The 144,179-nt window shown below is 34.7% G+C and overlaps 1 long non-coding RNA gene across 6 annotated transcripts; it reads right to left on the bottom strand.

Moving 5' to 3' along the window:
- Positions 1-33,836: 33,836 nt before the first annotated feature.
- Positions 33,837-124,462, bottom strand: LOC123570019 (uncharacterized). Of its 6 annotated transcripts, none has more exons than XR_012427129.1 (6): positions 124,212-124,462; positions 100,868-100,958; positions 63,539-63,746; positions 60,009-60,088; positions 36,263-36,387; positions 33,837-34,526 (listed from the first exon to the last, which is right to left on the bottom strand). It is a non-coding gene; the product is annotated as an uncharacterized lncRNA (long non-coding RNA). The 6 variants fall into 6 exon arrangements; XR_012427131.1 differs by lacking the exons at positions 33,837-34,526; positions 36,263-36,387 and adding exons at positions 57,533-58,393; positions 68,195-83,333; XR_012427130.1 differs by lacking the exons at positions 33,837-34,526; positions 36,263-36,387 and adding an exon at positions 57,533-58,393.
- Between the last annotated feature and the right edge of the window lie 19,717 nt (positions 124,463-144,179).

The raw sequence follows: 144,179 nt of genomic DNA, 5'->3' as shown, positions 1-144,179 counted from the left end.
CAGGCGGATTGCCTGAGCTCAGGAGTTCGAGACCAGCCTGGGCAACACAGCGAAACCCTCTCTCTAGTAAAATACAGAAGAAATTAGCGGGGCGTGGTAGCATATGCCTGTAATCTCAGCTACTTGGGAGATTGAGGCATGAGAATTGCTTGAACCTGGGAGGTGGAGGTTGCAGTGAGCCGAGATCATGCCACTGCACTCCAGCCTGGGTGACAGAGCAAGACTTAGTCTTTACACGGAAAAAAACAATTATTCTAGGTCTACTTTATGCCACACAGTGTGACAGATACAGAAAGACAAAAAGATAAAACGATATTTACTTTGTTACCAAGGAATCTGCATACTTTTTGGGGAGATTCACTCATAAATATGCTACAAGCTGGGATATAATCACATCCTAAAATTGTGCTATGTTTCTATAGGAATGGAAGGGATCATTGGGTGCTAAGTCATTGGAATAGCTGCATGAAGAAAGTGAGACTCAAACTGAACCTCGAAGGGCACATTGCCTTGGATGAGGAATGAGAGAGGACCCAACAATTCTGACTATAGATAATTGCAATTTTGCTTTAAAAAATTTCTTTTTACATACCTAGAGAGTAGCATATTATCTTGGAAAGGCCATGCACTGAAATCCAGGAGACCCAGGTTGTATTGCAGATTTGGCACTCAATTCACTGTGCAGCATCAACTCGTCTCCAGGAACTGAATTAGAAAAACTCATCACCAAAGCACGCACTAATTTACATAGCAAAACATAATTTAATTATAAAATTATCAGTGCCATGCTCTTAGACTGTTTGAAAACAATCACACCTAGATTCCTAGCTTTCCCAAGCAAAAGTATCCGGAATGATTCTCTTCCCTATTGTTAATAGCAAAACAGACAGCAAACCCCAATGTAGAGCTACCTAATACATGTGGAGAAACAAAAGGATTGATTATACTACAATTCCAGTGCACAGAAAGCCATATAACTCCCTGTAGGCCACTGGAGTTTAGGGAATTCAAGTGAAGTAAGATGGTGTTAAAGGCAAAATTTAGTGATGCCTTTGAAGTCTGAATATACTTTTTTGATGTTGAAATCCTTGAGTTACTAATAATAGCTCACATGCATAGCATGTCAAACTTCTTAAAATAATCACTTAACTTTTAATATCTATTCTTTTGTGTTAAGTCATTATTTCCTCTTGACAGGTAATAGCACTCAGATATAAAGATGTTAGGAGATTTATCTGTTTAGACGGTAAATCTGTAACCTCGCCCAACCTGAAACCCACTTCTCATTCTTGCTATAGTTCTTCTTTAGATTTTCTAATACGGTGCCTGTGGACCTTCTAGAGTTGTTTTGAGTGTTTCTCTTGCTGTTTCCATGACTGCTTTTGAAGATATTCATTGAGAAAGGAGCGTCTATCTATATGGATGAGCCAGTAGTGTGCTGGCGAGTATTTGTCAATCAACTCCTTATGAAAAAATGATCAATATTGATTTATAGGATTTGCCAATGTCAGTCTGTTTTGTTTTGCTATAATAAAGTACTTGAGACTGTGTAATCTATAAAATAACGAAATTTATTTCTTACAAATTTTGGAGGTTGGGAACTCTAAGGTCAAAATGCTAGTAGGTTCGTTCAGTGTCTTGTGAGGGCCCAGTCTCTACTTCCAAGATGGCATACTGATGACTGCATTCTCCAGAGTGTAGAGACGCTACTCCTCACATGCAAAAAAAGTTGAAGGGAAGGAAACCACTCCTGAAGGCTGAAAGCCCTTTCATTGTAATATTATTGCATTAATGAGGCCACAGTCTTCATGACAGAAACACCTTCTATTCAGTGCTGCTTCCCAATACTGTTGCATTGGTAATTAAGCTTTCAACTCATGAGTTTTGGAAGGGGCAAAACATTCAAACCAAAGTATCCATTTTTTGTAGTATAGATACTCCCACCATGGTTAATTTCAAGCTACTAATATAATGTCACTGAAATAAGAGTTGCTAAAAAAAAAAAAAAAAAGTGATGCCAGCTGGCTGTAGCATACCATTGGCTCAAATATTTCTCACTTCTTGTGTCTATTAGTCCCAGATTAACTGATATAGCTCATTAGGGCTGAAAACTTCTGATTATACTCTCCAAGTTTCACTTTGCCCAAGCATGAGTCCATGGAGTATAGTTATTTTTAGCTTATTGTAATATTTTAGTGAAAGCTTCAAAGAGAAATACAAGAATAATAAAACTTGGGGGAAGATGAGAACAAGGTATGTAACTCAAAGAAAAAGGAATATTTTCCTGGGAATGAGTAGCCTCCTTTCTTTGTGAAGTTTTTATATGAGCTTCTTTTCCCTGACTCACTTGACCTGGCTGTACACCAACATGTGTTTCTAGCAATCTCTAGCCTAGCTTCGGATATCTTCAGATATTTCCTCTCTTGTGCTTCAGATATTTATAGACATAAATGCTTTATTGACATCTTCAGCATGTTAAAAACTAAAGACAGTATTACTTGACCTCAACTGCACGAATTCTTCTCTTTCTGTATTCCCTAATTGATTAAGAAAGGAAGCCAAAATTCAACTTAGACTTCTTCCCCTGCCTCACCACAGTAGTTAACCCATTAGCAAATTCCACTAATTTTGTAATGTATTGTTTTCCTTGAATTTCTGCATGACAACCCTTTCCCGGTTTCAGTACAATTTATAGCATGATTTACAAAGTCTTCCTTCAGTTGGCCCTTTCTGACTCTCCAGAATCATTGCTTACCATTCTTGTCTCATACACTACATTATAATGCCAGACCCGTTATAGCAGCCCAGTGTAATTCATGCTTCTGTACTTTTTGGAACCTGTACTATCTTAGAGTACACACTCCCTACAGTCTTATCTTCTTTGCCTGGAAAATTACTTCTTCATCCTTTAATCTCTACTTCCAATGGCAACTCTTCCAGAAAATCTTCCCTGAATTCCATTCTTTCCCATTGCTGTTATAAATGTTATTTCTCTTTATTTTAATTGCACACTTTGTAGATTCCAGACTTTAGAATATTACAAAGAATTATATGTTTATACATCTCTCCTTCTTAAAATTCTTTATGCTCTTAAAGAGAGGCACAATGTGGTATTTGCCTTTATACTTTTAGAACTTAGCATCGAATTTGGCGTATAATAGTTAAATGGTATTATTAAACGATAAAGAAGTATCTTAGCACATGCATTAAAGTCAGAATAGTTATTTCAAAGGACGTTAAGATGCAGGCAATAACCTAGAAACTGGCAATTCTGGCTTGATTTGATCATGTGTGCAGCTTATTTCTGAGAGTCTTAAAATACTTTATGCCCATATCTAGTATTTGTAAAATTAATTCGGAATGAGGAAGGAAAAGGCAGCATTAGGAGGCAGAAGCAAACTGTTTGAAAATGCTCCTTCAGTATTTGAGTTCATAGCTTAATGCAGAAAGCATCGATGATGATATGGCATTGTAATACATGTTATATTTCAGAATTTTAAGAAGCATAATCACTTGACATCCTCCCTGGTTCCTGAGTGTCCTGGACAAAGAACTAGGCAGGCTTTTTTCTCCTATGTACGGTATCACATAATGGTTAAAATGGGAAATTGGAAGCAGAAAGATAATGTTAAAATTTGCTGTCTGATACTTAAAAAGATTTTAACCTTGGGTAAGTTATTTAAACTCCTCTGAAGAGTTGGTTTTGGTTCTGTAAATTGTGAATAACAATATCGGCCTCCCGAGTTCATTATAATAATCAATTTAGATACTGTATGGGTATGGTCAGGGTTTTTGTTTTGAGCCTCAGAAACTGATTCTAGTTATTTTAGGCAATAAAAAATACATTTGAAAGATGTAAGATACTCATAGACATAACTAGAGACACAACTAGCACTTGTAATAGCAAACTTTGAAAACAATATCCAAAACACATTTTGGAAGGACAAAAAGCAGAAAGCAGAAAAACCACCGGGAACTATCATGCCACAATATTACCACTGCTGCCAATGCCCGGGTACTCCTCTATCTTGGCATTTATCTAGTTTGAATTCTAACCTGTCCTTAGACTTTGTGTTACAAATCCCAGGTATAGAGTCTTGTATGAAAACATTAAGTTGCCCATGACCTAATCATGCTTTCTCCTGTTTTTGCTAAGCATTAGAGAGAGATGACCACTTTTCTATAGCTTTACTAATAAGTGGTTGGACTCTTTTTCCCACCAATACCAAATACCAAACATTCTTGAGGATTATTCTTAAATAGGAAGGACCATTAAGTTAGTCTGTAAAAATGGCATTTTTTTTTTTTTGAGTCAGAGTTTCACTCTTGTTGCCCAGGCTGGAGTGCAATGGTGTGATCTCAGCTCACTGCAACCTCTGCTTCCCAAATTCAAGCGATTCTCCTGCCTCAGCCTCCAGATTAGCTGGAATTGCAGGTGCCCACAACCTTGCCTGGGTATTTTTTTCTGTTTTTAGTAGAGATGGGGTTTCGCCATGTTGACCAGGCTGGTCTCAAACTCCTGACCTCAGGTGGTCCACCCCCCTCAGCCTCACAAAGTGCTGGGATTACAGATGTGAGCCACCATGCCCAGCCACACATACTATTAATAAATTCCTTTACCTGCTCATCAGCTACAGACACTTGTCTTCCCTACTTATATAGAACTAATCCCTCCTTGGATATGGTTACCATCCCTCTTATAACCAAAAAAAAAAAAAAAACCCACACTCAACATGTTCTCAAAGGAAATGACTGAAATTCATATCTGTTCTTCTCCACTTGTACGTCCAGTATTTTGGGGTAAGGCATACTCATCTGTCATAACCATCTTGCTTTTCTGAAAAACATTAACTAAAAGATCAATTTAACATGACACTTTACAAAATATAGTAAGAATAGTAGGAACGCAAAACAAAATCTTTATGAATAAATAACCATGAGAACACAAAATAGGGAAAATTACAATGGACACTGCTTTGTTTCTAAACCTAATCCAAATAGAGTTGCTGGTATTTACAAATCTTGCCCTCCATTCTCATTGAATGACTCTTTGCCTTTAGCTTGCAACTAAGCTGATCAGAAGCAGAGAACAAATAGGATCAAAAAACTACCTAATGGGTACTACGCTAATTATGTAGGTGATGAAATAATCTGTGTACTAATGATATGGTTTGGCTGTGTCTCCACCCAAATCTCATCTTGAATTCCCAAGTGTAGTGAGAGGGAACCAGTTGGAGGAAATTAAATCATGGGGGCAGGTCTTTCCCTTGCTATTCTCATGATAGTGAATAAGTCTCACAATATATGATGGTTTTATAAGGGGAATTTCCCTGCACAAGCTCTTTTAGCTTGCTGTCATTCACGTAAGATGAGACTTGTTGTTCATTGCCTTCTTCCATAATTGTGAGTCTTCCCCAGCCACATGGAAGTGCAAGTTCATTAAATCTCTTTCTTTTGTAAATTGCCCAGTCTTGAGTATATCTTTATCAGCAGCATGAAAATGAAAGAGTACAACGAAACAACATCCAAGACATGCAAATTTGCCATGTAACAAACCTGCACATGTATCCCCGAACCTAAAATAAACATTTACCAGCTCTCTAGAAGTCTTCCTTGAATTTTCTTCAAGTCATGGCTCCTTCCAAAGATGTCCACTATTCCACTATCCTGATTAATAACGGTATGGATTACTTTGTCTATTATTCTTTAACTTTTATTATTAGCCCATGTACTATTAGAAGGTGCTCCAATAGATCCCCTGAGTTCTATTTGTAGCTTCTCCTTGGCAAAATTGGGTTGAAGAACCTATATTTTCCTAACAGTCAAAATCAATCACCCCAATTGACACAATGGCCCATTGTTTTTCATCTCTTTGAGGAACACTGGAGCATGTTGGTAAGAGTGAAATTTTCTGCCTGTGTTTTGCAAGTTAACTGTTCCCTCTGTTTTCTGTTTATAAGACTAATGACAAAACGTTTGTCATTAGGTGCCGGGGCAATACAAATTTGCTCTAGTGAGAAATTCATTTGTGCAACTGCTGTTTATCATGTAATTCATTATTATTCTTCAATGTCACAGGTATTTTTTTTTTTTTTGTATTTGGACACATGGAGATGTAATGAGGATGTTCAATAATTATCTACCCTACATCTTACAAGTCTTAACAGTTGCACTCACCACTGAAACTCTCACAGGCTTATGATATACTTTGGGATTTACTATTTTGGGAGCAATAAATCTCCTATGGTTCACATTTAGCCAATTCTATAAGTTCTTCATGAAGTTAGAGAATCAGTTTAGTTATTTTATTAATTATTTTGGATAGGAACAAGTGTTCGTAGAGCAAGGACTCTAAAAGTCTTGACTTTTTGGTGATTTAACATTTTCTTATACTCTATTAGTCTAGAGATTGTGGGAAATGGAGGAAGAAGTCTTAGAGTGTAATCTCTGCTGGTCTTAGATTGTCTTTTTACAATAATATATGGACTCCTCTTCTTTTAAGGAACTTTAAGTTTATGTACAGAGTCAGGTTTAAGAAATAAGTTGGAAGCTGTGACTCTCTGTTTTGTGGCAAATTTTTTTTTAAAATTTATTTATTATTATTATACTTTAAGTTGTAGGGTACATGTGCATAACGTGCAGGTTTGTTACATATGTATACTTGTGCCATGTTGGTGTGCTGCACCCATCAACTCGTCATTTAGTGGGCTGCCCTCCTATTGTATTCTGAGTAATCCCACACAATCAAATAATAGCCTTCAAAAATGTCTACAGAATAGATAATTCTGATCATTACTCTCACACTACTTCAATGATACTAACCATAATGAATTTTCTTCTTATATGCTCCCACTTAGTCTCTGTCATTGAGAGATCCCTTTAGACAAGTTCGAGTTTACATACAATGTAACAGAGAATCCACATAGTTCTGGTAACAAACATTGAGATGCTTTTGAAACATGTTGAGAATTTATTTTCCATATAAGAATATATTAACAAGAGTATCCCTATAATGATATACATTGTATGAGATAGTATGATGGATTATAAATGATAAATGCACTCTATGATTTTGTGTTGAATTTATATTTCTGTTTGCTAATCAAGGAATCATAAAAATCACTTTATTCATTTGTTGGCCCAAGGACTTCAGAATATCTGGTATATTCAGCAGTGTGAAGACATTAAACTGCTTCTTGTACTCAGTGTCTCAAAATCATTTCCTACATCATTTCCCAGACTTAAAATAGCAACATCTGCTCTTCTGGCTTTGTAAAGCTTCTCTTCCTAGGTTTGACTTTGTATGGATCATCCCCTATTAGCTGGAAACGCTGGAATCTGATTCTAGTTTTAATTTGGGTGATGACTGAGGGCAAGGCATAGACAAAACTAGCCTATTTTGTTAAGGTATAAAGGCTCAAAATAATACTTTCTGCACCTTTACCAGTTAGTGAGAAATAACTTTATAGACAAATGGAGGAGGAACGCACTAAAGGTTGATGGCTCATGGAATATGAAGTCTTCTCAATTTGACTTTATGTCCCTATTACAGTTTTCAGAACTTGACTGTTTTTCTCATCTGTTTCCAAATCTGTGTACATAAATGATATAAGAAGGAAATTTGCAGGATCAAACTTCAAGTCTGTCTTTCAAATATTTTCAGACTTTTAAGTTTCAGGAAAATAATTAGTATTTTATATTATTTAATTAGAAATCTGTGAAATTTGATTGATTTGTAAAATCTCAGCTATTTTATTCTAGAAGCAGCCATGTTACTCTGAACCCACTGAATTACTCAAGTCTCTTGTATCGTTCAGCATACTAGCACTCCGAACCCTATGGACCTTTGATTACATGTGAACATAGCTGATAAATCACATATTCATTTTTACCCTATATATATTGAGATGGTAGATTCCCATTTAAAAGAAATTAATAAAATAGTCACTATTTTTTATCCCAGCTAGGAAAGAAAGCAAATCTCAGGTTTTCCACATTTTTTTACTTAAAAGAGAAAGAATACTTTCTTTATTTCTCTTATACTTTACTTCTTTTTCCTCAACATTCCACATGTAAATACACGTCTTTCTCTTCATTATGCTAAACACAACTAACAGTCTTGTAAATATATATATATGTATATATTATAATATAAATAGTTTAGAAGACTCTGAAAGGTGGCAATAAAAGGATTGACTGGCTAGAACCTTGAGGCTAAAAAAATAACATGGTGGTGTTTCCTGAGTTTTCTTTTTGCTTCAAACATTCTAGTTACTAGAATTATCTGACAAGAATTTTAAAGCAGCCAATATATGTCTTTAATGAGTAATTATGAAAATGCTTGAAACAAATGAATAAAATATGTATTGGCAAAATAATAGAAGATATAAAGTAGAACAGAAAGGTAATTTTAGACCTAGGAAATATAATATCAGATAAAAGGAAAACAAAAAGAAAGCAAAAACCTCAGTGAATTGACTCCATAGCCGAATGGAGGGGTCAGAAAAAATAATCAGTGAATTTGAAGATAAAACAATAGAAATCTTAGTGAAAGACCCAAAGAAGAAAAAGGAGAGTAGAACCACAGGGACTTTTGAGATTACAACAAATAAATTAATGGTCATGTTATTAAAGACCCAGAAGTAGAGCTTAAAAAGTCACAACAGTGGGGCTGAAAAAGCTATCTGAAGAAATAGTGTCTGAAATTTTCCCAAATTTGTTAAAAGATACATGCCTACAAATTCAAGAAGCTAAATGAACTCCCAACAAAATAAACTCAAAAAGAATGTACTCCAAAATAAATTATGATCAGTCTTCTGGAAACTGAAAACAAAGAAAACATCTTAAAAGCCACAGGAGATAAGGAACACTTAGCCTATAAGAGAAAACCATTTCAAATCGCAGGTGATTTCTCATCAAAAGTCATTTATGCCAGAAGGAAGTAGCACAACAATTTCCTTGTGTTGAAAAAAGAAAGGAAATGTCAGCTAGCAAAATTATCTAGAATAAGGTAATAAAGGGGAAAACAAATGTATTCTTAGATCAAAAAAAAAAAATAAGGAAATTTATAGCATTTAGATCTACTGTAAAAAATCTATCAAGGAAGCAATTATGAAAATTGCTTGAGCCAAAAGAAAAGAGAGAGAGAAAAAACAACAAAAACAACGAAATAAAGAAAATAAATGCCAAGAAAGAAGGAAAAAAGGATAACAAAAGAATCTCGGAATATTAAAAGAAAAAAAGAACAATGGAAAAAGCAAAAACATAGGTAAATAAAGTAGACTCATTTCCTCTTGAGATTACTAAACTATATTTAATGGTTCAGGCAAAAGAATAACATTGTGTCAAATAGGCAGATAGAATATTTTGACAATTATTCATGGAGAAAGATAAATAGAGATGTAATATTTCTACACGTCACTCAAACTGGTAAAATGTCAACATTAGTAGACTGTGATTAGTTATGTATGTCCCAAGTAAAATCTACAGCAACAACTTTAAAATCTATATAAAAAGAGACATTTAAAAACATAGATAGCTAAAAGTAGATTTTTAAGAAATTTAAGTAACCCAAAGAAAGGCAGAAAAAAATAAGAGTTAACAAAAAGATTTAAAAAAACAAAACATGGAACAACCAGAAAGCAAAAAGTGACAGATGAGCCCTGACATGTCAATACTTACAATGAAATGTGAATTATCTAAATATACCAATTAACAGACAAAAATGGCAGATATTTTTTAAAATGACCTAACTATAAGCCATTAACAAGAAATTCCCTTTAAATATTATCAGAGATTGACAGTAAAAGAAGAAAAATATATATATATATATGCCATGCAAATATTCATTAATATAAAGCAGAGGCAGCTATATTAATATCTGATCATCCATAGCTAACACCTTACAGATTAGGGGAAAGCTGAAAGCTTTTCCTGTAAGAACTGAAACAACACAAGGATGCTTACTTTCATCACTCTTATTCAGCATAGTATTAGAAATCCTAGCCACAGCAATTAGTCATGAGAAATAAATAAAATGCATCCAAAGTGGAAAGAAGGAAGTCAAATTGTTCCCGTTTCCTGATAACATAATCTTATATAGAGAAAAATTTAAAGACTCTACCAAAAAACTCTTAGAAGTGATAAACAAATTCAGTAAAGTTACAAGATACAAATTAATAAGCAAAAATTAGTGGTATTTTCATGCATGAACAACCAGCTAGCTAAAAGTAAAATCCAGAAAGAAATCCCATTTATAATAGCTATGAAATATAATAAAATACCTAAAATAAAATATATATTTCATAAATAAAAATATTTATGAAATATAAATAAAATACATTTAATCAAGGAGGTAAAAGACCTTTCTTTATAAGGACAATGACATATATTGATTTTTTTTTTTTTTTTGACATGGAGTCTTGCTCTTGTCGCCCAGGCAGGAGTGCAATGGCGCGATCTCAGTTCACTACAATGTCCGCCTCCCAGGTTCAAGCGATTCTCATTACTCAGCCTCCCAAGTAGCTGTGATTACAGGCACCTGTGACCACGCCCGACTGATATTTGTATTTTTAGTAGAGACTGGATTTCCCCAGGTTGGCCAGGTTGGTCTCGAACTCCCTACCTCAGGTGTTCCACCCTCCTCGGCCTCCCAAAGTGCTGGGATTACAGGCGTGAGCCACCGCACCCGGCCGACATACATTGATTTTTAAAAGGGAAGAAGAAACAAAGAAGTGGAAAAATATCTCATGCTCATAAATTAGAATAATTAATATTGTCAATATGACAATACTACCAAAGCAGTCTACAGAGTCAGCATGATTCTTTTCAAAATATCAATGGCATTTTTCACAGAAAACAAAAAATCTAAACTTTATATGGAACCACAAAAGACTTCAAATATCCAAAGCAATCCTGAGCAAAAATAACAAAGCTAGACCTCTATCAGACCTCAAAATACACTACAAACCAAGTTGCATGGTACTGACATAAAAACAGATGCATAATGAAACAGAATAGAGGCCCCAGAAATTAATCTATATAACTGCAACCCACTGATTTTTTAGAAGGGTCCCAAGAACACTCACTGGGGAAAAAATAGTCTCTTCAAAATATGCTTCTGGGAAAACTAGATACTCAAATGCAGAAGAATAAAACTAGACTCCCGCCTCTCACCCTGTACAAAAATCAACTCGCATGCAGGTTTTCCCCTCCAGAGCATACTCTGAGCTTTATAAGAATAGCTATGAAGTGTAATGAGAACTGGATGCCATTTGAGCCTTTTTCGTCCTTAGCCAGTTGAGTCTGATAAGGGAAGAAGTTAGCATACAAAAGTAAGGTTTAAGTCCTCTGAAACATGTGTGATTTGCTGTAAGCTGCTCTGCATGTAGGGATCAGGGACCATGCTCAGAAAAGATTAAAAAAAGAAGTTATTGCCCCTTTGGCACAGGACAACTATAAACAGCTGCTGAAAGACTGAAAAAGAAAGAAAGGAAACAAATGAAAAAGACTCAGTTTTCTTAAGTGAACCAGGTGGTGGTGGTCAGGTTTCTCCACATGGAAACCCCTAAGTTTCATTGGCCATGGCCAGAAACCTGCAGTTGTCTCCATGTTTAGGTGCTACCTACCAAGGGTCCCAAGTTGGAAAAGAAAAGAGAGAGAGAGAGGGAGAAAAATGCATCTCAAACTTTGGGATTACCTCTTCCTTCTGGCTGGCTGGTCAAAATATGTTAATGGTGGAGGCTGTCCAGGTTCTTGGCATCTGGAACAAATAATTGGACAAAATGCACAAACAAAGCAAGGAAGGAATGAAGGGATTTATTGTAAATGAAAGTGCATTCCACAAAGTGGGAGTAAGCCCAAGTTTAGGGGCTCAAAATCCCCATTACATAATTTTTGGGAGTTTAAATACTCTCTACTTGGGGTACACCCTATGTAAATGAAGAGGATGAAGTAAAGTTACAAAGTCATTTACTTGGCCTATGCCCTATGGAAAAGAAATTTCCTGTCGTAGCTGAAGTGTGAATTGGCTCATGTTCCCTGCCTCCAGATCCTGTTTTCCTCTCTCAAAAGTACAGCAAATACCTAAATTAAGACCTAAAATGAGAAAACTACTAGAAAACACATAGAGGAAACAAAACAAATGGCATTATATCAAACTAAAAAACTGCACAACAAAATAAACAATCAACAGAGTGAAGTAACCTAAAGACCGAAAAAAAATGTGCAAACTACTTATCCAACAGGGGGCTTATATCCACAATATACAAGGAACTAAAAAATCTCAACAGTAAAAAAGTCTGATTAAAAAATGTGAAAAATATCTGAACAGACATTTCTCAAAAGAAGACATACAAATAACCAACAAATGTATGAAAAAATGCTCACCATCACTAATTATCAGGAAAATGCAAATAAAAAATATAGCAAAGTATTATCTCACCACAGTTAAGGTATCTATTATCAAAAACACAATAAATAATAAATGCTGATGAGGACATTGGGAAAGGGGAACTGTTATATACTGTTGACGAAAACGTAAACTAGTGTAATACAACCACTATGAAGAACAGTATTGAGTCTCCTCAAAAAATTACAAATGGAAATACTAGATGATCTGGCAATCCTACTACTGGGCACTGATTCAAAGGAAAGAAAATTAGTATATCAAAAAGACATCTGTACCTCCATGGTTATTTCAGCACTATACCGAATATCCAAGATATGGAATCAACCTAGGTATCCAACAACAGATGAGTGAAAAAGAAAATATAGCATATAAACATGATAGAATATTATTCAACCCTAAAATAGAGTGAAATTATTCATTCATGACAAAAGGGATAGAACTGGAGGACATCATGTTAAGTGAAATAAGCTAGGAAATAAGCTAAATGCCACGTGTTCTCCTTTATAGGTGGAAGCTAAAACAGGTTGATCTCATAGAAGTAAAAAGTAGAACAGAAGATACTAGAAGTTGGGAAGGGTAGGGGGAAGAAAGGAATAAGATTTGTTAGAAGATACAAAATTACAACTAGATGGGAGGAATAAGTTTTAGTGTCTTATACAATTGTAGTATTAAACTGTAGTTAACAATTATATAAAATTTCAAATAGATAGAAGGAAGTTGCTGAATGCTCCCCACGTGAAGAAATAATAAATGTTTGGGATGATGGATTACTAATTACTGTGATCCAGTTACTATATTTATATATACTGAAACATCACTATGTACCCCATGAATATGTATACTTTTTTTTCAATTAGAAATAATATAATTTTAAAAAAATTACATGATACAGTGTTCAGAGCAAAGAATAGTAAAAGGCAAACAGACATTCTACTAATGATTAAAGCTTCAATTTAACAAGACCATACAGTAGTCCTAAACATATCTACCAAGTAATAGAACTATCAGTTATATGAGACATAACTGTTAGAACTCAAAAAAATGCAAAAATTTATAAATATTTTTGAAAATTTAAACATCTCTCTCACTTATTGATGGAACTAGACAGAAAATTAGCAAGGACACAGAATTCAATCCTATGAAACCACAGGATCTACGCTACATTTATAAAATGCTCCACCCAACTACAATGCTATACATATTCTTTCCAAGTGCCTTAGAACATTCACCAATATACACTATATCAAAGACCATAAAATAAATTTCAAAAATTTAAAAGAATTGAAATTAAAGAGTGTATTATTTTACCAAAAGCTAGAAACAGTCAAAGCATCCTTCAGCAGGTGAATGTTTAAACCAACTGTGATACATCCATATCATATAATACTACTCAGTGATGGAATGGAAAAAACTATTAGTAATTTAACAACTCGTAGGGACATAAAGAACATTCTTTTGAGTAAAAATAGCACTAATCTCAAAATTTTTCAGGTTATATTATTCTATTTATGTCACATTTTCAAAATAGCATAATTATGAAAATGAGGAACAGGTTAGTGGTAGCCAGGATAGAGTATGATGCAAAAGAGGAAAGTGAGTGTCACTCTAAAGTGATAGCATCAGAAAGATTTTTGTGAGGTAGACTAGTTCTTTACTTTTATTGTCATTGTGGTTACATCATTCTACACATACAATAAAATGACACAGAACTAGGCCATGTCCTGGTTTTGATACTGTGCTATAATTAATATAAGATGTAACTAATAAAAAGAACTTAGCGAAGGTCACATGGAAGCTCTCTGTACTTCTTTGAAAGTTTCTATGAATCTAGAATTATTTTAAAATAAAATGTGTTCAACAAAGTAAATATTAGATAAATGTGCTGAGGTATGTTTTACGTAAATGTCAATATTCACAGGATAGCTTGGGATAAACTCTATTACTTAAAAGAGTATATTTATAGGCACAGGCCGTGAATAGATATATCTGTGTCCTCTGTACATGCATTTGCATGAAAAACTCTGCAGCAGACAGAAAACTACGTAACAACTAGTTTATCTCCCTGTATATTGTCCATGAGAACAATTGAGTCTCTGTTCACTTAGCTTTGCCTCTTGATAATGCTACAGAACATATGGAGCTGAATAAAATCTTTAGGTAACAGTTTGGGTTAGAATTAAGATTATTTTTGACAATGAAGTATATAGTCTGTATATTTTCTAAACAGCTTATTATAGTATTAAGTTGTTTGAGGTTCTTTCAATAACTAGAAATATTGTTTGATTATATTGCATTAATCCAAGAGCCTTTGGGTGCCAAATGCCAGTCTATACACATCTACAAATGAGCACTAATTAAAATGTCAGAAAAAAAGTTACATTGAGAGAAAAAAGAAAAGCTAAAGACTAGGAGAAAATATTTACAAAACATGTATCTGATAAAGGACTGGTATCAAAAATATACAAACAATTCTTATATCTCAACAACAGAAAAGCATATAAGTCAATTAAAAAATGGTTGAAGGATGTGGGCAGATATCACACCAAAGAAGACATCCAGATGGCATATAAGCATATAAAAATATGCTAAACATCACATGCCATCTGATAATTTCCAGTAATACTATAAGATATCCCTCTACACATCTATAAGAATAGCAAAAATATTAAAAAATAACAACACAAAATTCTGGCAAGGATGCCAATCAACAAGAACTCTCATTCATTTTTGGTGGAAATGTAGGAATGGCACAGCCACTTTGGATGAGAGTTTGGGAGTTTTTCACAAAACTAAATATATACCTACCATATGATCCAGCAATTGTGTTCCTGGATATTTATCCAAATGAGTTGAAAACTTATGTCCACACAGAAACTTGCAAACGAATATTTATAACATCTTTATTCATAAATGTCAAAACTTGGAAGCATGTGAGATATCTATTCTGGACTGAATTGTGTTCCCCCCAAATTCGTATGTTGAAGCCCTTAAGCGCAGAACATTAGAACGTGACTGTATTTGCACATAGACCTTTTGAGAGGTGATTAAGTTAAAAGGAGATCCTTAGGGTAGGCCCTAATCTATTATAGTTGATGCCCTTAAAAGAAGAAATTTGGACACACTGAGACACTAGGGATGTGCACACACACACACACCATGGAAGTCAAAGCAAGAATGCACCCTTCTACACACCAACAAAAGAGAAAAGAAACCAAACCTCCAGAACTGTGAGAAAATACATTTCTACTGTTTGAGCCACCCAATCTAGTATTTTGTTATGGCAGCCCTAATAAACCAATAGAATGTATTTCAATAGATGATGGACAAACTGTGATACATTTATACAATGGAATATTCCTCAATGCTAAAAACAAATGAGCCAGCAAATCATAAAAAGATACAGAGGAAACTTAAATGTATATTGGTAAGTAAAAAATGTCAATCTGAAAATACTATATTCTGCATGATTTCACCCACATGGCCTTCTCAAAAAGGTAAAACTATGGAGACAGTAAAAAGATCAGTGGTCGCCAGGAGAGCAGAGAGGGAGAAAAAGATAAGGGGAGTTTTAGGGCAAATAAATAAGGGAATTTTAAGGAATAAGTAAGAGAGTAAATAAGGGATGAACAGAGGAGTTTTAGGGATAAGGGATAAATAAGGGATGAATAAGAGTGTTTTAGGGTATACCTATTATGTGTAATACTGTAATGGTTAACATATATCATTATACATTTAAACTATATAGAACATATAACACAAAGAATAAATCCTGATACATGGACTAGTTAATAATAAAAAAAAACTAGGATGTAATGAATATTAATATATTAATATTGGCTCACTAGTTATAACAAATATACCATACTAATGCAAAATGTTAATAATGGGGAGAATGAGAAAAAAATAAAATGAGGAGGCATATGGGAACTTTGTACTTTCTGCTCAATTTTTTTTGTAAACTAAAAACAGTTTAAAAAATAAAGTCTATTCATGTAAAATGTAAATATTTTATACCTTATCTTCTATAAAATGCATTACATAGCACCTAGCTACCACATTTATTTTATATTGATTGGATTCAAAATATACAAAGAATAAATACATGATGTATAATTGCTTAAAATTCCTATTATTTCAGTGTCTTATACTGTCATAGTCCATTAGGGCTACCATAACAAGATACCATAGTCTGGTTTATAAACAACAGAAGTTTATTTCACACAGTTCTGAAAACTGGAAAATCTAAGATCACAGTGCTGACAGATCCAGTGTCCACTAAGGGTTCATTACTTGTTCATAGATGGTACTTCCTCACTATTTCTTCATGTGGTGGAAGGGGCTAACTAGCCATCTGTGGTCTCTTTTATAAGAACACCAATCCTATTCATGAGGGCTCTGCCAAAGTCCCCAAAGCCCCATTTCCTGATACCACTACCTCATGAGTGAGGATTTAAGCATATTAATTTTGGGAGGACAAAAACAATCAGACCATAGCATATACTAATTAAGTAAACACGTTACAAGTTTCTACAATCATTCTGAAGAAATCTCTTTCAAGCAGGTTCATTTTTTCCACTTTTTCTTTTTTCCTCTTTTTATGAGCAGAAGACAATATTTATCCTTCTACAAGAACTTGTTACCTCGTTGAATATAATTTTGCTTCCTGGATCAAGATTCCAAGTGCTGCTTTGATACTTCTGGTTTCTTTCTTTCCAGGTCTTCTCTACTGAGCTTCACGAGATAGTCTCCTTTGTTTTGTTCTTTCTTTTTTTAACTCTATCCTCCTCATCTCACTCTCTTCCCCTTTTGTCTTTTATGCTTCTTCTCATCTCTAAAACACTTCTCAACAAAAGCAATAATATTTCTTTGCCAGGATATGATTTTCATTTAATGACCAAGAATGAAAGTGAAAGTTAGAATTCCCTGGAGAAAAGAATCCTGTGAATGACTATTACTCTGATGGATATCAGAATATTTTCAGACAACAAAAAAGTAAATAAGTCTTTTGTAAAGTCTGAGGAGAGGTCTAGAGTTAAATGTGCCTTGTTCACAATTTTACCTACATTTGGCACTGTTCAAGAGAATAGAATACACACATACAAACACAGAGACCCACATAAACATGAACAAGCAATGTTTACACACAAAATCACCTTTCAAATTATGAGACAATATTAGAGTTTTAATTTCATTAATAATCTTAACATCATTGAAGATGCTATATCCATATGACATTTTAGAAATATATTTACTATTATATTGGATGCACCACATATCAAAGCATTTTTCCTGGGTCAAAAAAACTTAATAAATCAATTAATGTTGAAGCAAGTACCCTTCCGATCAAATGGAAATTTTCAGCCTAATTTAATTAGTAAGTAAAGAGAACACAGATTATTAATTTATTCTTAAAAATTTGACAGAAAATATATGTATTGATGCAACAGATGACTAATGTTACAATTATACAGTGACTCTCACATTATTAAATTTGATGATAAATAAGATAACATAGGAGGGATGGCCACAATATGTTCATGTTATTATTGGTAGAAATTACGAGTGCAATGTATTAGTCTGGTATGTCTTTGAATAATGTTTTCAGTAGTGGTAATAGTTGTTTAAACCTAACAAATCTTTCCAAATCTTCTTTGTCATCACTGCTCATATTTGCCATCTAGATAAGAGGATCAAGCAAGAAAAAATAATATTTTAATTCCCTAGAGTTGGGAATGATAAATATGATCATTAATACTGATATCAATCTTATTATATTGAAGGATTTCATGAGTTCATTGAAGAACCTGGTTCACACGTGAGGGTACAACAAGATTATCTGGAATTTAAAGCCACCTAAAATAGATTTAGCAGTAGCACATATATTCATTAAAGATGGAAGAAAAGGGGAGTAGTTCTAAAGTTTGAATGTATATTATAAACTTAATCCCCGATGAAACAGTTTTAAAAGATAAGACTGTTAAAAAGTGACTAGGTCATTAAGGGTCTGCCCTCATGAATGGATTAATGCCATTATTAAAAGATTGGGTTAGTTATCACAGGAATGGGTTTCTGATAAAAGGTAAGTTCTTCCTTGTTTCTCTCACTCTTACTGGTGCACTCTTGCTTTTCTACCTTCTGCTGTGGTATGATGCAGCATGAAGGCCCTCACCAGATGCTGTTGCCGTGCTCTTGGACTTCCCAGCTTCCAGAACCATGAGCTAAATGATTTTCTTTATTTTTAATAAATTGCCCAGTCTCAGTTATTCTGTTGTATCAGTAGAAAACAAACTGAAATGCCAATTAATGCCTTATTGGACTCTAAAATAAAATTTTTGAAATAATGATTATAATAAAAAAGAATAAGGCTGGGTGCGGTGGCTCAAGCCTGTAATCCCAGCACTTTGGGAGGCCGAGGTGGGCGGATCACGAGGTCAAGAGATCGAGACCATCCTGGTTAACACGGTGAAAACCAGTCTCTACTAAAAATACAAAAAACTAGCCAGGCGAGATGGCGAGCGCCTGTAGTCCCAGCTACTTGGAGGCTGAGACAGGAGAATGGCATAAACCCAGGAGGCGGAGCATGCAGTGAGCTGAGATCGCACCACTGCACTCCAGCCTGGGTGACAGAGCAAGACTCCATCTCAAAAAATAAAAAAATAAAAAATTAAAAAAATTAAAAAAAAAAGAATAAAGAAATCAAAATATTCTAGTTTAGCATCAATATCAGAGCAAAATTATGAAAGTATGGTAGAAGACCTGACCCACTGAAGGAGAGTAACGAATCTAGATCAAATATAAATAGTCTGATGTAAACTTAAATAATTCCTAATGAATGTCAGTTAGCATTCATTTTATCAATACTGCTGGTGCCTTTTCCCTCAAAATAATTTTCCTGTGCATGAACTACTCTACTTCATCCTGCTTGCTGATTGTTTTTCAGTAGTCTAAATCTTAAGCCAACATTCAAAAATTGTTCTTCAGCCATTCAAGAACATCTTCACAATGATTTCATCCTTTGGAGAAAATTATTTTAGATTAACTCAAAAAATATTACCCTTTCTTTTAAAACTATTTTTGTTTTAAAAATCTTAACTGATAGGTAGACTATGAAATCTGTACACTAGTTAGTTCTATGACTCTCTTAATTCATGAGCTGTATTATAAAACTAAACTCATTTAGACCATAATATATTTTGATAGATTTCTAGATCTATGATTTTCTTCTCTTCCTTTCAGAAAAAAAGTTAGCTTGGAGTAATATATTTATATCTTAAATACTTTTAGAAATATTACTTATGTGATCTTTTATTACATGGGTGGGTAACAAACTTTGTATTTCACTACAGAAAAATAGGTAACATTTATTATTTCCTTTTCACCGTGTAATATTTTAAAAGTATTACTAAAAACATGAAACTTTTGTATTTATCATATATAACTTTTATTCTTCACCCACATACATACACAGAAACAAACAAACAAAAAAATGGTGGTAAATACATACACACTAAAACATTTTAATCACAATGGTTGGCTCTACTTGGGGCATTTTATTTTTGCCTTTAAAAGGTTCTATATTAGTAGAAGGGATTAGAAAATATAAATAAAACAAAGAAAAGCTAATGAATGTGACACTGGGAATTAAAATAATAGTTTAGCAAAAGAAATGATTACAGAAGTTTAGAGTCTTTATAGAAAAATAATAAAAATGTAATATTTACAATGTAACATGAGAAATATGTGGTAGAACCAAGAAAGAGTTCAGAATTTTCATCCAGCATCTGCAGTTGATTATTCATGTAGCCTTGGCCAATTGATTCATGATCTTTTAGTCTCAAATAAATCTGTAATATAACAATGAAAAGAGAATGTATATATTTCAGTGATGATCAAAGAGAAATGTACCAGGTCTAGTTGTGAATGTCAGAGTTAACCAAATAATTAAGATTTGAGTGTCACTGTAAAGAAAAAGTGGGAGCTTACTATAGCAATAAAAAGGGAAAAACTTTTTAGGGGAGAGGGCAATGTACAGAAATCCAAATGATTGTAAAACACATTAGTTCTTATAAAACAAACTTTTTACTAGCATCAAGATTATAAAACTCATTTGGGTCTCATCAAAAGTCAGTACATACTTTTACTTCTTCCCAGGCAGACACAGACACAGACACAGACACACACAAAAATTAAAATACTTTGGATTAATTTAGTACCCTTCCAAATTATATTCACTTATTGTTATGCAGTTTATACACACACACACACACATCACATATCTGTATAAACCCACATTTCACAATTATTCATATACTATTAATAGGCATTTCACTTTTTCCCATTTCCCATTTTTATTGCAGATCTAAATGTAACTTAGAAATTATTTTCAATCTGCCTAAAGTATGTCATACTTTTGCTTCCAAGTTTAGGATTCTCTTAATCATGTCTTATAGGGCTGCTCTAGTAGTGACAAATTCCCTTAACATTTGCTTACCTGTTAAGATCTAGAATCAAGAATAGAATCTTATTGTAGTCACTTAGGTCTCATAAAGTGTGTGGGACCCAGGATTTGTTCCCTCTCTGAGCAGTTTCTTCTCACAGCCTCCTCGCCACTCTCTTAGTTAGATTCAGGGATTTGGGTGGGGGTGGTCAAGATGCCCTCATGTGAACTAAATTATATAATTCCCCAGTGACTCATTGACTCTCTGCCATGTTTGGGAGTCACTCCTGGTTTCCAGCCAGTTCTGGCCAAACAGGCTCCCTGTTTTCCTCCTTTCTAGAATGTGGTGTTTCTTGTCTCTTTTCTGTTGAGCTCCTATGTTCCCTCTTGGATAATGTATTCAAAGTGTGAGATTGTCTACATATTATTTGGTTCTTCTAAGTGGGTGTGGCATGCTTGAAATGTTTCTGGTCAGACATCATTTCTGCATATGTCCATTTATTCCATTTATTCCTTGGACTGCTTGTGGGTTTTTTGTTTGTTTTTTTGAGATGTTTGGATTCAGATGTTCATTAAAGAATATTGTAACTTTTTACAGTTAGAGTGACAAAACAGAGTCCAATGCCTGCCAAGCAGGACAGGGCTAGGTAAAAATATCCTATTTTGTATTTTAAAGGGCTCACACAAGGAAGAGAAGGAATCAAATGGCGTCATTACAGAATTTCACCAAGCCAAAATGACAAATGAAGAAAAAGAAAAAAAGAATTTGTAAAACTAGAAAATAACTAATAATATGACAGGAACAAACTTTACATGTCAATATTAAAATCAACACAAATGGATTAAATTATCCACATAAAACTATAGACTTGTTGAATTGATTAAAACAAACAAACAAACAAACAAAAAAACATGATTTAACTACATATTACCTACAAGAAACTCCTTACCTGAAAAGACACATAGAGACAGAAAGTAAAGGGGTAGAAAAAAATATTTCATGCAAACAGAAAGCAAAAGTGAGCAGGATTGGCTATACTTAGATAAAATAGAATTTAGGCCCAAAATAGTAAAACAAGCAAACGAACTAAAACAATTAGGGACATTCTAGAACGACAAATGGATCACTTAAGCAAGAGGATATAACAATTCTAAATACATATGCACCCAATACTGGAATGCTCACATTCATAAAAAATGTATTGCTAGACCAAAAGAGAAAGAAAGAGATAGCCAGCAAGACAATAACAGTGAGGTACTGCAACACCTCACACTCTCATGTCTAGAGAGAAAAGCAGCTAAAAACACTGGACTGAAATTAAACTTCAGACCGAATGGACCTAATAGACATTTACAGAAATTTCTACCCAACAAGTGCAGAATATACATTGTTTTTTTTTATCAGCACATGAAACATTCTCCAAGACTAACCACATGTTAGGCCACAAAACAAGTTTCCAAAAGTGTTTAAAAGCTCAAAAGAGTGTTAAGTGTCTTCTCCGACCGCAGCAGAATAAAACCAGAAATCAATACCAAGAAATTCAGAAAATGTATGAATACATGGAAATTAAACAACATGCTCCAGACCAATCATTGAGTCAACAGAGGATTAAAATGGAAATTAAACTTTTTGAAACTAATAGTATGGAAGAAGTTTGTATGAATGTAAATTAGTATAGCCAATATAGAAAACAGTATGGAGGTATTTCAAAAAACTGAAAATAGAACTAACATTTGATTTGGTCATATGTGGTGGCTCATGCCTGTAATCCCACTTTGAGAGGCCAAGCTGGGCAGATCTCTTGAGGTCAGGAGTTTGCGACCAGCCTGGCCAACATGGGGAAACCGTGTCTCTACTAATAATACAAAAATTAGCCAGATGTGGTGGCGCATGCCTGTAGTCCCAGCTACTTGGTAGCTGAGGCAGGAGAATCACCGGAAGCTAGGAGATGGAGGCTGCAGTGAGCTGAAATCGTGTCACTGCACTCCAGCCTAGGGAAAAGAGCAAGACTCTTTCTTAAAACAAAACAAACAAACAAAAAACAAGTACCATTTGATTCAGCAACCCCACCAGTGGAAGTAAGAAAAATAAATCAATGTATATAAAAGATACGTGTACTCATATGTTAATCACAGCACTATTCACAATAGCAAAAATATGAAATCAACCTAAGTTGATTCCAACGGGTAACTGGAAAAACAAGATGTGGTGTATATATTCATAAAAAAGGATAAAATTTTGTCATTTTCAACAACATGGATGGAACTGGAGGTCATTAAGTGAAACAAGTAAGACACAGAAAGTCAGTATCATATGATCTTGCCCATAAGTGGGTGAGAAAAACGGCATACACTTGGACTTGGTGAGTGGAATGATCACAATGAAGATTTAGCAGAATGAGGGGGTGAATGCTGGTAAATTACTTAGTAGGTACAATCTATCTTATCTGGGTGATAGATATTCTAGAAGTCCTGACTTGACCACTGATATGGTTTGGCTCTGTGTCCCCACCCAAATCTCATCTTGAATTGTAACCCTCAGGTGTTGAGGAAGGAAAGTGATTAGATTACATGGATAGTTTCCTCCATGCTGTTCTCATGATAATGAGTGAATTCTCACAAGATCTAATGGCTTTAAAAATAGTAGTTTTTTCTGTACTCTCTCATGCTCTCTCTCTCTCGCCTGCCACCATGTAAGTCACGTCTGCTTCACATTTTGCCGTTATTATAAATTTCCTGAGGCCTCCCCAGCCATGCAGAACTGTAAGTCAATTAAACCTCTTTCTTTTATAAATTACCCAGTCTCAGGAAGTTCTTTCTAGCAGTGTGAAAACAAAATAATACAACCAGTGCACAACCTTGCACTTCTGTGCCATAAATTTATACAATTGTTTTAAATTAAATTAGAAAATGATTTGAACATACATTTGTTAAAAAGAGACATACAAATGGACCAAAAACATATGAAAAAATGGTCAACATCACTAATCATCAGAAAATGCAAATCAAAACCACAATGAGGTATCACTTCACCCCAGTTAGGATGACTATTATCAAAATGACAAAAAATCACAAATGCTGACAAAGATGAAAGTAAAGGAAACTCTTATATGCTGTTGGTAGGAATGTAAACTAGTAAAGTCACTATAAATAACAGTATAGAAGTCCTCAAAAGCTGCAAATGAAACTACCATATGATCCAGCAGTCCCATCACTGAGAATTTGTCCAAAAAAAGAGAAATCAGTGCATAAAAGAGACATCTGAACCTCCATGGTTATTTTAGCTCTATTCACAATAGCCAAGCTATGAAATCAACCTAGGTATCCAACAACAGATAAATGAATAAAGAAAATGTGGTATACATACACCAAAGAATATTAATAAGTAATAGAAAATAATTAAATCTGGCCATTCATGGCCACTGTATGGAACTGAAGGACAATTTAGGTGAAATAATACAGGAAGAGAAACTTAAACACTGTTAATTCTCACTCATATATACAAGGTAAAATGAAAACTGATAATCTCAAAGAAGTAAAAAGTAGAACAAAAGATACTAGAGGGTGGAAAGAATAGAAAGGGACATATTTGTTAAGTCAGTCAAATTTATAGCTAGAAAATTATAATTAGAAAATTATTTCTAATTTCTAGTGTTCTATACCACTGTAGCTTGACTATAGGTAATAATATCTTATATAATTTTAAATAGCTAGATGGAAGGTATTAAATGTTCTCCATTAAGAAATGATAAATGTTTGAAATGATGGATATGCTAATTACCCTGATCTGATTACCATACATTATATGTATCAAAACGTCACTATGTACCCCATAAACACATACAATTTTTATATTTTGACTTTAAAAATTAATAGTTTTCTTCTACAGAGAAATTGATTCCAAGTGCCAGACTGCCTTCTGTGTATTTTTCCTTCTTATGTATTTTGACCTCTATTCTTCATTGTATTGTCTTTGTTTGATGACACCGATGATATATATTTAATATTTTGAATAGGTTTTATACTTAATGAGTTTTGGTTTGAATAACTTCATTTTTTTGCTATCAGGTATATGCATTCTGGATGTTGTATATTATTTCCCATCATTTATTTTTATATTTTTTACCAATGTAAAACTGATTTTATTACATGGCTCTACTAATATTCAGCTGAGTAAAACTTCTTTTGAAATTCTTATTTTTATTAAGAATAAATAAAAATGTTATTTTTATTTATTATAAAATAATAAATATTATTTGTCATTTTTAATGTAAACTTTGGGGCAATATAATCCAATTTTAAAAACCTATTTGTATTCATAGTGTAGGTGCAATAAGATAATAAAATAAAATTAATAGTACAAATATGCTTATATATTTTGGTTCACGCTTATAATTATATACTTGTAAATACTGATAATTTAAAGTACATTAGAATTTCTGAGAGTTCAAGTAATTAGACATACTTTGAATGTAAAAAATTATACTTTCTTGCCATTATAATATGAATCAGTGACCCAGAAATTAAAATGCAAAACAAAATTTAGAAATTGCTCCACAAGTTATAAAATTCTTAAATAATATGTTGCAAAAAATGCTAAAACCCATGTGAAAAGAATATAAGGCCTTATTGAAAGATGTAAAATAATCTGAAAATATAAAATTAATTTAAAAATATAACATGTCCTTGAATAAGTGGTGTCAGTAGTGAGAACATTAACTCTTTGCCAGTTATGTTGATAATAAATATATTTAGGTTGTTTGATTCTCTTATTCAGTTATCCCCTTTACATCTTTGTATCACTTATTATTATTCAATTCAAAATAATTTTAGTAGTTTAAATTCAGCATTTACTTTAATTCAAAATTTTGATGTAGTTTTAGCAGTCTTACAGCGCCAAATTTTTAGATACTCTTACTTACAATTTTGTCTTGAACCACAGGCTTTTGGCACACACTTTCTCTAAGCTGACTGTTTTTTCATCCTTAGTTTGATTAGTTAACTTCTGCTCATCCTTCAGACACTATCTTACTGTATATTGTTTCAGAGAATTTGTTTTCTCTAGGAAAAAGAGCTAGAGTGAACAAAAGCAAAAAAAAAAAAAAACAAAAAAACCCAACAGATTAATTCAAAATAAAGGTCTGAGACAAGGAAAGTGAATGGACCTTTGATTCCTAAGATAATATAGTAGAAGTGATGCTGAAATGTGTATTATTGTCATTAGTGATCACCACTTAGTTACTTAGCTTCTCAAAGGAACTAAATATGCTCAGATAAAATTCACAAAGGATATTAGTAACTTCAGTTTTAAGATGAAAGCCATAAGGGCTTACCCTGCCCTACTGTCTAATCTTTGAAAATTTAATAGCAGCCAAGACAACAACAAAAAATAGTAGCTGGCATTTACTGAGAACACTGCCAATGTATAAATTCATTAATTCTTATCACAGCCCTATCAATTTCACACTATTATCACCATAGCACAAGTAGGAAAACTAAAATTCCAAAAGGTAGAACATATATTCCAAGTACATGTGGCTAGTAAGTTCCGAAGTCAAAGATCAAAGCCAAGGTCTTTTATATTAGGTGGCCCATTACTCTAACTTAATCTTCTCATTCCAGACTTATTTGCTCCCATTTAAATTTGGTACATAAGACACCAGATGTTTTAATGGTATTCTTTTTTTTTTTTTTTTTTTTTTGAGATAGAGTCTTGCTCTGTTGCCCCGGCTGGAGTGCAGTGGCATAATCTCAGCTCACTGCAACCTCCACCTCCGGGGTTCAAGCAATTCTCCTGCCTCAGCCTCCTGAGTAGCTAGGATTACAGGCACATGCCACTGCACCCAGTTAATTTTTGTATTTTTCGTAGAGACAAGGTTTCACCGTGTTGGCCAGCCTAGTCTCAAACTTTTATCTAAGGTGAACCAGCCACATCAGCCTTCCAAAATGCAGGCATGAGCCACCGCACTTGGCCATAATCATTGGTATTCTTAAATATAAAGTAAATCTAACCAATTAAGATTTTTAAATATCTAGAACATTTTTCATGTACAAATTTTTGAAGAATCTAGAAACATGAGATTGAACTTTTTTCTAATGGAACTTTAAAGTCTCAGACATTATAAGGATTATATGCATGCAAGTAAAATCAAATAGTAATTTAATTGGGGTACATTATAAAAATATCTATCCAATTGAAAAGTATATATATATATCTGAAAAAGAAATAATAGCAAACACATAAATATTTGTTTGTAACATATATAATTATTTATATATTATATATAATATTTCATATATAAATATTAAATTTACATACATTCATATATAAGTACATTTAAATCTTACAACTCTATTGGGTAGTGTATTAGGCCATTCCTCCATTGTTATAAAGAAATACCTGAGACTAGGTAATTTACAAAGAAAAGAGGTTTAGTTGGCTCACAGTTTGGCAATCTTTACAGGAAGTATGATGCTGGTGAGATAGGAGAATTCCCTTAACTCTTTCGTGGGACTTGTGACAGTGGTGTGGCTCCTTTACTGGGCTGCTGAGCTCAAACCCCTGGCAGGAGTGGGAGCCACAGGTAAGAAGGTGCAAGAGCTGGGGCGAGTGCCTTTGGGCACCAGCAGGAACGAACCCTGTACCTGCCTGCAGCAGTGTTTAAGGGTTGCCCAGGGCCTCTGGAGTCCCAGAAGGCATGTGTTATAAACTGTGCTATTTTAGTTTTGTTGTCCGTGGATGGCTTAAGTGTTAAACAGCTCAGTGAAGAGTCACCATGACAGTCTTTTGGGGTTCCCACACCCAGTGTGTCCGAAATTCTTTTCCCGCATCCAGGAGGAATCAAGTCACACGAATGGATTGAAGGGTGGTGTATGCAGAACATTTTATTGCCAGTTAAAGTGCATCTCAGCAAGACAGGGAGCTAGAAAGGAGATGCAGAGGAAAGATAATATTCCCCTGGTGTTTGGCTGTTTCTGGTAGAACTCCTCTCTGACAGTAGTATCTAAGGTCCAGCTGCCTTTTCTCCTCTCGTTGTTCAGATACTTCTTCTCTTCTCTCCTTCTTTGCCACACCACTCAGCTCCTCTGCCAGTGGAGGTTGGGCTTTTTATGGGTACAGGATGGGGGGCATGGCAGGCCAGGGTGGTTTTGGAAAAGGCAGCATTTGGGCAGGAAAACAGAAATTCATTTTCTCATTTAGGCTCGTAGGTTCAGGCTTGAGGGTGGAGAACTTGTCAGGGATCCCACCATCTTCACCCCAGTATTTCCCTGCCTCCTGTCCATATCACTGCCATCTGCTCGGGTTCTGGAAAGACCTCAGGAACCATGGCATAAGGTGAAGGGGGAGCAGGCACATCACATGGCCACAGCAGGAGCAAGAAAGAGTGAGAGCATCTGGAGGAGGTGCCAAACACTTGTAAATGATCACATCTTGGGAAAACTCAGAGAGAGAGCTTAGTTATCACCAAGGGGATGGCCTAAGCCATTCCTGAGAGATCCGCCCCCATGATCCAAACACCTCACACCAGGCCCTACCTCCAATATCGGGGATTACTTTTCAGGATGAGATTTGGGTGGGACAAATATCCAAACTATATAAGGTGGTTATCAATGTTTTACCATTTTACAGCAGAGGAGACTGAGGCATCGAGAGACATAGGAAAGTTTCCCCAAGTTACACAGGTAGGATACAGTAGAGCTGGATTTTACACACATGATGTCTAGCTCCACAATCTGTGCTGTTAAAATCATACTTTGCCTATCAGCATTGAGAGACCAAAGTGCTGAGGTACAGTTAGCAAAATAGAATCACTCTTAGACTTAATGGTGCCGACTAAATCCTAGCAATGTGCCTTTTACTCTTTTAAAAGGTGTTTTTGGAGAAGATGATAAACAAGTGGTTAAAGGTACAAGCTCTAGAATCAGTTATATCCAGATAAAATCCTTGCTAAATCACTTACAACCTTTAACACTGTGTGTGATATATAGCCTTTATTTGCCTCAATTTTCACATCTGTACAATGAGAATAAAAACAAAAACCATCTCCTTGAATTATTTTAAAGCTTAAGTAAGAGAAGGAGGCCTGGGCACAGAGTACAATTTTATCTTACCAGTCACCTTATGATCCCTTGTAGATATAGAACTTACACAAAATAAATGCTTAGAATGAAGGGAAGTTTCCATGAGTGGAAGAGGAGATGTGTTCAGGTTCTTGAAGGAGGCGAAGGCCTTAGATCTGTATGTTAATCAGCTCTTAGTGATCTCATCTAATTCCAGGTACAAAATGGAATTGATCATTCAATTTTGAGAAAAAGAAAAACGTAAGAGGAGCTTCCCTTAAAAAAAAAAAAAATGTTTTCTCAATTTATAAAGATCTCTTCCCCAACCTGCATTGCACTTAAATGGCCCAGAAAAATAACTATTATCCCACCAGCACTTACCATGTTATTTGCTTTCTGCCACTTTATTGATTTACCTTTAATGCATTATTATCTCATGTGCTTAACATTACTAATTGAGGCCCAACTTAACTTCCCATCAAATGAAGACTCTCTCATTATTCTAACCCAAGCTATTTCTCTCCTTCCTTTTCCTATTTCCTTAGACCTGGCTACACTAAATTAGAACTCTGGAGACCGTAAATGTAAATGAACTGTTTCCGTTCACATTTCTCAGGCATCAAGCACCCATTTATTATTGTGGCCACTCTTTCAATTGCTGGTTTGTTTTGTCTGTTAATAATGAAACCATCATTTTCTATTTGCCAACTTTAATTGGACATTTGAAGAATGCCAGGACCAGATATGACTAAGAAAGACACCGAGACATCTGGAGAAGGATGATGAGAGACAGGCTGAAATAAAATAAAATGGCAACAACAGCACAACAAAATAAAACAACACAAAAAGGCTAGGTATCCCTGAGAAAGAGAAAATGTCCACTGAATGGTGTTACATGGGTGGCCCCAGATTCCAAAGAATTTGCTGGCCAGAAGTTAACATTTAAAATTTCACTAAATTCTAAAAACATGAGAAAGGTCAAAGAATTCAAACATGCCATTCCAGCACCCTTTTTGCCAATTTGACCACTTTTCCCTATTCAGGGAACACTTCAAGTTAGTATATGACGTATCTGAATCTACTAAGACTTAATAAGCTTCTGTCATGGGCTTCAACCCTAATTATGTTTGATTCTTTCCAGAGGTATTTTTTATTTTAATTGGTATATAACCAAAAACTCTGTCAAACTGAAAGAAGTAGTATAGCAATGGTGGAGATTTAGGCAGTTGTGTGTGTGGCTTCAGATTACATAACCAAAAAAAAATTTTTTTAAGTAAGAATGGGATATTTTAAAGGAAACTTAGAATAAGACAAGGCTGCTGACAATTTTTCACATCAAAATTAATAAGTAGCTATGCATATTATCTTCAACATTTTCTTGTACAGATGACATTGAAGAACTAAAATGAATGCCATACTTGGTAATAAGAAAAAGTAGAAATTTCTCAGAGAGTTTTTCTTTTCAGTTCTATTTTAGAGAAGACTTTAAAATCTGTGAAATTGTATTATATACAAGTACCTAATAATTTCTCTTCATGTCTAAATATTCAGAATTTTTATTTTTAAACATTAGAAAGAATAGTGAATAACAAACCTAAATAATTGCTTTTAAAATATACTGTCATTTCACATAGTTATCACGTAATGGTTTTAATTTTGTCAGTGATTTTACAGACTTAAAAATATGAAAGGATAATTTTTTAAAAAAAGCTAAAGTTATGACTTTAATACAGATGTAAGCTGAACACCTGTTAAGTATTTTTTAAGCTCGCTATTACTGATAAAAACAGGGCACATCTTACTACTAGTTTAAAGCTGAAGTCAAAGAAGCACAATTTTATATGTGTTATAGTTAAAAATAGAAATGCCTTTTCAATAGGGGGCAGTCAATTGAACTTTCACAAGACTGAATTCATTTGCATGTCTATGCATGAAAATTATTTTGCATTGCTACAATAATCTATTTACAAAGTTGTAAAATAGCCCAAAGTCAATGAAAGGGGTTCAAGAAGGATGTGCTCTAAACTGTCCAGTTTTCCACTGGATACGCCTAAGACATGTTTTGGTTTTTCTAAATTCTCTTACAAAACAGCCCATTTTTGTTGTTTTAAAATGTCCTGTGACTGCAGTATCCTATATGTATTTAAGGTAAAGAAAAAGTTCCAGTAAATCCCATCTTGAGAAACTAAAAGATAATACATTATAGCAATTGAGTGTTCAGGGTGCTGAAAAACCTGGTTTGAGAATTATTGTGCACCCAGTCCTGACAGGGAAGAAAGAGATGTCAATACAAAGCTGTGAAAACTGAATAGCCTTATAATTCATTCCACCTGAATCTTATTATCTCCTAATGTGAGAAGCACTTTGAGAAGAAAATTTCAAATCAGATAAAAACTTGTATGTAAAAACTATGATTTGGAAGATCACCCAAATGAGAACAAACAAAAGGTATGTATTCAGTGCCGCCTGGTGCAAAGGAGTAAATCTTTATTACTTGCATTCATCATTTAGCAGGCACCAACAGAGGTAGGGGACTGAGAGAACTTCATTGTGGGAAAAAAAAAAAAAAAAAGGAAGGCTTCGGGAACTCTCTTAGTGGAGTTTCTTGGTATGAGGATGCTAGAGGCAGACCAAATAAAAGCAGGACACGTCATAAACAGGTGGAGCGTAGCTAATCTGAAAATCTGATATACTCCAGAACTCAAAACTTTTTGAGTGTTGACATCATGCCACGAGTAGAAAATTCAATGCAGTCAAACTGTGTTTCATGAATAAAAATAATTAAAATATTGCATGGAATTACCTTCAAGCTATGTGTACGAGGTGTATATGAAGCATAAATAAGTTTTGTGTTTAAACTTGGGTCCCATCCCTAAGATATTTTATTACGTTTATGACGCTATTCCAAATTCAAAAAAATATCTAAAACTCGAAAGGCTTTTGGTCCTAAGCATTTCAGATAAAGAATATTCAACTTGTAATTAATTTGGGAATATATTTGACTTTCTCTGGTTATTCCGGAGCTCAAAGCAGGGAAAAAAGATTAAAAAACTAATGACCGTTGGAGCTCAGAGCACAGTATCCCCAAGTATAGCACCGTGACACACTGAATATTTTGAACTGAAGGAAACTGGAAAAGTTTAAGAGGCAAGGTCTTTCTGAACTTTTCTTGTCCTCTTTCTCTTACTCCTCATTCTCCTGAAGCAAGTCATAGAAAGAATTCCTCTTCCCCAAGGCAGGTCATAGAAACTAGAACCCCTCTCCCCCAAAGCAAGCCATAAAATCTATAAATGTCCCTCCCTCCTTTCTCCCTTCTTCCTTGAAGACCCTCATTCCAGAGGGGTCCAGCCTCATATCCAGAAAGAAGACATGCTACACAAAGAGGCCAGTAAGAATCTGAACAAATAGGACATCCCAGGTTTTCTCCTTTAGTCTTTCACTATTAGATCATACCCTTTTGTCCAATTACATTTCCACATGGCTGCCAATTCCTCATTTAAGCTAAGCATAAAAATAGACAGTTTTCCCTGAATCTTTGAGTCTTCATTTCTGAAGGCCTCCATGTCATGTAAACTTTGATTAAATAAATCCTTTATGCTTCCTCTTGTCTTTTGTTATAGGAGTGTCAGCTGTGTCCCTTATGATGGGTAAGGAAAGCTATCATATCTTAGTGATTAAAGAAGTGATTACTGGTCTGAAACAAGTGCTACAGAGGTTGTAGTTTCTTCCCCTGGACTATTTGCTGCAGAAGCTGTGGTTTGGCTCCCTGGGATGGTTGCTGCAGAAGGTTTAGGTCAGAGTTCTATTTTCATATATGGACTGGCCATTGTCTGTTTGTGTACTCAATCTCTCATTTCCTCTTTTTGGTCATTTTCTCAGTTCTAACAGATTGACCAAATGAGGGAAGATTAGAAATCCAGATCTTCACCACTCACAGATAATCCTATTGTCTCTATAGTCAATTATATTGCAAAGTCTTCTTGACCTTTTCTTGTATCTTCATGGCACTCATGAGAGAGTCACTAGGCAGAAGCATTTAAAACACTGAATAGAATGCAACAGACCAGTATTATGCCCACTATGATAAAAATAAAATAATTAATTGCCCTCATAAAATGCTTTAGAACCAGGAACTAAAATTTCTAAAGAAAGATCGAGAGAACAAATTCCATAGGTTATGAAGATTAATTTTAGAAAGCCCAATAGCTTTTGTCTTAAGGTGATATGTTAAGGTTCTACTTTGCCTGTTTAACTGATGTAAGTACAAAGGAAAATATTAGCAATGGCACAGATACACAAGATCAGTCAACAAGAATTCCAGAGCAATGCAATTGTCTACCACTACTCATGCCAAAGTGTTGAGAATGATCTGTGTTCCATCTAGGGCAGAAGTGATATCATTAATTATTGCTGCCAGAATTCATACATTTCTTATAGCCTTCATTTGTTGTATGATTCTTACCATCGGGAACATTGTTCTGATTGTTATATAAACAATGAATCAGTAATTCCTTCAGTTAGAGTGTCTAAATAACCAAAGTTAACCTCATTTTGGACCTTGTGTCTAAGTTAAAATTTTTAGCTTTGGGGATTTATAGAATTAGAATCTTGGTGTATAGCCAATTATTGAAACATTATTCCTAAATTTCATGAGATTTTAGTCCTAGCAAAAATAACAGGTACCCTGGCCACAAAGGAATTAGTATCCAATAGAGAAACATGGAGATCAGGGAACAAAGGAATCATTCATGATGTGAAGTTACATCCAAGGTCTTACATTACCTGAGTTACACTTTTGAATTTCAATTAGTCTCTTTCAGGTGGCAAGTATTTGGCTTGTAATTGTAGGATGATTGTTGATTACAAATTAAGAATTTTCTAGAGAATTAAAAATAATTTTTATTTTAGTTTTTTGAAAGAGAGGACCACTAGGAAAGTCATAACTTGAGTTTTTTAAAATTCATGTGTTCATGTAGGTACCTGAAAGCACCATTGACTATAATTTTCTAAGATCTCATTTGATGAGACTGAAATTGTTCAGAGGTTTTTTAACATGAGGACTCAGAGCTGCATGGCATATCTAGGAATCAGCAAGATTAAGGACTGTGGTTTCTGTTTTGAAATAATCTAAAAATGGCACTAGAATGAGTATGTTCTGACCTAACAATTATAAAAAGGAGAGAAATGAGGAAAAGTGATACTATTGGTAGATTACAACCAGCTACTATGGAAAATGAGAAGAATTACAATAAACAAGCAAATGAGAAACAAAATAGGTATTAGACAGGGGTCTTGATGCCGCTCAAATACTGGTGTAGAAACTGTCCTGTACCTGAGATCATCTCCTTGTTCAAAGGGGTCTTGGTCAGGGTTTACTTCTGATTGACGACGTCTAGAGAAAGTCTGAGCATGATAGTTTGAGGTCTAGCAATGGTTTCTCGAATTCTGCATTGCTTTCTCAGGCTGTGAAATGGGAACCTAACAATTAACTCCCTGGAGTTTCACAGTTGTATTTGTTGTCAGCAGTACCTAATTAGGTTCCTTTTAACACGGTTCAAGAGCAGTTTTTCTCTGATGTCTCTTCCAATAGGTGAAATCTGGTTGAAGATCATGATGAGGCTATTTAAAAAGATGTGAGAAATGGCCTTAATATATCAGCGGTGAAGTGGTGGGTCTGAGTGTAGTACATGGGTCATTGCAATATTTATCATATATGCATGATACAGGATAGAGTCTAGTACCACAGACAAAATTCTTAAACGTGTGAGCCTCCCAGATACCAGTTATAGGGAGATCCTGATTTCTGGAACCAGTAGTTTTGTTACTTTACATAGCACAAGGTTTGCAGATGTGATTAAGGTAAGAATCATGAAATGGGGAGGCTATCCTGGATTATCCAGGTTAACTGCACAAAATCACATGAGAAAGGGACCATGCGTCAAGGAATATGGATGACCTCTAGATTTTAGAAAAGGGAAGGAAGTTAATTCTTCCTTAGGGTCTCTAGAAAAGAACACAGCTCTGCCGACACCTTGGTCTTAGACCTGATTAGGATTCTAACCTACAGGAGGTTAAGTTAATAAATTTTTATTGATTAAAACCACTGTATTCATGGTAAGTTGTTCCAGCTGCAATTAAAAAAACTAATACATCAGGTAACTCTGTTGTATGAACCCAAAAGAATTATAAATTATTTTATAAACAGTTGCTGGCCTTGCCCAACTTTATGGAAATATAAATTTTTACTTTTTTGAAATACAGCATTTTAAGTTGATATTTTATTATGGAAATATTTAATAATGACTCTTAATTTAATTCAGATCCGAGGTTTAAATTCCACAGTTGTCTGCATACCTGATTCATGAGTGGGATGGATTTTTATGGACAACTGACATGAGGAAGAGAGAGTATTGAATATAGGAAGGCAACTTGAAAACAAAGAATAGGGGGCATTGACTAAAATATAAGTCTGTTTTCTGGTGCTTAAGTTTGTCAAATTGCTCATTAGCTTTGACCAAATAATCATTTAGATAAGCAATTTTTGAATCAGAATTTCATTCTGGGTTTTCTGCATACCAACTAAAAACTGCTTTCCATTGAGTTTGAGTGATCTTGTTCTCTGTTTGTTTTTATTATGTCTCTTAAAAGAACTACCCTTTTTCAGTCAAATCTGGCACACAGGAGCCACTGAAGGTCCAAATGATCCTTGGTAAAGTTATGACATTTGGAAAGATAAGACAATAGTTAACATTATAATCAGAATACATACAGAGGCAGGAATTTTTTTTTCCTAAAGGAGGATAATATTTAGCCTTAGAATGCTTACAGGAGCTGGAAATGGCTAGTTGAAAGTGATATCTGTGCACTTCAGGTCTTGGGCACCCCAATCTGATAGTTTATTGCCTCCAAATGCAGATCTGACAATCTATGCCACCAGGGAAGCAAATGATCGAAGAAAATGCTTTCTATTCGTTAAAACAAAGATCTCAGGACAAAACAAAAGAGATAGAGGGAGAATGATTTTAATTGTGACCCACAGCAAAGTTTGTTTGAGGCTGTACCTATGTATTATATAAACTCATTGATTTGTGAGGTCTTCTTAAACCACAAACTTACAGTGTCCATGCTTGTGTTCTATCCTCTGACTCTCTTAGGACAAGCAACACTACCACACTTTTAGATATCATAACACAAAACAGAAGCACAAAAGAGCAAAAATGAATGAAAATGAATGTTCTGATCTCACCAAGAATGGCAAACAATGAGGAATTATAACAAAACTCAGGTAATATACTTAAGAATAAATAGCAGAGATACTTAAAGGATGGTTGAGTTCTGATGTAATGTTGACTTACCACATTAGCATGGAAGCCCTGGGCAGCAAGGCATAAGAAGCCATTGTGAGTACCTCACTTGGCAGAAGGCTGGAGTCCATAGTGGCAGGCAGTGCAACCGTGTCTCAATGGAGCCACTAGAAAAACTGTGGAAATAAATGAAGACCACCCAAATAAGAATAAATAGTGTTTACTATTTATTCAGAGCTTGTGATATCATGGATACCAGCTACCATCACTTGCATTTAGTGGAGACTCACAGTCATACAAGGGAATGAGCAAACTTTACAGTAAAAGCAAGGGAAGGATTCAGAAATGCTCTAATTGGAGATGATTGGTATGGGAAGCTGAAGACAGCATCCTATGTGATTGGTTTGGGAAGTATTTTTGGTTTTCTTTGGCTTATCCTGCATTGAGATCAGAAGTAAACCAGAAAGCTGGACATTGTTGACCAAGTTCTCATCATTATGGCCCAGTTGCTACAGAGGTTGTGATTTGGCTTCCTGGCTGGTTGCTGTAGATGTTGCAGATCAGAGTTTTATCGTCATCTGTATTTATTATCGTCATTTATATATTCATTCAGTTACTCAGACTTATCAGATAATCCCTTTATTAATGCAGATTTTTCAACAATATTAAACTCAATTACCTTTGCACCAACCTAACACTTAACCTTCTCTTCTCCCAGGCCCCTGAATTTTACCCACATTAACCTTGAACTAGCATACAGCTGAACATAGTCTAACTTCAGGGAATAATATTTCCTAATTAACTCTGGTTTGGCCCCACTTCTCCATGCTCAGTTCTTTCTAGACTTGTTCATTTCTCCCTACTAAAGAAAAGCTCTTTTCTGCCTTACCTTTGAGATGCTTGCAGATCTTATGACCTAAGTAGTCTTCCTGGTGCAATAGTCTCTCTTTTCTTATTGAAAATCTTTTTTCCTTTTGCAATAATCTTTTTATTTGACAATTTTGCAGTTTAAAATTCTCAGAATAGCTTAATTTAACTCCATCACAGGGAAATCTGCATTGCTTCTTATCTTTAGAATAAAACTAAAAACTTCTGATATGACAGCCAGGCAGTCTATCCAGTTTATTATCTGGCAACCAATTCCCATTAGCTCAGGGCAGGTGGCACCATTGAAATGTAAGTATCAATATATTACTTACGTGAAATGTAAGTAGTAATTATCTGTCCCATGAATTATTCTACTGATTTTTCCTGAATGCATGTTCTTATTGCTTACTGTATCTTTTGAGTGGGCGTGGGGATGCAGTTATTCACAAAATTTTCATTGGAAAATAATTTCTCAAATTTGCTATATAGTCAGATTATTTTATCAGTCAGTAGAAGAGGAGGGAAAATGGAAAAGACAAGAAGAGGGATGAGCGAGAAGGAGATTTTTTAGTCACAAATGTGGCTATGCTAGCTCCTGTTTTGAAGTATTACTGAAAATCATTTAGCATGAGTTATATTTGCCAGAGCCAAAGATCCTTGACAGTAAATCGTAAAGTAGCAAAGTAGATACAAAGCGATCACAGCCTGTGGTGATGAAAAAAGGGCTCAAAGAAATACCAAATGGCAACAAAAGAATCAGCTTAAGTGATGGGGCCAAAGGTCCACTCCTTATCTGGAAAAATCATCAGAAAAATCTCTGGCCTATGGGAGAAAATCATTGCCTTATATCTGACTTTTAGTACACTTCTCTATCTCTTATTTCCCATGTTTAAATGACTGTAAAGTATTATCCTTGGCATGTCACAAAAGTATTAGTGCCCTTCCAAAAGTAAACTCTTTATCAGTCACCTTATAACCTGTGTGTGGGAAACAATCAAGATAAGGCTGTAGGGGAGCTACTAATCTGGTGGTTAGAGAATGACACACATACACTGAGTGGACATAATTAAATATTGATTTTTAAATACACTCTGATACTGGTCTATGATATAATTTTTTATTTTTTATTTCTTTCTTTACTGTGGCTTGATTATTGTTGAAGAATATCTTACAAAAGAAGGTAGATTTAATAAAGGTGGATTTAATTTAATGTAGATGATACAATGCTAAGAAATAGAGTGGAGGACATTCTGGATAATTCCACGAAGTGTTGCTAGAAAATTGAGAGGCGCCCGTGTAAGAGACCAGAACATGCCACCTGAAATATGCCTTTTTGGTACAGGAATTATATTGGGGTGATTATTTTAAGAAACCACAGACATAGGTAAACCTCTGTAAACAAATGAAGAGTTACCCTTCCGTATGACAAATTTATATTATAAAGGGAATGTCCATTTGTAAAGATGTCTCCCATTCTGTAAGCTTCATTAAGTTTAAGACACTTTTGTAAGGAATGATACCAGCTATTTAGCCTACCCCTAAAAAACTGAGCGTCCTGGAAATTTAAACACGTCAATGTCATCTTTTTATATTGTTAACTTAAGAAAAATAGATGCTCTTTAAATTTTTTTTAAGATTTGAAAACAAAAAGAAGTTAGAAGCCTAATCTGGTGAATGGTAAATGTCTAATAGGAGCTAAATAAGGTGTAAGGTGAATGCCTACTAACTTCCTATTGAAACTCTTGCAGGATTGTCCTTGTTTAATGAGAGGAATGAGCAAAATCATTGTCACACTGGAAAAGGTCTACCTGGCGACACTTTCTTGGGCATTTTTCTTTTTTTTTTTTTTGAGATGAAGTCTCGCTCTTGTCCCTCCGGCTGGAGTGCGATGATGCGATCTGCAACATCCTCCTCCTGGGTTCAAGCAATTCTCCTGCCTTGGCCCCCTGAGTAAGTGGGATTACAGGTGCCTGCCACCACGCCTGGCTAGTTTTTGTATTTTTAGTAGAGATGGGGTTTCACCATGTTGATCAGGCTGGTCTTGAACTCCTGACCTCAGGTGATCCACTGCCTTGGCCTCCCAAAGTCCTGGGATTACAGGCGTGAGCCACTGCACTGGGCCTGTTATGGTTCTTTGACCCTCCACAAAGTCAACAAGCAAAATGCCTCGGACATCCTGAAAAACTGTTACCATGACCTTTGCTCTAAACTGGTGCTGTTTTGCTTTGACTGGAGCACATTTACCTCTTAGTAGCCATTAGTTTGATTGTGCTTGTCTTCAGAATTATACTAGTTAAGCTATGTTACATGCCGTGTTATGATTCTTAAAAAAAAAAAAAAAAAAAAAAATCAGCATCTTGATTTTACTTGTTTAAAGTTTCCATGGAAAGATCTGCTCTTGATTGGGCATTATGGCTCCAGCCTGTATTCCCAGCACTTTGGGAGGCCAAAGCAGTCAAATCACTTGAGACTAGAGTTTGAGACCAGCCTGGACAACATAACAAAAGCCTGTATCTACTAAACATACAAAAATCTAGCTGGGCATGGTGGTGCATGCCTGTCATCCCAGCTACTCAGGAGGCTGAAGCATGAGAATCACTGGAACCTGGGAGGTGGAGGCTGCAGTGAGCCAAGATTGGACAACTGCACTCCAGCTTGGTTGATTGAGGGAGACTCTGTCTCAGGAAAAAAAAAAAGACAGAAGGAAAGAAAAAGAAACCTCTGCTCTTGTCTGCAACTGACCTGGGCACAATGGTTTTTGTGCTCATTCAGTGGAAATTCGCTCAACTTTAATTTGTTAGTCAGAATTGTGTGAGCTGAACCAGTTGAGATGGCTATGCTGTTCTCTATTGTTTCGGCTGTTAATCATTGTTCATCTTCAATTACGGCACCATTAATTTTTTCCTTGTACATTGATGTGGATGGTCTACTGCTGTGAGCTTCATCTTTAATATTGTCTCATTTCTTCTTAATAGGAGTTATCCATTTGTAAACTACTGATTTATTTGGGTTATATTCCCTGTAAACTTTTGTTAAGCATCAATAATTTCACCATTCTTCTACCCAAGCTTTACCATAAGGTTGATGTTTGTTCTTGCTTCAGTTTTAGCAGAATTATGTTCTTCTGATAGAGACTCAATTCAAACTAATGTGTTATCACCCTTAGTGTTTCAAGCTAGATCCTGTTCAGATATATTGTAAAAAGTCAGTATACCTTTATTTAGCATAAAGATTTTCAAATCCATGCATAGCTTTTTTATAATATGCATTTTCCACAAACATTTTGAACCACCTCTCATGCATGTTGATAAACTTCTGTTTGTTTTTTCTTGTCTAATCTGTCTTCTGTTACGAACTTAGAAGAGTAGAGGGAAAAGAATATTTTCCTTCTGTATATCAGCATGTCTAGAGTAGAATATAAAATGAGAAGTAGAATTTAAAAAAAGATGGCAGTAGCCCATTTTCAGGAGCCCTTTAACTTTACTTTCCTTATTATTATTATTTTTTTATAGAGACAGGATCTTGCTCTGTTACCCAGGGTGATCGCGAACTCTTGGCCTCAAATGATCCTTCTGCCTCGTACTCTCTAAATGCTGAAATTACAAGTATGAGCCTCCATGCCTGGACTGCTTTCCTTATACTGTGACATAGTGCTCTTTTTCTAATGTATTATGTAGGATACTTAAGTCATTTATTTTCATACTTAAGACTTGTAGGGATGGAAAGGTTTTGATACCTATTCTCACCCCTCCTGAAGGTCATGGCTAACACTCTTACAGCAAAAGACAGGTTGACACAAAATATACATAATAAATTTATTTAGTTTTATTAAACACAAGAACCTTCAGAAATGAAGGCCCAAAGATCCAGAGAAAACTGTCCATTTTTATGTTCAGGTTTGATGAAGAATGACTAGCCACATACAAAAGTAATTGGGCAAACAGTTATGATCTAATGATAATAGACTAAGTGGGGAAACCCAGCAAGGTCTATCTATTCATATTTTTCTAAGACTCCCTATGTAGCATTCCTTGTTTATGAGTATGAGGCTAGACCCCTCTGGAAAGGTCTTCAAGGAAGAAGGAAGGAGGCAAAGAGTGACTCTTCTAAGTTTTATGGCTTACTTTGGGGGAGAGGGGTTTTAGTTTCTATTTCCTGTCTTGGGGAAGAGGAATTTTTATTTCTATGACTCACTTCCAGGGGAGAAAGAGGGACAGGAAACAGGAAGATAGGAGAAGGTCAGAAAGAACTTGCATCTGAGATTTTCCAGTCTCTTTTAGTTCAAATACTCAACATGTCTAAACAACATGCTTTGGGTATTATTTTCTGTAACCCACAGATTAAATTTTCTTCCTGGTGCCATTTAGAACTTGTCCCATCTTTTACGACACATAGTGCCTCACTTAATTGCAGTCCTAAATTTTTTTTTATTTAAAACTTGTGTCATTATACTCCCAAATGTTTCAGAAATTTTTGTCAATGTTATTGTTGTTTCTGTTTACTCTTAATTAATATGTCTATGCTCTGGATCAAGAGATTGAACTTTATGCTACCTCTGATTTTTGGAATATATTACATTTTTGTGATCAAATTATGTGTGTGTGTCCATCTTTTAAAGAATGCCGTAGTTATTTGATAAGAGAGTATATTTTTATTTGCTGACTAAATAAATATGTAATTATTTATGTTATTTATTTCTTCTTTGTTCCTACTATTGTTTAACTGCTTGATCTTTTTTGATCAGATGAAAATATGTTTAGCTACTGCTTTTAGTATTTTCTGTCATTTTTTTCTTTATTTTCAAGTATTTAGTGCTTTATAGGTTTGATGTAAAAATCCGATGAAAATTCAAGACATAGTATTACTATTTTGAATGATATACTTTATCTTTATATCGATGATTAACCTTTTGAGTTAAAATCTGTAATTTATTTTCATATGAGGATATGTATATACATTATGCAATTCAAATAATTTAACAAATGTCATTTTAGCAATTATTTGAGATAATTTTATGGTTTTTTCCCCCATATATATAGTATATATAGTATATATAGAGTATATATAGAGTATATATATGTCTTATATATAGTAAACTTTCTGGACTCTCTTTTCTGTTTTGTCGCTATAATTGGCTATTCCATAACATTGCCATGCTATTTAGATTATTATGACTTTAAAATGCATTTTAATATTTGAAAAGGCATGTATCCTTTTTAATTATTTTTTCATATTTTTCTGCTTTTATGTTTATATAAAGATAAAATTAGAATAATTTTATGAAGTTCCAAATTTAGCCAAATTAATTTTTGCAATAGATTGTAATAAACTGATCTTTTCATCAAGGAGAAAGATTTTTCTCAGAGTTTGGATTCAGATATTCTGAGTTTGAATTCTGTGTGAAAACAAGTAAGACCACCTAAATGAGAATAAACAATGGCTATTTATTCAATGCTTGCTACAGCAAGGCAATCAGCCATTATCACCTGCATTTGACAAAGACTCAAAGGCAAACAGGAAAGTGTAAAAGCCTCACAGTGAAGTGAAGACTTCATTATGCCCTCATTGTAGGCTGTTGGCATGGGGAAGCTGAAACTAGGCTAACTAGAAACAGGCTACCTTGTGTTATTGGTTAAGGATGCATGTGTAGCGTTCTCAGATTGACCTTACATTACAGGAGTGAAAATTAGGAAAGCTGTCAGATATTAATCAATTCCTAGTCATTTGGGGCTAATTGTCATAGGGGTTTAGTTTGACTTCTCACAATTGTTATTAGAATTAGTAATCTGGCTTCTGGAAACAATTTACTATAAAATAATGGGTTGGCTAGCTGGGCTGGTTACTGGAGATTGAGGGTCAGAGTTCTATTTTTATTTATGGTCTGGTTATTGTCCAATTTGTATGTTCAGTCTTCCACCTGGCTCTGATATTTACTACCTGCTTGATCTTAGGTAAATGATTTAAGCCCTTCTTTTCCTAATTTTTATCCAATGTAAAATAATGTTAATGTTAATATCTATGAAAAAGATTTTTGGTGATGATTAAAGGGTAAAGAACTTAGACCAGTGTCTGGCACACAGTAAGTGATATTTACATGCTTCTTATATATTTTTTATTTTCTTGAATAGAGTTGGATAATTTTCTAGTTTTATTAATATAATTTCTGTACATTTATCTTTCCTGTTCATACTTTTAACAAAAGATGTTTTAAAGTATGTCTTGAAACTTGCATTTTAAAATATCATAAATCTATTATACTTTGCATGTTTATTTTATAATTTATCATTTTCCTAAACTCTATTTTTTAATACTTTTCAAATATTGTTTTTCAGTTTTCAGCTCTACACTATATTATTTACAAATCGCATGTGCTTTCCTTTCAAATGTTCATACTTGTTTTTTTAATTGTCTGGTTAGAGCAGACAATGTTTTTTAGATTTAATGATAATGCTTTTTATATTTTACTCATAAGGACGATGCTGGCTGTTTGTAAAATTTATATTTAAATACATTAAGAATTATTCTATTTCTTCTTTGCTAAGGAGTTTTATGAAAAAAAGATACTAAATTCTATCAAATGCTATTTCCCACATAAATCAAAGTTAATATTTTCTTTTAACTTATTAATGTGGTAGATTATAGTTCTCCTAATATTAATACATATTGTTATTCCTGAAATGAATGTCAAAAACTCAGCTCTTGGTATTTCTGCCTCATTTCCCACCTACTCTTTCCATGATTCACCTTAATTAATAGTAACTCCATTCTTTCAGTGTTTGGACCAACATCATCTGGGAAGTCTTGTTGGTTCTGCCTACAAAACGGAGCACCTCTCATCACTCCCAAGACCACTGTCTTTAAGTCACCATTACCTCTTGTTTGAATCTTTGCAGTAGGTTCCAAACACCTGCTTCTGCTTTTATCTACTCTTATTCAGACAAATCTCGGCAGCCATGAGTAGACAGATGTATCATATGCCAAATGCCAAAATCTTTTTCAATGAGGAAATGCTAGAAAGATGGTCATGAAAGTAAGAAGCAATTCAAGGCCACCCAATATTGCATTATGAAACATTTTGTGGAAGGGGTGAAAAATACTATTAGATAAGAAAAATGACTGAAAATTACAGATATTAGAATAAAGATGTATTATAGACTGTGAGTTTGAAAATATAATAGAAAAAAATCAAGTACTTAATTTACCAAGGCAACAAAAAAGAATAAAATATATAGTTATAAATTTAATGAGAAAGGTACATGATTTATATAAAAAGTTATTAAAATTATATTAAGACACACAAACACATATACAAATAACAGAACAAATGAAAAAGTATGCCATCTTCTTGGACAGGAAAACTAAACATCACAAAGATGTCATTTTTTCTACAACAGAAGAGTAAAAATGATAATTTCCAAAGAAATAAAAACATTATTTTCTATATAGCTGAGCTAATTCTGTATTTCATATATAGATAATATAGAAAATAATAATAGAAAATTTCATTGAAAAAGCAACTTACAATAAAAACAAATTGTAAAACTACAATGTGTAATACAGAACATTACTAGGGTACATTTTGGCATAATGATTAGAAAGACCAGAAATAGAGGAACATACCTTTTGACTCTAGAACTTGATCTATTGGGTGAAATAATTGTTCCATAAATGATATGGAGGCAATTGGATAGACTTTTGCAAAAAATGTGATTCTGTATTTAATAGCTACACCAAAGTGAATTACAAATGAGACATATTTAAATATGAAGAATAAAAGTATAGAAAATGGACTGGAACAATACATGTCAGAATGGATGTTATCAAAAAAACCTGTTAAAGAGAGTCTTTGTAGGTATTCCACATAACTAAGAAGCCTAATGGGAAATCCTAGAGAAATTTGAGTACGTGAAAAATTTTAAAAATTAAATATAATGAAGAGATTCCAAATATAATATCAAACTGATCATCATAATTCAGAAAATAGAATAATTTATTTCATGTGTACAACATTTAGAGATGTACATTGACAACTGTCAACAGTCAAATAAAAAGTGAGGAAAATATGTAAAGAGAGATTTTACAAAAAGGAAAATGCATGTTTTCTTAACTATTAGTTGTGTTCAATCTTTCACACATGGAAATATCTGAATTAAGGATTTATTGATATACCAATGTTCAATTATCAAATTAGTAAATAACAAAAAGTTTGATAACACATTATAGTGGAAAATAGTGGGGAAATATGTACACTTATTTTTGATCTGTTGATGGGAACAATGTCCACAGAATAAATTTTGATGGTAAAAACAAAATTTAAATAATGTAGGTTTTATTCCTGAAATTCTATTTTTAGGAAGATATTCTACTAACATACACAGTTTTGCAAAGTAGGTATGCTAGAAAGTATTCAACACAGAATTAAATGTACAAAATTGGTATATAATATGAATGACCACTGCTAGTAAACCAATTAAATAATATACTATGCATCTTTTATTGTAATAATAATGATACTGTTCAAAAACATGAAATTTAAGTATCTCCTAGATATATTTAACTGAAAAAGAAAGATCTTTCAAGTATAAAAGTTACAGTATTGTGAAAAAATGTGTACACATAAAAAAGAGGAATAAGTCTTTAGAGATGGCTCTTGCAAAAGACTGGTAAAACAACTAAGTTCTATCAAAATTGATAAAATTGGCCAGGTACGGTGGCTCATGCCTGTAATCCCAGCACTTTGGGAGGCCAAGGTGGGTGGATCATGAGGTCAGGAGATCAAGACCATCCTGGCTAACACAGTGAAACCCTGTCTCTACTAAAAATACAAAAAAATTAGCTGGGCATGGTGTGGGCGCCTGTAGTCCCAGCTACTCGGGAGGCTGAGGCAGGAGAATGGCGTGAACCCGGGAGGTGGAGCTTGGAGTGAGCCGAGACCGCGCCACTGCACTACAGCCTGGGCAACAGAGCAAGACTCCATCTCAAAAAAAAAAACAAAAAATTGATAAAATTTTAAAGAAAAGGCACAAACGAACAATATTAGAAATAAGGAAAGTAAGGGTATAATGTCAAAAAAGATGCTTTTTTAATCATAAAAAATATGCACAATTTTATGTCAACATATTTGAATATTGAACAACTTTTTTTGAAAAATTATAAACTAGCTAAATTTACTAAAAAGATGAAAAAGGGCCAGGCACGGTGGCTCACACCTGTAATCCCAGCACTTTGGGAGGCTGTGGTGGGCAGATCACGAGGTCAGGAGTTCAAGACAGCCTGGCCAACATGATGAAACCCCATCTCTACTAAAAATATGAAAATATTAGCTGAGCATGGTGGCATGTGCCTGTAATCACAGCTACTCGGGAGGCTGAGGCAGGAGAATTGCTTGAACTGAGACCCAGGAAGCAGAGGTTCCAGTGAGCCAAGATCACACCACTGAACTCCAGCCTGGGCTACAGAGTGACACTCCGTCTCAGGGGAAAAAAAAAAAAAAAAAAGATGAAAAAGACCATGTACTTTAAATGAATTGAATTGTGATTCTAACCAAGCCCCAAAGCTAGCAGAAGAAAAGAAATAACCAAGATCAGATAGGAACTGAAGGAGATAGAGACATGAAAAACCCTTCAAAAAATCAATGAAACCGGAAACTTGTTTTTTGAAAAAAATAATAAACTGGATGGACTGGTAGCTAGACCAATAAAGAAGAAAAGAGAGAAGAATCAAATTGTTACAATTAAAAAAATAAAGGCAATATCACAACTGACCTCATAGAAACACAAACAACCATGACAGAATACTATAAACACCTCTATGCAAATAAACGAGAAAATCTAGAAGAGATGGATAAATTCCTGGACACATACACACTCCCAACACTGAAACAGGAGGAAGTCAAATCCATGAATAGATCAACAAGTTCTGAAATTGAGGCAGTAATAAATAGCACACCAATCAAAAAAAGCCAAATTCTACCAGAAGTACAAAGAGGAGTTGGTACTGTTCCTTCTGAAACTATTCCAAATAATTGAAAAGGAGGGACTTCTCCCTAATTCATATTATGAGGCCAGCATCAACCTGATACCAAAACCTGGCAGAGTTACAACAAAAAAATAAAATTTCAGGCCAAGTATCCCTGATGAACATCTATGTGAAAATCCTCAATAAAATATTGGCAAACATAATCCAGTAGCACATTAAAAGCAGCACAATCAAGTCAGCTTCATCCCTGGAATGCAAGACTGGTTCAACATACACAAATCAATAAATGTAATTCATCACATAAACAGAACTAATGACAAAAATCATGATTATTTCAATAGATGCAGAAAAAGGCCTTCAATAAAATTCAACATCCCTTCATGTTAAAAACTCTCGATAAACTACTAGGTATTGATGGAACATATCTCAAAATAATAAGAATCATATATGACAAACTCACAACCATTATCATACTGAATGGGCAAAAGCTAGAAGCATTCCCTCTGAAAACCAGAACAAGACAAGGATGTGCTCTCTCACCACTCCTACTGAACATAGTATTGGAATTTATGGCCAGGGCAATCAGTCAAAAGAAGGAAATAAAGGATATTTAAATAGGAAGAGAGGAAGTCAAGTTGTCTCTGTTTGCAGATGACATGATCCTATATCCAGAAAACCCCATTGCCTCAGCCCAAAAACTTCTTAAGCTGATAAGCAACTTCAGCAAAGTTTCAGGATACAAAATCTATGTGCAAAAATCACAAGCATTTCTATACACCAAAATAGACAATCGGAGAGCCAAACCATCAATGAACTTCCATTCACAATTGCTGCAAAGAAAGCTAAATACCTAGAAATACAGCTAAAAAGGAATGTGAAGGACCTCTTCAATTAGAATTACAAGCCAATGCTCAAGAAAATCAGAGATGACACAAACAAATGGAAAAGCATTTCATGCCAATGAATAGGAAGAAGCAATATCATGAAAATTGCCATACTGCCCAAAGTAATTTATAGATTAGATGCTATTCCAATTAAATTACCATTGACATTCTTCACAGAACTAAAAAAAGTAATTTAAAATTCATGTGGAATGAAAAAAGAGTTCACATAGCCAAGATAATCCTAAGCAAAAAGAACAAAGCTGGCAGCATTGCACAACTCGACTTCAAACTACACTACCAGGCTACAGTAACCAAAACAGCATGGTACTGGTACCAAAACAGACACATAGACCAATGGAACAGCATAGAGATCTCAGAAGTAGGACCACAGATCTACAACCGTCTGATCTTTGACAAACCTGACAAAAACAAGCAATGGGGAAAGGATTCCCTATTTAATAAATGGTGCTGGGAAAACTGGCTAGTCATATGCAGAAAATTGAAACTGGACCCATTCCTTATACCTTTTACAAAAATTAAGATGGATTAAAGTCTTAAATGTAAAACCCAAAACCATAAAAACCCTGAAAGAAAATTTAGGCAACACTATTCAGGACATAGGCATGGGAAAAGATGTTATAAGAAAAACATCAAAAGGAATGGTAACAAAAGCAAAAATTGACAAATGAGACCTAATTAAACTAAGGAGTTTCTACACAGCACAAGAAACTGTCATCAGAGTGAACAGGCAACCTACAGAATGGGAGGAAATTTTTGCAATCTATCCATCTAACAAAGGTCTAATATCCAGAATCTACAAGGTACTTAAATTTACAAGAAAAAAACAAACAAAAAGTGGGCAAAAAACATGAACAGACGCTTTTCAAAAGAAGCAATTTATGCAGCCAGCAAACATACAAAAAAAGTTCAACATCATTGATCTTAAAAGAAACACAAATTAAAACCACACCTGTCAGAATGGTGATTTTTAAAAAGCTATAAAACAACAGATGCTGGTAAGGCTATGGAGAAATAAGAATGATTTTACACTGTTGGTGTGAATGTATATTAGTTCAACCATTGTGAAGACAGTGTGGTGATTCCTCAAGAATCTAGAACCAGAAATATCATTTGACCTAGCAATCCCATTACTAGGTATATACCCAAAGGATTATAAATTATTCTACTATAAAGATATATGCAGTCATATATTTACTGCAGCACTATTCACAATAGTGAAGACATGGAGTCAACCCACATGCCCATCAATGATAGACTGGATAAAGAAAGTGTGGTACATATCCACCATGGAATACTATGCAGCCATAAAAAGGAATAAGATCATGTCCTTTGCAGGGTCCTGGATGGAGCTGGAAGTCATTATTCTCAGCAAACTAATGCAGGAACAGAAAACCAAACACCACATGTTCTTCCTTATAAGTGGGAGTTGAATGATGAGAATACACAGACACAAGGAGGGGAACAACTGACACTGGAGCCTGTTGGAAGCTGGTGCAGGGTGATGAAGAGCATCAGGAAAAATAGGTAATGCATACTGAACTTAATACCTAGGTGCTGGGTTGACAGGTGCAGCAAACCACCATGACACACGTTTACCTGCACATGTATCCCAGAAATTAAAAAACAAAAACAAAATAATATGCTATTACAATAACAGAAGCCACCTATGAGTCCTATAAATACATTTATAATAATGCTGCATAAATAATAATTTATTTATACATTATTTATGCATAAATACATAAATAATAATTTTATAGAGAAATTATAAGCAGTATATGAATTCAGAAGTTTAATTTTAAGGTAATTGTTATTACAATAATAAAAACTATGATACCTACAATTTATAATAATTAGGAATTTTATACGGAAATTATAAGCAGTACTAAAGGATGTAATGGAATCTTTAAATAAATGTAGATATATAGTATGTCCATGGATGGAATACTCTATATCAGTATTGTTCTTAAAAATGTAAGGAGAGATTCATGTATAATTTTGAATTTTCAATGGCCATTTTTAAAGACCAAAAATAATAGGTGAAGATAATTTTAATATTTTATTAAAATTATGTTCACAATATTATGATTGCAATATATAGTCAGTTAATGAAATATAGCAGTGATGTATTTTAGAAATAAATTTTTAGGTCGGGCGCGATGGCTCACGCCTGTAATCCCAGCACTTTGGGAGGCTAAGGCAGGTGGATCACGATGTCAGGAGTTCAATACAGTCTGGCCAAGATGATGAAACCCTATCTCTACTAAAAATACAAAAATTAACCGGGCATGGTGGCAGGCACCAGTAATCCCAACTACCCAGGAGACTGAGGCAAGAGAATCGCTTGAACCCCGGGGGTGGTGGTTGCAGTGAGCCAAAATCACGCCACCGCACTCCAGCCTGGGCGACAAGAGTGAGACTCCGTCTCAAAAAAGTTATCAATGCCATTGAAATCCAAATCATTTTTATTTTACATTAAGCCACATTTCTAGTGGCTTAATGTTCTCAATAGCCACATGTGCCTAATGGCCTTCTGTTGGACAGATGTCTCTCCATATCATAAAGATGGCAGGCAGTGCTGTTCAAATAAATTTGTAAATATGATATGAATCTGTATTGCCTGAATTTATAGTGCAGCTTCCCTAGTAACAGATTTACAACCTCTGTGGCCCTAGGGATATGAGATATTACTATTATTGTTATAAAAATTTTGTAAGTTAATACTGGGAAATATTTAGGACCTAGAACAATACTTGAAATACAGTAGTGACAATATAGTGTTTTAGTCAGGCACGGTGGCTCACACCTGTAATCCCAGCACTTTGGGAAGCTGAGGTGGGTGGATCACCTGAGGTCAGGAGTTCAAGACCAGCCTGACCAACATGACGAAACCCTGTCTCTAGTAAAACTACAAAAATTAGCCATGCGTGGTGGTACACACCTGTAATTCCAGCTGCTCAGGAGGCTGAGGCAGGAGAATTGCTTGAACCTGGGAGGCTGAGGTTGCAGTGAGTTGAGATTGTACCATTGCACTCCAGCCTGAGCGACAGAGTGAAATTCCGTCTCAAAAAAAAAAAAAAAAAAAAAAAAGTGTTTTAAAAGTAAATACTTATACATAATAATTTCTTTACAACTTGAAAAAGCAATACTAAAATTATTATGAAAATTTGATGGGTACCAAGCAGCAAAACCAGTTTGAAAACAAAAAATAAGTGAGTTATAGAAATATTTGCTTTAAAATATTCAAAATTTTACAAAATTCAGCAACGAACTGTTGTGCTACTTAAATAGGGACACATTGCATAAACCAATGGGTCAGAATAGAAACTCAGAGAAGTCCTATACATACAGGAGAATGTTAAATGACACATGGCATTATTAATCATGAGGTAAGAAAGAATTAAACAAAAAATGGTGCTGGGACTTTTGGTCATATGTATGAAAAATATTGGAGCCTTCAAAATATGCAAAGAAAACCCCCAAAATTTTAGGACATAATAGTTGACAAGTTTAAAAACAAGAATATTTAAACTAAAATATTTAAATAATATAATTATGTAATTGTGATAAAATAATATTTATACATGAAAGACAAAAAAGGTTGGAGAAATCCAACCTTGAAGTAAAAGAGGGACATGTTTGAAAGATTTGAAGTTAATTTTGTTGTTGTTGCTATTATTATTGTTCAGGAAATAACAATAAACATAGTGAAGAGGCCAGCCACAAACTGGGAGAATTATTGTGGCATTTTGAACTAGGCTATACATTTTTAAAATGTCACAATAGAGAAAATAAATCAGATAGAGGAATAGGCAATTTAATGATTAAAAAACCAAATGATCCTTTATCATTGGGAAATGTGACTTACTTCAGCCTCAAGAGTAGAAATGCAAATAACAGATATAATGCTGTTCCATTTCAGACCCCTTCTATTGGCAAGAATGAAAATATCTGTCACTATCAGTGTTAGAAAACACAGGGATAAATGCTTTCTTTTACTATGTGTAGGAATACAGGTTGGGAAGGTGTCTGGAGAAGAATTTGGCAACATTTAGTAACATGAGAAGTCCTTCACTGCAGCCTTGTCTCTACTGTATAAGGATTGAGAAAAAAATATTATTAGGAGATTTAGTAAATAGGTTATTGTGTGCTGATTTCTTGGAGTGCTTTAAAACGGTTAAAATAAATCATGTATCTTTATGTAGTAATATAAATATACATTTAAAAGCTGAGTAACATTTCAGGTACTGTGGTTATGTTTAAAAGTTATCCTTTAGAAATCATACTAAAATATTTAGAGATTATATGATGTTGGAAATTTGCTTCAAGATAATCCATTTGGAGATGGGAGGTGAATAGGAGTCAGATGAAAGAAAGGGATGAGTTCTACATCTGGATTTAGCTACCTGGGGGTCTATTTTCTTAACCTTTATATATGTTTGAAATTTTCCATAATAAAACCCTAGAAAAGTAAACAATGATTTGCACAGAACATATTAAATGTACATACAATTTTAAATAAAAATATTTTTATTCTGCAAAGATTCATCAGAGCACTGGAATTATGAGTTAATTCACTGTCTTTTTTGTTTGTTTGTTTGTTTGTTTGTTTGTTTGTTTGTTTAAGATGGAATCTCGCTCTGTTGCCCAGGCTAGAGTGCAGTGGTGGATCTCCGCTCACTGTAACCTCCGCCTCCCAAGTTCAAGCAATTCTCATGTCTCAGCCTCCGAGTAGCTGGGATTACAGGCATGGGCCACCACCCTTGGCTAATTTTTGTATTTTTAGTAGAGACGAGGTTTTACCATGTTGGCCAGGCTGGTCTCAAACTTGACCTCAAGTGATCTGCCTGCCTTGGCCTCCCAAAGTGCTGTGATTACAGGCATGAGCCACCACATCTGGACAAGTTAATTCATACTTAATCAAGTACTTACAGATTTCTAAAACGAATTTTCCGAACTATAAGTGAAAATTTTATATGACATATTGTACAAAATTTTCTACAGCTATGAAACACACATGCATGTGTACACCCAAAACAGAGACCGATCAGACTTCTCACATTGATGGTGCCACTCAAGTAAGAAAAGGGGCAATTTTTTTTCATGCTTCCAGATTTTTTTGTGTTTTTTTTCATTTTTAAGTTAATATAAATAACATGTTATTGCATCCTTCCATAATCATTCAAAGATGATAGTCCCAAAAATACATTAGGAAGAATATTTTTGAATTAGTTTTACAATCAATATCCTTCCTTTAATATCTTTATAGCTGCCTTTCCAAATGCCTTTATAACTGCCATTTCAGAGCATGCAAATCTTTTTTTAAAATACCGCTTAAATAGTATTACTTCAGGTTGAAATTATTCTCATCAAGTAATTTATTTACTCACTTAAAACCCAGGATTTAATGAGCAGAACAGATTATGGAATTACGGGATACCTCTTTTGTGGTTTAAGTTCTGATAAAGAAGTGATTCTGTTGGTGTCATTGATTGATGGTTGTGCTGATGAATATGTGGTGGTGAGAGGAGAAAGACACGAGAGGTGAGAGAGGGAGGAAAAAAAGACAGAAATCTTGGTCAATATATCTTAGACATTTTAGTGCTATTCAGCCTAAACTTGTTATTCTTGTGATCATGCAAATATACCTGTAAATTATCCTGTGAGAGCCTGGAAGAAGTTGACTCGGCCCAGAAAAGGTATGTAAAGAAGGACACTGCTAGTGTTACCCTCTGAGTCATTACCATTTTTAGGGGCATCACTTCTCTCAGCTTAGTAATATGGAAGGAAATTAAATCCTTCAAGATTTTTTTCACAGTTATTTTTTCTCAGTTGATGAGAACAACGGAGGATGATTGAAGAGCTAAGACCCAAAGACTCTTTAATTTCCCAAATTGCCTTTCTTTGATGGAGAAGGAATGCTACATTTTGTTAAATTGTATTATGATAAAGAGAAGCTGGTCACTTCTCAGCATGAATCTGAAAGCAAATAATTTCCACAAAAAAGGACTATGTATTTAACTAGACAAGTAATTACATTGTGGTGCTACTATCCCCGCTGCCTCAGATTAGAAAAGTATTCGATTATCACTCCATTAGATCAAGAAATAATTTTAGTGATACATTTCAAGTGAATTAATTTATTCCTAAATAGATTCCAATGAATTTTTGGATTAACCTTCATGAATTTTGCTGATTAAATTCTTTAGTCAATGCTTTTACTTCAAAATCAAATTTAAACCTGTTTTATGTTTGATTAATATTTTCTTCACTATAAATTTTTTTCTTAAATTATGCAGTAAATCATATTCAAATTACAGCATAGGATAATTGAGTTAATTGCACAGTTTAACTAACCTACTATATTAGTGTATTTCTAGACAATTCCATGGTTTAATTTTCATTATTTTGCAATGAGCAATATATACAAATATATAGTAAAGGTATATGTATACATAACTTAGAATAAAACCATATGGTAGAGTGAACAGAGAGAAAGAGAAAAGCACATATAATTAAGAAACTAAATGGCTATAAGTACATTTTACTACTTCTTTTTCAATTTAGATGACTGCTATATCCATTGCTTGCCTTATTGCCTTGGCTAGAACCTCCAGTGAAATGCTGAGTAAAAAAAGGAGGGGTCAGGCATCCTGGACTTTGTCCTGATCTCAGACAAAAAGCATTTAGTCCTTTATCATTAGCTGCAATGTTAGCTTTAATTTTTGAAAGATGCTCTTTATCAGATTGAGAGAGTTTGTTTTTATTCCTAGTGTGCTAGAGTTTTTTATTGGAAATAAGTATTAAATTTTATAAAGTGCCTTTTCTGCATCTAATGAGAAATTACCTTTTTAAAAGTTTTATTTTTAATGAAGAATAACATTTATTGATTTTCAAATGTTAAACAATAACCTTGCACTTCTAACATATATCCCACTTATTTATGATGTATTGGCCTTTTCAGACACTTGTGTTTAACAATTTTACATTGGAGTTGATAAGGAATATTGTTCTATTGTTGTTTTTTAAATTGTAATATCTTTGTGCAGTTTTGGTGTCAGGTTAATGTTGGCCTCCAGGTGAATCAGAATATATCAGAATATATTTTCACCCCTTCAAATGTATGTTTGAAAATGTTTTTCTTTTTTAATGTTTCATATGATTCATCCCAGCCTGAAGTTTCTTTGTGGGAAGGTTTTAAAAATTATGAATTCAATTTCAGAAGTAGATTTTAGGACTATTCAGGTTATTAGGGTTTTTTTGTTTGTTTGTTTTAATAAGCTTTCATAGTTTGCATCTTTCATGGATTCTATTTTATCTAAATAGTCACATTTATTGACCAATCACCTGCTAATCCCAGTATCCAGCCCCTAAACCTTTTCTAAGGGTTGAAGGCAGCACAGGGACACAGATTTGAGTTTGGTTTCTCTCTCCTTGAAAGTAAAATTTAAATATAAAGCTTTCCTTAAAAACTCCAGTGCCATAGTATTGAATTCTAGCGCATCGGGCAGCTAGCACTTTTTGCTCAATAACAACTTTAAATTTCTTTAAGTTATCCTGCATTATTGAAATTAAAAGAAGAGTAGGAGTAAGAACCAAAGGAGGAGAAGAATAAAGATATGGTTCACCTAGAACCAAACTAAAGGACAAGAATAAAGAATAGTAGAATCTATTAGCCAAACAATTGAATTTTCGGCACTTGACTTAGATACATAAAGAATCCATAAACATATTTTTTGTTGCTAGGTAACAACATTTTCTAATCCTGGATGGATATCAGAAACACTCAAGGAGAGATTTAAAATGCAGTTTATTTGTTATTATATTTGGAGATTCTAATTTATAGGGGATATTATAAGATTGGTGCAAAAACAATTACAGTTTTTGCTATTACTTAAATGTTTTGCACCAACCTAATATAATGGACCCCTATGTATCTATTACCCACCTTCAACAATGAATAACATTTTGCTAATCTTATTATATCTGCCCTAAATGTTTCTTTTAAAATAATTCAAATAATTCAGGAGCATATTAAAGCTAACCGTAGACATCATCATCTCATTTTTCTGTAGATAGTTTATGTATCTTTATTACTAAGCATATTCTATAAGAGTATTTTTTAAAATAACCACCAAGTTAATATCACTGTCAAACAGAAATTTTTTAACTGCATAGAATAGCCTGTCTAGACTGAAGTTTTCTCAACAGCCCTTAATAATATACGTTTTTAAAATTGGTTTGATTCAGATCAGGATTTGAACATCTCTTGTGTCTTTTATTTAATAACAATTCTTTTTTTTTTTTAGGTCTTATTATTATTTTTTTTAATTTATTTATTTTTATTATACTTTAAGTTGTAGGGTACATGTGCATAACGTGCAGGTTTGTTACATATGTATACTTGTGCCATGTTGCTGTGCTGCACCCATCAACTCGTCATTTACATCAGGTATAACTCCCAATGCAATCCCTTCCCCCCTCCCCCCTCCCCATGATAGGCCCCAGTGTGTGATGTTCCCCTTCCTGAGTTCTTTTTTGCCCTGATATCATTTGATGTGTCCGAAAAGCCACATCATTTATCCTGTAGATGATGGAACACAGATTTGATTTTACCTAAACTTTTCTGACTGTTACCTCCTGATGTTGGTTATCTTGTTCCTCTACCCCCTTTAGTTCCTATACAATTCTGCTACATTGTTCAAAGTTTAAGATTTTTTTTTTCTATCATTAAAATCATTTCTGTTAAGGGTACTCAGTCAAAATATAATGTTTAAAGTCACAGGACCCAGTTAGCTTCTCTTGGAGGTTATAGTACTTCCTTGATATAGGGTTTAGTGTATCAATTTTAGTTCGCTTTCTATTTATACTGCTTGTGTCTTTTTGATTGAATATTCTTGGTTTCAGAATCAAAACTATACAAGTAAATGTATTGTTAGAAGTCTCATCTCTGTTTCTATATTCTCCCCCAGTTCCCTCTTTCCTCATGTAATTGTATTTGGTTCAGTCTGGCTTTATTCTTTAATAGTTTCATCTTGAAAATATAAGCATGAGTGTATATAATGTTTATATTGCCAACACCCCTTTTTCATAGAAAAGGTAATTTATTATAAAGATGTTTCTAGATATCCTTTTTTTTTTTTTTTTTTTTTTTTTTAGCTTGACAATACTTTCCTTTGGCTTGGTTTTTTAAAAATCTTACAGTGTATCCTAGAGATAGTTAATCTTCCTTATTTTTTGTTAATTTATCAGGTGTGCCTACCATACTTTATTCAACTAGTGTCCTACAGTTGACAAAAGGCCTATTTCTAGTTTCTTATTATTACTAACATGCCACAGTAAAAATAATCTTGTGTATATGTCATTTTAGTATTTTGTGGTTTTGCCACAGAATCTTAGGAATAGAACCCTAGAATTTATATTTCTGAAACTAAGAGTAAATTCTCATCATATACTTAGAATAGAGAATTTTCCAAATTCCCTTTCACAGAAGTTGTATCATTTTGTATTTCCACTAGCTATGATGTCCGAAAGCCTATTTATTTTATAGATTTACCAACAGAGAATGATTTTTAACTTTTTATTCAATATATGAGAAATAGTATTACAGTGTAGTTTAGTCAGCATTTATGTTATTTTGAGCCAGATTGAGTAGTTTTTCATAAAATAAAGAATCATTTGATATTATGTTTCTGTGTACTATGTTTTCAGGCTTCTAAATAGTAAATACATTTTAAAACTATTTTTATGTCTAAACTTAATTGATTCCCAAATATATTCATGCAATAATATAGAACATATTAGAGCAATTAGAAGCTATCATATCCTATGAAAGTAATTTTTACAATTTCTATCCCAAACATATTTAGTCATGGTTAAGACTTTAGTTGTAGAAGAATCTACAAGTCCCAATAGTATTTATTGAGAAACATGGAGAGTAAATGAAAACAGTCAACAGAAATACTTTAAATACTTTCAATAATTAAAAAAGTTTGTTCTTCTAGCTAAAAGAGTAAAGGAAACGGTTGAGTAACATTTGCAAATCTATGAATATAAAGGCACAAGGAAAAATAAGTTATTACCTATGTGTGAACTGCATAATCAAAAACAAGGATGACTAGGCTACCTTGGGCATGAAGCAAAACATTGGCAGGAAATGTGGCAGGAAATATGTATCTTTCCAGAAAGAATGTATTCTGTCTGACAGTCAATAGGGATATGCCACGGGCTTTTTATCTGGGGTGGGGCTTGGTTATGTTTCAAAGTTTGCTTTATTGGTCACTTTTGCTGACTGACTGATGCTCAGCTGATAAAGTTGCTGATGTTCATTGACCTTCGCTGTATTCCATGAGGCTCCCTGAATCCAGTTCACCTCCCTTTCCGAGGTTATCTTCTTTGTCGTAGGAGTCAGTATTATAGTTTTATAGTATCACTGAAAAAGAGGACTATGTCAACAGCTGGGAAGAAGTGCACCCCTCACATATTCATTCAATCTGTGTTTATATATTGAGCCTCTATTATACACCATGACTGGGATAATTATTGAGAAGAAAATAATTTCAACAATTTTGCTTTATAGATATGTAAGATTAGGTATGCTTTTAAGTAAAATATACATTATGATGTAGCCACATTGAAAGGCAGGTAACACGAAAATATGCTGCCTGAATACATCCCAGTATAACGAATACATACAAAAAATTTTAAATTCATACCAACTTCAAAGAAAAGTGAGAGATTCAAACCACCATGGCATGTGTTTACCTATGTAACAAACCTGCACGTCCTGCACATGTATCCCAGAACTTAAATTAAATTTTAAAAAACATAGATAGGAAAGACAGTTCCAAACTATGTTAGGGCCATTAAATAAATGCCAGTTTTCTTAGTTAAAACAAATGGAGGCGAAATACAATATCAGAGATGTTATGTGGTACTGATGCTTTTATTCACCTGGTAGAGCTGGGGAGAAGGGAACAAGAGAGGTGAGGTTGTAGGATTTAATAACCAAGAGGCTTGCACTTAAAAGCATTTATATTCAACCGAGCAGGATAGAATTTATTGGCCCATGAAAATGATCAAGAACACTAAAAATGTAAACACAAAGAGAATGGATAAATATGGAAAACTCATGCAGAAAGAGATGACAAGAAAAATTCCATATTTAAATTTAGGATCTAGATAAGAAAATAACAACAAAAGACCGTTGCATAGCCAATCATAATTACAGTCTTCTTGTTCCATAGGTTTGAGGCAAAATTCACACTACTTACCTGCCTCCTTATGAACTGGTAAACATATGTAAAAAGTGCTACTGCGATGGTTGTATCACCAGAAATTCTAAACCTAAAATCCTAAATTACAAAAACGTAATAGGAAAGAATCTACTGTGTTTGACGGTCTATAGACTAAATAGGAATATCGGGTTCCTGATCATTTTACATAGTATAATTATCAGATATTGACAATAACTTAAGTATGTTTAAAATTATTGAAGAAGAAACGGAAGGCTTAAAAACCCAAACTACTAACAACTACAATTAACAAAAAGAAGATGAATTTGAGCAAGCATCAAATAGAATTTCTAGAGGTGATTGATGTAGTTTCTAAAATTAGAAACTTGGTGGCCTAATCAGTAAATCAGACATAGCTAAATAAACAATTAGGGATTGTAAGACATATTAGAATAAATATTCTGGAATCCGTATACACAGAGTTGACAAATGTGGCATATTTAAATCTATCATAATGAAACTGTAGAACAGAAAAAATGCAGAGAAGATCTTAAAAGCAACCAGTGAGAAATGACGTATTGACAGTCTACTCCTCAACAGGCTTTACAGGAGTCAAAAAGCTGTAAATATGTTTACCTAGAAGTATACCCTAGGAGCATCTACAGGAAGCCATCTAAGAAAGAATGCAGTCACCAGTGGGCAGACACCAGGTTTGATCCCCATTTGCCTAGCCTCTTTAGCAGGAATTATCGTAAGCAAAGTCAGCCCCTGCCCACTCACTCTAGCTCATTATCAGTCAGAAGTCAAAGTCACCTCACTGTTTTCAACTTGATTGCCAGTTCTTCAAACTCATGGGCATGTATCATATGCATTCTCGTGATGTACACAGTGCCCTATAAATAGAGAAAATGTAACATCTTAATACAATTTACTTTTAGTGCCTCTCTCTATATATATATGTATGTATATGTATTATATAAAATATACAGTCACCCCTTGGTATCCACAGGGGATTGATTTCAGGACCCCTCATATACAAAAATCCACAGATCTGAAGTTTCTTATGGTCAGTCCTTTATACCGAGTTCCATATTCAGAAACCACAAGTATAGAGGGTCTACGGTACACACACACATACATACATATACACACACAGACACGCACATACAAATATATGTATACATACATATATATATAAATATGTATATGTGTGTGTCTGTGTGTGTATAGTGTGTATAGTATGTTAAAAACTACACACACACGGCTGGGCGTGGTGGCTCATGCCTGTAATCTCAGCACTTTGGGAGGCCAAGATGGGTGGATCACCTGAAGTCAGGAGTTCAAGACCAGCTTGGCCAACCTGGTAAAAACCAGTCTCTACTAAAAGTTAAAATAATTAGCCAGGTGTGGTGGCAGGTGCCTGTAATCCAAGCTACTCTGGAGGCTGAGGCAGAAGAATTGCTTGAACCCAGGAGGCGGAGGTTGCAGTGAGCCAAGATTGTACCACTGCACTCCAGCCTAGGCAACAAGAGCGAAACTGTGTCTCAAAAAAAAAAAAAAAAAAAGAAACTATACACACACACACATATGCATATGTATATATGTTTGTATACATATGTGTGTGTTTGTGTGTATATAGTGACTCTGATTATACATATATACATAGAGGTGTATGTGTATAGTTTTTAATATGAGAAACTAAATCAGTTATTTCTAGTTCTATTTGTTGTTACTTCAATTTTAGCTGTTTTTGTTGGTAGGGGTTGTTTGAGTCATGTTCAGATTGTTTTATAAAGTCTTTCAATGCCAGACTGACATTTTCACTTCAGTCAGTTGGCATAGGCAGCATTTTGCACGTTTGAGGAAAGAGTTGTCAAAGCTTTATGTTTAGAAAATGTAATGCTGTATAGCCATTCTATTTCTTTTTATATTCCAGAGTTCCAGGTAAAATGTTCAAGTTATAATAAATATTTAATGAATTTGATTCAATTTGCTATTCATCTCCTTGGTAAATAAATTACTGTATTTTCATTTTATATAGAATAACATTAAAATGTGAGTTTTTAAAAGTTACTTTTAATTACACAAGAAATAAATGCTCATTTTGAAGATATGAAAAGTTGGAGTTAAACCATTCATAGTTCCACTACTAAAGACAATCACTGTTAAAATTTTGTTGTATACATATCCAACTATTTTTTATTCATAATCATATACATAAATATAGAAATATAAAGCAAACATGACATATGTATATGTGTGTATATAAAACTACATTTATATAATACTTATCTGTATACATACATTTTATAACTTGTTTTTATTCTCCAGTGTATATTAAAATATTTATATGTCAATAACAACACACTTTTATTCTTAATGCTTGCATGGTATTTTATTTTATAGTTGTATTATTTAATTGGTTATTTTGTGGATTTTAAGTTTCGACTTCCCTTACTCTCATGAACACTATTTCTCAGAATATATTTCTAAATTGGACTTTGCAGGTTAAATGATACAAAAATTTGTAAAGCATTAATAAAATTTGAACCAGTATTTTTTCACTCTCACCAGCAAATAGAAAATTCTGAAGATTTAGGATTCCACTACTTGCAAATAAAAGCCATGTTTTAGTTTTATTTCTTTCTTAATCAGGTTTTTCTTTAAATATATTTAGATTTTAAAGTTTTGCCTTCCAAAAAAAACTCTCTGAATTTTCCACTTTTGGAATGTCTCAATTACAAATTTCTCAATTACAAATTTCTCAATTATAATTTGAGAAATTACAAATTTCAATTTGTAATTTTTTGTGTAATTTCTTGTAACTAAGTGTTTTGCAAGAGCTGGATTAGATTATTTTCTAGCTACCATATTCTATGAGATAATATAGATATAGAGATACAGCTACATCATATAAAGATACATCATAAATAAGAATACATATTTTACATATATATAAAATCATATCTGAACATATATAACAAAAGAAAAATGTATCAGATATACATGTTTTTATTTTTTCTAGTCATATATTTAGACATATATGTTTGATATATTTTTTATTTTGTTTCTGTAAGTAAATTTGAAAATAATATAATTTTAAGACCTGACTCAAAGAAATCAAACAAAAAATGATATGACATTTGTTGAGTTAGCATGGCCTTCAGCAACTTGAAAATTAACGAAAATGCTTACTGTTTGCTTTTTTTAGTTTATATACTTACTACTGTCCCAATCAAACTGAAAGCCTGAATTTCATATTCCACTTAGAAAGGCTAAAGAATATTTCATTCACCAAGTTGGATTTATGTAAAAAAAAAAAAAAAAAAAAAAAAGACACATTTTGTATTCTGTCATTTAAGCACTTTCTGAAGTATGCTATTTTATTCGAATCTAATGCCATTCTAACTAACTCCTCTCCAATTTGTCCTGCATGAAGCAATTATAACCCCAGATTGCTACATGGTCTGGGAGCACCAGGAAGACTGTTAACACTTTGCCTCTCTGGCACAAGATCACACTCAACAGCTTATTAAGATTCAGGCCTCAGCACCAATGACCAACATGCAGCACAGTCCTGGGATTTACTTCCAACTCATTTAATTACAGAAATCAATGAACTCCTGGAGCTGGGCCAGGTGAGAGAAAATGAGTCTAGCCCAACTGACATTTTGTTTATGCTATCAGGATAGTTCAAGCATCCCTGCCTAAAGACACTATTGCAATCTACAAGACCTCAGACTGGCAAAATGGTGAGAATAAAAAAGTCCGAAAGGTTTGCTTTTGGATAAAAAATAAATATGTAACCTAGGTTTGCTATTTTGTTAAATCACCATGGTGTTGAAATTTTTTGACCATTACCCAGGATAAGAAATACATTTTAGATCACAACCCATTACACGCGCACACACACACACACACACACACAATGACAACAAAACCTACTATCAATGAGTTTTTAAAGACATAAAACAAAATTCATGTTGTGGCACGGTGTCTGGCATTTGGTAGATTACCCCAATAATATTAACATTTTGTATTAAATTATTCTAGAATTTATCAATCCAGAAATATGTACAATTTCACTATAAGGTACAAAGAGAATTTATTTTGAAAAGCAGTTGAAATATCTGAATACAAGGTATTCGTAACCTGATGGGAAAGTGTAAAACAGAGCATGGTAGTTGACAAATGAATTATACAGAAGGTAAAGCCCATAGACATTTAGAAGCAACAACGGCATGGTGAGCTAGAGTGGCATCATAAGATGCGGCACTTGGACTGGGTGTGGTAGTTCAGGCCTGTAATCCCAGCACTTTGGGAGGCTGAGGTGGGTGGATCACCTGAGATCAGGTGTTCACGACTAGCCTGGCGAACATGGTGAAACCTCGTCTCTACTAAAAATACAAAAATTAGCCAGGCGTGATGGTGGGCGCTTGTAATCCCAGCTACTTGGGAGGCTGAAGCAGGAGAATCACTTGAACCCGAGAGGTGGACATTGCAGTGAGCCGAGATTGCGCCGTTGCACTCCAACCTGGGCAACAGGAAACTCTGTCTCAAAAAAAGAAAAATGTTAAATATTATCATTAGTATTAAAGTTGTCATCCTTCCTACGTGTATATAAATACTACAGTTATGTTACTACAGTTATTATGTTTACCTTTCAATTATTAGGCACTAAACACTTATTCTCCTTTCCTTCATTGCAGCAAGCATAGTGTTTGGCAAAGCAATAGCATCTCTGTAGAAGGTTACTCTTATTCAGCATGAGCTAATTTTCTGAGAGATAAGTAGATATTCCCACCAATAGATGATGGATATCCAAACATTATTCTATACAGGGATATTGATTCATGTGTTAAAAGCTTGGTTGTAATTTTTCTCCAGATCTCTAGTTTTTTTTTTTTTCCAATAGTACTATCATTTTCTCTTTCACCCATGCTAGAAGTCTTGAGTGATTTTTCATTAATATGATGCAGGGGAACATGGACAGAAGAGGAATAATGTACCCACAAATGAAACAGAATTAATCATCTGAAACGTGGACGGCTGTAGATATGTGCCATCCTAACATTGTATTCACATAAAATGCATTACTTCTTGGTTTTCTTCATTAAATTCATTGAAAAATTATTTTGATTTTATGCCACAATATATGTAACAGTGATATATTCAGAGTCTACAATGTTACAAATGTCATGTTTGAAGTTGTTGGCACAGGGTTAAAAAACAGACGAATTGGTCTATAGAATGTATTACCTATACCAGATACAAAAAGTATAAATTATTATAACATCGTTTGATAAAAAATTTAAATAAAAGATATACTGGGATGAAGCCAGGGATAGGCTGAGGATAAAAGTTCCCATTCAGGATGAGGATTATGTTTCAAGTAAGCAATAGATATATGCCTTAGCTCAGTCTTGAAAGCTGCATAGAAAATAGTCGACGTAACTATCTGCTAGCGCTGCCGTAATAAAGTACCACCGACTGGGTGACTTAAATAATAGTAATTATACTTTCACTCTTCTGGAAGCTAAGAACTCTAAGAGCAAGGTGTCAGCAGGTTTGGTTGCTCCTGATGTCACTGTTTGGTTTGTAGACTGCTGCCTTCTTACATGTTCTCATATGGCCTATCTTCTGTGCTTGTGTATATGTGGTATCTCCTTGTGTTCAAATTTCCTCTCCTTATAAGGACATTAGTCATATTATATTAGGGTCCATGCTAATGACGTTATTTTCACTTAATCACCTCTATCTCCAAATGCAGTCACATGCTGAGGTACTAGGGCTTCAACATGCGAATTTTGAGAGAATGCTATTCAGCCACAGATGATAATTGGGTGAGTTTCAGCCTTTTTAAAATTCATTCAAGTACAGTCGGTTCTGCTATAATGAGAAATGTGTGTTCTGAAGCCTCACTATTCTCTGAAAACTTGGCACAATAAAAGCTACAGGGCTTATGAGGAAAGTAGGGTTGAGACACAACACTCGAATACTTTATCAGTAACACATACAAAAAGAGATAGGAACCTAGCAAAAATGGCACAACAGTTCTACACATTTTATATGTTTGAAAATATGTAAATACTACAATAAATGTGACATTTTATATTGAGAAAGACCTGAAAGCATTTGTGGAAATGGGTATGGGAAAAGCTGCAGCTTGGGAATTATTGTGAAGTGGTAAAAGATTTATCTGAAACAAGATTTATATGAAAGGGAAAGTTATGACACCAAATTTGGTAGAGGCTGACTTATAATGCATACAGAGAATTAAGATAGCTGGTAGGAGTGTGAGATGTATGCATTTTGCATATTCCAATATCACTTGCTTCTTTTAAGTATGGTTTTCTATGTTCACCTAGTGTTTCTCAAGGACAAAATTGCCCATATACAAGAGTGAAATGTATGCGATACTGAAATTGTCAGTTACAGCAGAACTGACTCTACATGAACATAATTAAATCAAACATCCATAATATGTAAAGTGCCCTGCTGAGTTTGGATGAGAGAAGGAAGTATAAAACACAGCCTCTGCCCTCAAGGGGCTCACACTCTGCTAAAAAATAGCAATCTGACTCCACCATATAACACAATGCTTTAGGAACTTCTACTATTCCTGTATAGTTGAAACAAAGTTTGATTGTGGTTGGGGGATGTGAACTGAGGTAAAGCATCCAGGAAATAATGGGGAGAAATCTACAATATGCATTTGTATTTCAGTTCTGCCACTTTTTTGCTTTGTAATTTTGGATATGCTGCTTTGGTGCTCTGTTCCTCACTCTCCTTGTCTATAGAATCAGGTCATAACATTATCACCTACTTTTTTAGAAATATGTGAGGAGTAAAAGGAACTACACTATATAAAATGAGTAAAACAATGCCTGACACATAATAAGCATTCTAGTTAGTGCTCATTGTAACTACTATCAGTGTCATTACTTCTATCAGTGCTAGATTTATTATTATTTTCATGGGTGAGCTGGAATATCACATAAAGGAGATTGACATTCTACCTAGAAGCAGTAGGAAACCAGCATAAGAATTTAAGCAGGGAAGTCAAAGCATAATATTTTTATAACAAAGCTTTGACAACGCGTTGAAATATGGTTTGAGGACAGGTAAAAGTGGAAGCAAGTGTATCTCCTTGCTAAATTAAAGTGAAGATTGAGAGTGGACAGTTACAGGAAGATGAAGATAAAGGAGGCCGGGTGCGGTGGCTCAAGCCTGTAATACCAGCACTTTGGGAGGCCTAGAGAGGCGGATCACGAGGTCAGGAGATCGAGACCATCCTGGCTAACACGGCGAAACCCTGTCTCTACTAAAAAAATTAAAAAAAACAACAACAACAAAAAAACTAGCTGGGCGAGGTAGCGGGTGCCTGTAGTCCCAGCTACCCGGGAGGCTGAGGCAGGAGAATGGCGTCAACCTGGGAGGCGGAGCTTGCAGTGAGCTGAGATCCGGCCACTGCACTCCAGCCCAGGCAACAGAGCAAGACTCTGTCTCAAAAAAAAAAAAAAAAAAAGATAAAGGAACATATTAAGACATGAGATGAAGCCTGTAGGTCTTTTTGATTGATTCATTATACGCTAAGTGAGGAAGAGAAAAAATAATCTGCAGAGTTCTAGGTTTCTGTTTCAACTAATTGAATAACCTTTTGGGTTATTCACAAGACTTAGTAGTACAGCTAAAATAGATTTGAATGAAAAATAATGTCTTGTTTTGGATTTATGAAAATGGAAGTGGCTATATGATAGCACAATGCATAATTAAAAATAACAGTCATTTTCTTAATAAGAAACAGGGCCTCACTATATTATCCAGGCTGGACATTGGCTATTCACAGTAGTGATTATGTTACACTACAGCCTTGAACTTCTGGGTTCAAGAAATATTCTTGCCTCAGCCTCCTGAGTAGCTGGGACTACAGGTGCACACCATTGCACCCAGTCAAAAGTAAGAGTCTTGGTTAATGAGAAATGTCTGAATCAGTGATCTGGATTTGGACTGTGCACAGTATCAATAGTGTACAAATGTATAGTTCCAAAATTATTATCAGTCCGTTTCACCTTCATTGGCACAGTGCTCTTTACTTGGCGTCAGTCGCATCCTAAAAAAATTTTGAAATGCTTCCTTTTAACCCATGGATATATATATATATATTTGTACACACACACACACATATATATATTCATACATATTTATACATACACACACATCTCTGAGTGATACTGAGTTTCTAATTATAACATGTAAAATATTTTCTCCCATTCTCTTCCATGCTTCTTCTTGTTACCAGCAAAACTATATCACTTGCTACTCTGCAATGTGCCAACCAATTGCCACCCTCATGAGGAACTTTCGCTATTACCACAACATTAATGGCCTACTCTCAACTGGCTAAAATTGTTCCAAGACTCAGATCATGCGGTATCTCCTCTGTTAAGCTTTTCATGAGTGACACCATTAAAATGTCTCCATTCTTTAAACTACCTCATTTATCTCCTGATGCTCTGTTTTGGAAATTTTTATATATCTGTCTTATCCAGCAAATATACAATATTTAATTGATTAGCTTATGAAAATTTATGGTATTATGTTTCCACGTGATATACTGTTAAATGGATGTTAGATGTAGCAGTGGAGGAAACAAGCCAATATTTGGAATCCTTAACTTGGAGAAACATGTTGTAAAAATAGGTAGTTTTGGCAAGTGACTTTTCAAAGAACAACATAGTAACTACATAAAACTGTCAAAAATACAAATAGTAGCACAGATTGCTTGAAATGTGATAGAATAATTGCTAAGGAGTGAAAGTTTTTAAAAATAACAATGATAACATATTTTCATAGATACTTTATTGATTTGTTTAAAAATTTTGCTGAGCTTAAGATATATCAGAAGGAAAAAAAAAAAACAAAATAAAACAAACACACAAAGATCTCTGCCATTCAGATAAGGCACACACTTCAGTAGAGGAATAATGATTTCTTACTCGATTCAATGAGGGTTGTGGGAAAAACAGAAGTGCCCCAGACGACTGCAGATTTTGACCTCAGTTGGTTGCCTTTCAGTAGAAATGAAAAAGTTTGAAGATAGAGTAAATTTAAGGGAAACAATTAAGTTTTAGGCATGTTGTGATTAATGTTCAGTAAATATTCATATGGAGAGGCCTGGTAGGTAGCTGGCTATAAACCAAGGCACATCAATTGCTGGGTGATGGGAGCAGCTATCAAGGGTGAAAACTGTTGTTTGGATCTTAGCTCTAGAGATTTTTTTTTTTTTTTTTTTTTTTGAGACGGAGTCTTGCTCTGTCGCCCAGGCTGGAGTGCAGTGGCCGGATCTCAGCTCACTGCAAGCTCCGCCACCCAGGTTCATGCCATTCTCCTGCCTCAGCCTCCCAAGTAGCTGGGACTACAGGCGCCCGCCACCTCGCCCAGCTAGTTTTTTGTATTTTTTAGTAGAGACGGGGTTTCACTGTGTTAGCCAGGATGGTCTCAATCTCCTGACCTCGTGATCCGCCCATCTCGGCCTCCCAAAGTGCTGGGATTACAGGCTTGAGCCACCGTGCCCGGCCTAGAGATGTATTTAACAATGGCCTATGCTATAATTGCATGGTGATCATAAAAAGCAGACCCACTTTTAATCAAACTTAATATATTCTCTTCAAATTATGACACCACCCTACACCACTTTTCCTTCGCCCTTGGCATGACATTGAATATATGGGTATGATATGTAGGGGCAGACTGGACTATGGATACATTTTGGAGTTAAGAGCATATTATATAGTATTTAAAGCTCTGAGTCTTTATGAGACCAAGCATAGTGTTTGAAGATAGAGAAGGAAAAGCACCAAGAACTGATTTTACTTCAGAAGATCAGTAAGAAAGGAGGAAAGAATAAAGTGACTGGAGAGGTAAGAGAAGCGCTAAGTTACTGTGGAGTTGTAAAATCCAAGTGAAGAAAGTGAAAAGGGAGAAATCTGAGGTGCCAAAAAGAGAAATCAGTGGTCACTTTATGAGTTAAATGAGGATTGAGAACTGACCTGGAATTTAGCGATATGGTCAAAATTTACAACTATGAAAAGAACAATTTTATTGCTGAGGTACAGATGAGAGATTGATTAGAAGAAAATTAAGAGACAATTGGAAAAAATAATTTGGAGAAAGTGAGATAAACTTTTCCAAAAAGTTTTGCTGTCAAGAATAACAAAGAATAAAATAATAAGACAGTATAGAGTCAAAAAATGTTGTTTTATTATTGTTTGTGAGATTGAGAGAAACAACAGAATCTTGCTTGTTTTTTGTATATTTAAGATGAAGGCATTTGTTAGAAAAATGTTACAGTCTCTCAGAATAAGGAATTTCTTTGCTTCTATAAACTGTTACTAAGATTGTACCTGAAATATAAGTAAGCTCTGCAATCCAAATACTTATATTCCATAATTTTATAATGCAATTGCGTAATGGCTAAACAGATTAACACTGCCGTTATTCAGTCTGATATAAATTTCTGCTTTACTGAGAGGATTCTTAGAAATCTGGAAAAACAAATAAGCCTTTCTTTGTTCCAGGTTCCATCAGTAAAATGGTCTTTTTTTAGCCGTCTCATAATGTTGTTATGAAATTTGTATGAGTCCAAAGTTATCACAATGCCTAATAATTCATAAGCAGCTAAAACATCATATAATCATTTATATTTTCATATTATCAACACTCAAGAGAATGTATAGCTGCAAGACTTTAGTAATGTGTTTATATTATTAAGTGTGTGTGTGTTTGTGTATGTTTTTAAATACACTATCAAAGAATATTTTTTAGCTACTAAAGTTCTTTGTATGGATTTCATGTGAAAAATACCTGCAATTAGAAATATAAAAGAACGAACTTAAATTGTAAAGATTATTTATTAAGAAACAATAACTAATTTTATTTCTAACTCTCATATTTAAAGCATTTTCTTCAAAATCAGAAAACTCAAGGATGCTTACAAGCATCTTTTTTGATTATATTCAATAAGCAGTATTTTAGCCAATGTAATATGACAAGAAAATGGATAAAAGTTATAAGAACATTAAAGAAAAAACTGCCTTTGTTGTCAAATGACATGATGTTTACAGAGAACATTCAGAAGAACCACGGGCAAAGTATTGGTTATTAAAATTAATAAGAAGGCAGGGTGCCGTGGCTCATGCCTATAATCCCAGCACTTTGGGAGGTCGAGGCAAGCAGATCACCTGAGGTTGGGAGTTCAAGACCAGCTTGGCCAACATAGTGAAAATCTGTCTCCACTAAAAAAAAAACAAAAACAAAAACAAAAAACAAAAACAAAAACAAAAAAACTTAGCTGGGTGTGGTGGTACATGCCTCTAATCCCGGCTACTTGGAAGGCTGAAGCACAAGAATTGCTCGAACCCAGGCGGCAGAGGTTGCAGTGAACCAAGATTGTGCCATTACATTCCAGCCTGAGTGACAGAGTGAGATTCTATCTCAAAAAAAAGAAATAAAAATAAAAAGTAAAAAATTAATAAGATTTGCTAATGATTATTAAAATATTATCTAATATAAAATATATTTATAATCAGTTAAGGATTTATGCTAAGTGACATAACATAGATCCTCTAATAAAAAATGTGGATAATTTTTTAAAATTTATTACTATATTAAAAATAATAGTTAACACTTTTTGAATACTTCTTATTAATATGCTAAGGTATTTATATTATTTACTTTATTTGGTTTTTATGACAGTCTTATGACCTAGGTATTTATTTTATTTTACATATTAGATAGTTAAGTCAGAGAAGTTATATAAATTGCTGAGTAATTCACATCTAAGGAGTGGTAAATTGGGATTTGAACTCAAATTACGGAACAAATCTCCTGTTTTTATGTTCTTATATTGCACTGGTCTAATGGATATAACATATATCTTAATACAGTTGTAATGGCTGTGAGAACTTATGTGGAACTGTGAAGTATTTTATAATTTAGAAAATGCTGTCCCATTCATTGTCTTCTTTAAAGGTAATGATAACACTATGTTGGAAGCATTATTTTCTGCAAGTTACTGATGAGGAAATTGACTTCCTAATAAGGTAACTGACTTGCTTGGGACCACAGTGCAAGTTAATTAGAGCTTAGATTCTCTGAAAATAGATTTGGGTATATCATTTGAAGATTCAAAAAACATGTAGATGTGCATTCACAGAGGATATATTAGATGACATAGTATAAAGAAGGACATAGGGCAAAATTTTACTTATGTAGACCAGCAATGGAAAGGAAGCAGTAATTACCATGAACCAAGAAACAGTAGCTAAGAATCTAGAGAGTTAGCTAGAATAATGAAATTTAGGAGAGGTCCAAAAAATAATATTTTTTGATATTCAATTAAAAAATGAAGTTTTGGGCCAGGCGCGGTGGCTCATGCCTGTAATCCCAGCACTTTGGGAGGCCGAGTTGGGTGGATCATGAGGTCAGGAGATTGAGACCACCCTGGCTAATATGGTGAAACCCTGTCTCTACTAAAAATACAAAATAATTAGCCAAGTGTGTTGGGGGCGTCTGTAATCCCAGCTACTCAGGAGGCTGAGGCAGGAGAATGGTGTGAATCCAGGAGGTGGAGGTTACAGTGAGCACAGATGGTGCCACTGCACTCCAGCCTGGGTGACAGAGTGAGACTCCATCTAAAAAAAAAAAAAAAAAAAAAAAACAACAACAACAAAAGTTCTAGACTCTTAGTTAATTGTCTCCTGGATCAGGGAAAAGACCCGGAAAGGAAAGGGGATTCTCTATATAATGTAGATTTTCCTCGTAAGAGACAGCTTTACAGGGCTATTTCAAAACATGTCAAATAAATATATTTTGGGGTAAAATACTTCTATTTCTTTCAGGTCCTGCTATCTGTCATCTGATGCTATATTGAAGTCAGGGTGGAATTTGATGTTTTATTGTTACAAAAAGTCTATATTATCTGTCTTAATCTCTGTTTTAATGATAATACTGGTCAGCTCTCCCTGAATTCCAAAGGGAGGAGGGTATAATGAGGCATGTCCATGTCCGACCACCCATTCCCATCATGGCCTGAACTAGTGTTTCGGCTTTACTTTAGAGTGCCCTGGATGAGAAGAGGGGCCCATTCAGTTAGTTGGAGGACTTAGGATTTCATTTTTGGTTTACAGTGGTGATGGCTGTAATTCAGTGTGAATGTAATAAATATCACAGAACTGTATACTCAAAAATGCTTAAAAGGGTAAATGTTGTTATGTATATTTTACCACAATTAAAAAACAGTGATCAAAGATGAGATGATTCGTTTTACATGTTGACTTCACTGGACTGCAGCATGTCTAGATATTTAGTTAAACATTATCCTTAATAAGTCTGTGAGAGTGTTTCTAAATGAGATTAATATTTCAGTCAGTAGATTGAGTAAAGCACATTTCTGTGGTTGACACATCCAATTTGTTAAAAGACTGACTAGAAAAAAAGTCTGAGTAAGAGAGATTTCACTCTCTGACTTTAAGCTGGGACATCCATCTTTGTCTGTCTTCAGGTAAAGTCAAGAAATATACCCATGGTTCTTTTGGGTCTCCAGCTTGCCAAAAGCAGATCTTGAGATTTCTCAGCCTCCATAATCACATGAGCCAACTCCCTATAATATCTATCTATCTATCTATCTATCTATCTATCTATCTATCTATCTATCTTTCTGTCTATCTATCTAATATATATTACTGGTCTGTTTCTCTGGAGAACCCTAAAACAAAATAAAAATCTATTGAAATAATTTTATAGTATTTGTCTTTAGTTCTGTTTACGTAATGAATCACATTTATTGATTTGTGTATGTTGAACCAATCTTGCATCGTGGAGATGAAGCCAACTTGATCATTGTGAATTAGTTTTTGATGTGCTGCTGGATTCAGTTTGCAAGTATTTTGTTGGGGATTTTAAAATTCATACAGAACTCAAAAAAGAGCCTGAATAGCCAAGGCAATCCTAAGCAAAAAGAACAAAGCTGGAGGCATCAGGTTACATGACTTCAAACTATACCACAAAACTACAGTAACCAAAATAGCATGGTACTGCTAAAAGAAAAAAAAAATACATTGACCAATGGAACAGAATAGAGAGCACAGAAATAAGGTCACATATCTATAACCATATGATCTATGACCATCTGATAACTGGCTAGTTATATGCAGAAGATTAAAGCTGGACTGCTTTCTTATACTATATACAAAAATCAACTCAAGATGGATTAAAGACAAATGTAAAACCCAAAACTATAAAAATTCTGGAAAAAAATCTAGGCAATATTATACTAAACATAGGAATCGGCGAAGATTTCATGACAAAGACACCAGAAGCAATTGCAACAAAAGCAAAAATTGACAAAAGATATCTGATTAAACTAAAGGGCTTCTGCACAGCAAAAGAAACTACCAACAGATTAGGCAGAGAACCTACAGAATGGGAGAGAAATTATTTGCAAACAATTCATCTGACAAAAGTCTAATATCCAACATCTATAATAAACTTAAACAAATTTACAAGAGAAAAATACCATTTAAAAGTGGGCAAAGGACATCAACAGACACTTCTCAAAAGAAGACATCCATGTGGCCAACAAGCACATGAAAAAAAGCTCAGTATTACTGATCATTAGAGCAATGCAAATCAAAACCACAATGAGATATCATCTCACCAGTCAGAATGGCTATTATTAAAAAGTCAAAAAATAACAGATGTTGGTGAGGCTGTGAAAATAATGGAACACTTATACACTTGGTGGGAGTGCAAATTAGTTAAATGATTGTGGAAAGCAGTATGGTAATTCCTCAAAGAGCTAAAAGCAGAACCACAATTAGGCCCAGTAATCCCATTACTGGGTTTATACCCAGAGGAACATAAATCATTCTACTATAAAGGCACATGTACACGAATTCTCATTGCAGCACTATTGACAATAGCAAAGACACAGAGTCAGCCTAAATGCCCATCAATGACAGATTAAAGAAAATATGGTATATATACCCCATGGAACACTATGCAGCATAAAAAAGAATGAGATCATACCTTTTGCAGGAACACGGATGGAGCTGGAGGCTATTATCTTTAACAAACTCAGAAACAGAAACCCAAAGATGGCCTGTTTTTACTTATAAGTGGGAACTAAATAATAAGAACTTATGAAAATAAATAAGGAAACTTCAGACACTAAGGTCTACCAAACAGGGGAAGGTGGGAGGAGAGAAAGGATAAGAAATGATAACTAATGGTACTGGGCTTAATACCTGAGTGATGGTGTAATATACACAACAAATCCTCATGACATATGTTTACCTATGTAACGAACTTTCACATGTACTTCCAGACCTTAAATAAAAGTAAACAAAAAATTAAAGGGTAGTCATAAATATAAAACATGGGAACTCATAAAGAAAAAAATAACCATTTAAATAGAAGGAATATAACAATTGAAGAAGGAATATAACAATTGCAATATTTTGCAAGCCTCGATAAAAATGAATTTGAAGTCTTTGAAGAACTGGAAAAAGTCCTAGGGGGCTTGGATTTGTAAAAAATTGACCCAATTAAATAGAGAAGGCTTAAACAGAATAAATAAAAATATAGACAGTTTTCAAGAAACAATTCTAGTAAAAGTTCTGGGCTCAGATATTTGACTTGTAAAGACCAGATAAACCTGAGAATGCATACATTATTTACAGATCATAAAAATTAAAGGAAAATATATAAATTATTTAATTATTTTTATGGGACAAGGATAATATTATTTACTAAACCTGATACAGTACTAAATAAGTAAATAAAACCACTTTAATATCAATTATGGATATCAATGCAAAAATACTGAATAAAATATCAGTAAACAGAATTTAATACCACTTTTAAAATAGCAAAAATAAATAAGTGGGCTTTATTTTATAATACTAATACCAAATCAATGTTTAAAACTCCATTAAAATAATGAACCCTAGTAATAGATATAAACAGAAAACTTTTATAAATATCTCAATGCTGAAAAATCTTTTTTCCAAAATCCAATATACATTTCTGATATAAATAGTCAAGAAGGGCACCTGTAGTCCCAGCTACTTGGGAGGCTGAGGCAGGAGAATGGCATGAACCAGTGAAGGCAGAGCGTGCCATGAACTGAGATCACGCCACTGCACTCCAGCCTGGGAGACTGAGTGAGACTCCCTCTCAAAAAAACAAAACAAAAAAAAAACAAAAAGAAGAAGAATATAGAATGTATAGCTTTCGTCTCAAAATTGCATATGTGTGTTTTTGTGTTTGTGCATAGGTGAATGTGTGTGGGTATGTCTTTGCTTGAATATACCTTAATCCTAGAAGAAGCATTATGTCTACTAGGAAAATATTTACTCTAGGTTTTACAAAATTTCAGGAAACAGTTACAGATGCTCACTATTTCCACTACTACATGAAATTAAACTAGTGACATCAATCAATGTAAGAACTCACGGAAAATTTTTTAGAAAAATAAGAATTGAAACAACAAAGTGAAATTAGCTTTATTAGCTGATGATAAAATGGTGTACTTGCAAAATCATGAAATCAATACATAAAACTATCTCACACAATAATATAAATCAGTAAGGCATCAGGATATAAAATTACTCTCCAGAATTAGTAGACTTTGTATGCACAAATAGCCAGTTTGAAAAAATAATGGTTGTTACAAATTTATATATAGTAACAACCATGAAGACAAAAATGCATAAAACGAACTTAAATAATTGTGAAAGTTATATAAGAAAAAATTGTAAACACCCTGAAAGATAGAAAAACAGATATAGTTAAATGGAAATATATTTCTTTTTACTTGGATAAATGATTCATAGACATCATGAGCATTCCAGTTGCTTTTTAAAGTTTAAAACATCTCAAAAGGAATACAAATAATATTTTTATGAAGCTAGACAAGTTAACAGTAAATTTGACATAAAATAATTATAAACAAATATGTAGAAAAACATAAAAAAGCTACAATAGTATATTATCCCTGTATGGTATTAAAGGTACCATACAGTCTATATATAATTTAAATAGCCAGAAAGAGTTAAGAGTAGACTAGAAGGTACAGAAATAAATTCTAATATATATGAAAATTAGCACATTACATGTACCTCAAATCTTTAGGGCAAAGATGCACTTTTTAATAAGTAATGATGGAACAACCATATAACTATATAGAATAAGAAAATATATCCATACCCTATAACATACACAGTAAAAAGCTCCAAATGACTTCAATATCTAAATGTAAAAATGAATAATGGATGAATAAAACCATAGGAATATTAGAAGAAATTCCACTTCAGCATTGGTGTAGAAAAAGCTTTTATATTTATAATTTAAAACTCAAATGCAATAAAATAGTCATTCTCAATTAGGTGTGATTTGGTTGTACAGGTAACATCTAGAAATGTCCGTGGATAATTTGGTGGCAACTGAAAAGAAAATGAGATGTGTGTAACTGGTATCATGTAGGTAGACGTCAAGAATGAGACTGCACATCCTGCATTGCACAGGTCAATTCCCAGAACAAAACATTTTCTTGTTCAAACTAGCCATCATGCTGCAACTGAGAACTCTTAAAACAAAGGAAATTGTAAATATATTTTACTACATTAAAATGCATCTTTTGCTTGTCAACAATATTCAAAGTCAAAAAAACTGTGAGAAAATGTTTGCAAGATATATAAAATATAGAAGGGTACTAACCCTAACATGTTTTTTTAAATCTACAGAGTTAAGATAAAAGGACCAACAATTTGATAGAAAAATGGGCAAAGGCCATGGCCATGAAAAGACTCTTTACATTCCCTCACATTCACACACAAGAGTTTTAAAAAGTGATCCTTAAAATATTGAAATTCTGACTCTGCCATAATAGAAAGACCTTATTGATCATCCCAGCCATTTACATGTAGCCCATTAAAGGCTGTGAGTGAAGAGTAAGGACACTGTAGAAGGCTAAATAGTAAATATTTTAAGCTTTGTGAGACATACAATTTCTGTCCCAACTGCCCAAATCTACCATTATAATGTGAAAGTGGCCATAGACTAGATACAAATGAACAAGTATGGCTGTGTTCCAATAATATCTTTTCATGAAAACAAGCAACAGGCCAGATTTGGGCTATGTGTCATAATTTGCTTAACCCTGACTTAAAGTCAAAGGCATGATTTAGGACTAGGTTCTAAACTAAAATGGGTCAGTTTTAATAAGGAATAAAAGTATACCTAACAGGGACAAGATAATTTTCCAGTAATTTAGCTTACAATTGAACAAAACTCAAAACCATTTTTTTTAAATGGTAACATCATCTCATGAATCATCATCAATGTCAAACATGCCATCAGAAATTTTTAAAATACACAAAGAAGCAGAAAATGTGATTCATAGTCTTAGGAAAAATCAGTCAAGGAAAAAAAAATGAGATGACTCATTTATTTGTATTAAGTAAGGATTTAAACATAGTTATTGTAAATATGTTTAAGAATTTGAAGTATAGATTATGACTGCACAGTCAGGAAATAGTCAAAGGTAAAGACATACTATATAAAAAAGAACTAAAATGAAATTGTAGAGCTGAAAATGACCAGATCTGGAAAAAAAAAAAAAAAAAACTTTACTCAATTGACTTAACATTTTATTAGATACTGCACAAGAAAATCAAGTCAATAGAAATTATCTATTCTGAAGAAAAAAAATAGAGAAAACTATTTAAATTATATAGGGACTTGCAAACCATAAAACAATAGTAATTGAAGTTGCAGAGAGAAGAGAAACTTAATAGAGCTGAAAAAACATATTTGGCAATGTATAAGAGTTCAAATTTTCCAAAATTTTGCAAATAAACAATATGTACAGTTCCAAGTAGCTCAGGAAACCTCAAGCAGGATAAATGCAAAAAAAAAAAAAGAACCATGCTTAGGCACATAATCAAACTGACGAAAGCTAAAGATGTCTTCAAAAAAAATTCTGGATTAAAAAAAACTTATTGAAACAGCAATATGTATGATAACTTACTATCTATAATTGACTCTTAAAATCAAGAAAAAATGAGATTACATGAAGAAAAAGAGAAATAAATTCCGTCAACCCAGAATACTATAACCAGCAAAAATGTCCTTCAAAAATGAGTGTCAAGTAAAAATATTTTCAGTAAACAAAAACTGAGGTAATTAATTGCTCGTAGAATTGCATTATAATAAATGCTAAAGGAAGTTGTTTAAGCCAAGAGAGAAAGACATACACATATATGCACATATTTACTATACATGAAGAAAAAAGAGAAAGTAGGGCAAGTGGAGCAAAATATAGGCAATTGGTGAAAATGGATAAAGGACATATTGGAATTTCTTGGTGGTTTTAAATAAATTAAAATTACACAAAAATAAACTATTCATTCCAAAATAATGTTTTATTCATCAAGATGACCTTGGTGAATATCTTTTCTATGCACATGATTTGTATAAATGTACATGTGTATGTGTGGTGTACGTTTATAAATGAAACAAAATGGTATATTTTTCTTTTAATCTTAGTAATGTTGCTAACTAGATACGTTACTCTATGTTTAACCCTTATGAAAACAACTTTCTGTAAATGGAGAGTGAACATAGTTATATTAATTTTACATTCCTCCAAAAATGAGTATATATGTGAAATTCTTCAATCTTTAGAAATTCAAAATCTTATGAGATTCCCATTGTAACTGGTGTGAGTAATGAGCCCTTTTTCTTATTACTAGAAATATTCAGTCAAAATAAGTTTAACCTTAAGTCCACTGAGGCCATTTAAAATTATGGAATTCTTTAATTTGATCATTTAGGAATACTTTATGTCAATAAACACCAGCAAATGTGTACTATGCTTACTAAGTGGGTAGTGATATAATCTGTGCACCAAATTCCTATACAACAAGCCTGCACAAGAACCCTCAAACCTAAAATAAAATTTGAAAAAAAAAAAAAACCAAAAACCTCCCAATATAGTTAGGTACCAATGTGTTCTAAACCTAGAATCATGCAAGGAAGTTATTAAAATTGTAGATCTTGAATGACAATCCTAGAAATTCTTAGTCAGTAAACCTGAGCTTTCTTAGACATAGTTCGTATCAATGTATTTTGTTTTCTGTCTATTGCCATGCTTTTTATTCTGTAAACTGGACACTTGACTATTATAATGAATTCACCAACTTTGGAAATCAGATTCTATCTCCTTCCCAGGGATTTGTCAGGATCTGTTGTTTATTCTATTATAGCTGTTGTTGCTTGTTTGGTACTATCGTGAACTTAGTCCATAAAGTTTGTATTAGTTCTTACAAATGTCCCCTGGAGTTTCTGTTATGTGTTCTTCATGATCAGCTAATGGTCTTTTTTTTTTTTTTTTTTAAGTGACTAGAACCAAAAAATCTCCTAGTCTTTGCTGAGGGATTCTGTGTCTATCTGGAGCACATTTTCCACATTCATCAAGGCAGTTAACAATTTTGCCTTAGCCTTCATTTCCTGCTTTCACTAAGCTTCAGGGTCAGCAGGAGATGAGATCTTAGCAAAATCTTCTTATCTTTCCTGAACACACATACAGCTCTGAACATGTAGGTGGGCTTTTAGATTCCAGGAATATGTTGGGGCTTTTCAAAACACTTAATAACATTTCATTCCTGAGCCTTTTGTCTCAAGCTTTTTGGTTAGCTTATTATCTGTTCCAACTGCTATCTAGTACCTCAGGCAGTGGCAACCTAAGATATTAGTTTATAAATGTTTTCACAATACCACCTGGGAAGCAACTTTAGTACTAAGCTAGCTTAAAGTTTGTTAAAATAAGTGCAAGCCTTTTAAACTGTTCTTTCAGCAAGCAACTGGGAACAGGTCATATCAAATAACTAATTACAGTTTTTTACAAGTAATTCCTCTTTTATACACTTTGGTGCTGGAATGCAGCCTGTTTTCTCCTCCCCCTCCTCCTCCTCCCAACCCTCCTCCTCCCACCCCTCCTCCTCCTCCTTCAGGCTCTCACTCTGTTGCCCAGGTGGGAGTGTGGTGGTTTGACCATGGCTCATGGTAGCATCTATCTCCCAGGCTCAAGCAATCCTCCCACTTTAGCCTCCCAGATAGTCAAAACTACAAGTGTGTGTCACCACATCCAACTAATTTTCTAATTTTTGGAAGAGACAAGGTCTCTTTCTGTTGCCTTGGCTGGTCTCAAATTCCTGGGTTCAAGCAATCCTTCTGCCCCAGCCTTCCAAAGTGCTGGAATTACAGGCATAAGCTACCATGCTCATCCTCAGCCTGTTATTTTCATGGGTACCAAGCTTTGGAGTACAGAGTGGCTAGGGGCAATTTAAAATGCCACAAAGTTTGCTATTATTACCAAGAATTAGCCTTTTTTTTTTTCTTGAATAAATGGTGCCTAGTTTTTCTTGAGTAAGAGTTCCCAACAAAGCTTTTGTTCCCAACAACCCTTTGGTTAATACCTAGAATTTCAAAAAAAGAAAAATTGATTCCAACAGTTTTTATCCACTTTTTAATATTTTTTAATGGAAGGGAAGAATTTGAAGTTTTTTACTTCCCTTTTTGTAGCCGACATTGCTTCCTTTTTTTTTTTTTTTTTTGCGAAATTACAAAAAAAGTAAATGATTATTTGTACATTTTATTTGTATAAATAAATTGTACTTATCTGTGTGTATACATACATAATTAAATGTGTGTGTGCATTTTTTAAAAACTGCACTTTATATTTCATGATAAGTTGTATTGTGCATCACTCATTATTTAAACCTATTTTGATCATGTACCCTTTGGTCCATTACTATAGTGTTTGAACATTTTTGCCTACCTTTTGGAAAATATAACATAAAAATATTGGTGGTTAGCAATGGCATATTTGTACTCCATGCTTATGATTTGACCTCATAGTCTCTTGACCACAATTGACATTTTTGCTTAGGAGTATGTTGATAATAGGTCCTGATTTGCCTGATTCCCTTCTAATTTATACCTATGTCTGGTTGTGGCTGTTAAAAAGCACATTATAAAAAAAAAAGAGAGAGAGAGAGAGGAGAGTCCTGGTTCAGACTCTACATTATATGATGACCCTACTTACAACATTTCAAAAAAAAAATAGAGAGTGTGTCAATGAATTTCAATGATACTCAATTTAAAAAACTTTTCCAGTATTTCCACTAAAAATCAAAAGTTCTGAGACATGGTTATGTGAAGTACAGAAGCCTGGTTTAAATGTTGAGTCTACCTACAACAGAACTTAGCAAGTAATTTCTTTTAACAGTGTTTCAATTTTCTTTTTGTAGCACGAGGCTTGTAAACTAGTAATTCCTTAGGTTGACTTAGATATAATAAGTTTTTTAATCTGTTATGTGTGTTTATCAAATATTGAAAGGTTTTGATAGAGTAAATTTAAATATATGTTGAATTAAGACAAATATTGTTAACTATATGTGAGATATTTTTTAGTAAGTTTTAGTAAGTTTTTTGATGTGGGAGTTCGCACCCCTGTGAGGTTCACTCTTTAATAAAATTTTAAATTAAAAGCAACACTGTTCTCTAAATAGACAGAATACTTTAGCAATTTATTATCCCAAGAGACTATGAGATAAAATGTATAGGTGTCTACATTAAGAAATAATTTAATGCCATTAAAAATTATATTTATAAAATAAAGTTATAAATACTCATGATAATTGTATATAAAAAGAACTCTACAATATATGCAACATAATCCAAAGTTAAGAAATAATTTAATGCAATTAAAAATTATATTTATAAAATACTTAGTTATAAATACTCATGATAATTGTATATATAAAAAAACTCTACCATATATGCAACATAATCCAAAGTTTTCATATATTTTAAAAGAAAGGAAGAAAATGAGACCATGTATTAATGTTATGAGCTGAATTGTGTCCCTCTAAATTCACATGTTAAACTCCTAACCCCTAGTATTTTAAAATATGACTGTATTTGGAGTTAGAGCCTTTAAGAAAGTAGATAAGACAAAGTGAACTCATGTAAAAAATATTTCTTAAAACACACAGGGGCTTAAATACTAGCTCTGCCACTTACTAGTTTTGTGAACTTTCTTAGTTGCAGATTCCTAATATGTGAAGTAAGGATTAAAAATTCTATCTTACTACATTATTACATATAACTTGTTTATTTATGTCACTGATACTCTATAAGTATCAATAAGTGATGGTGGTAGCATTAATATCTATAAAAGTAGTACCAGTGTAGAAAATAGCATGGCTAAAAAAGATGCTTTTTAAAAATGTAATCATGTGTTTTCCAAATTTCCTACAGTGGTCAAACTGTATTAATTTGGAAAAAAAGAATCAATGTAATTTAAAAATATTTTAAGAATGTATAGATAAAATAAAGTCCTTATAGTTAATCATCTGTAAAAAGTGCTGTCTTATTCCATTTAGGCTGTTATAACAGAATATCATAAACTGGGTGGCTTATAAACAATCCAAATATATTCCTCACAGTCAGTTCTGGAGGCTGAGGAGTCCAAGATCAAGGGGCAAATAGATTTAATGTCTGGCATTGATATAGTTTGTATATTTGTCCCCACCTAAATCTCGTGTTGAAATGCAATCCCCAGTGTTGGAGGTGTGGCCTGGTGGGAGGTATTGAGATCATGGGGGCGGATTTCTCATGAATGGCTTGGGCCATCCCCTTGGTGATAAGTGAGCTCTCCCTCTGAGTCCTCATGAGATCTGCCAATTTAAAAGTATATGGCACCTTCCACAGCCCCTCTTTGCTCCTGCTTTTGGCATCTGAAGTGCCTGCTGTCACTTCACCTTCTGACATGAGTCAAAGTTCCTTAAGGTGTCCCCAGGAGCTGGGCAGATGCCAGTGCCATGCTTGTTACATAGCCTGAAGAAACATGAGCCAATTAAACCTTTTTTTAAAAAAATAAATTACACAGTCTCAGGTATTTTTTTATAGCAATGCAAGAATGGCTTAATACTCTCCTGGTTCTTAGATGCTTGTCTCCTAGTGGTGTCCTCAAATGGCAGATAGAGGAAGCAAGCTCTCTTGGGATTCCTATAAGGACAAAAATTCCATTAATGAGGGCTCAATTCTCATGACCTCATCTAATCCTTATTACCTCCCAAAGACCCCGCCTTCTAATATTGTTACAGTAGAGGGTATAGTTTCAGCATATGAATTACTGGAAGTACAAAAGTATTAAGTTTATAACAAGTATTACATTTTTAAACACATCAACCAATGACCTGTAGATGCAGGCCTGCACTCAAACAAAGTTGGGTTTATTTAGCTTCCAGCAGCAAAGAAGGATACACATAAGAGCAAACAAACAGCATCTTGGTAAAAGAGAGTTATGAAGAGGTTATTATGGAACTCGAATATGTACAAGATGATTCTAAGGAAGTTGTACAGAAAGCAGTGGCCTTTTCGGAATTGCAGGCTGTCAGGAAGCAGGGGTAATGCTGTGATTGGGTATCTTGGTAACTTTTAGCTAGAGGTGAGAGGATTAATGTGAAATTAGAGCCGTTACTGGTGAACAAACAGTGGTCATTCATGTTAGCTGGAAGAGGAGATACATATTTTTGTGGGTCCATGGTGTCTTTTCCAGCTAGTTTCATCATAGAGTCTCTGGGTCACTGTTATGTTCCTCCAAGGTCACACAATGGGTTTGTCTGTGAAAGTTTTGTTTTGTGTTTTTGGTTCATGTTCAGTTTCTAACAGCCCAGCCTGGCTTCTTTGGCTGTCAGCTTCTAGCTGCCAACTGCCAGACTTTCCTCTTCTTTTTCCTCTTTTGTCATTTTCTTAATTTTCTTGCAGTTTAAAGACTGCTGATGTGGATGTCCCAGGAGAAATTATGGTGTCACATTCTAAATTTCTTAGTTATTCTTTGTCGCCATTTGTCAGTACTAAATAGACCACCCTGCTGGACAAATTGCAAACTGGCGTTCAAACATAATTTATAAGTAAATAAGACTGACTCAATATAATATTAATATTAAAAGTTTTTTTTGCAAAAATAAGGTTATCTCACTGCAATTCCATAAATTTTTTGATAAGGAATTTACTGCCAGTCATTTGGAGCCTAAAACACACCCCCTCCCAAAGTGGGAGTTTATAGGTAAAGTTTCTATTAAGTGTTAATATCGAACTACAGAGGGAGAAAGATTCAGTATGTTGGCAGGCCTGATCTCTAACTAGTGAATTAGTTAAATGTGATACACTGAAATGATTTGCCTGCTGCGAGAGCTTCTGTGAGCTTGGTGACTTCTCCACTGTTTCCTGCTTGCCCTGAAGGCTGCATAAGCTGCGGGGAACATGGAGGAGAAGGTGAAGAGAATCTTATAACTTTGTCTAATTGCTTCTGCATGAAACACTTGGCTGTCCTACTGAGATTTCCTGGTGCCTGTGTGTTGGGGTGCAGGTGGGAAATGGAGGCAGAAGGACATTTGGAGAGAGATTGCTTTAAGCTACTTCCTCATAGCAAGCGACAAAAATGTTCTCATTTTCTTCTTATCCTGGTGGTGAACTGGAATCCAGCAAAGCTTCAAAAATTAGAGGAGTCTCACAGGGCCTTACTGAAAGAACGCAGGTAATCAACAGAGGCAATTTTTAAAAGTAATAATCAGAGGGGAGCGATGTAGAACTTGCAATTATGTGCTGGAGAAAGTTGAACTGTGAAGGGCCGGAATTCACAGGGGGCAAGTATCCAGCTAAGGACTCCGCTAATGAATTCAAAAAGGCTGTTCTTGCTTTGAAAATGTCAAAGAATAAGAATCAGTTAAATTATAGAAGGTGAAACACAAAAAACCTTAGTGACTGATCATGGTAAAAGAATATATGAGTCATTTAGATATTGATTTAGAGGACTTCTTATTAGATGAAGAAAAAAAATAAATGCTTACTTCTAGGGTTAATAAATTTGAGTTAAAAATTCCTGTGAATGTTTAGTAAATCAAATAAGTGCTAAACTCTAAGGTAACACACACACACACACACACACACACACACACACACACACACGTACATGTATATACCTTTGATAGATTGAACAAGAAAGATCTCAGTGAAGGGCAGCTAATCTACAAAGAGTGATTAAGTGAAGAATAAGAGTACCAGGTCTAAGTTAGTTATTTGTGGAGAGCAGCACAGAACTAAGACAATGACATTTTGTGTCTTTTGGAAAGCGCTGGCTGTTTAAAATACCAACTGCCTAGAGTATGCTGCCTCAGGTAGGATAACCAGTAGGAAACTCCAGCATTCTTAAGAATTGCATAGTAATTTGCAAAACCCTTTTCCAATATTAAAATAATTTACTTAAGAGTAAATTAACTTTTTTGAGCATACACATTACTATTGTTTCCATATAAGACCAAGATGGGGAGATTAAGCAACATGAAAATGCAAGGCAATTCTTCCTGAAAACCTTAAGTTTTGTTTGCCAGAGTTCCCTGCTATTCCTTTCTGCTCTACTTATCTCACCTCTGGGAATCCTCCCCAGATGCCTCAGGTACGCAGCTACCTGTGAGAAATAGTCCCTCTCCACTATTAAAATGTGCTTTGGGGAAATACTGTGCTAAAGACATTCACATTGAGACGTAACTGATCAAAATTTGTGTAAACAGTATTTTAATAGGTGGAAAAGCTTTGTAAGGCTGAGGAGTAAAACTTTAATGGAGGGATTTAGATACAAATCATTAGGTAGAACTTGTCTATGGTACCTATATATGAAATTCCACTAACATCTCCATATCCTTTTTTTCTCCATGCCATGCTTGCTCTGCTCCCATTTGTGTTTCTAAGAGATCCATTTTAGATTCGACTGGGCTAAGTGAGCTCAATGGCCACAGCCCCTCAAGGCCTCTTCACAGATGTAGACTTTTCTTTGCTGAAAATAGGGTCCCATGAACTAAAGAGTGACTGAATGCAAAGCATGCCTAGGCACAATTAAGGAAGAGAAAATTGAAGAATTAAGCAAAGTGGTAATAGAACTCAGTAAGACACTACTGAGTACTGATATAGTTAAATGAAACACGAGGAAAAGAGTTGAAAAGCAAGACTGCTGGGAAGTGATATGGCTGCTGGTTTTGACAAAGAAGGCTCAATCCACCAACACAACTCTTACTTTTATTGTTTTGGAATCTTCATTCTCAGCCCAGAGAGTGGCTTGGCAAAGAAAAACATATCTAATTGGACTTGCAGGGTGAGCGTGGCACAAAAAAAAAAAAAAAAAAAAAAAAAAAAAGGATGAGTAATAAGATCAGTTTGTGTTCAGGCATTCTAAAAGTCAGACAAAAGTCAGGGGCCAAGTTGAGAACATGTTCTAAACCCAAGAAGGAACCGAGTCTCTGAACCAGTTGACATCATGATCATTTACAATGACAAAGGTCCTTTCTTCTTTCCCTTTTAGATTAGAGATGACTTCCTCTTAAGCCAAATAGTTTTTAAAGTATTTTTTTTTCCTGTAGTGATGCTCTTGTTGGTCCTGTGATCTTTGAGTGGGACTGTAGGTGAAGATGCTAATGACTGTAGGTGAAGATGCTAAGAGACAAAAGGCCCTCAACACCACTGGCATTAATTAACAATGCAAACAGCACAGTCAATAAAATTCGATAAATATTTTTGAATATCTACTTAAAGCCTGCCGCCATGCTAGAGATATAAAGATGGGTAAGTATAAAATCAGAAAAAAAACACCACATGGATAATTCACTGTGTTTCAATCTAATACCTGTTTTTAGAGGAGCTTTAAATAAAACGTTATAGGAGAACAAAATAATAGGTTGTTTCAGAGGAATGGGAATGAATAAAAGAGAGTTTTAGGAGAGTTATCAAAAAATTATGACATCTAGTGGAAGCCTCATCATGTTTTCATTTCCTTAGGAGAGTTTCATTATTGTTTAAGTTTCTCACTTTCTTCCTTCTCTTATTCAAAAAAGGTACAAGCTGAAATCTTACATTAAAATGAGGGTGAGCATTATAAAAAATAATAGACTATGGAATCTTTTAATTGGTATCAAGTTCTTCATTTTTTATCAAACAGAAGTCATAATAAATTTAATATTTGCCTTTTTATTTTTTAATCTAAAGAACGAATTTATATCAAGAGTAGTTCAATCTAAAGACTTCAATTCTACAAAGACAGTGCCTTTGGGTAAAGCAACTGTGCTTTTGAGAGGATCTGAATAATTATCACTAGCCTGGACTTCAGAGGCTATGTTTTCTGAAAACATAAACAAACAAAAATAAGTAAATAAAAAGGAAACATAGCAGAGTGCCTCTAAACTGCTGCTCAGCACATTTAGCCTGCTTACCTAGCGAAGCATTTCTTGGAACAAGCCCCCTATTGGTTTCATTTTAGAGAAGTACTCTGTTCACACTGGCATACCTTTGGTGATTGTTGGTTTAAGGGAAATTCAACAGAACCAGCAGGAAAAACTGTTCACAGTTCTGATTCCATATTTCTAAAGATAAGGGTGAATATTACAACATCTTTAGAAAGTCTATGATGTTCCTATACAAACTGACATCTCTATCTTTCTTAAAATATTTCATCTAAGAAAATGCTTCTTGATGTTATTTAAAATGTTATTTGTATTCAAATTTTGCAATAAAAACATGTAATTTATAGAAAATAGTATTTTTTCCTCAGTTGTGCCAGTTTTTAAATTTAATCTTCTAATTAATTCTATTATTGCCTAAAGGACTAGACACATTTTTTGTTTTTAGGCAGTGTCTCTATAGTTCTTCTTTAATATTCTCCTTTCTTGTTCCTGCTTCATTCCCCTTCCTTTTAGATACTCCATATTATTCCGATTACCTCCTACTTACCTGCTGGGAATAGAGGGATATCTCACCCTAAATAGTGTGAGATGGCGAAATATGTGATACCCAAAACTGGACAGATAAGATTGGCAGCAGTTTATTAGTCACAGATCCTCACAGCCTTGGGTAGGGGAACACTACACTCCATACAGGGTCACATTGGCAGGGTTATTTATTTAGAAGTAGAGTGAACCAGCAGGGGCTATGGTAGGCAGGCTTTGTAGTAACCAGAGGATTGGTGCAGCTAGTCCACCTGATAGCTGAGTGGAGAACTTTTCCCAATGTTTGGGAATGATCTGACAAGAGCAGGAAAACTCATGGCTGGATGTCTATAGTGCCATAAAACCCAAAACTATCAAGGTAACACATGGAATGTTTAGGTATTGTAATAAACATATCTATCTACATATGTACTTCAGCTATCCATGGTCCCAAAGCACTGTACTTGCTAAAGGAAGCCTTCCAAAGAATGCCTTATGCCCTGTTAAATAAAATTTACTGGAAGCCTTTGTTTTGGACTGACTTTATGCACTTAACCCCAACAGACCAGACCAAGTCAGGATGGTGTCACTTGTGGTAGGTGTCATGTAATTAAACTGAACTTTAAGATGGACTAATTTTCTAAGAAATGGAAAATTTATAGAAGCCAATAGAAAGAAGCCCAGTGTACTCAAGCTGGCATGATAAGGAAGTCCCCTCTGTTTTAACTTTAAAAGGAAAGAAAGTTTGAAATATCAATTCGATTTTTGTTCTTTGTTTCCGCTTTCCTCAGCCTTTTCTGTCTATAGGACTCACTTCTGCTCAACTTATGAGAGTACCTTTTCTATTTCATAGATGTGGTGCTGACCAATTCATGAATCACTAATAAAAGTCAAATCTTAAAGTAAATTTGTTGAAATTTTGGTGTTTGACAGGTCTGATATCAAAATTTCACCACTTATAAAACTAAATTCACTTTCACTTTTGAGAGAAAATGTATCAACAAATTAATTCTCATGGAGGTAGTCCTTGGCTACTCTAGTTGCACTATCCACAAGAAAACCACTCATGGTGCTTTAAAAATACACACAACCTGGCTGGGTGCGGTGGCTCACGCCTGTAATCTCAGCACTTTGGGAAGCCAAGATGGGCGGATCACGACGTCAGCAGTTCAAGACCAGCCTGGCCAATATGATGAAACCCCATCTCTACTAAAAATACAAAAATTAGCTGTGCATGGTGGCACATGCTTGTAATCCCAGCTACTCGGGAGGCTGAGGGAGGAGAATTGCGTGAACCGGGACCTGGGAGGTGGAGGCTGCTGTGAGCTGACATCACGCCACTGCACTCCAGCCTGGGCTACAGAGCAAGACTCTGTTTCAAAAAAAAAAAAAAAAAAAAAAAAAGGAAAATACACATATCCTGGCATTACAATTCCAGAAATTCTAACTAATAGGCTTGAATTACTGCCTACAGACCTGCGTCCAAAAAGAAAGAAAAAAAAATACCCACAAAACTTCCTGCTCCTCTTTTTTGAGTTACTGATAGATATAGCAGGTAAATAATCAGTAATGATATACTACCATTGATTAATTGTATCTGAAATTTGTAGACTACTTTATCCAACAACAGCAAAATACGCACTTTTCTGAAGCTCACATGTAAGATTCATCAATATAGACTATATTCTGGACGAGGAAAACCTGCACCTAAACACATTTAAAGGAATATAAGTTATGCAAACTATGTTCTCAGACTGCAATAGAATTGAACTAGAAATCAACATAAAGAAAGGTGGAAAGTTCAAAATATTTAGGGATTAAACAACATACTTCCAAAAACAGAAAAATAAAATGGCTCATAATTAATTTAAATGTATTTTGAAGTAAACAAAAATGAAAGTACAACTTATCAATTTGTGGAATGGTGTAAAAGCAGTGTTTAGAGAGAAACTTATGGCATAGAATTAGAATAGAAGAAAGCTGTAAAATCAATAATTTGTTTCTGCCCTAGGAAACTGTAGAAATAAAAGTAATTTAATCCTAAAGGAAGCAGAAAATCAGCAGTAATAAAAAATAGAAAAGAAATCAATGAAAATGAAACAAGATACCCATAAAGAAAATAATGAAACAAAAACTTTTATTTTGAAAAATGATCATAATATCAATAAAATAAAAGATGAATGAAATTGATAAATGAAAGTGGTGTCATGGCTATCAATCTCACAGGCATTAAAAGTATAATTAAAGAATACTAAGAACAGCTGAGCCATACACCTACAAATCTGATAACCTAGATGAAATGAACCAATTACTTGAAAGATATAAACTACCAAAACTTAAAAAATGGAGTAAGTATATATTAATTTAATTAAGTGTATATTAATTTTAAAAAGTATAATTAATCTCCTTCCAAACAAGAGACATCAGGCTCACATTTTTTCATTGGTGAAATCCACCAAATATTTTAGGGAAAGTGATATCAATTCTCTATATTCTCTTCTATTACAGAGAATAAAAGCAGATAAAACATGTTTTAACTTATTCCATGAGGTCACCCTTAACAAAAACTTGATATCAAAACCCAATAAATACCTTTCAAGAAAGAAAATCTACAAAGCAATTATTTCTCCTGAACAGAGTTGAATAAATTGTCAACACAATATTAACAAATTATACCAACAGTGTACAAAAAGAATTATATACCATGACCAAGTAAAATTTGCTCCCAGCAAGACTAGTTCAACATTTTAAAGTCAATTAATTTAATAAATCAGAATGCTATAAAAGAAATATAAGAATTTCAATTGATGCAGAAAAATAATTTGACCAAATTCAGCATCATTCCTGATAAAATCTCTAGGCAAACTAGGATTAGAGGAAACTTTCTCAACTTGATAAAGAATATCTGCAAAAATCTGCTGCTAGCATTATATTTGATGGCAAAAACTACATGTACCTTAATATTAGGAGTTAGGTAAGAATGTTTACTTTTATTGCTTCTATTCAGCATTGTACTGGAAGTCCTAGCTAGTGCAATAGGACAAGAAAAGTTAATTAAAACTATATACATTAAAAAGAATAAGTATAACTCTATTTGTTTCCATGAGGCATGATTATCTATGTAGTAAAATTTCATTGAATTAATAAAAATCTCCTAGAACTAGTAAGTAATTTTTAACAAGTTCATAAGATTAGATTAACATACAAGAGAATTGCTTTCCTATATAACAGCAATGAACCATTTGGAAGGAAATATTTGCAAAACATTTATCTGACAAAATGCTTGTATCTAAAATATTTTAAAAATTCTAAAACTCAGCCATAAGAAAATAATGCAATTTTCCAAATGGGCAAAAGATTTGAACAGATATCTCAGCAAAGAAAATATATGGACATTCTCTGTCCAAAGTTGGTGACAGAAAAGAAGATATACTGATGGGAAATAAGCGTATAAAATATTCACTCTTATATGTCCTTGAGGAATTGCAAATAATAGAAGAACAAGATGCAATTATACCACTATTAGAATGGGTAAAATTCCAAAAAGAACAATGCCAAATTCTGGCAAGGATGCTGACCAAGAGCAATTCTCATTCATTTCACTGCTGGAAAATGATATAGCCACTTTGGAAGAATGTTTGGCAATTTCTTATGAATCTAAATACAATTTTACCATGTAATTCAGTCATTGTGCTCTTAGAAATTTATTCAGTTGAGTTGAAAAGTATGTCCACATACACAAAAAAAACTTATATATGAATGTTTATGCCAGATTTATTCATAATTGTAAAAAACTGAAAACAATCAAGATGTCACTTAATAGATGATTAGTAAACAAATTACATTACATTCATATAATGAAATCTTATCTAGCAAAAAAAAAGAAAAAAAATAGATAAATTTGTACTATAAAGATTTATACGTGTTAGGGGTTCAGGAGGAGAAGAAGCTGCAGATATAGAACCACAGGGAAATTTTAGAGTGGTGAATCTATTCTGTGTGATACTGTAATCATAGATACATAACATTTTGTATTTGTCAAAACCTGTAGTACTGTACAACACAGTTAATCTTTTTTTCTTCAACTTCTTTCTTAAGCTCAGGGGTACATGTGTAGGATATGCAGGTTTGTTACATATGTAAACATGTGCCATGGTGGTTTTCTGCACAGATCATCCCATAACCTGTGTATTAAGTCCAGCATCCATTAGCTGATACTCCTGATGTTCTCCCTCACTCATCCCCACCCCTCTGACAGGCCCCAGTGTGTGTTATTCACCTCTTATGTCCATGTGTTCTTATTATTCAGCTCCCACTTACAAGTGAGAATATGTGGTGTTTGGTTGTCGTTTCCTGCATTTGTTTGCTGAGAATAATGACTTCCACATGGACTCTATCCATGTCTCTGCAAAGGACATGATCTTATTGCTTTCTGTGGCTGCATAATATTCCATGGTAGATATATACCGCATTTTCTTTATGCACTTTATCGCTGATAGGCATTTAGATTGATTCCATGTCTTTGCTATTATGAATAGCGCTGCAATGAACATACGTACACATGTGTCTTTATAATACAGTGATTTATATTCTTTTGGGTATATACCCAGGAATGGGATTTCTGGGACAAATGGTATTTCTGCCTCTAGGTCTTAGATGAATTGTCACAATATCTTCCACAACAGTCGAACTAATTTACACTCCCACCAACAATGTAAAAGTGTTTGTTTTTCACTGCAACCTCACCCCAGCATCTGTGTTTTTTCAAATTTTTTTTCAAATTTTTTTTTTTTTTGAGATGCAATCTTGCTCTTTCCCCAGCCTGGAGTACAGTGGCACTATCGCAGCTCACTGCAACCTCCACCTCCTGGGTTCAAGCGATTCTCCTGCCTCAGCCTCCCGAGTAACTGGGACTTTGGGCACACACCACCAGCTAAATTTTGTATTTTTACAAGAGACAGGGTTTCACCATATTAGCTAGGATGGTCTCGAACTCCTGACCTCATGATCCACCTGCCTCAGCCTCCCATAGTGCTGGGATTACAGGCATAAGCCACCTCACCTGGCCAACTTTTTAATAATAGCCATTATAACTGGAGTGAGATGGTATCTCATTGTGGTTTCAATTTGCATTTTTCTAATAATCAGTGATGTTGAGCTTTTTTTCCTATGTCTGTTGGCCACATATATCTTTTCTTTTGAGAAGTGTCTGTTCATGTTCTTTGACAACTTTTTAATGGGATCATTTATTTCTTTCTTATTTTTGTTTAAATTCCTTGTAGATATTTTTTTAAGTTCCTTTGTCAGATGGGTAGATTTCAAAAATTTTCTCCTATTCTATAGGTTGTCTGTTGACTCTGATGACAGTTTCTTTGGCTGTGTAGAAGCTCTTTAGTTTAATTAGATCTCATTGGTCATTTTTTGCTTTCGTTGCAATTATTTTTGGCATTTTCATTTTGAAATTGTCCCTTGTGCCTATGTCCTAAATGGTATTGCCTAGATTTTCTTCTAGGGTTTTTATAGTTTTGAGTTTCACATTGAAGTGTTTAATCCATATGTAGTTAATTTTTGTATATGGTAGAAGGAAAGGGTTTAGTTTTAATTTTCTGCATGTGGCTAGCCAGTTCTAGCATCATTTGTTAAATAGGGAATCTTTTTCCATTGCTTATTTTTGTTGGGTTTGTTAAAGACGTGATGGTTGTAGGTGTGCAGTCTTATTTCTGAGTTCTCTATTGTGTTCCATTAGTCTATGTCTGTTCTTGTAACGGTACCATGCTGTTTTGTTACTGTAGCCTTGTAGTATAATTTGAAGTTGGGTTTCATGATGTCTCCAGCTTGTTCTTTTTGCTTAGGATTGTCTTGGCCATATGAGCTCTCTTTTGGTTTCAGATAAATTTTAAAATAGTTTTTTTTTTTTTTTTTTTTCTAATTCTGTGAAGAATGTCAATGTTAGTTTAATGGGAATAGCATTGAATCTATAAATTACTTCAGGCAGTATGACGATTTTCATGATATTAATTTTTTCTGTCTATGAGCATAGAATGTTTTTCCATTTTTTTTGTGTGTGTCCTCTCTGATTTTCTTGAGCAGTGGTTGGTTCTCCTTGAATAGTTCCTTCACATCCCTTGTTTGCTGTATTCCTAGGTATTTTGTTCTCCTTTTAGCAATTGTGAATGGGAGTTCATTCATGATTTGGCTCTCAGCTTGCCTGTTGTTTGTATATAGGAATGCTAGCAATTTTTACACATTCATCGTGTATCCTGAGACTCTGCTACAGTTGCTTATCAGATTAAGAAACTTTGAAGCTGAGACAATGGGATTTTCTTGATATAGGACCATGTTATCTGCAAATGAAAATAATTTGACTTCTTCTCTGCCTATTTGAATACCTTTTATTTCTTTCTCTTTCCTAATTGCCCTGGCAAGAACTTCCAATACTCTGTTAAATAGGAGTGATGAGAAAGGGCATCCTTTCCTTGTTCTGGTTTTCAAAGAGAGTGTTTCCAAGTTTTTGCCCATTTAGTGTGATATTGGCTGTGGGTTTGTCATAGATGACTTATATTATTTTGAGGTAAGTTCCTTCATACCTAGTTTATTGAGAGTTTTTAACATGAAGAAATGTTGAATTATATCAAGGGCCTTTTCTGCATCTATTGAGACAGTCTTTTTTTTTTTTTTTTTTTGTCTTTAGTTCTGTTTATGTGATGAATCACATTTATATGTTGAACCACCTTTGCCTGTTGGCACTTACTCTAAAATTGATCAGATAATTGGAAATAAAATACCCTTCAGTGAATCCAAAAGAACTGAAATCATGGCAAACAGTATCCCAGACCACAGCATAATCAATTTAGAACTAAAGATTAAGAAAATCACTCAAAACCACATGACTATGTGGAAATTAAACAACATGCTCCTGAATGACTCTTGGGTAAATAATGAAATTAAGGCAGAAATTAATAAATTATTTGAAACTAATGAGAAGAAAGAGATAATGTACCAGAATCTCTGAGATGCAGCTAAAGCTGTGTAAGAGGGAAATTTATCACACTAAATGTTTACATCAAAAAGCTAGAAATATCTCAAGTTAACAACCTAACAATCTAACATGACCTAAAAGAACTAGAGAAACAAGAGAAAACAAAGCCCAAACCTAGGAGAAAAGAAGAAATAACCAAAATCAGAGATGAGCTAACAGAGATAGAGATACACAAAACCCTTCAAAATATCAACAAATCCAGGAGCTGGATTTTTTTTTTTTAAATTAGTAAAATAGACAGAATGCTAGTAAGACTAATAAAAGAGAGAAGAGTAAAAGAAACACAATCCAAAATGATAAGAGTGATATCACCACTGATCCCACAGAAATAAAACCATGAGAGAATACTATAAACACTTCTATGCACATAAACTAGAAAATGTAGAAAAAATGGATAAATTCCTGAACATATACACCCTCCCAAGACTGAACCAGTAAGAAACTGAATTCCTGCATAGACTAATAATGAGTTCTGATATCAAGGTAGTAATAAATAGCCTAACAACCAAAAAAAGCCCAGGATCAGACAATTCACAGCTGAATTCTACCAGAGGTAGAAAGAAGAGCTGGTACCATTCCTACTGAAACTATTCCAAAAACTTGAAAAAGAAGGACGCCTCCCTAACTCATTCTATGAAGCCAGCATCATCCTGATAGCAAAACCTGGCAGAGATATTACAAAGAAAGAAAACTTCAGGCCAACATCCTTGATGAACAGTGATGCAAAAATCCTCAATAAAATACTGGCAAACTGAATCCAGAAGCACATGAAAAAGCTTATCCACCATGATCAAGTTGGCTTCATCCCTGGGAAAATAGTTAATATTTACAAATTAAAAAGAAAAAACTTAGGAGGTCAAGGATCCCGGGAAAGAATGCTGTTTGTGACAAGATAAGCTGATTATAATAACAATGTATAAAACAATCCTGAAAGGAATATGAGAAGAGGTATCAATCTAAGTGATTTTGGAGATAAATGGAATCTGCAACATTAAAGGCAAAATGAATGGCACAATAAGCAATAGTTGGCAAAATTGTTTCTCATGAGGATAAAGGTTAAAAAAATGTGCTATGATACATGTATACTGTAACTGAACAATTAAGGAAATGGATGGCATATGATGGGAACTATATTCTTAATGTTTGAGTAGAAATTTGTAAATAAACAACAAAGAAAGTGACTAACATGATCTATATGGTATCAGATTAGAATGAGAGACATCAGTAAGAAACTATGTTTAACTTAATATGTGTCCCTAATATATATATGGATTAGTGTTTTTTACTATTAGCTGGGAGCAACTGAAAAATGTCACCCCAGTAGCAATGAGCACACCTAATACCTAGATCTTGGTTTCTATCTCATCTCCAGTGAAAGAAAATAGAGTTTCCTAAAGAAACTCTGATTTGGGAACTGGAAGAGGAAATACTCAAATGAGCCTAGGGAATCTTGTAGTACCAGAAAGTAAGGAAGCAATACAATAGCAACAATAATCCACAATAATAAGGGTATGTCAAAGTGACACAGGAGTCAACTAAAAGCTCTTGATGTTCAAAGAGGGAACAATTTCAGTATCAGAATAAAGTAGTGTTGGATTTTAACCTAAAGTATAAAATAAATCTTTATGATTTCATATTAATATTAACAAATGAATTAACAAATTAATAAATGGGGGAGAAGAGATAAATCTCTCATATTGAATTCCAAATAAATTATGTAGATGTTTCACCCTAAGGAAGGGGGAGCATATAACATCCCACTCCCTAAGTGTGAACTAACATAGTGACTTTCTGCCGATGATGGCAGTATGGAGAGTGTGTGGGGTGAGCGTAACTTTACAGTGGAGGCATCTGACAAAAATTACTTCAGTCAGGACCATGGTCAATATCAATAGTCATAAGTGATATTGTTTGTACCCTTGATATATGATAAAAATGGCACTTTACTTTGTGATCTTCTTTTCCCAACTATAACCCCAGTCTAATAATGATAAAAGCATTAGAAAATTTTTAATATAGAGGTGTGCTACAGGAAACTTAGTCAAAACTCAAAACTTCCAATGTTAGAAAAAACAAGAAACATGTTAGTGGAAGAAGTAACTGCAGATGTGGAAAAATAGGAAGAGAATTAGAATTAGGAGGGAAGCCTGAAGATGTTATTAAATTGCTGCAATCTCTTGATCTAACTTGAATAGATGAGGAGTTGCTTCTTGAGAATGAGCAAAGAAAGTCGTTTCTTGAAATGGAATCTACCTGGTGAAGATGCTATGGACATTGTTGAAATGACAACAAAGGATTTAGAATATTACATAAACTTAGTTGATAAAGCAGTAGCAGAGCTTGAAAATATTGACTCCAATTTTGAAAGTTTTTTTGTGGGTCAAATGCTACCAAAGAGCATTGCATGCTACAGAGAAATTTTTTTTTGTGAAAAGAAGAGTTAATAAATGTGACAAACTTCATTGTCTTATGTTAAGAAATTGCCAGACACCTTCAGCAAACACCACCCTAATCAATCAGCATCCCTGAAAACGGAGGCAAAACCCTTTGCCACCAGATGTTCTGTAGCATTTTTTAGCAATAAAGTATTTTTTTCATTAAAGTAGGTAGGGTTTTTAAGACATAATACTATTGCACACTTAATGGATTATAGTATAATGTAAACAACTTTTATATGCACTTGGAAATAAAAAAATTTGTGAGACTCACTTCATTGTGATATTTGCTTTATTGCATTAGTCTGGAATCAAACACATAATATTTCTGAGGTTTGCCTGTAATGAGGGTTTGGAGCACCCTACCAAGCTAAGCTATCTAGACTAGAAGAGATGTTAGACAAGATTAGGGGAATCTAGAATGGGTAGGAGGGTGGGAGATCATGAGTATTTATTAGAAGCTCATGACCACTTGTAGTGCCAGGGACTATATGATTCCCTACTAACCCTCCTGGAAACAAAATCAACAGGAATCCTGGAGCAGCTGTTTCCAAAAGAAATAAATTTAAATGATCAAGTAAGGAATTACAGTGTAAGGAGTAGACTGTAGTCAATGACTGTGGTAAGCCTCCCTGGGCTGACCAGATATGCTCTCAGGACTGACATGCTCATTTCTTAGCTGCTGAGAGAGGTGGCTTCTAAATGCACACTGAGCATCCCTTTCTGCAAATTGCCCTCATCCAAATGGAACTGCTTCTCCTAAGGTTGCACGTTCTCCTTGAAGACAGCCTTTACCCTATGATTGGTTAATACTTGGTATGTAGGTCCAGGCTCTCATCTCAGTTCAGGGTATCTCTGCACTGCTGTCCTTATGGGATTGACTAATGCTGCTGATGTGACTTCATCAATTCAACTTCTTCTGATGAGCAGCCTTTTTTCTCTAACACAATCCCAAAAGTCACTGCTATTATTTGATTGTATGTGTCCCTCCCAAATTCAGATTTTGACACATAATCCCAAATGTGATAGTATTAAGAGGTGAAGCCTTTGGGTGGTGATTAGGAGAGGTTTCCACCTTCATGACTGGCTTTAACAACCTTATAGAAGGGCTGGAGGGAACTAGCTAGGTCGTTTTTTCTCATGTGATGGCACAGCGTTCTTTTTTCTGGAGGATGGATGCAGCATCACGATGCCATCTTGGATGCAAAGACCAGGCCCTCACCAGAGGCCTCACCAGACCTTACCAATGCCATATTGAACTGCTCATTCTCCAGAACTGTGAGAAACAAATTTCTGTTCTTTGTAAATTACCCAGTCTCAGATATTTCATTATGGAAGCAGAAACAAACAAAGACAGCCAACTACACACAGATCTTAGTCTTACATTTTCTGGGTAATCTGACATATGTCAGTGAATTATACTTCAATAAGAACTCAAGTTTCAAAAGGAAAATATAATGAGATGATTTGATTATAAAAGAGTAGCTCATATCACACTAATCATTTACCAAGAGCAATCACTTTATTTCAGGTACATAGAAGATCAATCTTACCATCCTACTTGCAGGCACCAAGGAGCATGAGTTAATAAAATGAACTAAGAACCCTTCATTGATAGATGCATTAAATATTTATTAGAACATGCTATGTATATAAAGAACACTGTTGAAATCACTGATATGGGTTTCTCAGCAAAGGTGGGTAATTTTCTCCAGGACAATCTGATACAATTCAATTACTTGTTCTGGACAAGCTTCCGGGCTCTGTGTTCATGTATAGCTTCTGCTTATATAAAGTCTTCCAAACAATGACTATTGTCTAAAAACTGCTCCCCGTTTGCAGGTAAACTTTCTGTTTTCCAGATGCCTAATGTAAGGCTTGGAGTCACCTAGAGCCTGGAATGTGTACCGTTGGTCACTTCATGGAACATTCCACACCAGTGGACAAAATTGCTCTGGCCCTTGTTAGAACTGACAGCTGTGGGGATTCTGGGCCAAATGTCACTTTGCTTGTGAGCAAAGAGCTGGAAACTTGGAACAGAAAGAAGAAGCTGGTTTGTATCAGGCTGATGTTTAGAACACCCTTCACTCCTCCTGTCATCACAGGAACTTTTCTGGGTCTGAAGTATACTCCCTGAATGTACTGGGTTCAGTCAGCCAGCAGCAAGCTTGGACAATTAGCAAGTTTTTCGTTGATTACTTTTCATTTTTTGTTTTTGCTAATTTGCCCCATTTTGTAACTACTTTTTTCCCCTAGTATCCTTTCATTTTCTTCCTTTTTCCCATATGCCATATAACTTATTACAATTATTTGCACCTGTTAAAACAGAAGCACTGTGCTTGGGATCTGAAGGTAGAAATATAACCCATAAATGATTGTTAAACCATATGTTGCATGAATGGGACAAATCAGTAACCCCTCTCTTCATCATCTTTGTTCAGAGGGAGAATAAAAAGAAATGAGACCTGGCAGTATTAACTCTGAGTAGCAAAGAGCAACCATTTCCTGTACGAATGGTTTGTCTTGTAATTGCAGGCAGGCCTTATGTGGGCAAGACAAAGCCAAGAGCATTTAAGCAGCATAATGTGGAAAAGAGTGGAGGGAGGTACAGGAATAAGAGGCCTATTGTTCCTAAAGGACAAGCAAGTAACTTTGTAAGCAATACTGATATGAGTTCTTCCTTAGAGAATCGTCCTACATTGTCTCCAAAGGAAATTCATGTTTGTTTTGGGTTTTGTTTGTTTGTTTGCTTGTTTTTTATGTAGGGAGCAAAGTTCTTTCCAAGGAATTCAATAATGAGTTATCTGAGCTAGAATGAAAACATCCATATCCAAATTTATTCATGGGTGAATAAATTTAGAGCAATCTCTCTCAGAATCCTGTGGTCAATTGCTCAAGGGTTAATATAAGGCACATTTTGTGTTTACAACAAACGGAAAGGTGCCATGGAACCAAATAGTTTTTGTGATTCAGGGTTTAGTGAAGTACTGGAGAATCTCAACACTGGACAAAAATCTATCCATACCCTCCATACACTGTCACTGTAACACCCTCAGAGACTTGCCTATCCTTCCAACAAAACTTACAATACATCATCTTAGCCTGAGGGGCTTAATTTACCACAATATACCACATTTTCTTGCCAACTTCAGAAAATAAAAAGTATTCATCCTTCAGATGAATTACATTAAGAAATAAATTCGCATTATTTATTAGAGGTCAAGTGTTCTATCGCTTTGAGACCTGCTGGAGAAGAAGCATGTTATAAGAAGTAGCAGCATGTAGAGTTTCTCAAAGATCTTCCTTACTCACCTGGGTCCAAAGAAAGAAGAATGTTATAGAACAACAATGCAGGAATTTTTTGTTCCCTAGCTCAGCCAGGTTCAGGTTGTTGTCTCACCACCTGGAAGAAATAGGCATGCAGACATTGAAGAGTCAGTGGAGTCAAATTCATTATGCGAAAAGGAAAGCTCTCAGCAAAAAGGTTCTTGAAAGCTGGTTTTCAGTTGCCCTCTTCGCAGTTGAATACAAGAGCTTTTACATAAAAGCTGATAAGGCTGGTTTCCCTGTTTGTATAAAGTGCAAATTCCTGGTGGCTCCACCCCATTTCCCCAGTGCGCTTGAGGGCCTCTGCGGGCAGGTTTAGGCAAGCCCCCTATGCAAGTTCCCTTATCTGCACAAAACAGGGGTCGGAGGTTCTAGAGGGACCCTTCCCTTACTGTCTGCCTAAAGCAAGTTGGCTAACTCTTTTCAATGATATGTAGAGGATGATTACAGATGTATACATAATATTATATATGCATAGAAAAACACACTAGGGGATTCATGAACATGCCAGTTATCTGAAACTTAAAGTGTTCAAATTTGAGTTCTCAAAACCTTTCTCATATATATATACAAATATAAGCATAGTTAAATAAATTATATAAATGATATCATTATTAAATAATACCATCTTATATGGTATAATAAGTTATATGAATTATCTAAAAATGTAATATATGTTCCCACAGTCTTCTCCCTAAGTTAATGACAGCTCTGTCCTTCAGGTTTTTAGGCCAAAAATACTTGAAGTCACCTTTCCTTTGCTCTATTTTTTATTCTCTTCATTCAAACCATGAAAGAATATTATTGTCACTGCATTTAAAATAGTGCCGGGATCTGATCTCACTTCAGTATCTCCACTACTACTGTGCTTTCCTGTCTCCTACCTGAGCCTCAAAACTGCTTTTCCAGCTTAGATCCTTGTCTTTTCTGTCTATTCTTAATTAAAACCGTCAGAGGAAACATTTTTCTGAAGCCTGAAAACTTATAGGACCATACCGAGAGCCTAGGTTAATCTAACTTAGACAATGGGCCTCAGTAACCATTGCTCTAATAAAACCCCTTCATTTCCTACATTAGGAGGGCAAGGCTAGAGACACATCTCACTCAGCAAATTAATGGCCCTGTGTGGCCTGTGAAATTTTCTTCTGACCTGACCTAGGTGGTTTTTCAATAGATGTCTCATCCATCTGAGCACCCTTGGAGTAAAGAGCTGCAAGACTAGCGCCTTGATGACACTCATCAGATTGTTCTGCTCTTAGGGTCAGGGTAACTCCTGACTGAGAGATATCTTGGGAATTAACCTCTTTCTCTAGCATGAACCAGTAAGTATTTTGACAAAACCCATTTTTAAGGCTATCTATGTCTGCGTGTGGAGTCCAGTGTAGTGACTCAAATAGGATGCAGCTGGCCTTGGAATTCTTACAGAATAAAGAAGAATAGGCCGGGCGCGGTGGCTCAAGCCTGTAATCCCAGCACTTTGGGAGGCCGAGGCGGGCGGATCACAAGGTCAGGAGATCGAGACCACAGTGAAACCCCGTCTCTACTAAAAATACAAAAAATTAGCCGGGCGCGGTGGCGGGCGCCTGTAGTCCCAGCTACTCAGGAGGCTGAGGCAGGAGAATGGCGGGAACCCGGGAGGCGGAGCTTGCAGTGAGCCGAGATCGCGCCACTGCACTCCAGCCTGGGCAACAGCGTGAGACTCCGTCTCAAAAAAAAAAAAAAAAAAAAAAAAAAAAAAAAAAAAAAAGAAGAATAGTCTATACTCTTGTAAACTATAATAATAATAAAAATGCAAGGTCTTTCACAAACATGTAGCATTTCTGAGTGGGGCTACCTGTTACCCGAGAGAAATGGGGAGCCACACCCAAAATGTCAATAAAATAAGCTAAAGGAGGATTCTACTCTGATCTCACTCCCTTGACACATTTAAGTAGATTTGATGCCAAGAAGAAAAGACTTCTCTAATTTCAATCTAAAAGGAAACTTTCACACCATTTAGTTCAATATTCTCACCCAGTTGAGGATATTAGGCCCAGAGCGCAAACTAACTTTTTCAAGTTTTCCGCACTAGTTAAAATTAAACAGAACCTAGAATTAAGCTCTCAGTTTTGGTGATTATTCCACCTCCCAGTATAGTGAGAACTGGAAAGAATTTAGTTATAAGTGGAATTTTTACAGAAAATCTCTACAAATTCCTTTGGGTTCCCATTAAAATTTTAGCCTTTTAGTCCCTTCTTATGAATCTTTGACCTCTTACATAACAGTATTCAAATAAAGTACATAATTGAAAAAATTCTTTCAGAAATTTATTTTTCACTCAATAGCTTCTAGATATCTATATTTTATACATATTTATCTCCCACATAGGTAGACATATAATACAACTATACTAAAATTTAAAAATTGAATAATTATTTCCTCTTGGTATCTCTGATGTCTTTCCAATGGCCTCAAACTGAGGTTTTAAATCAATTTGGTCAGTCCTTTTTTTAAAATATGAATACCATGTTTCAGGTATTTTTTCATGGCAGTCTCACTTCATTCCTTTTCCTAATCTATCTCAGAAAGATCCTTTTGTAACATCATAGACTTGAGATGCTATGCATAAGCTGAGATTCTGGATGACTTTAGGGATGAGTTCAAGGGTGATGTGATGTTGGCCTGTGGGCTGCATATAGCTATGCTTCCAAAGGAAGCGTCCAGAGCTTTAACCAGATCAATACAGACAGAAAGATTAACTCTTCTAGAAGGGAAGACAGAAGCAAGGACAGAGAAAACAGTCTAAGCCCGATGATGTATAGGAGGTAGACCAGGAACTTGAAGTGGTTTATGTAGTCTCTTCTATGGGTGCTGGTGGGGTAATATCAAAAGGGAGTTGTGATGGTCATTATTACCTCTGTCTACAAATTATTTCTATCTCTCCTCTTCCACCACCTTGCAAATAAGTGGAGTAAAATTTCTCCAAAGAAACTTTATCAAATTGTATGCATGTTATCATGTTCCCATGTGTAACCTCTTTGAACACATATGTTGTTTGGAGCCTCTGTCAGCCCAAGGAACTGTAATAAGCATTGCTCCCCTTCCGGCATCCCTACCTAATGACTTGCACTGGACACATAACACTTAAGGAATCAACTTTTGCTGTTTCAAACCGCAAGGGTTCTGTGTGTGTGTTTTTTTTTTTTTTTTTTTTTTTTTTTTTTTTTATCTCAATGTAAACTCTCTTAACTGTGTGACACAGAAATTTAGTTGTTTTGAACATCATCTGCACACTCAGATTATTTTCCATAGGTAAAGGAGAATGAGACTTGCTATAAATTCGTTTGGAAGCAAGTTTTCCTGTGTACTGGAATTACATATTGAGGCCTGTTTACCAGGACCTAGTAGACTAGAATGTGAAGTGGGAATGGGACTCGGTGAGTCAGGCCAAACAGACTGTGATGGAAAATCATCTGATTCACTTTGGGAGAGTCAGTCAGACTTGGAATATCACTGGAGTGGCCACGGCTATCTTCATGAATAGACCAAGATCATCTCTCAGGAGGAATATATCTAGGGGATACATCCCAGAAGATTGTTCTTTTATAAGGCCAGTGCTAACCAGTAGAAAGTACCTCACACATATTTCCATGTGTAACATATTCAGGTTCCCTTTCACATTCTGATATTTTACTCATTTAAGTAGCTTCTGTTTCAGGGCAAAAACAGAAGGACATTCTGTGAAAACAAATACAATTATTCAAAACTAATGAAAAAAATACATGTTTTCAACAAATTTTGAAAGATGGAAGAGATTGACTTTCAGTCAAGTCAGTCAAGGGACCAGGGTCCTGGCCCCAGGATGAGAAAGCTACTTCATCTCATTTTGCCTTTACTTAACTCAGCTGCCAACATAAGACATACGTAGGTTATTTTTAGGACCCCAGTTTAGCTCTAATATTCATTGACTCTAAGCCATTTTGTTACTCATTACTTTGTGTAATCAGGTCAGTTATATATTTGTAACATGTCCCCAGAATGCTTTATACTCTAATTTTAAAGAACTTAAAAAAAAAAAAAAAAAAAAAGAAGCTAAATGTTGTTAGAAGTGTTTATGTTTTCAAAAAAAGAAAGACTCAATCAGCATAAAAACCACTTTAGTATTTTAAATTGTACTGTTCTTCTGAGCCTTCTTTACACAGCAGTTTGGATTACCCCCTAAGGGTCTATAATTGACAAAAAGAAAACTACAGTTAGAATAATGATTAGAATTGCTAATCTGTGATATTCTGAATCTATCAAGCTCTATCTTTCCTCTTAATTGAAAAGCCATCAGAAGATTCAAGTAAAGTTAGCTTTGCTTTAACACATTTAAAAATTTCAAAGATAAATAACACAGCCTACATCATATTTTTTTAGTGAATCATGATCTTTGTGAGACCGTCACACCTGCATGCTAATTTGTGATTCATTATGTCCCATATTAAAACACAATACAGAACTTCTCTAGTATTTTTACCCTGTGAAGATTATTTTAAAGCAACAATTACTTTTAATAAGGTGTCTCTTTTCTTGTAGAGAGTTCAAGAGATTAAAACTTTCTGGTCTCCATGGATTTGATGTTTGCTAGACTAAGCAATCAAACATTCAGATATTCATGGCAATCCCGGGGTAAACTGTGAGAATTCTCATTTTTCAATGGCTTAGACCAAATTGCTCTCAATGCAGACCCTCAGACAAAAGTTTCTATACAGAAAACAGAAACGATAAATTTTGCAATCAAGCAGGGAAACAGAAAAAGAAAATGTAAGAGGACATTGCTGAGTTCCACCACTATGAATGGCTGGTGCTCTATCCCACAGAATCCAAGAGATCTAAGAAATATGCCTGAGATCTTTTTGTCCAGGGAAAAAAAGGAAGAAACACATATCAATTATCAATGGGATATTATCAACTTTGCACTTCTGGGTTGTTTATGTATGAGTTCTAGTGGATTCCTATGGATGTCTTATGATACAGAATAAGAGAAGCTCTGGACCAAGAAACAAGAGAAGTTAAGAGGCTTTTGGGTTACACTTGCATGAACCTAGCTGAAGAACACATCAAATTTACTATTAAAATAGGGGTTGAACTAAAAGTTAAAGCTAAAAAGTTTAGAAGTGGTACACAAATGGGGCCCCAAACAGTCCAGTTTTTGGACTCCTCAGATGTATTCATACCTTCCACTAAATTCAATATGGCAAAGTGGCCCTTTCAAGATGACAGCGAGTCACAAACTCTGCAAATAATTGACACAAGAGGGTTAGAAGAATAACCTGTAGTCTTCACTGTAGCAACATAGTCCTAAACATGTATTGATATTTATTATTTCCTTCCTCCCTCAATTATTCCAGGATTCCCTCACTTTTGACTAGATCGTCAACTGGTCTAATTGGCTTGCTTAAAATATGACTGAAATTTCTTCCACAAGTACTTAATTGTCTTGCTTTCTGGACCTTGGTTGCTACAATTGCCCATTAACTATTATCGCTGAAAATGGCACCACAAGAGACATCATAATGAATCCTCTCTGACCCTGTTATATAGCTAGAAGGCTAGCTATTTAGAGTAATTGGAATACATTTATTCCCCCAGTATAATTACTTGCATTTTTCTGCCCTTGTTTCTACTAGCATTAGGAGCTCAAAGTGACCATGTGCTAGTTCTAGCTTCAAGGTCTTTGGAACCTTTACTGTATCCTCTGAAAGAAGAAGTTCTCAAGAGTCAGGGCTTAGCAGACCCTAAGTCTGCGGAAATGAGAAAAAAAAAATTACACATGAATGACTGAAAATGCTGGTGAGAGCGCCCAATTCTATTACTTGCCCTTGGTTCCCAGACTTATGTATTTGAGTTGTCAGGCAGACAATGCCATATAGGTAATCTAATGTGTCGAGCACCATCTTTCACTCTAGATTGTGGCCTCTAGAGGATTGCCAACACCGAGCTTGTCAGAGATGCCAGTTCTGCCTTCATTGTACATTCTTTACAGCCTAAAGGAAAGGCATGCCTGTGGGCCCACCCAGGGAATTAAGTCATTGCTTGTTGGTCCTCCAATTAATAATCACAGACTTAAAGACAAGAGGCTTACTTCTCTGAACATTCTGACCACTTCATCAGTAGTAGTCCTTGTACTTTCTGCATCATTTATTCTGTAAACAGAGTTATGTCCCAACTTCAAAAGCCACCCCAGCAATGTACTAGAGCAAGGAAATCTTTCCAGAATATTGAATCTTAAGACAGTGGTGGATGTTCACATACCATCTTTAATCTACACCCTTGCCCAACCACTAAAAACATCTAGAGATTCACATCCATATATATTCTGTCTCTGTGTGTATGTGTGTGTGTGTGTGTGTGTGTGTGTGTGTGTGTGTGTGTATAAATAATTGGTACATATATATTATATATATAAGATATATGGAAGTGAATATATATAATATATACATATATATGTACCAATTACTTCTAGCATATATTAACCAGACTTTAAGTGTATTTAGTATGTAAGCTATACCCTCAAAGAGCAGTGGCTGAATTTCCTGATTGGATTACACTAAGCCCTGACCCTAGTATTGGCATGAAGGTAGTGTCGGGTGGTAGAGGCAGGGGCAGACCTTGCAGATGGCAAGTGTAAGTTTGAGAGATAATTGCTTTAGGTGAGTATTTATAGAATCACCAAGCCTGGGAAACTCTTCTCCTAAATCTCAGGAAGGTAAATTTTTCTGCTGGCATAGAGGTTTCAGAGGACTTTTGGTAATTTTAGGCTCTCAGGCTCAGCTACCAACTCTTTATGTACTAGATTTCGGGGCTCAACTCTTTTCTTTCCAGGCCTCTGACATTGACATAGAAAACCTGTCACTGAGTCTCCAGGCTTAAAATTAAAGACTGGAATGCATTTTTAGAACTGTGTCTTTAGGGGCTATAGTGAGAAGGGTTTCCTTTATTTATTTATTTGTTTTTATTTTTATTTTTTGAGACGGAGTCTCACGCTGTTGCCCAGGCTGGAGTGCAGTGGCGCGATCTCGGCTCACTGCAAGCTCCGCCTCCCGGGTTCCCGCCATTCTCCTGCCTCAGCCTCCTGAGTAGCTGGGACTACAGGCGCCCGCCACCGCGCCCGGCTAATTTTTTGTATTTTTAGTAGAGACGGGGTTTCACAGTGGTCTCGATCTCCTGACCTTGTGATCCGCCCGCCTCGGCCTCCCAAAGTGCTGGGATTACAGGCTTGAGCCACCGCGCCCGGCCGGGTTTCCTTTAACATTGCAATGGAGGCACTTCAGTTTCCTTGAGTTGATTGCTGTCTGACCAAACCTTTCATTATTTTTTTGGTCATAATTTCCAAAGCAGTTAACAAATTTCAACTTATATCATCAGCCTTATAACTAAAGTTTTCCCCATACTGTTTAAGTGCCCTAACTGTCATATAATTCAATGCTTCACATCTCACATGCCCATTGTCACAATTAACCAAAGGTAAGATTCTCAATGAACATGTTACTACATGCCATGTGTTAATCTCTAACCCCAGTCCTGGTCCTGTATCAATGTTATTAATCTGAGTTCCTCCCAAAACAGGCATAAAACAAAGATTTATGAATGGTATGTTATTTGGGAATGTGATTTAATGGGGCAGGAATAAGGGACAAAGGAAACAAAACCAGAAAGAAGGCAAAACCAATGCAAAAATATTTAATCAAATTGGCTAACATTAAGGGCAATTAGTTGTTGAATGCAGTGGGTGTTTTGTGAAGCCTTAGAAGATATTTCATAAAGAAAGTGAGGGTAATCACTTATCCGTCACCCTCATTCCACGCTGTAGGGACAGAATACAACTTTACCTCAAAGAAAACTGGGACTTGTTAGAAAAGTAAATTTTTTGGCTACACCCCAGCTCTGGTTGGGTGATTCTGTTATGCATTTACATTTGAGAGTCACTAAACTATAGCAGGGTTCTGCAAACTAGTCCAGGTGACCACCTGTTTTTGTAAATAAAATTATATTGGAACACAGCTATGCTCATTCATTTGCTATTGATTGTCTATGGCTGCTTTTACTACAATGGGAGAATTGAGTAGCTGCAACAGGGACTGTATGGACTGTAAAGAGAAACATATTTACTATCTGGCCCTTTCCAGAAAAATGTTGCTGACCCATGAGCTATAGAACCCAAAAAGAGAGTTATATGGTAACACAGGCTGGATGCCAGCTGATTATTTATAGAGACAACATGTGCCATAGGATTTAAGCGGGAAAGACACAAGTGCAAAGCAAGCTACTCAGGGAAAGATCCAACTGTGGCTGGAGGTAAGAAGTTGGGTAAGTGGAAAACAGTAAAGAAGGGCACCTTTTCAAATTTTCTAAGAGATGAGAATCTATGTGAAATAGTAAATACCTCTGATTCATAGGAATAGCTAACTTAGGTAGTATTGAGATGTAAGTTGGTTACAGGTTAGGGTTCTGATTCTAGAATTCATCAAGATTTCCTCATTTTATATTTCAGTGTAAGCCACCCATGCATTTTCTTCATAAGTTAGGAAAAGCATATTGGGTTTGAGTCTCAGCTCCTATACTAAATAGCTAAGTGATCTTGGGCAAATTACTTAACATCTTTGAGCTTCATTGTACAACATTCCTGTATAAGAGGATGCCTATAAGGAATAAAATTATTTTGAATATGAAAAGTAATTGGCAGAATGCCTGGCATATAATTATGGGTTGAGTCAGGTAGAGTTCTAAATTGAAAATAACAAATTCCACTTTAACTGGTTTAATTAGCAAAGAAATCCATTAAGGGAAATTAGCTCATAAAGGACAGAATATCACACTTGGAAAACTTGCAGCTAGGAACAACACTTAGCTTCACTATGGTCTGACACCAGCAAAGATGCTACAACCACTGCTGGTGGGCATGGATCCCACAGCTGACACTGATGAGGGTGTCAGTAGGACTCTTGTTGCTGCTGACCCTGGAAACCACAGTTCTCCACAGCTCCCCTTGCCAGAAAAATGGCTCTGCTTGGTGCATGTTTTCTCCAATTACTCAGTTCCCAAATCAAGGTTAGGGAGACCAGTTTCCAAATCAAAGTCTTGTGAGACTCATCCAATTAGTAAAGTCTAATTCAAATGCTGCATGGCAGTTTTCAAGGAGGCTAGCAAAGGCAAGTTTTAAGACTTCTTCCTTGGGCAAGCATGACTACTAAAGCAGAAAATCCTCAAACATCCTGAGACTGTTCTTAAAGTGATAAACAACCAGAAAACAAGACAAATGTTCGGCATCAGCCTCAATATTATTCATTTCCTTCCCACTTTGCATGCCCTTAGAAAACCTGCTAGTCTTCCTTCATGACAAAAATGCCAAAAGCAATTGCAACAAAAGCCAACATTGACAAATGGGATCTAATTAAACTAAAGAGCTCCTGCACAGCAAAAGAAACTATCATCAGAGTGAACAGGCAACTTACCAAATGGGGGAATATTTTTGCAATCTACCCATCTGACAAAGGTCTAATATCCAGAATCTACAAGGAGCTTAAACCAATTTACAAGAAAAATACAACCCCATCAAAAAGTGGGCAAAGGTTATAAACAGATACTTCTCAGAAGAAGACATTTATGCATTTAACAAACATATGAAAATAGCTCGATATCACTGATCTTTAGAGAAATGCAAATCAAAACCACAATGAGATACCATCTCACACCAGTCCGAATGGCGATTATTAAAAAGTCAAGAAACAACAGATGCTGGTGAGGCTGTGGAGAAATAGGAACACTTTTACACTGTTGGTGGGAATGTAAATAAGTTCAACCATTGTGGAAGACAGTGTAGTGATTCCTCAAGGATCTAGAACCAGAAATGCCATTTGACCCAGCAATCCCATTATTGGGTATATACCCCCAAAAATGTAAATTATTCTACTATAAAGACACATGCACATGTATGTTTATTGCAGCAATATTTACAATAACAAAGACATAAAACCAACCTGAATCCCATCAATGATAGACTGGATAAGAAAATGTGGTACATATATACCATGGGATACTATGCAGCCATAAAAAGGAATGAGATCATGTCCTTTGCCGGGACATGGATGATGCTGGAAGCTATCAACCTCAGCAAACTAACATAGGAACAGAAAACCAAACACTCCATGTTTTCACTCATAAGTGGGAGCTGAACAATGAGAAAACATGGACACAGGGAGGGGAACATCATACACTGGTGCTTGTCGGGGGTTGGGGGGTGAAGGGAGGGAGAGCATTAAGACCAATAGCTAGTGCATGTGGGGCTTAAAACCTAGATGACGGATTGATAGGTGCAGCAAACCACCATGGCACCCATAAACCTTTATAACGAACCTACATGTTCTGCACTTGTATCCCAGAATTTAAAGTAAATTTTTTAAAAAAAGACCAAAATATAAACACACACACATACACACACGTGCGCACACACACACAAATTGTTTCCAAAAAGACTGATAAACATAAAATATGTTTGCTAGGAATGCTTCTTTTCATCTTGCCTGAACTGTGGTGAGACAGCCTGTCTGAGAATGAAGCCATGTAGAGACTAACGTGGCAAAGAACGGAAAGAGACAGAGGCCTAGTGACATCATTTGAGCTCCTGGATCCAGTTTTTCCTGAAGCCAGTTACCCCCAGTGCTTCTCGATCACACAAGGCAACAAATTGTTTTTCTTTTTTTCTTTCTTTTTTAAAGAAAGAAAACCTACAGTCTTTCCTCCTGCTAATACTATAGAATCACCCACAAAAAAGTTTCATTTATTCAGTTACATACTTGTAGCCTATCATACTTTTTAACTTCTTCTATTAAAATTGTAAGACATTATAAGAAATAAACAAGCATAATATATAGAAAAATAAAATTGCCCTAAAAATGTCAACTTTTAAATGTAATAGGGATTTTTCTCATTCATTGCTCCTGCCAAAATGTCACTCAGGAAAGAAACAAGTGAAAAGTCAATGTTGACTTTCTCAGCTACCACCTCCTAAAGCTATTTCTTCTCCACTGAAATTCCTCTAAACATTGGCTGACTTGTTATAGACGTATGAATTAATGGGAATTAAGCATCCACTCTTTCAATAAGGACTAATAGGTAGGTGTATTGCCTAACAAATTGTAACTTAACATCACATAAAGGCATATAAGATCTCAAATTTAAATGTACTCATTATTTACAAATTGTTTTCAAGATAACCAGATAACAAATTAGGACACCTATTTTGACTCAGATCACTAGATGACTATGGGACTCCAGGACAAATTATTTCACAACCTAGTACCTACACTTTCCATTTTTTAAACCAAAGAAAAATGTTTTCCTAGCTTCCAATGTTTAATCTCATATAGTTTAAAAAGTTTGCATGCACGATTGGTGTAGTCTTATTTTTAATCAATATTACAAGTAAATAGCTTGGGAAGTGATTGGACAAAAGGTCTAAATACAAGTAAGTAGGTAATGAGGTTAAACTAGTTAATTCAAGTGGACACAAAGACAACCTATTTCTTATAATAGGATAGTAATAACAATGGGCCATTCTAAATACAGAGTACGAAAAGTGTCTGTCTGTCATTTGGCTTTACAATTTTCCTTTCAAATTGCTAACAAATGGCTATGTTTTGGACCAGCAGAAGAAGGAGGTGGAGATGGAACCTGGCATTTGCTCTGTAGATAAGTCTATAGAAGATGAGGATAATTGTTTTTTTTTTTTCTTCTTCTTTCCCATAGCCCTTCTGCAGGGTGAGTTCTTGTTTGTTTTGGAAAAACAGGACTATTGAGTAATTTCAGACTGTAGATGACTTTTATCCCTGTGTTTCTTTAATGTGCATGTATATTCCTTTTGCCAAGAACTTGGAATTTGCTACAGGAAAAGATGGGTTTTCTTGTTTTTGTTTGTTTGTTTGTTTGTTTGTGTTTTAGGGTTATTGTTGTACTGCAGGAAAGAGAATATAAATTCTAAGCTTTTCAGAAATTACTACGTACTCTTCACAATTTCATGCATTACCATGTCACCAGGTTGACTTAGAAAACATCCATTTGGGTTAGGCCCAATTTTTTTGTGCAGGGAAGGGAAACATTGGCCCCACTTTTAAATGAAAGCACATGCTAACTGATATATTGTATGAAACATCTGCATAATGTATTATATAGAACATAGACTCTGTGATGAGAAATTCAGATGACAGGACAATATGAACCTGTCTAAAGACTTATCATCACTGCATAGCAATTCTAAGAAGTTGTAGGGCAAAAAGCTTATATTTATGATATATATGAGTTAATGAAAAGACATTATTATCTTCTGATTATTACAGTACCTTCATGGAAAATCAATATAATCTAAAGTGTGCTTTCTTTCATTCCCTCGGCAGTAAAAGACACTTGGTGGGCACCGTCTTCCAATCTGACCACCTGGTGTATGCTGCAGATAATCGATCTTTTCTTCACTCCTCTAGGCATCACCATTCTCTCTTCCTTCACCAGAGATAGGGAGGACACCCAGGACACTGTGCCATGCTGCCAATTGTCATTTCTACCACATAAGCAAAGAGAAAAGCCAAGACTGGGCTTCAAATTCATTTACAGGCTTATATATGGCTTAGTTTTATTTTTTTTTCCAATAACTATAACTACTTGATTGGTCTGATAGATGTCAAAACCTGATAAAATAACCAGCATAGCTTTTCGCTCTGAATCTCACCTCCAAAAAAAACACACAGGCCAGGGTGATTTCTCTCTTCAATAGAAAATGTAACCAGAGATGAAACTAAGCCTTCTCTGCATGGTTTTCATGTGCATGTGGTTTCCAGGGAAACCTTACCCTGATATTTTTAAATGTTAGGATAGTAACTGGTACCCCTCAGATTCTGGTTTTGAGCATATTAAGAATGTTCACAGAATCAAAGAAAGAGAAAAAGGAGCTATTGAAAAAAAAAGTTTCTCGTAAAACTGAATTTCATAATTTTAAAAGAGATATGTTATAAACTACATTTAAAAGGGTCCACAGAAAATGGAAGATTAAGACTAAAATTTGAGTGAGTGGAAAAGGAAGAGAATTGTTTGTTCAGGTGAGCAAACAAATACATCCTTATTTTAGGGTGGTTTTTCAGATTTCAGAGTAAGGAGAAGACAGTAAGCTGAAAGTTTGGTATTTCAATTACCTGATTTTCTCTGTTCTAGATGAAGAAGGGTCACAGGAAGACAGAGAAATGGCAGGTTACAACCCTCTTAAAAACAAATTTAGTAGGAGAGACCAAAAAGTAACCTAATAAAGATAATTTGCCTTAACTCTTCAATTTACATTAATGTAGATATATATTAATGATGATTATGAAATAATAATGACAAAAACATTACTCCAAAGCAGTGCAGCTCTTTAATAAAGAATACAATTTACTATCTCCTGAATTTATAACTTTTATTATTCTCGTCCAGAATTTATTTTCTTTCTACCTATTCAAAATCTACCTTTTGATTTTTAATGCCCCTTTTCTCTTTCATGTCTGCTAAATGATGCTTGCTTCATCTCTCTCTTCTCAAATTCACTTAAAACTAATGAGAGACATTGGATTAATTTTATATCTGAAAAAGATAACTTTCTAAACTACCTACTACTAAACTATGTACTAAACTACTACAGTTTCTTTGGAAATAAAATGTTATTACTGGATAATATTCCTTTTCTGTAGAAAAATGAATGTACTACAAATGTTGTACACATCTTAAACTTCTACTGGAATAATGTTCATTTAAAACTCAACTCTAAAACAGACAGGGATGGAAACATGCTTCTAATAACAGGAAGGAAAAAAAGGAAGGAGAGAGAAAGAAAGAGATTGAAAGAGTACACACATGCAGAAGTCAAGCACAGTCTGTGTTAAACGACACCTTGATTGGCTCCGATTAAGAATTATACAGCATGGCAGGTTCCTATATTATTAGTGACTTCCCCCGACATTCAGGAAGCAAAGAATAAACAAGAGGAAAACACTTCCTCTTCTAGTATGGCTGTAAGAGGAAAGGGGTTTTGCTAAAAGTCCTCAATGTGTGAACTCATGGAGGAATTCAGGGATTAACAAAATGTTTATTTTACAACCATTTTGACATGGGTTTATTATTTATTCATTGATTGGATATTATTTTTGTGCCTTTCTGGAAAACATAGGCATGTTTTACTTTAAGTTTGGGTTCTCATTATCTAGCATAGTCCTTGGCAAAAAATATATGTCTATCTCATGTTTGTTTGATGAGTAAGAGGATGGGAAGGTAATAGGATTACAGGCTGTCTCAGTCCTAGCTCAGGTTGTGCTGGAGGAAGTAGGTTTTCACCCAGATCTAAAAGCATAGCGTAGCAATTAGGTGGGAGACCATAAGGTGAGAAGTGAATCTGGACAATGTCAGTATGCAAAGAGATGAAAACCCTGAAACCTCGTGGATATAGCACTTCAATATTTTCAAAGTTGATCTTGTCTAATTCTAGAAACCAATTTATATAATTCATCATTTGAAGAAAATATTAGACCTGAGTTTTCTGGTTTAGTCATATCCTTTATAAACTAACTGAATAATTGTGATCTTTTATCTCATGCTGTGAAAATGCCAGCTTTTCAATGCCTCAAGGCATCCCAGTACAGATGGTCTCTCATTGCAGAGCCAACAACCATCACTTTATTTTACCAATATCTAAGAGACAGACTGATTACATTTACATCAATCATCCTGAATAATAGAGACAAAAATCACTGTATTGTTGCAAAATACATGTCTTTCACTTTCTAGAGAACTGTCTGTGATTTGCAACATTTATCTGTGAAATGTAGGAAAAAGTCATGTGACAACATTCTATTTGGTTAAGTCAGAGGGGGGAAATGTATAATTTTTGAGAGGACAAGCAATAAATGTGATTCATGATTTCAGAAATCTTCAGTCTTCTCTTGAGGACAAGACAGTGTTCCAACAGAATCCAGCAGAATTATTCAATTGTCTAGCACTACGGCAGTTCTCCATACACCAAATGGCTTAAATGTGTTGATTGAGGGTTAAAGAAAGCAAGACATTTACTCAAGCATCTTCTTCTCTCTGGGTGTTTTAACAAACTTTGGTACCTATACAGTCTTACAGTTTCAATTGAGATCATAGCTACAGGCTGATATAATATAATTTTGCTGTCTTTACAATTATGTCTTTCTAATTGGCAAGACTGAAATGGGCTATCCTTTTAGAAAATTGAAAAATAAACTTACAGAAAAGAGGAAAATGATTTATTAACTTGTGTCTTTCTCAACAGCCATAAGGGTGATGCAAGTTCACAAATGCTGGTTCTAGTTTTTAAGGTCATTTAATAAACAACAAGAAATTGCATTACTGAATATTTTACTGGATCCTACTTTCTAGCATACATAGGCAATGGCTATATATGAGATGATGTCTTTAAAAATGTTACAGCTATTGGATGTTTTACTTTTTTGATTTAAAATATAGTACTCAAAGATATAATTATACTAATTAGCAGACTGAGTTGAGTGTCTTCCTAAAGCATGGGCAATATTTTCCCACATTGTTTCCTAAATAGCACCAAATACTGACCAGATATTTTGTTGACACTCAGTAAATCATTCAGGGTTGATTGAGAGAAAGTGTTCTCTGTTTTGTTCAACATTTATGTCACTTTTCCAAATACATAATTTATCAAATTACTCAAACAATAATCATGCTGTATTTTGTTTTTGCCTTTTCTTTCTTTCTTTCTTTCTTTCTTTCTTTCTTTCTTTCTTTCTTTCTTTCTTTCTTTCTTTCTTTCTTTCTTTCTTTCTTTCTTTCTTTCTTTCTTTTTTCATGTAGTCCACCCATTTAATTGTTTTGGAGTTATAGGCCAATGGAAAAAAAACAACAATTTTCCATCTTATTAAAATTAAGACCTCTTTGGGCAGTAAGTTAAAAACAGCTGAACAAAAACACTTCGAACTTGGCAGGTGGCTAGGACTCCTGAGGAATCATGTCACAGCTATGTTTCCAAAAAATATTTGAAATTAAGGTTTAGAGATTTTAAAGGTCTCTTCTGAGTCCAAACTTTTGGCAGATGTCAAAATTTTAGGAAATCATTATGGAAGAGAGGAAACTAGCCCAAACTTTTTTTTTCCCCCTTGCCCAGACAGATTAAAGCAAGGACTAAATCATCAATGGAGTTTGAAAGGGAGGAATCCTACCATAATAACATAGATCTTCATTTCTCTGGCCTGATGATTGAGGTGTAAGAGGTGATCTGGTGCAGTTGGAATCATCTTGGCAAGAATTCTAGTCTTAACTATTTGAATAATTAGTTGTATACCTTTAGCAAACTCCCTCATCTTCTTTGGGCTTCAGTTTCTCCATGCGTCTGATATAGATAGCAGCAATAACAATTGGGTTTTAACTGAAATATTTTTGAAGATACTTGCAAAAGATAAAGGAAGTTAAAATTATTTTGCATATCCCCCATCACCCCAAGGCTACCACACATAATTATAGGATTGTTTCAAATTGCTTACTTGGTTTTGTTTGTAGAGGCTTGTCTTAAGTAAGAAAAGAGGCTGAAATCACATCAATTCCCAAATCCAGCAGTTGTGATTATGTTTATTTAGTGCTGTGAAAGTCAGCACTGCGGTTTGAAGACTGATGTTATCAAGATGATGAAATTAGCCATGTGGTGAATCTGATTTGGGTAATCAAATGACCAAAATACCTGACCCAAAGTAAATTCTAATCATTTCCATTCTCAACTTTGTTAGTGATTTGGGTTTTCATTAAAATTATTCAACCCGGGCTTGGCACGGAGACTCATGCCTATAATCCCAGCACTTCGGGAGGCCGAGGCGGGCAGATCACAAGGTCAGGAGATAGAAAGCATCCTGGCCAACATGTGTTGGCCGCGTCTCTACTGAAAAAATGCAAAAATTAGCTGGGCGTGGTGGCACATACCTGTAATCCCAGCTACTCAGGAGGCTGAGGCAAAAGAATCACTTGAACCAGGCAGTTGGAGGTTGCAGTGAGCCAAGATCACACCACAACACCCCACCCTGGTGACAGAGCAAGACTCCATCTCAAGGAAAAAAAAGAAGTATTCAATCTGGCCCAGTGCGGTGGCTCATGCCTGTAATCCCAACACTTTGGGAGGCCAAGGCAGATAGATCATGAGGTCAAGAGTTCAAGACCAGCCTGGCAAATATGGTGAAACCCAGTCTCTACTAAAAATACAAAAATTAGCCAGGCGTGGTGGCACACGCCTGTAGTCCCAGCTGCTCCGGAGGCTGAGGCAGGATAATTGCTTGAACCCCGGACGTGGAGGTTGCTGTGAGCCGAGATCGCACCACTGCACTCCAGCCTGGTCAACAGAACTAGAATCTGTCTAAAAAAAAAAAAGATTATTCAATCCAAACCATGTTGATTTGCAGGGAAGAATGGAAAAGAAATGAAGCAACAGACAGGAAATATAACAACTAGGGTAAAACATTTAAAAGGAGAGGCAGAATTAACCCCATCAAGCTACCAACGAGTTTCTTCACAGAATTGGAAAAAACTGCTTTCAAGTTCATATGGAACCAAAAAAGAGCCCGCATCTCCAAGACAATCCTAAGTCAAAAGAACAAAGCTGGAGGCATCACGCTACCTGACTTCAAACTATACTACAAGGCTACAGTAACCCAAACAGCATGGTACTGGTACCAAAACAGAGATATAGACCAATGGAACAGAACAGAGTCCTCAGAAATAATACCACACATCTACAGTCATCTGATCTTTGACAAACCTGAGAGAAACAAGAAATGGGGAAAGGATTCCCTATTTAATAAATGGTGCTGGGAAAATTGGCTAGCCATAAGTAGAAAGCTGAAACTGGATCCTTTCCTTACTCCTTATACGAAAATTAATTCAAGATGGATTAGAGACTTAAATGTTAGACCTAATACCATAAAAACCCTAGAGGAAAACCTAGGTAGGACCATTCAGGACATAGGCATGGGCAAAGACTTCATGTCTAAAACACCAAAAGCAACGGCAGCAAAAGCCAAAATTGACAAATGGGATCTCATTAAACTAAAGAGCTTCTGCACAGCAAAAGAAACTACCATCAGAGTGAACAGGCAACCTATAGAATGGGAGAAAATTTTTGCAATCTACTCATCTGACAAAGGGCTAATATCCAGAACCTACAAAGAACTCAAACAAATTTACAAGAAAAAAACAAACAACCCCATCAAAAAGTGGGCAAAGGATATGAACAGACATTTCTCCAAAGAAGACATTCATACAGCCAACAGACACATGAAAAAATGCTCATCATCACTGGCCATCAGAGAAATGCAAATCAAAACCACAATGAGATACCATCTCACACCAGTTAGAATGGCAATCATTAAAAAGCCAGGAAACAACAGGTGCTGGAGAGGATGTGGAGAAATAGGAACACTTTTACACTGTTGGTGGGATTGTAAACTAGTTCAACCATTATGGAAAACAGTATGGCGATTCCTCAAGGATCTAGAACAAGATGTACCATATGACCCAGCCATCCCATTACTGGGTATATACCCAAAGGATTATAAATCATGCTGCTATAAAGACACATGCACACGTATGTTTCTTGCGGCACTATTCACAATAGCAAAGACTTGGAATCAACCCAAATGTCCATCAGTGACAGACTGGATTAAGAAAATGTGGCACATATACACCATGGAATACTATGCAGCCATAAAAAAGGATGAGTTTGTGTCCTTTGTAGGGACATGGATGGAGCTGGAAACCATCATTCTTAGCAAACTATCACAAGAACAGAAAACCAAACACTGCATGTTCTCACTCATAGGTGGGAACTGAACAATGAGATCACTTGGACTCAGGAAGGGGAACATCACACACCGGGGCCTATCATGGGGAGGGGGGAGGGGGGAGGGATTGCATTGGGAGTTATACCTGATGTAAAAGACGAGTTGATGGGTGCTGACGAGTTGATGGGTGCAGCACAGCAACATGGCACAAGTATACATATGTAACAAACCTGCACGTTATGCACATGTACCCTAGAACTTAAAGTATAATAATAATAAAAATAAATAAATAAATACATCTACAAGCTATTAAAAAAAAAAGAAAAATACAATGTTCGTCATCAACATATTTGCTACACATAAATTAAGCAAGGTATTGCAGAGCATAATGTGATACAGAAAGAATTATGAAGTATAGTACTTGCACTTTAGAAGCCTATTAACACCGAGGTCATGGACTTCTGCAAACACTTAATAATTACAAATGGAATATTTGTTATGTCTCAAGTGAATGGTATAGATGGATGGAAAAGGAGTTCAGAGAAGGGAAATAATCATTAGGAGCCAGGAAGTCAGAGAAGGTCTCAGAGCAGAGCCTGGCTGTGAGCAAACAAGTATAAAATCACCCAGCAAAGATAATGAAGTTTACCTTATTTCCTATGTATACTTCATACCAAAAGATGCTGTCACCAAAAGAGGGAGTTGTCTGGGAAGTGGGGGTAAGTTGAAAAAATGATTTAAGGTTAGAGTTACTCAGCTGGTGCAGTGGCTCACACGTGTAGTCCTAACACTTTGGGAGGCTGACGCTGGTGGATTGCTTGAGCTCAGGAGTTTGAGACCAGCCTGGATAACATGGCGAAATCCTGTCTCTACAAAAAGTACAAAAAAAAAAAAAAAAAAAAAAAAATTAGCTGCTTGCCCCTGTAGTCCCAGCTACTTGGGAGGCTGAGATGGGAGGATCGCTTCAACCTAGTAGGTGGAAGTTGCATTGAGGTGCGAGTAAGTCATTGCACTCCAGCCTGGTCAACAGAGCAAGACCTTGTCTCAGAAAAAATAAAAATAAAAATAAAAAATTTAAAAATGTGAGTAACTTACGGAATTGGGATGAAATCACAAAAATGAGGAATAGCTAAACTTACTTGCAATGTTGGTGTCCGTACCCAAATTAACTAACCTTAAATGCAAGATTTAGCAGCAGTTATTTTCCATGTTGAATCACAGAGTTGTGGTTATAGGATGATCTATCCAGGTTGAGAAAGAATTCTGGCCAGCAGTTTGAAGAAATAAAAATCAAGATTAGGCTCAGAGGCAGAGGGTGGTGGGGCCACAGGGCAGGGAAAGATTCCAATCCATGAGACTGCAGAAGGGGAAGTGAGCAGCCTGTACCCATACGGATTAGGGTCTCATGGATGCCACTGGAGAGCATTCCAGTCTCACTGGATATTGGTAGTTCACTAATCCCTGTCAGTCATGATTGTGACCTCTAATATATTGCTATATTTGGTTTTCATTTATACCAAAGTTCCATCTCTCCTTAATCCCAGTGTTTTGTTGGTCTTCTGTGCATCCAGGAAAGTAAGGCTTGAGGAAAAGAAGAGCTGACTTTCTAAGTGTTGTCCACTTTTGGTTATAGCTCCTTAATTCTGAATTGTCACTGAAATCCTCAACCAGCATTAAGCATCAAGTAGGAGATGCGGAGGGGCTATTTGAGAGTTTTCTCCTTCACTGCTGGAAGTGACTCTCTGGTTCCTAGATAAAATAGACCTAAGGTTAGTTCAAAGCAGCAGTTAGTATAAACCTCTACATTTGACCCTCAAAATCATATTGATTCTGCAGAATAGATGCAGATGTTAATTCTAGAGATTAATCCCACTGTAAGACTCAATATTATTAGCACCTTATAGAAGATTGTCCTAATTAAACACATACACACCATATATACATATACACACACACATATATATGTATATACGTATACATTAAAAATGGGTCATAGCATCTCTTATATTGGGCAAATGGTCAAAATGACATTTCTAAGCCATCCTCAAAGTAACTTTGTTATTTTCCAAGCCTTTCCCACTCAGCCTATCTATGAAGATCTTTGCTGCAAAGATTTTTTACTAGATGCATGCTAGACAACTGATAGGATACAATAAAAGAGCAATTCTTAGCCCACAGAGCTCAAGAGCCTCTTAATCAGTGGATAGTACACTGGCAGTGCTACAGACTGAGATTCCTTTAAAATAGCTATGCTGCAACCCAGACCAGCTGCTGACTGACAAGGTAGCATGCATAATCCAGAAAGAGAACAAAAGCCAGTTATTCTTGCTATCCAACCAAGTGTGCTTTTTACAGTGATTAATCCTTTTTGTTAATATAAAACTTACAATACCATTCATCTTATATCCCATTTATTCTTCACCACCCATGAGATCTGATGGACATATGTAACTATATAACATTATATCTTTATTTTACAGGTGAGGAAACTATGGTCAGGAGATTAAGAGGTATGCTTTACATTTCACTTTGTAAATCTAAGAATAGAAAATACAACCCACATCCCTTACCTCCTAGATCTACTGTCTTCCTATTGAAAGACACTGCTTGCCATGTTGTCTCAATGATGTTGGGATCTAAATTTATTCCTTAGTTACTATGTCAGTTTTTGACCTTTTCTTACCTACCAAAGCAATAGCACATAGGAACACATTTTTAAATATTATAATCCTTACATGATGAAGTCCTTTTTGTAACCCAAAACATTCAACTATTTACCTAAATGTGGTTCATTAGGCTGAATATGGCTTAGAATTCACAGCTTTGTAATCCGTTCTTTCACTCATAAAACATTCTTAGTCCTTTGGATTTAAATATTAATCAACACAGGAAACACTCCAACAGCAATGCTATGAGCTAGTGTATTGGGTTCTAGGTAGCAATGAATAGTGGATGGAAATTTCATTGCGACTTGATTCCTTTACTGGAGGAAGCTGCAACCAAGTTAGACTGATATTCAAGAACCAACTACGAACAATCTTACAATAAATGTAAAAATGTAAATATAAATAGATAATCTAAGCACTGATACTGATGAAGTATCAGAATAGTCAAAATGATATGAGATGAATTAGTGCAGGTAATTTCTAAAAACAAATATTTGAGCTGTATTTCAAAGGGTGTTCAAGATTTGGATTTAGAGTAGTACATGTATATGCATTTCACACTGATAGAAGAAAAGGAGAAGAAACCATGATTAGCAAATTCTGTGCCCAAATCAAAAGAAAATATTTAATAATTATCAACCTAACAGAAAACCAAACAACTCAACTTATACTGAATGACTTTAGTGATTCTTTATACTATTATATAAAATCTTTAACGTTTATGGAGTAGAATCACATAGGCCTACATTCAAATCATGGCTATTCTAACATTTAATGTGTTAAGTAGCTAAAACTACTTGACCACCTTTATAGTATATGAATAATTTTACCTATCTATCAAAATAATTTGATAATAGAAAGTTAAAATTGTCTAAGGTATAAGTAAATGTTTAAGTATAAAAAAATGTGAGCTTGCTCTCTATAGACACAACCATGTGTAAATCTGTGTGCCTGTATCTTTATATGAATGTGTATGCACACAAAGACATTAATTTAAAGCACAGAAATATTTATTACTGGACTATAGCATATGTGAAATACTTAGCATAGGGTCTGTCATTATGGCTCTACGCTATCATCTGAACATATGTAATACTATTGTGTGTTGCAAATAGGGGTAAAACTTTTTGTTCCTTTTATATAAAGTGCTTAAAATGCCAGACTGAAATTCAATTGAATTCTGCAAACTTCCAACTTTTTGAACATGTGCAATCATTAGATAATACTAGACACATGGTATATTAACTAATGTTCTAATTTGCCTCATGGCAAGTGCCTTCTCTGAGCTCAAAGTCTACATTTTTATTTTAAAATGTTTTATGTCATGTGACATATAGTTGCTCTCATTTTCCACTGACTTATTTCCCATGAGTTTTCTTCTTAATAAAATTAAAATGTCTATGTCATTTAACTAAGTGCTTTGTAGGGCAAACAACTTGCTTATGTATGCCCTGCTTACAAGCATCTAGAAGACTTTATAAAAGTGAAATACTCTATAAGATTGAATAGATTAATGACTATAACATAAAAGTGAGGGGACTTGGTCTTGGTTCAAAAGAAGATCTTGTGCAGATTTTAGTCACCCTCCTTTTGTCATATCACCACCAGGCTTCTAGATATCTAGGATGTCTTGCTAAAAATTGGTGGAATTTGGAAGTTTTGGGCCATTGAAAGAGAGGTGCAGTACACTGGGTAAATTGGATGGGGCTGTACATGTCTAGATGCACTAGGGTTCTCAAAAGGGACGGAACTAATGTGATATATGTATAAATGAAGGGGAGAATTGGCCTAAGTTTATTAGGAGAATTGACTCACCTGATTACAAGGTGAAGCCCCACAGTAGGTCATCCACAAGCTGAGAAACTAGGAAGCCAGCCCCAAACCTCAAAAGTAGGGAAGCCAACAGTGCAGCCTTCAGTCTGTGGTAGTAAGCCCAAGAGTCCCTGGCAAATCACTGGTGTGAGTCCAAGAAACCAAAAGCTGGAGAACTTGGAGTCTGAAGTTTGAGGGCAGGAAGCATCCAGCACAGAAGAAAGATGAAGGACAGAAGATTCTTCAGCAAGTCTGCTCTTTCCAACTTCTTCTGCCTGCTTTATTCTAGCTGCACTGGCAGCTGATTAGATAGTGCTCACACAGATTGAGGGTGAACCTGCCCCTCCCAGTCCACTGACTCAAATGGTAATCTCCTTTGGCAGCACCCTCACAGACACACCCAAGAACAATACTTTGCATTCTTCAATCCAATCAAGTTGACACTCAACTATCACGCTAGGGTTACAGATCGCCATCACTTCTCCAAGATAGCCAACTGGATCTGATCAATTAAAATATGCATCAAATAGCTTATTAACTTTAAAAGATATATTCATTGATGTTTATAAAGATGAGAAATTATTTATGATGTGAGATTGTGACTCAGTGCTAAAGGTGATCAGAGAGGAGGAGGATTAATTCAGGCTCAATACCAAGACATGAATTAGACAGAAAAAAGTGATTAGAATTCTGAGACATATTTCCAAGTATATTTACTGGTAAAGTTAGGGCTGTAGAATATAGTATATAAAAGATCCTTTGCTCTGAAGGTTAAAAGGGCTGTATCAAGGCAAGATTCTGTGAAAATTTTTAAAAGGCATTTGGTGTCTACTGAGAACTTGTCAAAAAATTGAAAATGAAATCATATCTGAGGATCAGAGTTCTGAAAAAAACCCATGCGCTACCACAGCTCCACTGAAACTACCTCTAGAAACTGCCATTGTAACTCCACACTTGATGGCAGTATTCTGCAGCAAATCTGGGGGAAGTGCTCAGACAACCGCTCAGCCTGGATTCAGATTTATTGGGAAGCCTGGATCCATTTGTGCACGTTATTCTTACTGAGAGTCATCAATGCTTTGTCAAACTCTAGACATGTCTTTTAAATGACCACGAAAGTAAAAATACAGCGAAATGTGGGAGCCAAGCCTTAATGCAGCTGTAATAATTTTCACCCCTAAATCTGAGATCCCAAATTATCAAACCACAGAAAGAACACAATTAGCATGCAGAATACAAATAAATGATGGTGATGGCAGACTCTTCCTTTGGCTCTTGGGTTACTTTCTTGTTTATGTTCCTTAGCTAAACTGACAGAAGGAGGGCCAGGAATGAGAGATTACAGATTACTTTGGATTATCTTTCAGTCTTTTTAAATATGTCATTGTAGACATACAAATCTTTTAGGAGACCAGGGTTTGCAAGGAGAAAAATATAATTTGATGATAGGAAGATGAAACTGTATAAGGTATATTCAAATATTTAAGTATAAATAAATGTGAGCTTGCTGTCTATAGACGTAGCCATGTGTAAATCTGTGGGTCTGTGTCTGTGTATGCATGTGTACGTGCACAAAGACATTAATTTAACTCATCCGGATATTTATTTCTGGATATGATTGCTGGAACTATATCACACAAGCTTCTAAATTTCTATCCCAAATGCTGTTCAAGAATTTAGATAATTAAATATATGTAGTATATTCTGCATCAGAGAAGCAGAATCAATAGCATACTTTCTAGTTAAAAATTTGTACCTATTCATAGTTTTGGCATTTGTTACTTTCAGAAGAAATTGTGGCTTATCGAATTGATTCAGTATTTTACTAGGATATATAAAGTCTTTAAATTTGGCTGCTATTATTAAACAAACCATAATCTCAGCTAGGCACTGTTTCTCAGGTACAAAAAAGACTACAAAGAAGTCCATGCAAGACAAAGTAACATGTTGACTTCCCAAAGAGCAAGTTAACTTGATACATATAACCCTCAGTCTTTTTAGGAAGTATAGTCATGTAACAATAATGGAATTGGCCTCATTACACCAGCCATCTTTGATTTCTTCTGGAGATACTCTCAATCTTCAACTAATCATCTGGTTCTTGTAGTCCATTGGTCCCACAAGAAACCACATGAAAGTGTATGGAGCAAAATGATACTACTCCTGAGCCTAGAATTTAAAAATTAGTTAACAACACTGACGGCTAACATTTGGGTAAGAACTTGTATGTTCCAAAGCATATTTATCAGTCTCTGTCTCTCTTTCTCTCTCCTTTTCTTGTAATAGCTTTGTAGAAAAAATATTTCAGTCTTTATTATAATTGTTGATGGGTAAATGAAAATATAAGGAACTAATTACTTTGCCTTGTTGATGGGTAAATGAAAACATAAATAAGTAATTAATTTGTTTAAACAAAGATTGAGAAACTAGTAAAAGGGAGGGTCAGAATGTTAATGTTAAGTGTCCTGATATTTTGAGCAGTATTCTTTAAACATCACTGTCAAGATCTGGCCGAATGGGTAGAATTTCAACATATCCACCAAACACAGAAACACATCATAAAATGTATGAATCTGTATCTCCGAAAAAATGTGTCCCCTTATAATGGCAGTGTATGGGCCAAGGGAAAGATTCCCTCTGCCCTCTGAAGATTCCCTGAAAATGAACTGACAATAGACAAATTAATTAGGAAGAGGTCTACAGCTTTATTTAATCTGCACAGCATGGGGTAATCACAGTATTACCTATTAACCCAGGGGACTACAGATGCACATATACCCTTATTCATGGTGTGGGAGATAGAAAATTTAGACAATCCTTTTGAGGGGGTGGTAGATGATTATGAGGGCGAATGAACAAATTTGGAGTCCAAAATTATATGATTCTCTATGGAATTTAAATGATCCCAGGAGGCAGGCATTATCTTGTGAAAATCTTCATCCAGATGTGGTTTCATTCTTTAGTCTTCTTTTCCATGATAGATAATGAAATATCAAGAAGGAATTGGAAGGTAATTGTGTTGTTTTTGGTGGATCCAGTCCTAAGGTAGATAAGGGAATAGCAGAGAAGAGCCTTTTCCAAAATCTGACTTTCAAGAGCGTTTAATTTAAAATAATTAGCATACCAGGGTGTCATATTTTGGGATAAAATTATCTGGAATTCTTCAGCAGTATCCCTGCTGGTTTGACTTAACTTCGCTTACACCTAGCTTGATTTCGGAGCCTAGTCTCTACTAAAAAATTGATCCACAAGTCATAAAACTGCCTACAAAGTTTGTATGGTCCTATTTTAAATATATCAAATCAGACAAAATTAGAGAAAACTTAAAGTTCTTATTTGTATCTGTGATGTTCCACATGACAGTATTATTCCAGGATATACTTTTATCTGAAATATCCTATTCAACTGTAGACACAGAGAAGCAGAAGACTTTATTGTGTATTAAATATAACTACATTAATATTTAGCATTTTATAGTACCACATTGTTTCAAGACATTGTTTTCTATTTATTTTATCTAAGTATAATGATGAATTATTATAGTTCTGATTTTGTAACTAAGGAATGTAAAATCTAATGACTTACCAAGATCTTACACCTAATTTGTGGCAGAGCTAGGGCTAGAATCCCTAATCTCAGTCTAAGTAAGTCCCAGCCTAACTCCGAAGTCCTTGAGAGGTTCCCTCACTATACTTACCAAACTAAGGGATCTTACTGTTATTTTTTCAGTCAGAATAGTCTGACCAAATACTAATATAGGGAACTCACCATCAGCTGGTGCTGTGAAAGCTAAGCTTTTAGTTTGATCATGGGTGTGGAAGGTAGAATGGTGAAGAAAACCAACGAATTTTGTTTTCGGAGTTTCTTTCTCATCGATCCATTCATTATCAAAAGATGAGCAATGTTTACTGGCCATAAACTGTGTGCCACTCTGTGCTTGTCTTCTACAATTCAAAGAAAATAAGACAAGTCATTTGCTTTTATTCTCCATATGTTCCAAAAGTCTTCATGGTTTCTGCTTTCATGTTCAGAGCCCTCTGATTCTTTCTACCATAACTCTTTCTCAAAATCATACCTAAACATATAGCAATTAATTTATAATAAGTTGTTCAGACATAAAGGTGGAGATCTTTTGGGACAAAGACTGCTTCCAGAAACTAAACATGGAAGCAATTCAAGGTTTTATCTGTTTCAACAGCAGTCCCATGTATACCAAAGAAAAATCAAAGCAATCAAAAACATTGAAAATTTCCACACAGATCCAAGCCTGGCTCTAACATTTGCAAGGCTCAGGACAAAAGTGCAAGTGGAAGACTGTAACCCACTCACATTGTTTTCCTTTCCCACTAATGCCCATTTTGTGCTACAGTGCAAGGTGTTTCAGCTATGTGGATATACCAAGCACCTTCTTCCACACTGTTAATCCCTGCAGTTTCTAGACAATCTACTCCTGGCTGTTTCACATGGGTGGCATGGTTTGTCCTGGGAAGGACATTCTGAGAATGAAGCCCTATGTAGTTCCTAGAGGTGGATGCAGGACATTTGGAAAGAGAAGAATGCATGTGATATAGAAGAGAGAGTTTTGGGCTCCAGAAAGCACCTCTTCTTTGCCCTAAGATTGTCTCACACCAGGGGAAAAGTCACTGCCATAGAAGGGCCAGATCTGCATCTTTTAAAGTATAGCCCCCAGGACAGGGGTCCTATTTCCCCAGAGCTAAATATGGTACCATTCAGGCTTGTTCCAGAAAAAAGTTAAAATTAGACAAACTGTATTCCCAGATTTCTCACCCATGTTTGTTTTTAGCTGTCTTTAAAAAGAAACAAAAAACTGTTCTTCAGGTTTTTAGGATCCCACAGACTGACCCCTACAGCCCCCATCTGGGAATGCTCCACTGAGGAATTTCTTTATACATGGTGCTTACCTTTCCACATTTATTGAGTTTCATCAAGCTACATATAGATATGTTGGAAACATACAGAAAATAAACTACTTAAAGAATCTTAGCTCCCATCTCCAGACTTACTGAATCAAAGTACAGGTTTTAGAAAGGTTTGAGAGGCACTGATCTAACAGACTTAATTTACAAAAAGATATAAATGACTTATAGTTTCCTGAGATTAGTGCAAGATGTAAGTATCAAACTTTAAAAAGTAAGAATATATTATAAAGGAACATAAAACAAGTACAACTAACAAATAAAAACAATGGTAGGAAAGGATCAGATAAATTAAAAATTCTCATAAGTATAAATGGCCTAAACTTACCCATTAAAAGAAAAAAAAATGTTGGCTTAGATTACAAAATTCCAGATCCTTTTTGTTTGACATACTGATAGTAAGTAAAATACTTTTGATAACTTAGTATTACCTCTTTTCTTGAGATAATACAAGATAGTATTTTGTAGTTTCAAAATGAGGTCAATCTCAGCTACTGTGGCATTCATACCTCACCTTGCCTTGGCACATAATATATATTTTAAAAATATTGAATGAATGGATATATTATTTCAGAAAACTTTGGTGAATCATACCATGTTGGCCACTTTCTAGTTTGGTTCTGCAGCCAGTTACTATACTGGAACTACAATGGCCCCCACAGTTGTTATCACTCTTCATTGTCATGTTTCTTATGCCAAAAATTCTTTAGAGCTATTTGTATTTCTGCCAGTGACTGAGCACTAAATAGTAAATGGAACCTATTTATAAATAGTAAATGAAGCTTATTTATATATTAATAAGTAGAATTGTAGGGTTATAACAGTCAAACTAATTTGAGGAAGAAAAATTAACAAAACTAGTTTCCACAAGTGCTACTTGGTGTAAACATTTGTGTATTTTTCTAACACAGCGGTTATTTTACTAGCAAAATATACCAGGTAGGACAAACAAGCACTATCCTTAAACTTTTTTGGGTTTCCTTTGTTCCATAAAAGTCCAGTCCAGATAATATTTATAATTTTTAATGCTTTTTGGTTTCTACTTAGATGCTGATAAGAGTACAAAAGATAAAATTCTCACTACCCTATTTTTAACTTATCTCTTTGAACAATAAAAACCCTCAAGTGGCTTTTACTTTGTCCAGCTATTTTGACTCGTCATCTTCACTGCCTCTCTTAACTCACAATTTTCAACTCTCTCAGGCATCAGCCTCTGAGCTTTGGCAACTGATTGTTATGTTTCTTCTTAACCATATTGGCGTTCATTAATCTTTAAAGTTGTATGAGTGGGTGTTAATTGAACATTACTGGATCTACCTCAGCTCTTCTTATATTTTGCTCACTGGACACTTTTTATGCTCATATGTTCTAGGTGATTCTTAAAATCTATATTATAGCATTATCAGCAACTTTTCTGGTTAAGTCTTCCCTTATTTAAATACTTTATGTGTGTATAAGTATATATATATGTGTGTGTGTATATATATAATATATATTATGTATAGATATTATATATACACAAAGTGAAGGCAGTCAAATACTTTTCCAAACTTTGTGATTGTTGAAACACAGCCAAGGCAAAAGAAGAAGTAGAAAAATATGCTCACATTGGCCTGAATTATAAAAATCTAGATAAGAACAGGGAGTGGAATTTGGGGAACATCAAGGGATTTGAGTATTCCAAAGTTTCTGTTAGATTAGTCTAAGATACAAGTGTCAAACTTTAAATTATAAGGACAGATTATAGAGGAACATAAAACAAATTCAACTAACTGAAATAAATAGCAGTGGTAGAAAATGGTCCCATAAATTAAAAATCACAATAAGTGTAAATGGACTAACGTTACCCATTAAAAGACAGAAAAAGAGTAGATTAGATTACAAACAATCTAGTTACTTTCATTTAAAATACTGAAAGACTGACGGTAAAAGCATTTGTTTTAAAAGCAACATCAAGCAAATACTATCCAAAATAAAACCGGTATACATATGTCAGTACAAAATATTATGTTAATATTGGACAATGAGGATAATTACCTAATAATATTTTCAACTAAGATACATAAACATTTATTTTTATTTCAATAACTTTGGGGGTCCAGTGGTTTTAGGTTACATGGATAAGTTCTTTAGTGGTGATTTCTGAGATTTTGTGTGTCCATCACCTGAACAGCATACACTATACCCAATATGTAGTCTTTTATCTCTCATCCCTGTTGAACCCTTACCCTGCAAGTTCCCAAAATCTATTATCATTTTTAAGCCTTTGCACTCTCATAGCTTAGCTCCCACTTATAAGTAGAACATACAAGATATAAACATTTAAATACGTGTATTCCTAACAAAATTGTCTCATAATATATGCAGCAAAAATGTTATCACTAAAGAAGGAAAATCCAATATTAATGGGAGGTTTCAGGTGAATTGGAGAGTAAAGAAGAGAGAACAGCTGAAAATATAGAAGACTGAAAAAACAATATGAACAGACCTTTGCTAAAAACCTGGATACAAATTTTCTTCTGACATTAAAGGATACATATTTTTTAACATACATTAAATTTTTATAAAAATTAAATAAATGCTCAATATATTTCTAAAAACAAGATCTTATAGATAATGATGTATCAATCACAGTGCAACTAAGTTGGAAGTTAATAATTTAAAAATAAGTTCAAAATTACCATGTTTCTAAATTAAAATATATACAGATTAAGCATCTGTAATCAGGAAATATGAAATTCAAAATCTGAAACTTTCTGGGCACCAACATGACCACAAGTAGAAAACTCCACAGTTGACAACTTGAATTTCAAATTTTTGGATAAGGCTTGCTCAACCTGTACAGGTACTCTTGTGATGTTACTGTGTTGTTTACTTACCCTGAAGACTTTGTTTTTTCACTGTATTAATGATATGCCATATTTTGTGCTGTTAATTACTTATATGTGAATAAGTATAAGACTATAATTGCTTACCAGTAGCATATAAATGCAGAGTCAGAAATGGCGGTGAGAGAAACAACCACAGATTGTTCACATGGGTAGGTGAGATAGTGACACCTTTGCTTTCTGATGGTTCAGTGTACACAAACTTTGTTTCATGCACAAATTATTTAAATATTACATAAAATTACCTTCAGGCTATGTGTATAAGGTATATATGAAACATAAGTGAATTTCATATTTAGATTTGGGTCTCATCCCCACGATTTCTCTCTTTCTCTCTTTCTCCATATATATATATAAATACACACACACACACACACACACACACACACACACATCCTCCATTCCAAAAAAGTCTGAAATCTGAAACACTTCTTGTTCCAAGCATTTTTGGGTAAAATATTTTCAGTGTATACTGCTAAATAGCTTATGGGTTAAAGAAAAAGTATAATAAAAATTTAATTATTCCTAGAAATAAAAGATAACGTAAATACTGTACATCAAAACTGAAATTAAAAAAGGGAAAAAGATTTAAAAAGAAGTAGAAGAAAAATAATAAGAAAATAAGAGCAAAAGTCCGGGTGTCGTGGCTCACACCTGTAATCCCAGCACTTTGAGAGGCCAAGGCGGATGGATCACCTGATGTCAGGAGTTTGAGACCAGCCTGGTCAACACGGTGAAACCCCATCTCTACTAAAAGTACGAAAATTAGTTGGGTGTTGTGGCGAGCACCCGTAATCCTAGCTACTCGGGAGGCTGAGGCAGGAGAACTGCTTGAACCCACAAGACGAGGCTGCAGGGAGCCGAGATTGAGCCGCTGCATTCCAGCCTAGGCGACAGAGCAAGACTCCATCTCAAAAAAAAAAAAAAAAAAAAAAAAAAAAAAGCAAAAATTAATAACATTTAAAAAACAAAAGAAAGATATAATGATATAATAGAGAAGATCCAGAATGCCAAAATGTGCTTCTTTGATAAAATTTATTTCATAAGTTGATTAAGGAAAGAAGAAAGTCACAGCTAAATAATAGCATAACTGAAAGGAGGAACATGCTGCAGATAAAGTAGATATTTAAAAAGTAATAACAATAAAATTAACAACTCTATACTAACAACTTTGAAAACTTAAGTCAAATAAATTTCTATCATAAATGTGTTTACCTAGAATGAGTCAAGAAGAAATAAAAAGACTTGTGTAAACTTGTAGCTATTAAAGAGACTGAAGCATTGGTTACCAGAAAGTGTCATTGAACTTTTAAGAGATCTATCATTCCAATTTTATACATACTCTTACAGTAAGCAAAAAAGAATAAATACTTCCCAACACATTCTAGAAGTCATCAAAACCCTGATGTCAAAACCAGAAAAATACATTATAAGAACTTAAATAAAAAAATAATTTCATTCATGATGAAGACAAAAGCATCCTAAATATAGCTCTCACAAACCAAATCTAGATTGCATAAAATGGTAATACATGACAAAGTCTGATGTAACCAAGATGTGAAGATTGCTTATATTAGATACTTATATGTAAAATTAATCATATTAACAGAAAAACAGAGAAAATTATATGATTATCTCAATTGATATAGTCTTGAACAACTTCAATACCCACTTATAGGAAAAACTCTTAGTAAGTTAGTAGGAGAAAGTGTCTTCCATAATATGGTAAAGAGTATTCATGTAATTTTAGAGTAAAGATTATTGTAAATAATGAAACTCCAGAAATGTTACCTTCATATTATATTAAAGGTACTATCCTGTGAAGTAAAACAAGAAAAAAAATACAGAGGCAGGAGGATGGGAAAGAAAGAAATGCAACTATTATTCTTTGCAGAGAATGTAATTATTTCCATAGAAAGTACAAAACATTTTTAGATATATTGGCAAAATAATAAATGAGAAATAGACCAATTCAAAAATATGTTGATATTTTTGATATATTTGGAAACTTATTAGTAAATAAGATTGTAATAAGCAATAACAGACTAGACCTTATTTTTAAATATACATGGAACAGTTGTCAATTTGATAATATATATGGCTAATAAACAAGTCTCCACATGAAAAAAAATTAAAATCATTTGATATATATTCCCTCACAGCAACAAAATTAAGCCAATAAGGAAAATGTAAATAACGACTAATTCCCCCAGTGTTTGTAAATTGAGCATTGTATTTCTAAAAATTCATTAGTCAAAGACAAAGTCAATACAAATTGGAGAACAATTTTTTTTTAATATAACCTGGCAAATAAATATGTATAGGTTGTCGCTTATGACAGTAATTAATGTATTGCCTTTCAGTTCCAAATCTACCATCCTTGGTTTTCTGGACCTCATAGCGTTTCTCTTTTGTCAACTGGCACTGGATCAAACTTATTTACTAGGACGATCTGGAGATACACTGCAGAAACTGAGGTCTGTTTCTGGTTCTAGACTGTTTCTGTTCCTGAGATAGGTGGAAGTTACCTCTGCACAGGATACCAGTGGTGCTCATTTCCAGTGAGTGTCGCAGTGTGATTGGTGCCTCTTTGTCAACAGCTTCCTCAAGCATCCTAGCAAGTTATTTCCCTGTGCAGGGTGTATTAGCAAATACCTTGTATGGGCAGCTTCCCAGTCAGTTCCACAAATCTAATACTTCCTATTCAGTCTGGATTATAGCTGTAGAGCAGAGAGACTGCTCTTCCAGATTTTCCCCTTTCTTGAGAGTCCTACCCTAGCCCCAGACGTAGTAGTTGCTCCTTTTATCTGTTATTTATTCTTTAGAGCTCTCTTTATATCTTGGTAGGTAATTCTTTGCTATAATTAATAGTTCTTTAGTAAAATTATGTGCAAATTGCAATGGGGGTTTTGTCTCTTGATGAAATCCTGATGATATACAAATAAAACTGCATGAAGGGAAATGTAAAGCCTGCAATGCATATATTTGAAACGAAGAAAACTTCAAAATCAAGTGTCTAAGCATCTACCTCAAATAACACACAGAAATGCATGAAAAGCGCAAAGTATTGATGCTCAAGTTTATTAAAAGGTTTAGTTTACCTTGTAAAATCAATTAATATAATTCACATATTATCAGAAAATTAAGAGAAAACATACAATCATATTAATAGATGCATAGAAAGCATTAGAAAATATTCTACATCCATTTATAATCAAATACTCTTAGCAAAGTAGGAATATAGGGGACTCTTAATGCAGTAAGTACTATTTATAAAAACCTATGCAAATAACAATTAGTGGTAAAATTTTTGGAAATGTTTAACTTGAGAATCAGAATAAGGCAAGGAAGACAATACTGATTAATACTGACAAAGCAGTACACAATATATATGTGCCTTAAAGAAAAAACTGATAAAGTGAGCAACATTCTCATTTAAAGCTTTTATTTATCAAAATACATCACTAAAAGAATGAAAATGAAAGTGTATGACACATAATGGGGTAAAACATTTGCTGTATTTGTGTATTTGCTATTTATTATAATTATATAGATATATTTATATATTTTCAAGTATAAAAATATATATTTATATTTGCTTTTATATATGAGTAAATTATTACATATAAGTAACTATATAATAGAAAATATATGTGTCTTTTTATATTTAGAAAAATTATATATATAACTATATATACACAATGTACACACACACACATAATTGACATCCAGAACATAATGACTTAAAAAGTATTTAAAAACAGATAATTCAATTGAAAAGTAAACAAAAGCGTTAAATTTACATTTCATTATCCAAAGGCTAATAAACATATGCAAAATGTTTGATATCAAGAGTAATGCAACTTAAAACCTCAATGACATGCCACCACATATCTACCAAAATGACTAAAATAAAAAATGGATATCATATCAACAACACAATTCATGGTGGCCCAAAACTAAATCATCAACATTTATCAGCAGTAGAATGGAAGAATCATTTGTGTTAGAATTAGCAAAAACTATTACACACATAAGCATAGAAGAGTATCAAGAATCTAACACTGCCAAAGAGCCAAATGCAAAAGACTACTTACTGAATGAGCCAGTCTACATAAAGGTAAAACTACTCTATACTATTACATGGCTATAAAGAACACTACCTGTGCCAGGCCTGTAATCTCAGCACTTTGGGAGGCCGAGGCGGGCAGATCACGAGGTCAAGAGATTGCAACCATCCTGGCCAACATGGTGAAACCACGTCTCTACTGAAAAAATACAAAAATTAGCTGGTCATGGTGGGGCGAACCTGTAATCTCAGCTACTCAGGAGGCTGAGGCAGGAGAATCACTTGAACCAGGCAGTTGGAGGTTGCAGTGAGCCGAGATCATGCCGCTGCACTCCAGCCTGGTGACAGAGCAAGACTCCGTCTAAAAAAAAAAAAAAAAAAAAAAAAAAAGAAATGGGAAAGTTTAGTTAATCTTTCAGGAAGTACATGTGACTAGCAGGACTCTAGTCTCGGAAATTAATTTTCAGGAGTGGAGCAGTTTAAACTGTAAAAGCACCAACTAAATGGGAGTGGGAATTACTGATGGAGTAAGGTACCAGAAAATATGTAAGAGTCTGATTTAAGAGCAAAGGTGAAAGTTGGCCATGAATAAGAGAAGTTGCACCTAAATTTCTAATACTGGAGGAAATGATCTGTGTGAGTGTGTGTGTGTGTGTGTGTGTAGAGAAAGGGAGAGAGTTTTTTGTAGATTTATGAGTGGTAGTTACTGAAAAGTTGAGGCAGATCACACGTAACAACTTCAGTTTTCTGGAATAAATAAAAGAAAACTTCTAATTACACAGAAAATAAGAAAATTGATTTGGGGCTAATTGAGTTATCAAAGATGCTATACTACACTTCTGCTGAAGTTCTCTTGATTAAATGAACTGGAATTTATTGTCTCTGCTTCTAATCTGCTGCCCCCAGGAGTCTAATTCTCATCTGGACTGCATCTACCCTTAATTCCAACTGGGTCTTCCTGCTAATATTATGTTACCTTCTGAATACCATCTCTACAAGGTGCTTTTGCTAACCTGTGTCCCCCTCAACTTTAATTTGCTCGTAAGATTCTTCCTCCTACAAACTTCACTAGCTTGCTTTTGATTAATTGTCTATTATTTACCTTTTAGGCAAATCATGTCCATGTGGATTTTAGATTACTTTTAGCATTATTATATCGTGTATCTGTAGACTAGATAATTAATTTAGTCTAGTTTTTTACTTGCTAGAAGTAGAAGCTGTATGTAGGTGAGGTGGTCTCATGTAACAACTTCAAATAAAAAAAAACTTGAAGAGAATTTATAAGAACAATTATGTTCTTTAATTAAATACAAATAATGCAAACATTTCATTTAATTCAAAGAATGACAATCAGGTTCATTCATACCTCACTGTATATGAACCAGGTAATCATCCCTATGAACACTCCCTTGGGCTTCTAATGCACACAAAGAAGGTGGAAATTGAAAGAAATTAGCAAGATTTTTGCTAGCTTTGCAAGCATTTAGAAATTAAACTGACCTTCGGTACAATCAGAAAAAGTGCTTTGGGCTTTAAGCTAAAAAATGAAAGGAGCAGGGGTCACAAAAAGTTATTCTAGTTAATTTTAATAAATAAAACTTGCACGGGTCTAATTTTAAAGTAGGTTAACTTTACTAAGAAAGTTAACAAGTTGCCACTGTATTATAATTCACAAAGAGAAACCTGTGCTCTTGTGAGCCAATTATCAAACTAAATAAATCCTGGCCCAGATTTAAACACCTATTATGAAGCCCTGCTTGGTTAGAATAATTCTTACTATATACAAAATACTCATTTCACATCTAGTCATACTGTTCAAGAATTTGCAAAAGGTGATTTTTATTCATTATGCCAATCCATTTTTTTTTTTTACTAGTTTTTGAGTTCATGAAAATCTGGCTTCAATTTTCCTATTGATTAATACACAAATAAGATAATCTTTCTCTCATATGCTATACCCATTTCTATGTCTGTAAATATATCTTTGGTTGTGTTTTTCCCACTCTCTAAACACTATGTTCATCTAAATCTTCCCAACCTGAAAAGGTAAAGTGAAAATTCATAACCTCATTGACAATTTTCTAAACTATCTCAAAAATCAATCTGCAAATTCTCTGAAGTGAACTACATTTGGAGATTGCACATCACAAATTTGTACTTACCAAATGCTTGATTTACAAATTATTTATTTAGCATTTTACATGTATTAAGTGGAGGACTAATCTCTTGGGAGGTCAAAAATCTATTAGGTGTTCCTAATTTTATATTCTATATATTTCACTATTTTCTATCTCTATTGACCTTTTTCCAAATTTGATTTTTTAAAAAGTTAGAATTATTATGGTGCCCAGAAATTTAGAGTACCCCAGAACAATGTCGTACATTAAGTAAATGCTCTGCAGATGCTTCTTGGTTGGCTGATTGATTGCTTCATTAAGTTCAATGTCAGAGTTTGAATAAAAGAGCCATTTTTGTTTGCATTTTTAGTGACAACAGGCAGCAAGTTAACCTAAATATCTATAGGAGCTTTTTGTGGCTACAGAGGTTTTGTTCACCTGAAACATAAGTACTGTCAGTGTTCACACTCATGCTTTTCACTTTATTGAGTGTTCTAAGATGAAATTATATCAATTAGAAGTGATATTATATGCAGCAACTTTTCTGAAATATAGAATATTTCTAGAAACATTTAAAAAATATTTTATCTGTCTTCTTTTATAGTCTTATGAGAATGTTCTCAACAGCAAGTTATTCATTTTAATTTCATGAGTATCAAAAAAAGTTTCTCACAAAGTATTAGACTTTAAAAGCATTATGTTGAAGATTGACTCATTTACTAGTTAGAATAGAAGAGAGAAGCACAAAGTGAACAAAGCAGGAAGTATAGGCCAGCAAAATCCAATTTCCTCCAGTAAATTACTGTGTGCAGATAACAGCAAACAGGTCATTTAAACAGACTAGATGTGTCATTTATCCATTGTTCAGAGTTAGCAAAATTCATTGCCCTGTAGGAACATCCTGGTTATTGACACAATTAATGTGTATGTCATTTATCAAGAACTTACCAGTTTAAATGAACCAGTTTAGGAACTTCTTCCTAAATCAGAAATGAGAAGACATGTTAGCTTAGAGAATGTAAAACTGAGGAAGTCACCTAAAAATCTTTTTAGATGGCCTCAATCAGACAACCTCCTTCAATGAGATATTTCCTAGGAATTGTGGGAAGGGTGCAGCATCATATATATATATAAGACTTTCAAAAAGATGCCTCACCTAAACTAAGTGCTCAATTTTATATTCCCATATTATTTTGTCTGTGCTGTATTTTATTTTCCTAACTTTAACATACTTGTTTTATGAATAATCATGTATAATACATCTCAATTAAAAAATAGATTATGGGGTACATGTGCTAATTACATGAGAATTATGTGTATAATGGTGGGGAGTTGGCTTCTACTATACCCATCACTCAAATATTGGACACTGCATCCATCAGATAATTTTTCATCCCTCACTTTTCTCCTTCCCACTTCTGGAGTGCCAGAGTCTTTCTTCTCCATCTTTATGTCTACTATATATTGATTTTATCCCCAAGAACTCTGAAATCAGAACAGGGGCTCAATAAGCGCATGTTTAGTAACTGATGAAGATCACAAATTACCTGATTTTACTTTTCAACAGTTTTTGTAGGAATGATTAAGTTATCAACCTAGACAAGGGGTAATTTTTTCTGTGTAGACCAGATAGTAAATATATTAAGCTTTTTGGGCAAAAGTCTATGTGGCAACTAATCAACTCTGCCATGGTGCTTTAAAAGCAGTAGCAGACAGTAAGTAAACTACAATATTAACTTCTTTTAAGAAATGTCTATTCAAATCTTTTGACCATTCTTTTGTGGGGTTATTCGACTTTTTCCCAGTAGAGTTGTTTGAGCTCCTTGTATGTTCAAGTTATTAATTCCTTGACAGATGGGTAGTTTGTACATATTTTCTTCCATTCTCTGTGTTGTATCTTCACTTTGTTAATTGTTTTTTTTTTTTTTTTCCTGTGCAGAAGCTTTTTAACTTGATGTGGGGCCAATTTATACATTTGGCTTTGGTTGCCCGTGCTTGTGGTGTATTACTCAAGAAATTTGTGCTCACTCCAGTGACCTGGAGAGTTTCACCAATGTTTTCTTTTAGTAATTTCATAGTGTGAGGTCTTGGATTTCAGTCGTAAGTCATTTTGATTTGATTTTTGCATGTGGCAAGAGAAAGGAGTCTGGTTTCATTCTTTTGCATACGTATATCCAGTTTTCCCAGCATAATTTATTGAAGAGACTATCCTTCCTCCGGCGTGTATTCTTGGCAACTTTGTCAAAAATAAGTTCACTGCAGATGTATGGATTTATTTCTGGGTTCCTTATTATGTTCCACTGACCTATGTGTCTGTTTTTATGCCAGTACCATGCCATTTTGGATTAAGGAAGTATTCTTTCCTCCTTTATTTTTGGAATAATTTCAGTAGAATTGGTATTAGTTCTTTACATGTTTGGGAAAATTCAGCAGAGAAGCCATAGGTTCCCAGGCTTTTCTTTCCTGGGAGAGGTTTTATTATGGCTTTAATCTCATTACTTTTTTTTTTTTGGTCTGTTCAGATTTTTTTTTTTTTTTCCATAGGTAAATCTTGGTAGGTTGTGTGTGTCTAGGAATTTATCTATTTCTTCTAGATTTTTCTACTTATTTGCATATAGTTGCTCATAGCAGCCACTAATGATCCTTTGAATTCATGCAGTATCAGTTGCAATGTCTCCTTTTCCATCTCTGATTTTATTCATTTTGGTCTCTTTTTTCTTTCTCCTAGTCTGGCTAAAGGTTTGTCAATTTTGTTTATCTTTTCAAAAAACCACCTTTTTGTTTCATTAATTTTTGTATTATTTTCTTCATTTTAATTTCATTTAAATCTGCTCTGATCTTTGTTACTTTTTCTTCTTCTTCTTCTTTTGAGATGGAGTCTTGCTCTGTCCCCCAGGCTGGAGTGCAGTGGCGCGATCTTGACTCACTGCAAGCTCTGCCTCACGGGTTCACGCCATTTTCCTGCCTCAGCCCCCTAGTATCTGGGACTACAGGCGCCCGCCACCACGCTCAGCTGATTTTTAATATTTTTAGTAGAGATGGGGTTTCACCGTGTTAGCATGGATGGTCTGGATTTCCTGACCTCGTGATCCACCCCCTGACCTCGTGATCCACCCGCCTGGGCCTCCCAAAGTGCTGGGATTACTGGCGTGAGTCACCACGCCTGGCCTACTTATTTTCTTTTAGTAATTTTAGGCTTGGTTTACTCTTGCTTTTCTAGTTATTTAAGATGCATCATTAGGTTGTTTATTTGAAATTTTTTCTTTCTTTTTTTGATGTGGGTACTTACAGCAATAAACTTCCCATTTATTACTGCTTTTGCTATATCCCCTAGGTTTTGGTATGTTGTGTTTCCATTATCACTTGTTTTAAGAAAATTTTAAATTTCCTTCTTAATTTCTTCATTGACCAACCAGTCATTCAGAAACAATTAATTTCCATGTATTTGTATAATTTGCAAAATTTCTCTTACTTATTTCTAGTTTTATTCCACTGTGGTCATAAAAAATGCTTGATATTATTTCAATATTTTGTATGTTGTCACACAACATATAAGAGACTTGTTTTGTGACCTAACATAGCTTATCTTTGAGAATGATCTCTGTGCTGGGGAAAAGAATGTGTATTCTGTAGCTGTTGGATGAAATGTTTGGTAAATATCTCTTAGATTCATTTGCTCTATAGTGCAGATAAAGTTCAATATTTCTTTGATTTCCTGTCTAAAAGATCTGTCCAATGCTGAAAATGGGGTGAAGTCTCCAGCTATTATTCTATTGAGGTATCTCTCTCTCTTTGACTCTGATAGTATTTGTTACATATATATCTGGGTACTCCAGTGTTGGGAGCAAATATGTTTACAATTGCTATATCCTCCTGCTGAATTGACTCCTTTATCATTGCATAATGACCTTCTTTGTTTCTTTTTTATAGTTTTATCTGATAGCTACTCTTGCTTTTTTGTTGTTGTTTTTGTTTGTTTGTTTGTTTGTTTGTTTTGATTTCCATTGGCATGAAAGGTCTATTTTTGTCCTCTTATTTTTAATCTATATGTGTCTTTGTAAGTGAAGTGTATTTATTGTGGGCAACAGATCATTGTGTCTTTTTTTTTTTTTTTTCCCCAGCCATTCTGTAATTTTATTGATGAATTCATTTCATTTGCATTCAGTATTATTATTCATACTTAAGGACTTACTCTTGTCATTGTTATTTGTTTTCTGGTTGTTTTGCACTCTTCTCTTTCTTCTTTCCTTTCTTCCTGTCTTCCTTTTAGTGAAAATGATTTTCTGATGGTATGATTTAATTTCTTGCTTTTTATTTTTTTGGTGTATCTATTGTATGTTTTTTGATTTGAGGTTATTATGAGGCTGCAAATACTGTCTTATAACCCACTATTTTAAGCTATAACAACTTAGCACTGCTTGCATAAATAAACTAACAAGCAAAAAGAAAATTAGTAAAAACTCTACACTTTAATTTTGTCACCCTGATTTTTAACTTTGTGTTGCTTCCATTTATATCTTATTTTACTGTTTATATCTTGAAAAGCTATTGTAGTTATTTTTGATTGGTTCATCTTTTAGTTTTTGTACTTAAGACTACACGACTATTATAGTGTTATAATATTCTGTGCTTTTTCTGTGTACTTACTATTACCAGTGAGTTTTGTGTCTTCAGATGATTTCTCATTGCTCATTAACATCCTTTTCTTTCTGATTATGTACTCTATCTATAGCATTTTTTTTTAAGACAGGTCTGATATTGACAAAAATCCCTCAGCTTTTGTTTGTTTGGTAAAGTCTTTATTTTTCCTTCATGTTTGAATGACATTTCCACTGGATATGATATTCTAGGGCACAAGGGTTTTGTTTGTTTGTTTGTTTGTTTTTTCTTCTGAACTTTAAACATGAGATACCACTCTCTCCTGTTCTTTAAAGTTTCTATTGAAAAGTCTGCTATCAGACATATTGGAGTTCCATTGTATGTCATTCTTTTGTTTTCTTTTCTCTGCTTTTCTTATCTTCTTTTCTTTTCTCTTGGGTTTTTAGAATCCTGTCTTTATCATTGACTTTGAAAGTTTGATTATTAAATGCCTTGAGGTAGTTTTCTTTAGGTTAAATTTGCTTGGTGTTTTATAACTTTCTTGTACATGGGTATTGATATCTTTCTCTAGATTTGGAGAGTTCTTGGTTATTATATCTTTGAATAAATTTACTACTTCTATCACTTCCTCCATCTCCTCTTTAAGGCCAATAACTCTTAGATTTGCCCTTTTAAGGCTATTTTCTATAACCTGAACACATGGCTCACTGTGTTTAATTCTTTTTACTTTAGTCTTTTCTGGCTGTATATTTTCAAATAGGCTGCCTTCAAGCTCATTCATTCCTTCTTCCAACTTAATTAATTCTGCAATTAAGAGACTCTGGTGCATTGTTCAGTATGTCAGTTGCATTTTTCAACTCCAAAATTCCTGCTTATTTTTAATTATTTCCATCTCTCTGTTAAATTTATCTGATATTATTTTGAATTTTTTCTGTGTGTTATCTTGAATTTCTTTGAGTTTCCTCAAAACAGCTATTTTAAATTCTCTGTCTGAAAGGTCACATCTCTCTGCTTCTCCAGGATTGGTCCTTGAAGCTTTATTTAGTTTGTTTGATGAGATCGTATTTTCCTGGATGGTACTGATGCTTGTGAATGTTTGTTGGTGTTTGGGCATCAAAGAGTTAAGTATTTATTTAGTCTTCACATTCTGGGAGTCAAAAACTTTAGAAATCTACCTGGTTTTCAATTCTATTGTGGCTGAGTTGCACTCACACCATGAGACACAGTACTTTCTACTCTTTCCTCCACTTTTAACAGGCAAAGGAGCCTCACCCATGACCACCACCACAACAGACACCTGGGAAGCACTGCTAGGCTACCACTGATTTTTATTTAAAGCCCAAGTGTTCTTTGGTTAGCTT

Source organism: Macaca fascicularis, chromosome 18, assembly GCF_037993035.2.
Source record: "Macaca fascicularis isolate 582-1 chromosome 18, T2T-MFA8v1.1".
In the NCBI taxonomy this organism is placed as follows: domain Eukaryota; kingdom Metazoa; phylum Chordata; class Mammalia; order Primates; family Cercopithecidae; genus Macaca; species Macaca fascicularis.
Note: the sequence above shows the minus strand (reverse complement) of the source record. Positions and strands in the feature narration are given on the sequence as shown.